At 30.0% G+C, this 127509-nt stretch overlaps 8 protein-coding genes and 3 pseudogenes across 8 annotated transcripts; 5 read left to right on the top strand and 6 right to left on the bottom strand.

The window, feature by feature from the left end:
• Positions 1-13061: 13061 nt before the first annotated feature.
• Positions 13062-22954, bottom strand: LOC132936249 (farnesol dehydrogenase-like). The gene is made up of 6 exons (XM_061002941.1): positions 22599-22954; positions 19914-20082; positions 17649-17772; positions 14269-14401; positions 13624-13749; positions 13062-13385 (listed from the first exon to the last, which is right to left on the bottom strand). Exons 1-6 carry the CDS (start codon positions 22728-22730, stop codon positions 13299-13301), a joined length of 771 nt encoding a protein of 256 aa, XP_060858924.1. The 5' UTR covers positions 22731-22954; the 3' UTR covers positions 13062-13298.
• A 10064-nt stretch (positions 22955-33018) lies between these two features.
• On the top strand, positions 33019-33543 carry LOC132952229 (uncharacterized). Its single transcript, XM_061024454.1, has one exon. The coding sequence runs from the start codon at positions 33019-33021 to the stop codon at positions 33541-33543; it is 525 nt and encodes a 174-aa protein (XP_060880437.1).
• A 9989-nt stretch (positions 33544-43532) lies between these two features.
• On the bottom strand, positions 43533-44090 carry LOC132933486 (uncharacterized). Its single transcript, XM_060999756.1, has 2 exons — positions 43739-44090; positions 43533-43661 (listed from the first exon to the last, which is right to left on the bottom strand). The coding sequence occupies exons 1-2, from the start codon at positions 44088-44090 to the stop codon at positions 43648-43650; spliced, it is 366 nt and encodes a 121-aa protein (XP_060855739.1). The 3' UTR covers positions 43533-43647.
• A 1836-nt stretch (positions 44091-45926) lies between these two features.
• Positions 45927-49289, top strand: LOC132933614 (uncharacterized). The gene is made up of 2 exons (XM_060999879.1): positions 45927-46035; positions 48492-49289. The coding sequence occupies exons 1-2, from the start codon at positions 46023-46025 to the stop codon at positions 49277-49279; spliced, it is 801 nt and encodes a 266-aa protein (XP_060855862.1). The 5' UTR covers positions 45927-46022; the 3' UTR covers positions 49280-49289.
• A 19467-nt stretch (positions 49290-68756) lies between these two features.
• Positions 68757-69655, bottom strand: LOC132952215 (uncharacterized; annotated as a pseudogene).
• Positions 69656-82852: 13197 nt separating this feature from the next.
• Positions 82853-84814, top strand: LOC132934391 (uncharacterized). The gene is made up of 3 exons (XM_061000701.1): positions 82853-83039; positions 83091-83175; positions 84718-84814. Exons 1-3 carry the CDS (start codon positions 82853-82855, stop codon positions 84812-84814), a joined length of 369 nt encoding a protein of 122 aa, XP_060856684.1.
• A 5436-nt stretch (positions 84815-90250) lies between these two features.
• LOC132952209 (uncharacterized) lies at positions 90251-91354 on the bottom strand (annotated as a pseudogene).
• Positions 91355-97515: 6161 nt separating this feature from the next.
• LOC132952200 (putative nuclease HARBI1) lies at positions 97516-98001 on the top strand. The gene has a single exon (XM_061024408.1). The coding sequence runs from the start codon at positions 97516-97518 to the stop codon at positions 97999-98001; it is 486 nt and encodes a 161-aa protein (XP_060880391.1).
• A 2458-nt stretch (positions 98002-100459) lies between these two features.
• Positions 100460-103671, top strand: LOC132952193 (SCAN domain-containing protein 3-like). Its single transcript, XM_061024394.1, has 3 exons — positions 100460-101543; positions 101687-102230; positions 103314-103671. The coding sequence occupies exons 1-3, from the start codon at positions 100460-100462 to the stop codon at positions 103669-103671; spliced, it is 1986 nt and encodes a 661-aa protein (XP_060880377.1).
• A 4794-nt stretch (positions 103672-108465) lies between these two features.
• LOC132934134 (52 kDa repressor of the inhibitor of the protein kinase-like) lies at positions 108466-109062 on the bottom strand. Its single transcript, XM_061000405.1, has one exon. The coding sequence runs from the start codon at positions 109060-109062 to the stop codon at positions 108466-108468; it is 597 nt and encodes a 198-aa protein (XP_060856388.1).
• A 3243-nt stretch (positions 109063-112305) lies between these two features.
• LOC132952185 (uncharacterized) lies at positions 112306-112781 on the bottom strand (annotated as a pseudogene).
• Between the last annotated feature and the right edge of the window lie 14728 nt (positions 112782-127509).

The raw sequence follows: 127509 nt of genomic DNA, 5'->3' as shown, positions 1-127509 counted from the left end.
CAGTCTTATGTTTTCCATAATTCATACACAAATAAACTTAAAATTAGGTAGGTAGGTAGGTACTGTAAAAAATATAAGTCTATTAATATAAATGTAAGTAAACTTAATTCTCTATTTTTTTCAACATTTTAGGACTAGTAGTTTTTTTTTTAATAAGTGTATATAAAGGGCCATGTAAGCATCTACTGTGTAAAATAATGCGGCGGCACAAGTCCGTGCGTACGATTGACGTCACGCGTACACGTTGATCACGGTTTGACGCGGAAGTGATGGGATCATTTTTGAATTGACGAACATTTTGGTTTTCATTTCTACTATTACATAAAAGTATATAAGGTGTTTATTTGTCCTAGTTATATTCGAAAAAGTAAATAAAAAATACTAAACTATATAAATTCCAATATTATAAAATAAAATATTGACATATTTTTATATATATATATGTTACGGGCAAAGTAGACTTTCGGGCAATGTTTACATTGCCCGGTCTATGTATACTTTGCCCGATGTTTTTGGGCAATGCATTAAGATACTATTTTGGGCGGGCAGGGGTACACTTTGACTGGTCCAAGTACACTTTGCCCATAGTAAATTGGACATTGTAACTTGAGCTATTAACTTAATATTTGCTAAGTGAATTTTTTTTTTTATTGTGTTAAGCAGTTAAGAAGAAGTATAGTGAGGACAGGTTTGAGGTATAGTAATAGGTATGAGAGTATAGAACTCATAGTATAATATTAGTATAATATTATGAAACCATTGTCTGTAAGTAGGTACTTTAAATACTAGTATGAGCCACCAGGTACCAATATATGAAACTCTTAATATTATCTCGTCAATTATCGTCGTTTCAAGATTATATTTTCATCTACAATATTATCGGCTTATCGGTTTTACCTTTTTGGTATTGTAAAATAATTATTTTCATAATCATTGAATCGTACAAAATGTGGGTTTTTAATACTATTTAGTACAGCGCAGTCGATAGTTGTGTCGTGTTGTAGTGTTAGTAGGTATAGTGTTCGGCGTTCGCTAAATTAATGTATGGAATTTAAATTAAATTTATTAAAATGGAAGAGCAATATTTAAAAAATCTAGAAATTGCATTAAAAAAAAAAATGTTAATAGTAAATATTTAACTAAAATTAAATATTATGAATTAATATCTGAAGTAAAAAAACTTAAACTGAAATCAAGAGGCCATAAACTTTTGAAAAAATATGACGTAACGACAGTATCTAATGTGGAAAAATTAATAGTTCCAGTGAGTGAAGGTACATGGAAAAAAAAATTACTATAAATCTGTAGTTGGAAAGAAGTTAGTTGAATTAACTAGTTTAGAGTTAACATAATCAAAAAAATGTATTAGATTCAACTAAACAAAAATAGTCGAAAAATTTAAATAAACTGTGCTATAATATATAGTTGTATTATCTATTAAATTAGTTATAATGCTGTTTAATCGAAGTGAGATGTTTCTACTATAATTTAACTATAATTTATAGTTGTTTCTATTGTAATTTGTAGCTGGAAATCCTGTAAATATTCTATTTATACATTGTGTGCCATCGTTAGTGCGCAGGCTATGGAACGCGGGTTGCGGGGGTCACTGGCCGGTTTCGTGTCGCGTACTATAATAACCGCCACTTCTATGTCTATGGTAAATTTGATTTGATCATTTTTCGTAATTTATAAAACATAACCTACAAAGTACAAACTGAACCTGAAAGTTCGCTGTTCGGACGTCCATTTTTGCCGTTTACTTGTTAATTTATTATTGTTGTTCGTACTCCGATGGTACTTACTAGTTACTACCTATAGTTCGTTATTCATTTGCCCGTTTTCGGCTTTTTCTTCTATAACCTTAGAAGTTAGAAGGTAAGTTTAATTTATTTTATTATTTTTATGTTCTCTACTACTCTGCCTGTAAGCCCTGTATAGTATGATGCCTAGTCAAGTTAGTAATTAATTAGGTACTAACTAGATAATCAGTAGGACGTAGGTATTTAAATGGTAATGCAATTCAAGCGGTCGGTAGGTAAAGTTAATAAAAATAATATGATTATTAAACCATTTGACCTTTATTAAATAAAATGTTTGGTTTGATGTGAGGAATTATTAAGCAGCAGGGTCTGGATAAAATGCTGGTAAAAATACTATAATATATACATTTAATACATTAATTGTGTTTACCGTATCTCCCAAGTTGTAATATGTCAAATCAAATAGTAGTTTTAACTTAGTTGCAATCTTACAAACATAATAACATTTCTAAATTGTCTATACCTAATTAACATTGCTTTACTAGCATTAGGTACCGACCTATTAGGTATTTAAATAAAAATTATCATTTTTGGAAAGTGCTACCGTTTAATCACTTAAAATATGTAGGTACCCTCTTCAGATTTTCCTTAGAAGTATATTTGTTCTTTTACATAATGTTCTTATTTTAAAGTCATTATTATTAATATTATTGAGTAATCAGTACCTACCTTAGTATTTAGTTTATTTTTTTTTTTTTTAATTCAACATGTGCCTTCAGTAAATAGGTAGGTAGGTAACCTACTATAAATTACCATGAGTTTTTTTATGTATTTTAAGTGGGTAGGTACCTACTTAATTATTTTGAATATTATTTTTTTATATAATTCTAAATTAACTTTACTATAGGAAACCTATTTCACTGATTGCATAATGTAGAAACAAAATATAATATAGATTATTGACAAATATGCTGCTCTTAAAGGATAAGCTTGGTTCCTAAATGCAAAATATTTTTCCCATACTTTTTATAGGTAGGTACCTATAATTAACACCCACTGGCTACTACATATACAAATTAAAATATTTTGAGCTATAAAATTTGTATTAATTTATTTTTAATTTTCATAAATATTACTATTCTATATTGTACCTACCTGCTGCTTATGAGCATTCTAACTTTAAGATTCTGAATTAAATATTATTCTTACACCATACAACTATTTTCAGATACCTACTAAAAATGGATCAATTTACCAATGATTGGTTAATATCTATTGGTTTATCTAATTTAACTGTTCGTTTTAAAGGTAAATAGACAACGCTGAGTAACATGTATATTTTTACTATGAGTATAACTGATAGTTTAATTATGACTGTATTTTTTAATAGAAGAGGAAATTGATAAGGTTGCATTATTAGGATCAACTGAAATTATGGTATGCGAATTAATTCCTAAAATTGGTCAGCGATCCAAATTTTCTCAGCATCTAAAACAGCTATTAATCAACGAAAAAGTAAAAATCATGTCTATTCAATTTTTATTTGTTCCATTAATTAAAATGATTTGTATTAAAAGTAATTTAATTAATTTACAATTTTTAATACAACTCAAATTTTAATTAGAAAAAATTATTTAATTTGTATAAACAAAATCCTTACATTATACAGCAACAGTATAATGAATAATTAAATATTAATTTACTTATTAGGTAAATACACCAGAAGATATTACAGATTAATAGCATGGAAATGATACTACTTGATTCAAGCAGTCACATTTTGAACGATATCGTTGAAGAGCCAAATGCTAGCGGATTGTTAAGCCACATAGATATAGGGAATGAAGGCTTATATGTTAAAGAACTACTAGAGACATTTCAAGATGGCTTAATGATTATGACATTTTACGATACTAACAAATTTTTGAATGCGTCAATGAGAAATCAATTATCTACCGTATTAATTAAAGCTGAGCTACATAAGCAAAAAGATACCAACAAATTAGATAAATCAACAGTTTGTAAACTATCAAAAGGTAGCACTATTATCATTTATTTAAATGTTAGTACATAATATTAGGTACCTATACGTAATTTTTAAACATGAAGTTTTATAATTTTAGGTACTTAAGAATACTATATTGATATACTATGATAATTTTTTTTTTTGTAGGCATTGAACAGTTATTTCATAGTGAAACTCAATATTCTTATTTTATTCCTTATAAAAAAGAAGGTTCAAAAATAAGTCCTAACAGGGGAAAATTATACGACAAGTACTGCAATATAAAAAAAAGAAATACATAAAATAACACCAGTGATAAAAAGAAAAAATGTTGAAGATCATGTAGTTGGCTTGAACAATGATGAAGGTATTTTTAATTATTATTTTTACATATTATCAATATAAACATGTATTTTTAAACATTTGAGTTGTACCTTGTACCTATTTATTTTAAGAAATAAGAAACCTAACCTAGTAAATTTATTTAGATACAGATGATGATATAAACGATGCACTTTGTTGGCTTCAAAATAACTCGGAACCAGATACTACATTATTTGAATTGTGGAACAAAACTAGACAGTATCGGCTAACCGGACAAAATAAAAATAATGGGATTTACCCTGGTCTGAAAAAATCAACTGGCTATTTACTGGTATTTATACAAAATATGTAAAAAGTTTTTCTTATTTATAATTAGGACTGGGATTTTAGTGCCCTAAAAAATTTCAAAAAAGGATATTTAATTCATCAAAATTCCAGCCCTACTTATAATGGTCTATGTATATTAAAATATAAAATATCTAAATGTATTTAAGAGTATTTTTTTTTATAAAATATTTAATAATTAATGAATACTTATAAAAATTGCATTTATTTTTGTTTATTCATCAGAGAATTTGTTTTTAATAATACTTGTGTATAATAATAAATATGATAATTTATGAGAAAAATGTGTATCTACTTTTATTTATTTTTAAATGATGCACTTAAAATTGGATTAAGGTTGGTAAACAAATGTGTGGTGTTTGATTTAATACTATATCAAACAGAAGTGTGTGCAGGAATATTCCACGAAGAGGAAGTTTATCAAAAATTTTGTAACCACCTAACCCTGCAAGCAGACCTTGGTATCATACAACTACATATAGCAACTGTAGCACTTACTATTATTTTATTTTAAACATAATTAAAATAATAATTCTCACATATATTTTAGAATCATCAAAAAATTATTTTATTTACTGAAAATTAAAAGTAAAAATAATAAAATATTTCTTTTTCTTTTTTATTTAACTAACATTTTAATTTGGTGGACTACAAAATACGGTTGAAATATAAAGACTAATCAAATTATATTTACTTGAAATTTAATTAAATGGACTAAAAAATATAGTTCAGGCACCATCTCAAATGTATTTACAGTCACTATAAACTTAATTTGATCAATTATAGAACATAATTGAAACATAAATATAAATATATTTAAGGCAACTTAACGTTTAATTTGAATAACAATAAAGTATAGATCAAACAAAAACATATTTATTTAAATTTACTATAAATTGTTATTCAATAGACTATAAAATATAATTATTACATCACAATAAATGTATTTGCTGTTACTATAACTTTAGTTAATTTGCCTATAAATGTTGGTTGGTCACCAACTAATAAATGGTAGTTACTTTAATAGAAAGTTTAGTTAGTCGTATATAAACTATAAAACGAAGTTAAAATTACTATATTTACATTTGATTAAACCAATTTTTTTTTCCGTTATTATTATATTATTATAATTTTATTATTATAATAATTTTAAGTACTATGTTTTTAATGAAGAATTATTTAATATTATTAATGATACTCATTTAACTATCGGTCATGGTGGATGAAATCGTATGGAATATGAACTTAATAAAAAATATAAGAATATTACAAGAGAATCGATTATGTAATATTTAAATTTATGTATTTCTTGTCAAAAGAAAGGCAGTATTGCAAAGAAAGGTCTTGTTGTAAAACCAATAATCTCAAATGAATTGAATTCTAGATGTCAAATTGATCTTATAAATATGCAGGCACAACCTGACGGAAACTATAAATTTATTTTAGTGTATCAGGACCATCTGACAAAATTTGTTTTGCTTCGCCCGTTAATGCATAAGCGTGCCGAAGAAGTAGCTTAATATGTACTTCTTGATATTTTTACAACATTTGGCGCACCAACGATTCTACAAAGCGACAATGGCCGAGAATTCGTGAATAAAATAATAAACGAATTATATAATATGTGGGAAGATTTAAAAATTATACACGGAAAACCGAGACATTCGCAAAGTCAAGGGTCCGTCGAAAGGGCCAATCAAAATGTGGAAAATATACTTGCCACTTGGTTACAAGACAACAAAACAAAAAAATGGAGTGAAGGACTAAAATTTGTTCAATTCATGAAAAATCGATCCTTAAATCATGGAATAAAATGCAGCCCATATGAAGCAATGTTTGGATGTAGTGCTAAAATTGGATTAAAATCATCGGTACTTCCAATATCAATAATTAATAAATTGAAAACCGAAGAAGATTTAGAGGCAGCTATTACGTCCCCGTCACTTGCCCGAATGTTCGTTTCCAGTCCATTCTATCTCAGTCTGTTTGTATTACATATTATAATATTATCTTGGTGTTGTACCAATAATAGGCCGGAGTTACATAAATTGCAGGCCCCTTGCAAAATAATACAAAATAAAATGTTGTTAAATTATACCAATTATCGATACTATTTAGCTTAAGAGGACGTCAAACCCGCATGTGTTGTACATATTTATAGATCTTGTTTGTACATTTTTATCATTTTAATCACTTGATAAAGTTTTAAAAATATTTTGACTTGTTTTTAGCTGTTTAAGGACAAAATATTTTTAATTTTTTAATTTGTTTTCTATAAATGTAAATACAATATTAGTCGTTGGATCAACAAGCTTGAAAATGTAATACAAGCCTCCTCACACATTGTTGCAATATCTATATTATCTATACAATATCAATACGTACCTAAACAAGATTTTTTTATAAGCATTTAGAGTTCATATTTTTACAAAATTTATCGAATTAAAAATTTACAAATTATTTTGCGGTTAAAAATTTATAAAAAATCAATTTTTTTAGCCAAGGATTGAAAATTAAAACAAGGATCCACTTTAATATCTTATACTGTAAACAAAAATCTAACAAATATACAAACATGGTTTTTTTATAGTTATTTTAAGTTCAAATTTGGACGAAATTATATACCTATTTAAATGAAAAATGACGATTTTAGTTTTCTGTTGTAATTTAAAAATATTATTCGTGGGTACTTGAAACTTCTTAAGAATATTGTTACGTGGCTTGTCCCAAAAGTAAGGTCTCCATTAATATAAAAAATCGAAAAAGTGCTTTATTAAAAAGAAATTTACATGGTCATATTATACTACTCATAAACTATTTTTCGACATAATCGCCTTTCATATCGAGACATTTTTGTAGTCGATCTGGAAGCTTTTGTATGCCAGCGTCATAGAACCCTCCGTCCACCTCTTTTTCCAAGTACTCCATCACTACAGTCTTCACTTCTTCATCTGAATTCAGCCTTTTCCCTCCCAAATGCTTCTTTAGGTTGGTGAACAAGTGATAGTCCGATGAGGCAAGGTCTGGGCTGTAGGGGGGGGGGGGAGAATGTCCCAACCAAACTTATCCAAAAGCGCTTTTATGTTGCGTGCCACGTGAGGTCGAGCGTTATCGTGCAAAAGACTTTAATTAGCATTCCAGGTCGTCGGTTTTTTATGGCTTTACGCAATTTTTCAAGCATTTCACAATACAATGCCGAATTAATGGTGGTCCCTGTTGGCATAAATTCGATGAGAAGGACGCCTTTCCTGTCCCAGAAGACAGTTGTCATAATTTTTCTGGCAGATTGCGTCACTTTAAATTTCCTTTTTTAGGGGGAAATGAATGCCTCCACTCCATTGACTGTTGTTTTGATTCTGGTGTGAAGTGGTAGACCCACGTTTCATCTCCTGTCACTATTGAGTCCAAAAATACAGCTACTTCTTCAGCGTACAGCTCCAAAACCTCGCGGGAACTTTCGATGCGTTGGTGGTATCTCAAATCACTTATGATTCTGTGAAGCGAGGACTTGGGTATCTGCAACTTTTCTTCAAGTTCTCATATTTGTTGTATTATATAAATATGATAATATACAAATAATACTAATTCAGCTTACTGGCCACCGTATTGATAATAAATTAATAACAATATAAATATTATATATTATATCTTAAGCTGACAAACAATCTCCACTCAGAATCGTTTTTCGTATACAATGATGATATTATACGACTGAATTCAAATTTAACAGTATACATTACAGTGGCCAACTTATAACCTACTGTACAGCGAAGCGACACCCACTTATCCACTTTTTTCATAATAAAATTAAGAAATACATATCACTGAGTGCATCCGTGTAGGCAGAGAGTTCACACTGTATACATCACCGTGTACATCTTTTTAGTATATAGACTAATCTGTGTAGCTTAATCACACAACGAGGATTATTACAGGAGTTATAAGGTCCACTATATACACACAATGACTACCAGTATTATCGAACATAGCTCGCCCTGACATTTGCCAGTATGCCACAACTGCCAGAGTAGTGCAAAAAATTAAAAATTCTCCTGACCTGCCAGTTCATAGTGATATAAATCAAACTCAAATCTGGCACTAAATAATATTCTTACTTCTAAATTTGATAATAGGTCAATTCACTTCAATGTTAAACATAACAGAGTTAAATGGATTATTCAGAACATAGAATTTGGTATGTTATGCGTTTGTAAAATAAAGACAACGCAAACGGGAGTAGCGTCATCTTAAATAAAATAAAAAATGAATAGTTATAATACAATTAAGTATTGATTTAAGTGGGGCGTAAAGGGGAATATCATTGTCAAGTGTTGTATTAGTACATCTTAATATCCCCATCCTCTCTTCGTCAGCTGAGACACGATTGAGCATAAAACACCTTTTTTGCGACACGATTGAGTAAAATTGTCGGCTTATCAAAGGAAATCGGAATACAAAAGAAAACCTACACTATTGAGCATAAAAGACTATGCAACGTTGCCATTTTCCATTTTAAACTGTATTATACAAAAATATTTATTTAAATAATATGAAAAAAAACAACATGATTCTATAGTCAATAATATAGTCACATTTCATAAATGTGTTTGATAATAATAATAATAATAGTTATGAAAATAATAAAATCAAAATATGGTACGAATTATAAAAATACTGCTTATAAAACTTTAAAAGTCAAGATACTATATAGTATATTAGTATGGATATTATTACACTGATATTATTTCTATAATAATTTTGAAATTGTGTTAATTTTTAAATAAATTTAAATTTATTTTTACTTTTTTTACTTTATTGCTCCGAAACTAATTTATTAATCGATAACATCGTCGATAAAGCTGGGCTCAGCTCACGGCTCGCGTCTGGTATCATAATAATTGGTTTAATAATATGCGAAAATAATAAATTACAAAATATCGGTCACGTGAATGTGGCAACATCGCATAAAATATTCTATACTCAATCGTGTTGCTAAAAAGGTATATGCTCATCGTGCTTTACCGTCTTCGTCGATCTTCAAATGTGTATGCCACTAATGTACATTACTACCTACTAATGTAGGTACTATATACACCAAACAGTTATAATTATTAGAGGGAACTATAATATTCGTATAGTCGTATGTAAGACAAGATAATATATTGTAAGGTGTCTCCGAGAACAATGTTTACACATAATGATATACCTACCGTTATAACGCTCTGATATGCATACAATATGTAAAATGTGCAATTTGTAATAACTTGTACAGGTACTTAGTTTAATATGTGTCTATTGTCAATTGATTGTTAAAACACAGTGTTAACAGTTTTAAGATTATGCGATTCGCTTTACGCTTGCCGTGTGTATCTATATACGCATGTACATATAAACGTATATATTATGTGTAAATTAATGTGATTCGTATGTGTATTAGTGTTATTTGGTAATATTATACTATTGTGCGTGACAGAATAAACTAAATAAAATACATTTAGGCTGTGCAATCAAATTGGAAACAATAAAATGTCGAATAAGATCAAATTAAACGTGCATTTACACCCCATAAACTGGAATAGTGTAATCAAAACGCAACTAAGCGCATGGGGAGGCTTTGGCGGCTCTAAAGAAAAAGTAATCGATATACTAAATTTCACTAAATCAATGTATAAATATCGCGTAAAGTAATCAATCATTATTTGGTAAATGTATTTTTTTTAATAGGTACTAAACAATATAACAATAATAACATATTTATACCTACTCGAAAATAACTAGGTACCTATACAAAATAAGAACGATACTAATAGGTAAGTAGGCACCTTCATAAATAACCAGCTGTTTATTGAATTTATGATAATAAAGATTTAAATCACACATTTTATAAAATAGGTTCCTAGTCAAAAATAAAAAACGTTTTTATTTACATGGATTACCTATAACGCACTTATTGATGTTGTCCAAATGTTCAACAATTGTTATTCTATACCTATATAATATTAATATATATATATTATGTTTTTACGTAAATAATATACAAAAGTACATGTGGTAATAACTAACAGACATAATACATTATTGAATACCTATAATATCTATAATACATATTATTATTTGCACTCAAAAACAGAAATCTGAGTTTTGAACTTTTTTAAATAATTATGACATTCTTACTAATTACTATATGACCATCTCTATAGGATAAACGAATACAATATACGAAAAAGTACTATATTTTCTCCTAATTAATAAAATATAATATAAAATGTGAACAAAACTCTAAGTAAAAAAACACATTTTACTTACGTCATAAAATAAACACGACAAAACAAGCTCGATAAAAAATAATTATTTGTGGGATTTTCTTATGTTACATTGTATTATACTGTAGTAAAAATGAATTGGCCAAACGAAACCGTAATGAATGAAATGTGTCTCACATAAGTATTTCATATAAATATAATATATATATTATAGATATAGATATGTTACTCGATAATCGTACTAGTTGTCAAATGAATGATGCCTACTAATAACATTTGTTTCTTTAACTTCAGTTATTAATAACGAACAAAATATATAGCTCTTCTGTATGTGATATTTATAATCATTATTATCATCATCATTATAATTATTATATATTGTATTATATGACAGTACATAAAAAAAAATAATAATATCTCATTCGGGATTAAGTGTATGTAGGGATCGTTAAAATGAAAGACGCAGCTCTTTGACATTTATCTGTAGTGTGTATACTGTGTACGTATAATAAAAAACATAAATCTTTACCTATTTTATTTTGGGTTATCGTCATCTCCTTATAAATTAATGTCCTTCTATTAAAAAGAGTGGTTTTATTCATTTGAATGGCGGTGGAATAATTGTACAAGATGATTATTTTAACCGTGCAAATCATTGATACCAGGTGTTAATTCTTATATAAAAACATTATTTTTAGGGACACTTATAGCTCAAGTTTGTTAAGCATTTTAAGATGCATACAAAGCTAAAGTTTTACACGGTTCTTATTTATTTACCTTTATGTCTTAGACAAAATCACTTTTGTTTACAAATGTTAATTAAATATATATTACTATTTTAAAAAGTCTGAATATTAATACTTATATTTTGATATATGGCTATATGAATATCAAATGTTTAACGAATAGTTTTAGATTCTGAACGGAGCGATAAAATTAATTAAAACGATATTATATTTTTTTATGTGTATAAATACACGATTTATTGTAAAAAAAATGCTTCAATATTCAACTATGAGAGGGTTTCCATCGTTTTCACCAAATTTTCATTTTAGTCTTTACTATCTAGCTATCTAGGTTAGGTTAAGTTCTTTTGGAGCATTGTCAGTTTTCAATTTTTTTAGTTTTTTCTATAAATATCAATAAAGTTTTATTTGTTTGGTAAAAATCGTGAAATTCTAATGCAAGTTTCCTGATATATTGTTACAATTATTGCAGTTAAAAAATATTAAAAATACATAAGCACAATTTTTTTTTAGAAGCATTTAAAGTTCAAATTTTGACAAAATGTATATAATGTTCAACTTTCATAGTTAAGGATTGAAAATTTATAACAAGGTTCAACGTAAATAGGTTATATATAAATTACTTTATTCACAATAATATCATCAAATATACTCAATAAAATATCATAGGCTGACCGTTTTCGCTCATAATCGTTTTACTTATACAATGATATTATATTATTGAATTTAAATTTAACACCATCCATTACAGTGATCCACTTGTAACCTTCTGTACAGCTGCACGGCAGAGTGACACCCACTTGCCCACCTTTTTTTATTTAATTTTATTACTGGAAAATACCTGTGATTTGAGTTATTAAGATAAACAAATTATTATAACGGCCATACAATACTATAATAGCTAAACAGCAATCGTGAGGCATTCGAAAATTAAATTGAAACGTAATGCCTATTCTATTGTATTCATTAAATATATTTTATACAAGTTGAACCATCCAACAAGTGACCTTTTTTATACAATCTTTAGTTTTTAGTTTTAAGACTTAAAAATGTAATACAATCTATTGTATACACCTACTTCACAATAAGTGTTAGCTATTATTTGAACAATTGAGTAAATTATAGCCATACATTCTAATAATTACTTACCTACTTAGTTCTATGTTTTGAACGGCAATACAATATAAAGTAAATATGTTTTTTTAATTCGTACAACATTTAAAATATATCATATAATTGACGATGTATATTGTATTAGCCCTTAAAATTTAGGTACCTACCTATGTTGATTAAAAATGTTGTTGGTGTAAGTGTGTAGAGTATCTGAGTAATTATAAAGGAATGCTAAAGCATTCTTAAATTAATATTTTCTTATTTTAGCCAGAACTGTATTTTCTCATTGAATTAACTTGTAAATTTCAGAGAAAATAACTATGGAATAAACTAATGTTTCACATTGTTGGAGATCCACCCAGTGGCGATTGCTGTTTTAGTTTTTCAACGTCATGAAACACTATTTGTGAACCCCCTCCCATAGTTTGTATAATATTGGCCTAACAATTTGCAAAACAATTAATTTTAGAATTATTTACAAATGTTATTATTAAAATAGGTATAAAGAAGGTAGCTTATATAGTTTATTTCAAATAATAGCTTTGCTAAAACAATTTTTTTCAATTTAATTTACCTTGATATTATTTATTGTATTAGTAAGATACCGAAACAGGACTACAAACTTAATGATTTAATACATTTCAAAATTATCAAAAATACACCATATACATTACAAGTTACAACACATCGTATAGGTACGTTAAATATATCGATTAGCGAATACGCGTCGTCTATAATATTACAAATTAATATTTAATTCTTGAAACGCGTCCTTAATAAACGGTAACATTGTCTCACTTGTAGGCCGAATAAGAATTTCAGAAACCTGCAAAAAAAAAAATAGAATTAAATACTTATTTGGTAGCCGATTCCTAACTAGAATACTAGTAAATTATTGAAACAAACATTTACACAGAAAACTTCATGAAATCGTTATAAGTCAATACCTAAGACAGTAAGACATAAGTCATAACTCATAGCTATCAACAAGTTTTAAAGAATTTCAATTTTTTAATTTTTGATCATAGTATTATAATTTTAATTATAATTCAAATAAAATGTACGTTAACGTATTGTGGAGCTGCCAAAACATATATAATTGCATCAGCTATATTTGAAGGTTTCAATATTGGTGCACCGGGCATCACATCTTCAACCATTTCGGTATCTACTAATCCCGGACTAATACTCTGAAAATTACAAACAATTATTTCTAGATTTTATACCTAGAGATTATTAAATTGTGTTTTAATTATTCAATAAAATAAATTATACTATACAGGGTATATCACAAGACCTAAAAAAAAAAAAAAAAAATGATGCTACTTAAACGTATGACAAAGATTGTGAAAATTATAGGGCTAATAAATAGTTTAAGAAATATACTCATGTCAAGAAATTTTGAAAAAGTTAGGTATTACGTTCTAAATTAAATTACTCAAAAAAATATTGATATTTTAAAAATTCTAAAAAATAAACTACTTGACTTAGATACATGTTCTTACAAATTGGCTATTTTTAATTGTTCCAAAAAAATTTTAATCGAATTTAAATATTTGTTTAAAGTATTAAAAAATTAAAATAATTTTTTTACATAATACGTTATTAAATTAGATATAAAAAAAAATTTAATATTGCTTAGAACAGAAGTTATTTCGTCTGTCACGTCTTCCTGTTACACTCTGTATATTCAAAAATAAACTAATTACAGTGACTCTGATTGGTAACATATGTAAGGCTAACAGTTCTCGTAAGCTTTCAGTTATTGAAACGCTACTAAACTTGGTCGCACTATAGACAGACATGTTTGCCATTAACGTTGGTGGATAATGACCAATATCACTGAAACAAAATATAAATTAATATGTAAATAGAAATATTTAAACATATTATGCATAAATTGGTATTAAAATAGGCAAGTGGGTACCGCTTTGCTGTACAGTAGGCGTCGAGTGAATCACTTTAATGAATGTGTTAAATTATAATTCAATAAATATAGATATAATTTATGAATATTCGTTATTTTAATTTTAATCAAACTATAATAAACCTGGAGAAGGAACTGGAAGATAATTACTTTGTAATACATGAATTACAATATAAATTTGAATATCTAGCTAGGCATTTTTTTTTTAGATCCTATATAAAAAAACAAATAAATCATCAATACATAAATTAAATAACATTTTTTTGAAAATCTTGCATCTGAACGTGTGAAAATTAATTAATTAACTCAATTCTCGCAAGCAAACATTTTTCGATTTTTTATGCATAATTATTTGAAGTAATTCAAAAATACTATTTTTCTAATATTTTTTACATTAGACATTTTGCGAGTTTTTACTTTTTTAAATGTCGACATATATACAGCAGAATATGTTTAAAGAATAATTAATTAAATATATACAAATATAATTTTGAGCTGAGTAGGTAGTTATAATTAGTTATAGCCTCATAAGTATTTTAAGTCTAGGAGACTGAAGTGGACAGGAGTAGTGGACCAACTTTTTACTAATTTACTGGATACGCTTGTGCTATACTACTCCATTCATCTAAACTTTTAAATATTACCTAATTATTTAACTTTTCATTAAAAAAAATATTTTTGTACATAGAAATATATTTCTTATATTATGTACACATATTCTGCTTCTAAATAAGAAAATAAAAATGTGATTCGTTTTCTCTTTTTAATATTTTACACATTTTAATTAACTTATATAAAACCTAATTTTTTACCATAAGAAAATAATCATCTAATTATTCATAGACTATTGAAAGTTTCTAAGTTAATTTTATTAACTTTTATAATGCATTTTTTTTATTATTTTTATTTTTATATGAAATATACAATCTGTACCCTGGGGGCACAATAAGAATATGGGCTAAAAATATTACGTGAACACGGAGATTGTTGAAAGAAGCCACCCAGTAGTGACACTTCCTATTGACTAAATGTATGTTGGATAATTAAATTGTAATAAAATAAAATGTTAAATATATCAAGTAAAAGATCAAAATGGTTGGTTTAATTTGTCAATTTACTACACCTGAATATTGTAAAAATCAATTATTATTGCATCTAACATAATAGAGGTTAAACACCGATGTTGTCTCAGACATTTTATTCATCTCAAACTTTCTGATTTTGTAGACCACAAACGAAGATGTGACCTATTGGTGATGCGAGGAAATTGTTTGTACCTAATCCATTCAATATCCATAATATTTAATTATTTAATTTATTATACTAAAGGCTTTACCCTTTCTTTGTTTCGATATAAGAAATCAGAAATAATAGTTGTAACTGAATAAGAAGACGGCCTATATATAACTATAACTATATACTATATATTACTATAAGTTTATTTTATGATACTATTGCTATTATCATATTAATATACCTACTTTGAAAGTTTTAAATATTCAATAATAATATTTTTAAACTAAATACAACAAAATAACTAAAATTGTTATTCTCCGTTTAAATATTTAATGTCGTCAAAATTTGAACTTATAACAATATAACTTTAAACTATCACTAAAAAAAACTGTGTTCGTATCATTTTTAGATTTATTAATTAAAATATTAAATACATAGGAGGAACCTTGATGTAAATTTTCAATCCTTACAAATTGAACATTTAATATATTTTTAACTACAACATAATTTGCAAATGTTCGTGATTTTAATGAATCTTGTCTTAAGATGCTCATAAAATCAAATCATGTCCACGTATAATTAATATTGAAGTGAAATTTATTTACGGAGTGTACAACGCCGAACAATTTGTAACATAATTATGCTAAAGACGAAAAATTTCCACAACCCCGAAAAACAAAAAAAAAAAAAATCATGTTAATCATGAAATTATTATTATTATACATATACCATTTAGATATTTAATAATTATTGTGGACTAGTGATAATTGATATGGAGCGTCGTTTTAATATATTATACTGTAAGTTAATTAAATTTACAATAATTATGTAGGTAATAGGTAATTACTAATCGTGTATATAATAATAATTATAAATATCGAAACGATTGCAGGTTATAATAATATATTGGGGGACGGAGTGGCCGACCCCAGTTTGATACCTCGGTCGCGGGTGGCATTTTTCTTTGGGCTAGTCATGGTGTCCGGAGAACAAGTGCCCAAATTAAAAATTCTGCCAAAACAAACACACACGTGTAAACAAATCAACAGTACCGCAGGCTAATGACCTAGTAGTTAAAGCCTTAACCATAATAAAAAAAAATTTAAAAAAAAATAATATATTATATTATTATAAATTTATATTCTTACTGGTACAAAATTAACTAATCCAACTAAAGACTAAAAAACTAAAAATATATGAACTTCAAACGCTTATAAAACATTTAAATTTACTTTCCGTAAACTTTTTTTCTTGCTTGCGGTAGATAAACTTATGCGAAATCTTGTATTCAATTTTAAAATTTTATGAATTTCTATCTAAAAAATGAATTTGCAAAATTTCACGATTTTGACGAATTTTGTCAAAATTCTAACTCCAGACGTTCATAAAAATGTAGTGGATTTACGCTCAAATTTTTTTCTAGTTACTCTAATATTAACTGATCAGGAATCTAGTGTTAAATGTTAAAATTTTTGACCGAGTAAAAAATATTTATTGATATGAATTTAAAAAAAACTAAAAAATCGAAAATTATTCATGCCTCAAAAACAGTCGAAATATTTTTAAAATGTTATTGTGTCTGGAAAATGGTCGTGTAAACATTTAGTAAAAATTCGTTTCCAAAAGTATCCAATAAGATTATTGATTTTATTAGTTACTACAAAAAAATCAAAATCGATTTAGTTAACTAACCGGAATTGCAATTTCTGAATTTTTTATTTATACTGTGTCTTTTGATAACTACTGGGGATTTTTTACTCTTGACCCCAACTAGACTAGCTAGTACCAACTAGATTCACTTTCATGTCAAAAAAAATACTATAGTAGAAAATTGAAGCATTATTACTGTTTCAAAAGGTGATGAGAAACACAAAATAAAAACACACACACATTGTAAAATTAATTAAAAAGGTAGAAGTTTTTTACCTATTTATATTTATTATGTGACCGTTGATTTTCAGCTCCTTCATGATATTCACGGCTTCTTTACTGCAAATGCTCGGTCCTAACACGTTGGTGTCAAACATCAATTTCCAGTCTTGTGGGTTTCCTGATAAGTATAAAACGTAATATCATGAATAAATTGTAGCAACAACTGATAAATTACTTCTGCAGACAGTCGGCATTGACACCAGCGATCTGTTAGTATTTACGCAAACATAACTTTGCAATGTATGTTATTTTATTTAGTTATTGATTTGGAAATGTATAAAGATAGAAACAAAACAGATTGACTGTAAAATATACACAAGCATTAGTTTTTAAAATAATATATCCTATAGGTACATAACATAAATACATAAATTGCATAAAATTGTTGAAAACAAAATCAACTTGCAAAGTTGTAGAATATAATAATATAGTAACTATAACATTATTTAATGGTTAACATTTTAGAAATGTATCTATAAATATTTTGCAAATTTTCAGTTCTACGAATTTCGTATTTTTTTTTTTTTTGTATCAAACACATGAAAACCAAAATTACCCATATAGTTTTAATATTTTTTAAATGCTAGAAGAAAAACGTACGTGGGTTTTGGCATTAGATTTTCAAGTTCTTTCACGTAACCATAAAATGTTATCAACACTTGAAAAAATTTATTTAATAAATTTAAATCATAATAAATAGCTTAAAATTAGTATAAATAATTCAATAATTTCATTTTAATTTAAAACGATAGTAAGTAATACTGAAATTTTTCAAGTTTCAATAGGCAGCTAATGTTTTTTGAATAATAATAAAATAACGAAAATCATTAGATGATAAATTGTTTTTATCCGTTTGAATATCGAATGTCGTCAACATTTTAACTTCAAACGTCATAAAAAATTAATTTAAATTGATCTTCCTTTTTTTAATTTTAGTAAGAAAAACCCATAAAGAATCTATTGTACCTATTCAAATTTAAAATTTTAAGTATTAAAATTAAAATTTATGATTTTTCTATGATAAAATTATTTGCAAGCGTTCGTGATTTTGAAGAATCTATTAAACATTTAAACTTTACAGTTTAAATGCTCATAAAAATATTGTGACTTTATTTTTATATTTCTTAATTGGGGTAAGAACGACTTATGAATTATATCATGTCTAGAAAATTCTAATATCAATATTTTTTGAATAATACAAGTTAGTAGTAAGTTATTCATTTTGGAATTACATAAAAAAACAAAATAGATTTTATGGAAAACTGGTTATGCGTAAAAAAATCTCGTTTTTGTTCCTGATTATTTAAATACTAGTAAATCGTTTTAATTTGACTTCTCAAGAGTTCCAACTACATCCAAATTGCTACCCACCAGAAACCACCCTCATAGTTTCAGATCAAAATTTTTTTTTAGTATCATACTACTACTATAAAAAGTAAACACAGACATACAATTTAAAAAAAGGTTGGCAAGTTGGTAGCTATGTATGCGTTCTGTTGGACATTAGGTGTCATGCGGGTTCTGCAATGGATGTGTTAAATTTAAATTTAAATATGATATCATTGTGTACGAAAAAAGAATCTGAACGTAGATGGTCTATGTTCATGTTTATATTAATTTAATAAAAATAATAATAATAACTTTATTTCAGAAACACAAGATACAATTTAAATTTTAAATATAATATTTTTTCTGACCCAACCTTGTAACCTTGTTTTAGGTTGAATGAGTCTTATTAACAATACAATGTAATAACTAATAATAAAAAGAGATATAATGAATAACAGATTAACTAAATACTATGAACTAACATTTTAAACTAGTTAATCTAAATTTTTAAATTTAATAAAAGTTTGGAACGAGTCAATATTAATATTTTTACTACGGAGTAAATTTATACCGGTATTTAAAGGTGACATCATACCAAAAAGTTTCTTACATATGAGAGTATTTACATTAGTCTTTTCTTTTAATCTGGTACCAATATTATGTGCTGTTTTTCTAATAAGATGCTTATATTTGTATAGTAATAAAAGTAAATGATTTCTATGCAGTTGTTAAATATTGTGTATATCATGTTAGTTGGAGTTAGATATGGTTTTTTAAGATATATTTAATTTAGGAATTTACAGCTGTGTTTAATAAAGTAAGATTAGTTTTGAAGGTACCACCCCATTGTCATCCTATATTGCTCGGTATATTTTATGATATTATTGTTATTAAAGTAATTTATTTTACTATTACCTACTGGCTACTTACCTAAAGCGTCACTATTTCTCCAAACTCCAGCATTGTTTACTAATACGTCGACCGACTTCAATGTGCTCTTTACCCATGCGAATGCTTCTTGGATATTTTGTTCCAAACACAAATCAACTATGTAGTAATGAAACTCACCCAGTTTTCCGATCAAATCTTTTTGTAACTCCTACAGGATTCAAAAACCAATTAATAATCGTGGCGATTAAAATCGTTTACAATCCGCTGTAATAATAACAAATTATTGACGAATGTGATTCGATTTAACTAAATGTACAATAGCAGTGCTGGATCTAGTGCTTTAGGTGAGAAAGTAAGGTTCCTTACTCAGGGCAAGGGCGTCCGCAGGAGGGGGGGGGCAGTTGACCCTCCTTGTCTTTTTCTGGGTTGATTATCATAATGTTCTAAAAAAACTTAAAAATGCCCCAACATTTCTAAATAGTACACTAAATTATATTTATTTTTAATATTAAAGATATAAATTCTAAAATAAATTCGGTATAAAATACATTTTAAACTTTTAAATGATTGTATAAAAGTTTTACAGACAGAACTTTTCATTTGGACTACTTAGTTAATCTGAAAATGAACTATTTTTTTTTCAATACCTAAAGGTTTAGACTTTAGATCATATATTTATTATAAAAATCATGTACAAACATGTGCAAATTTTAAAATAAAATTTAAAATTTAAATTTAGAAAAAACTTAAAAACTTAAATGCAAAAAAATACCTTACAATTTAAAATCGTCAAAAAATTCAATATATGTTATAAAACGAATATCACGTAGCTAGATTTGGGAAACAATGCAAAATGCATATAGTTTTCCCAACCTCAACCATTACCATTGTAATATAAAATATCGCAAAATAAACTTTTTTAAATTAAAAATAAAAGCATTTTTTTCTTTTTTACAGAGTGATTTTTATTATAACACTATTATGAACGTCAGAACTAAGAATGTTGCTTTTATAGATTTTGAGATGTAGTGGTGGGAGTGTCAACCAAGTTTTTACTTTTTTGAGAAAAAAAATTAAATGTTCATAGATGACATACTTACAATAGGTTCAACTTTTAAAGTTGGTGGTATTCAATGACTGAATAGGCTAGAAATACCTATTTAATTTTATAAATTACCTAAAATTATAAAATCAATGGTAACATCTTATCTATCAACAAAAAATTAAAATTAAAATTAATGCTGTAATTTGTGAGTTTTATTTTGTTTTAACTAACTATCTACGCAGTCCCTAAAATTGTGTGTAGTACGAAATTAAAAGTGTGTTATTCTAATTAAACCTTTATAATAATATTATGTATAATTGCATATCTTCACATTTTTTTATATTTTAATGGTTTTTGACAAACGTTTTAATTATTATCTACTTACTACACAGACCACAGTAAACAATATTTTGGGTTGTTACGTCTTGTACTCTTATTATAGTTATTGTTATTTATTCATTGTTTTTGAGAGTAGCTATTTTTATTATTTTCAGCTTAGTAGTGAAGTGAACGGTGGTATATACTATATAGTATACTATAGTGTTTATCTAGAAATAATTTAGATTTGACCGATTTGAGACTATGTGTGTAGTTCGAAAATTTGGATATTTTAGGGACTGTATCTACGTATAGGTAATTCATAAATATTTTTATATTCCTTGTCTATATGAAAGAAAACATGTCAAAAAAATACTTTATAACTAATAGGATAGTGAGACAATTAATGTAAAAAGGAAAATATTTTGCCCTCCCCTTAACAAATTCCTGCGGACGCCCTTGACTCAGAGTGTCAAATACATTATGAGGGTAATTTGATATTTATTACAAAACATACAATCAGCAAAAATATGTTTTTTATAATAAAAAATATTCAAACAAAATACACGGAAGAAAAATAAACAAAAAAGTTTATGTCTTATTGTGATTTTATTATTTTGTTTGTTATTATTATCCTATAAGGTAGGTAGGGATAAGGAATAGGGTCGTAAGGAATAGGATTAATTGTATTAATTCATATTTACTTCAAAAATAATAAATTATTAACCAGTATGTATATGTATATTTAAGATTGAACCCCGAAAAATAGTTTTGATTAGGGCTCGGAACTTAATGAGTAATCATTGTTTTTTATAATAATTGTATACGATGATCAATTGAATGAAATGTTTATGTTTTGAATTAAAGATTTACTATTGTAATGCATTATCTACGTATTCGAAAAATAAGTAACATATCATTTAGTCTAAAATTCTAAATGTCTAATCCTTCAGTCACTCCAAAGACTTATATTAATAGTATTATTTTTATATTTGTTTACAATACTTCTGTGTAGCTTGTGGGTACTGGTATATTTTTTAATAGCCTAGTCTGTACCTAAAATACCTGTAATTAGGTAGTTGCAATAATATATGACCATTTTGATTTTTTTCCATGGTTATTTAGTACATTTTATTTTTATTTTTATGTAATTTTATTTTTAAGAGTTTTAGGTAGTAACTTCGAGCCTTAGTTATCATATTTGTACTCGAAAAATGTATTTTTAATAATATGTTATGGTCAATTACAAATATATTAATAACATTTAAAGAAATATTATTTTTGTGACAAAGACAATAATAATGGCTAATAGCCTAATACCTACACAATGAAAGTAAACGAAGACACTGAAAGGCACCCACCTCGAGTCTATCTTCCCTCCTGGCAAATCCGACAACAATCATTCCTCTGTCAACCAGTTGCCTACACGTAGCCGCTCCGATCCCAGACGACGCTCCCGTGACCACGGCGACTTTTCCTATCCATTTGTCCATTTTCGTTGAAATTATATTACCGCACGCTCCTGTATCTCCTTGTGTTCGCCGCCGCAATTGGTCGATATAATATAATATATATAATATATATAAATATTTGTATGTATTATATTATATGACCTACTAATGTAAAGCGAGTAATGATAGATACGACCGCTTACGCCTGTCGAAGTGTCGAACTGACTAGGTATTCACGGGACGAAATAATAATATCCGTGCACTTTATAGTTCAAGCGTTTTTTTATTACCTACATATATGCGCCGTACCTACGCGCTGCATGCACGAGTGTTCGGAGTGTTCCGTCGTTTTAGATAAGATGATAAGTATATATGTGAGATTATATTACTTATAATAAAACAGTATATTCTCGTCCATTCTTAAATTAAACCAAATGTATGGACGTTCTCCACTATCTGTTTTTATTTATTTCCACTTATTACGTATACAAACGATAACCTAATATAGTATAATCGCTTATGTATTATTATATTACTTATGTTATTACTTATTACTAATTATAATGTTCGCACTGTAATAATATGCAATTATAATGATAGGTAGATAGGTATACATAAACTTCCGTAGCTGGTATGTGTGGTATACTGGTATGCGCAAGAAAATATGCAGTGACTCAATTTTACAACTTTTTTGTATACCTAGGAGGAAAACTAATATTAATGTTTGAATTACAATGTTCTTATTCCTATATTTTGTTGATTGTATTGAAACTTGGATAACTTCTTGTTTGCATAAAAACACGGGTTGTACATTTCACTGTTCTTGGTTTTTTTCTCAAGGCTTCTTGAGTTATGTCCTTTTACGCTTTGTCCTAACTGAATCCGGGCGTTGCGGCTATGCGTTCACCCGCTACGCAACGTATTGTTGGCAAAATTGACAGCGATGAATTTACGTGCAACGTGCAAGAGGTTGTGAACTTTTAAAATTACAATACAGTTGTGAATATGCCATTAACCGCCTAACAACATAGAATTTTACTATCAGAAAGTTTGGCGGTTAAACTTTATTTTTTTAATAAAAAGCGCAAACGAAATCCAGAACATCACATTTAGAAATAGACAGGTTTGCATTGTGCGAGTTTCATTTATACAGTTACGTGCTGATAATTTATTCCGTTCTTACACACGAATGACTTCAAGCACTTTTGATTAGGTAAATAGATAAGAGGCAAATATTAAACATAATGTTATCACATAACAACTAACTATAAAGTACGTAGGTACCAATTTCTATAGAATACAGACTACTCATTACTTTAAGGTAAATATATTAGGTTAATAAATAACAAATCAAAATTAATAGTTTTTATATATTATTAACAATAACATAATAATATGTATATATTTTATCAAAATAAATGTTTATGACACTAATAAGATTTCTATAAAGTAGCTAGTATTATATTAACATTAAAACGATAAAATAATAAAAACTTCTTTTAACTTTTAATATAACAAATTATAAAAAAGACTAAAGATAAAAAGACTACAGTATTAAACAGTACCTATACAATATAATTTAGAAAAATTATATTTAAATTATATTATAATTAAAATAATGTCTTCAATTATTTATAAATGTATGTATAATGTGAGTTAAATGTCTTCATTTACTTAAAGGGGCTTCAGTTGGTTTTGTCAAAAGTCAAAACCGATGTAGATTTGACCAATCTAAACATTTTAGATTATTTTAAGGGTAATAATAACGATTGTCGGAAAATTGGTACGGTTGTTTTGAACGTGGAATATTGGTACGGTCGTTAAAAACCAGGGTTTCTTAAACTATGAAAAAAACAATCTTAAATTAGATAAGTACTGCATGAAATTGTAGGGAAGTATTAATCTAATCTACAACGACAAATGACAATATCGATAACGATGAATAAAGATATTGTATAGGTTTCATGCGACCTAGTGCAACTGCAACGTTCAACTTATTGCCACGTGTCCACAATTTTCAATTTTTATTTTTGTTATAATGGAAAGTTTTAAAACTGAAAAGGGAAATGAATTAATGCCGTACAAGAATTATTCGTATGTAATTTTAAGAAAAAATAATAATACTATTAGGTGGAAATGTTCACAAAATACAACATTAAAATGTCCGGGAAAAATTACAACGAATTTAAATAAACCTGTAAGTTTTAAATTAGTAATAATTTATATTATTGTATCTATTGTATTGTAATGTATTATTATTAATTTTATTTTAGTATATAAACTATTCAAATATAGTGCCTCACAATCACACTTCAAATAATAAAATTGAGGAAATAATTGTTATTAATAATAATTTTACCATTTGTGTCTACAACATAACCAGTAGATTCACTGTTTTGAATGTCTTCAGGACATTCCATAATGTTGCTATCTGCATAAAAAAAGTAGTAATAAACTAATTAGGTACTTAATGAAATTAAATAAATAAATATTTTAATAATAATTTTACCATTTGTGTCTTCAACATAACTAGTAGATTCACAGTTTTGAATGTCTTCAGGACATTCCATAAAATTGCTTTCTGCATAAAAAAAAAAATTATAATACATAAAAAAACTTTTTTCCAATACACTTACCTTTATTCCAAAATTGTTGCTTGGGCACTGGGAAAAAATTAATTTTTGTTTGATTTAAACACGTTTCATATTTGATGACTGAAGTTTATTAAATTAAATAATAATATAATAAATATTTAGATATGTAAAAGAATCACATTCAACCACGTAGAGAAACAGAACATTTAGAGCAGACAGCAGTAATATGTTATAATATAATTTTTATAACACTACACAACTCATTGTGATAACTGAGTGCTCACATTGATTATCGAATGACAACATAAATAATTAAAAACAAAATGAACACACCGCACACGATTGAGTGATATTGGTATACCACCATAATCAGAAAACTGCAGTAAAACAGTTCTAAATATAGGTACATGGTACATTGGTTTTTCCGTCTGGAGGTCGAAAACTATCTACTATTTACGATAATAATAATCATTCACACCGATAATAAAAGTTATCACATAAATACATAATATTATTATAAATAAAAAAATCGTACAATAATATTATTAATAATAATAATCATTATACAATATGTATTTATATTTCTGAGTACGATCGGGGCGGGGGCCCCCCAACACAAATACGGCCGAGGGCCCCGGACGCGTTTGCGGCCTAGCGGCAATGGCCAGGCCGACACTGCAAACGTATCATAAACTTATTATTTTGCTGACCTGCACAGTTAACTGAATAAAAAATTGTATCTTTTTGAAGACAATTGAGTATGAGATATTTATAAATGCATGTAGATATTTCAATGGCCCCTCTTTTACCTTGATCCTCATACCAAACATAGCAATTGGCTCCATTTTCACCCAATCTATATACAGTTAAATTGTAGGTGGCAAATTGTCTAGCATAAATGCATAATAAAAGTTTGAAACTTTTACAGATAGAGTAGTTATAACACTCTGAAAATCATAAAAAGACACTATATACTATTCTGGATTTTCCGTAGCCAGCTTTTTATCTATTTTCTTAATCTAGATAGTTTAGTTTCATTTTTATGTACTTCAAGGTCGTTTTGTAAATTTTGTTTCTCAACATCAGAACTATTATTATTCAAAAAGTCCTATGTCAAACATTGTATTAAATACATGTGAATAAATTGACAGTTAGGCTGGTGTTATTTTGTTTTCCTCACATTCTTTGATATACAATTTATGCATAACTGATAGAGTTAATGAACCGTCTATAAACTCTCTAGTAGTTCGTTTTCGTAAAAAATGAGATTCAATTTGAGGAAAACTATTAATATGATTTTTAATCCCAGTTACTAAGTTCAGGATCTAATGATTTCTGATTACCATGTTTCCCTATTCATTTAAAAATTAAAAAAAAATTCAGTTAAAAATTGCCACTATTAGATTTTTTTATAGTAGTTCTTATGAATCACCTATATATAATATGGCCATAAACATTTTTTTGCATACTCTATGACTAACACCATCTCTAATGGAAGGAAAGATGCCTTTTGCTTCTTTCTTTAATATATTTATACTTAGGTGTTACTAGTGAAGTATTTTTAATGATGAAAGGTTAAAGTTAAATCTCCCATTTTCCAGAATATATTTAATACATTTGAGCGATTAGATTCTGTGAATAGTGAGGTACATTTAAATTTGCATGTTTCAATATCACAAGGGGGTAATAAGTGCTTTTGGTCAACTTGTTCTACACTATTATTTATGTATGCCTCACCTTATTTAGTTTAGTTTTTTTCACATTCCTATTCCATTGCTTAGTATTTTTTACTTTCTTTTTACTATAAAAAGAACTTTAAATTCAGTACCTAGTATGTTTTTATGAACAGTTTTTGGACTAGTGGTATAGCAGTAGTGATTTATATTGTACATAAAATTTTAATATGACTGTTATATCAGTTCCGTTGTCCATCAATGTGTTAAAATAATAATAATCTAAGTCTAAACAACTAACCGAAAATCATACTAGACCTATACTCACAATTATACATTCAAAATCTTCAACACCAAATATATATTTAATACTTCAGATTACGGTGTTACTGTTGAGAGCTTGCAGTACACAACAGAAAACCATTTAAACATTATATTGATCAATATAATTTTTCTATTTCAGATGCTAGAAATCTTTTGGTACTTGATCTTGTGAATTCCCTGCTTGTTCCTACATCTAAGTATCATCATAAAAAATCTGCCAATAAAAGGCGTATCATAAAAACATCCATATGTGATGTAAGGAAATCATTTTTGCATCAAGTTGGTTCAATGAATGATTTACATAGGTACCTCAATTCAAATCAAAATTGATAGGGTAACAGAGCCAGTGAATGAACACCTAAGGATTTTTAAACCTTAAAACTAAATAACTCTATGGAATTCAGAATTTCTGGCCATAAAATATATTTGTATTATACATCAAAATGTTATGAAACATCAAATTCACATTTTGATTGTGTTAAAACAAATTATGTTTTTAAAAAGTCAATCATAAAAAAAAAAAAACAAGTTTTCCTAGTAAATGAACAAATCGTCCATTAAATGAATACCAACACTCCTGTAAATGAACACTGATATTTACTATGATATATTCTTTTTTTTATCTACTTTACTTTTTACTATTTGTTTATAAGGTATGAGATATTATAGTTTAGTAATAAAAACTATAGAAGTCATTAAACTTTTAGGCGGTTTTAGGTATAAAATATTTATTAAAAACAGTTGTAGGTATTTAAAACTACAATACATAAGATTTAAACAATTGCACATTAGGAACTACTAAAAATAATAAAATAAAATGAAATCAACAACATTTTCTTTTAACAGTTAACTTGCCTAGGTATATGGTGTTTAAAAATAAAAAATGGTAATTCAGTTACTATAGAATAACATTAACAGCTGGGTACTGTAGTATTTAAAATTAAAATTATAAATATTTAAACAATTTAACATAGGTAAATACTAAAAATAGTTAAAAATAAAAAATACAAAATTTCCTTTTTAATAGGTAGGTAACTTTCCTACATGATCCTTATAAAATAAAAAAATGATAGTTTAATAATGACAATACAACCTATATAATAACTGGATATTTGCTAATAATATACAGTTATATCTTAAATAATAGGAACATTAATTTGTTTAATTAATTCAATTTCTGGAACTGAATATGTAATTGCATCGATTGACAAATCTGCAACAAACTTAGGAGTTGCAATTTTTTCAATAATTTCATTTCTATTGAACCAACACAAATCATCCAACTCTGGCCATTTCCAATGTCTTCCTGACATAGCCATTGCTTTAACCTATAAAATAATAGGTAAATATATAAAAATAAATAGTTATTGGTTTTAATGCTATTTGATTTATTACCTTATATTGAGATTGTGTTTTCTTTATAGATTTTATTGCTCCTGGGAAATATTCTCCTTCATAAATCACAACGACATAATCACCCACATTCAGGGTCTTTTTGATTTTTTGTGCTTCAAAATTTGTTTTTTCTAAATTAGGAACATCCTTAGAATTAATGACTTTTGGTTTTTTAATAGCAACTTTGTTTATTTCTTTAGATTTTCTCTTATTTTCAGTCTCAATTTTTTTCATCAGTCTTGCGTTTCTTTTTTCTAAGCTAAGAGTTTCTTTAGCTAGCTTTTTATCTTCTTTTTCTTTTTGTATCTGCATCCATTTACTTGAAGTTATAGCATAAGGAACAGGCATTGTTTTAATTTTATTTTTAAAATCACTATTTTCTTCTTTAGACCATTTAAAATGTTTATCCCAAATTTGTTGAGTTGAGTTTTTAGTAAAATTATCTGGATCAGTTTCTTTATTTTTTATGGCTCCAGAAAGTTGTACTGTATTTTCTACTAATTCATAAATATTTTCACTGTCAACTTTGTCAATGTTATATAAACATTTTGTTGGATTTTTTACAGTACTAGAAATGTTTGTATAATCATTTTCATTGCAAATTGTATCACAGTTTTTTGAATCTTCTACACTTGAAACTTGTGTCACAGAAGTTTTTGATTTATTTATTACATGATCAAAAATATTTGAGCATACATTTTTTTTTACAACCAAGTCCAAATTAAAATTTTCTACATTTGAGTCTATTATATAATTTTCAGAATTTGTTAACAGCGATTCTTCATTTAATACTTCAATCCCTGACAACTCAAGTTCATTATCAGTAAACATGAGAGTTGACCCTTCAATTTCAATTGGCATGTCTAATATATTAAATTCTTGAGTTTGTTTATAACTAGTAATAATAGTATCATCGCTTCTACTATCACATTCGTTCCATATTTTGGCTAACAATATATTATTATTTATAACATTTTCTAACTCGTGGTCTCTTAAAATATAACTGATTACATTTTTGCATACAAGATAGTCATTTGAATTTGGAGTTAAGAATGAGACCTCTGGTTGTTGAAGTTCTGCTATCCTTGTAGGAATGCATTTATTGTAGTCCACAGCATCAGGATTAAAAGGATATAACCCACATGTTCTAAACCCATTAATGATCGATTCTGGTTTAACTTTATCAAAAGCTTTTTTAAATATTATACCAAAATTATTTTTTGTGATTGGACTTTTTGAATTTAAATTATGTGCTCTGGTAACTTCTTTCCAATAAGATTTTAGAGGTTTGAATATGGAAACATCACAAGGTCGTAATATGTGGGTGGAATTTGGCAACAAGCAATACAAATGAATTTTTTTATCATAACAAAATTGAGAAAGTTCCAAGCTTAAATGGCTTTTATGACCATCGACATAAAGAATGACAGGAAACTCTATTTTGTTTTCAACTAACCATGGATAAACTACATTTGCAACATATTCATAAAATGTGGCGGATACCATCCATCCACTATCCGAACGGCCAATTGCCCAATCTTTGCCAGACGATTGGGCAATGTGCAAAGGAATCCTTTTGTATGGGTATATAATCATTGGAGGTAGTGATTTTCCATCTGCAGAATAAGTGCAAAGGACTGTAATATTTTCTTTTTCTGCACTTCTAGCTACTTCATAAAAATTATTCATTGTCCTAGGTCCTAAAACTTTGCCAGATTTCGGACATAACTGTAAGCCAGTTTCATCACAGTTTAAAATCCTTCTCGGATCATTAAGTATATCTAAGCTACCTTCTTCCTCTAAGTATAATTTAACATCACTAAACCAATATCGAATAGATCTCTCTGTTACTTTAGCTCTTGCTTTAGAAATAATCTCAGCATTTCTTTTTTTAATTTCTGGATGTCTTTTCAAAAATAAATTAAACCATTTAATGCCGGGTCGATTATTAATAAAAGAATTTTGTTTTGGGGATTCTTTTAAAACACTTTGTACTGAATCTTTTAATTGTTCAGGGTGCACTGGAAAACCAACTTTAGCATTTGACAATATCCAATTTACAATTTGATTTTCTTTGTCAACTGATAAAACAGATGGTGGTCCCATTTTACGTTCTAAAGGAACTTTATTATTTACCTTGGTACTAAGAGTAGCTTTAGGTATTCCTGTTTCCTTGTGTACCTGATTGAGTGATTTTTTTTTACTCACAATAGCTTCAACTGCATTAACCAAATTATTATGGGTATATTGAAATCTTTTGTATTTCTTCCCTTGTTTTAATTTTTCAGATGATTCCGTTTCACTCATGTTTAAACTATAAAATCAAAATGTAGATAATGAAAACAATTAATAATATTTCTATTAGTTTACAACTATAACACTTGAAAGCAATTAAAAAAGGTTAATGCACTTAGTTTGAGTATTTTTTTTCCAAAATGTCAAGTGTTCATTCACAGGACTAAAGTTGTATTTGTGAATAAACCCAGTAAATAAACAGTTGTTCATTTACTGAATACAACAAATAAAATTTAAAACCAGTTAATGAACACTGTTCATTTAGTGGAATTTCGTTGATTGTAAACACCAGTGCTTAAACAGCGATTAAATAGTAAGAAAAATAAGAAATATGCTTAAAACCAATTAAATATATGTATTAAAATATTAACTCTATCGAAACTTACCTTGTTTGAACCTCTGTCGATAAAATTAAAAACGTTATACGCTCTTAAAAAAATAAAAAAAAATCACAAATTAAATAATTTGATAAAAATGATGGTGATAATTAATGGAGGGAAAAGCTTATCATTCTAACAAATTGAATAACGCTCCTATGATAATACAATTTACAGTGTCGCCTTATTATAAGTTCAACATAGTGTTAAGCTAAATACATTATTGTATTAATCGATGTATGCCTTATTATTTAAAGAAAACAACGAAGTGTTCATTTATTGGACCTGTTCATTCACTGGGCCTGCTACCCTAACTGCTATAAGGAAAAAAAACATTGCAGCCTTTAATTTTTGTTGTTAGAGTTGATTTTGAAATTGCAAGAGATTTTTATGTATATTACTTTAACACATATTACATGTTTTCAAGAATTATAAGAGCAGTTGACATCTGTTTTGAAATATTTCAGGTATTTATAATTTAAAATACCCAATTCAGTCTATTTTAGTTTAGACATTCATTCAGCATGATTTTTATGATATACATTGTGATTCTGATGTAAAGAACTCATCTTTGATGTCTTTAATCTCTGATTTATCCAACTAAAATATTTTGTCACACATTTTTTGCATAAATTACTTTGTTCTATTATCAATATAATTTTTTTTTTACGGTTAGTAATCCATAAATATAATGGACTCTAGATGTTATATTTGTAAGAATACATTTAATGTTATACATACACTTTTTATACATTTAAAATGTGTTCATTCATTGACGTCGACAAGTATGTCGTTGTGGGGTACTGCCCTAAAACATTCACATCGTTTCGTTCTTTTGCTAAACACATGAAATCAAATATATACAATACCAATCCAATACCTGTTCAACCAATAATAATTATTAATGAAAAACATGGTACTAATAAAAATAATATATCTTTACCAAACATAAATCCTAATGATCAAATGGAAGAAATTGAACAAAATTCTAATAACTTTAATTTAGATACTTTAAAATGTTCAATGATGAAATTTTTATTGCATTATTATAGAAAATTTAATTTTTCAAGAAAAGATGCATTAAAACTACAACAGGGTATAACATAATGATAATGTTTCCTATAGCACAACAAATTAAAAACATTTTAAAAATTAATGAAACGATAGATAACAATACAAAAAAATCATTAAAGCTTATAATTAATTTATTAAACAATCCTTTTGAAGATTTGAATCAGAATACACATTTTTAAAATAATTAACATATAATGATTATTATAATAAATCAAAAATAATTTGTTTAGCCCTAGAACACTAACTATTCGTCGATCGACGAGCAAGGTTAATTGAATTCCTATTATTTCTAGTTTATTAATTGTACACACTGTTATGATATGTGTATCTCTCAAGCAAATTGTTGACATTATTTTATGATAAAATATAATTACCTAATTTTATCAGTTGAAAAGCAACCTTCAATTGCGTAAGGTAGGTACACATCGTCGAATCGACTACTAGGTAGTTAGTAATAAACGTAAATGGTTATTCGTCGATTCAACTAATAGTTAGTGACACACGCTGTTTTTGGTTCATCGATTTGACTAAAGGGTAAGTAAAATATTTAGTACATTATTTATCTGAAGCGTCATAATAACTGTTATGTAGTTTAAAAATGGCATGTGAACTGGATGATGACGAAGTAATGCGTTTACTTGAAGAAATTAATTCAGATGACAGTGAAATTGAGGACAACATTATTGAAAATTTCGAGGAGAAAGATAGCGATGCTGATCCAGACTATTATCCACCTGCAATTCAAGATGAACATATAACTGAGGTCATCATAAATATTCAAAATGAAGGTAATAAAAAAAAACCTGTGAAAAACAAGGGTAAGAAAAGTACAACCCCCTCCCATGCTAACACCCGTGAAACAGAGCTACTAATAAGTTCCAGATTTTTTTTTGAAAATGACAACGTAGTTGAAAAGAATGGATTTAACTGGAAAAGTAAATGTAATTTGATTCCCTCTACTTCTAAAACCAGTTCAAAAAATATTGTACATATTACCCCAGATCCATTAGGATTTGCTATATTTTCAAATGAACCGGTAGAGTGGATTTTATTATTTTTATCTTTCGATTTGTTAACGAAAATAATCAGTCATATTAATGAACCAATTGTACTCCAAAAATAAAAATATGTAAAAAATGTTCATAATAAAAGTACATTTCAAAATATTAACTTGAATGAATTTAAAGGCCTTTTATGTTTTTTTGATAGCTTCCGCGGCAATGAAAAATAACCATTTAAATGCAGTCAATATATTTGACCTCTCGCTTTGTGGCTATAAGTATCGCTCTACAATGTCACTTGCAAGGTTCAATTGTATAATTAATTGTTTACGATTAGATTCAAAGAATACACGGGACAAAGGAAAAACTATCACCAAATGTTTACCAATTTCTGAAATTTGGGACATTCTCATGAACAACTGTCAAAAGTGGTACAAACCAGGATTATACCTAACAATAGACGAACAATTAGTTGGTTTTAGAGGTGGTTACCTGTTTAAAATAAACATTCCGTCAAAACCAAATAAACATGAAATAAAAATAATTATGATGTGTGACAATTCAATAGAGTATATGATAAGTGCAATTCCATATTGCGGGAAAGGAACTGTCCCAAATAACGTGTCTGCATCAAAAAAAAGGAATCAAACCGCAATATTACAATTGATTATTGGTTCACAAATATTCCTCTTACACAAAAACTACTAAAAGATAACAAACTTACAGTAATTGGTACGATAAAAAAAATAAAAGAGAATTCCCTGTTGAATTTACTGACTTAAAATATGCTAATCAAGCAGTACATACATCGCTATTTTTATTTTCAAACAATTTTACCGCTGTCTCTTACAAATATCTTTTGACATTATATTATAATATACATAAGTATTAATATAGTGGTACCTCGATAACTCGAACGTCTATAAGTAGAATTTGATGGCCTTAGCCATGTGTTGAATTAGGTGGTTATTTAACTTTTGCTAACAATATATCATTTAATGAAACTTTCATGGTATATACTAATATTTAATATAATAGTTTTAATGTCTATGTTTTATTGCATTAGTAATATTTTTTTGTTATAATGCCAATAAATAGTATTAAATATCTCAATTGTAATATAGAAATAATACATATTGATAAAAAGAAATGCATATTATTCTAATATCACATTAATAATATCTGTGAGTTATAATTTCAATAAATACTTTTAAACATCTCAATTTTATTATAACATCACTGTAATAAAAAGAGTGGGCTATTTATTTTAAACTATTGCTATAATGTTATAAGGATATTACCAAGCTAAATATCTTAATATTTACATTAACCCGATATCATGCTAATATCAAAATCATACATTTGCTGTATGGGTTGTAACCTTTATAGTAAGTAGGTACCTATATTATTATATTTTATACACACAGTGACATTTTAAAATTTGTTCGGTAAAAATACATTTAACCTACTAATGCTTAATAGTAAAGTAAATTACTTTAACTACAATAACATCATAAGATATCCTCAAGTCGTTTTTCGTATGCAATGATTTTATATCATTGAATTCAAGAAATCTCATTAGTTTTGTTAAGTTAAGTTGATCCAGTCGTAAAAAATATTTTAATTTCCAAAAGTACAAACTTTTTTAAATTCTGAGTGGATCGATATTATATTGACCCTACCTATAGTTCCTATATTTTGCATTAACGAAAATTATGAATAACATTACTTATTTTTAAATATCCGTCCAGGGTGTATCATAAATAATATTTTTATGTTTTTAATCAAAAATCAGTTTTATGAATATGAACAGGCTACATTAAATTCAATAATATTTATTGACGGAATTAAAAATAAGTAAGTTTTTTTTACTGTTTAATTTAATCCTTGTGTCACTTTAAACATTGAATATTAATTATATGTGTACGTATATTATTACTTTAATACTTTAAATTGTGTACTGTACTCAGGGGTGGAGTGGCCCGCCGGGCAACCGGGACAATGCCAGTGGCCTGGATTGTTTATATAAGAAGAGGCCTGGTCCTGCAGGTGTGATGGAGTAATTAATATTTAAAATATTTAGCTATTTTTTATGACTGTAAAAACAACGAAAAACAATTTATAATGTGATATGTACCAATTATAAATAGTAAATACTCGATGTTGCGATAACTCGTTTTCTTATTATCGGTCGTCTTATCATAATAATAGACAAGTAAAACACACAATCTATAAATAGTTATTCAATATAACTATATTATATTATATTGTAATTGACACAAAACAACAAAGTATTTGACTATGGTTGTAAATAACATCACAGGCTTACATTTTTATTTAATAATACCAATGATACCACAGATTATGTTTGTAGTTTGTATAATCTGCGATAATACGATCAATACGGAATAAATCCAAACAAAACCGCAAAGTTTTAATAAGTTAATGTGCAATTTTCGATTTGTTTTTTATTTTCAATATGCATAAAAATTCCAAAAAAAAAAGAACAAACGAAAAGGAGGACATGAGAGGGAACAAGAGAAAAATAAAAAGCTCTTGTCTGTGATTGGGCAAAAGTGTGAAAAAATTAATTCATATTTCAAAGGTAGGTATTGACGTATTGTAGTATGCAGAGTTGGACAAAATAAAATTATCTAGATAAAAAAATATTCGAATAAACATATTTTATAATAAAATATTCTATAAATACAATTGTATTTAAATGACACTCTATTCTGGTAGAATGTTATTACTTTTAATTTAAATTTTTAATATTTTTTAACTTTTAAATTGTTGTCAATGTATCATGCAAATAAGCTGATGGTATTACTTTTCTTATTTAAGAAGTTGGTGAACCTATGAATGAAAAACAAGAAACTTTTAGCATCGAACAAAAAATGAATGATGTAGATCCTGGTACATTTAATAATGTTGCAGTTTCAAATGTTGATAATCAAGATCAAGGTATTTATTCAAGTATTAATTAATAGTTATTTACTTTGAATAATTATAATTTGTAGTTTTTAATTTATTTAGATTTTATGTTAATGTATTTTTAATTTTTATCATTGTGACTAAATAGTTATTAAAATAATAAAATTAAACAGCATATAATATCTATTACTTATAAAAAAAAATATATCCAGTAACACAATTTTAATATTTTTCTTATTTAAGATGTGGTGAACCTATGAATGAAAACCAAGAAACTTTTAGCATCGAACAAAAAATGAATGATGTAGATCCTGTTACATTTAATAATATAATTTAAAATAGACTACGGAACTCAATGACTAATGAACATCTAGAAGAATTTATGTTAATGTCAATTGAAAAATCAATACTTATAGAATTGGATAACGATGTCATTACTAACGAGTTGGGCAGCAAAAGTAAATTACTAAGCAAATTGTTATTGTAAAATATTATTTAATAAATTTCCTAAAACAAGAAGCTTAAGTGTTTTTATAATATATAAGGATAAAAAATAAATTTCTATATTAGTGATATATTTGTGAAAATATAAAATAATACCTGTGTTCAGTTATAAGATTACTTAGAGGAAGTTTTTTGGTTCAAATACTTGATATTATAATGAATAAACATTTTTATGCTTGATACTACCTACTTTACAATAGAAGCTAGAATGTGTATGATAATAAATTGATAATATCATTATCTTCTACCAATATGTAGGCTAAATAAATTGTTTTATACTTCACTCAATCAAAAAATGGTTAGCACACATCTAGCAATAAGACAATAAATGGTAAGAAATTAAATTTGAAAAAAATGGCCTGAAATAAATTTAGGTGGCCTGAAAATATCTGTTTGCCCGGTAATAATTGTTGAGCCACTCCGCCCCTGACTGTACTACTGTTTATAATAAATCTCAAGTAATTTAAAGCATTGATATAAATGTAAAATACAAATACATTAATCGCTAATAGGTATGTACCAAAAAATATAAATAGGTACCTATACACAAACATGAAAAAGTCAATACCTAAATGCATAAAATAAAAATATATTGCTAAATAAATTACGTGGGTAACTAGGTATAATTTATCTGTTGTAAACTATTAAAACATGTAAACCTATTTATTAAATAACTATTATTTATGTATTATACAATTAGTATAAAATGGGTACTTGAAAGTCAACTAAGTGAACTAATTTTAAATTTTAATTAAATAGTAAACTTAATCGGCTCCAGGACTTCCAGTATTTTATAGGGGCCAGATTTGAATTTAATAGGCCCGATAATTCTTCCCATTGATGCTTCGCAGCTTTGGTAAAAACTAAAAGTTGACGAATGTTTCCATTTTGACAATTCGTCATGATTTTTAAAAAAAATCAATCATAGCAGCCTTCTAGTAATTTGTAACTGATTTAGACTTCATTTTTTTTTCGATTGATTTAATATTTTATATCAAAATTCGAATTAACGATTAAAAAAATAAAACAAGTGCAACGGTTTAAATAAAACTCGGAAAATATTACGTATAACAATGTAAAATATCCATGATATAACAACAATTTTCGATGTTGCTGTTGTTCATCGTGTGACTATCATTCCCATACGTCATATCATATAGGTATTTCGTATTATACGAATATAAAATAATGTTTTGTGAATACTATTTTTCGTTCGTATATGATAATTGATAACGAATCGTGCGAATCATTCGTATACGGATTTTATTCGTACGAGTTTCTGAATAGCCCCATATCATTTTATTTCATTTAAAATATTTAAGTTAGTATACTCTTCGTTTAGCAATCCATTCTTTTATCCACCGTTTACGTATTGTCTGATTTTTTTTGGAATAGAAAGTGCATTCATAATATTGCAATACACCCTTTAGCCTTCTGTTTATCTATTTTTGTTAATGTAAAAATATTTATACTATTCAAACTAATTAACTAATGTACAGGATCAACAATCGATCTGAACTGGCTCACTAGGTACCTACTATTGACAGTAAAAAAAAATACTGAGACACTGAGTATTGACTATAATTTGTACTGGCTGTTTGAGGACTATTCTGTCAGTAATGTAAATACTGTCAATAATAATGATCGTGTGAATTATTTATTTACTCGTATTTTATTTTAAAGGAAAATATAATATAGTAAATGTGTATAGTAATATATAACAAATAAATAGTTAATGCACCACACTTTGTAATAAATTTTTATTTTGTTAATATTTTATGATTTATCATACTTAGTTATTATGGATAAACGTGAGATATTTGTTATTGTGAAACGAGTCAATTTATATTAATTCAGTAAAATATTTCATTCGATTACGCGTCAAACGACCGTAGTTTTTTATCGTTGCCATTTACTAATGGATTATTAAATAGATATCGATCAATTTAAAAATGTACTTATAATGTTTGCCTATGTCATATTATTTGTTTATTTTATATTTATTTTACCAGCCAGCTGCCAGTGTACATCACATAGGTAGCTGATAGCTCCATTGCAATATTTATGTAATACTTATTACTTAAGTATATTAATCTAATAAGAAAATAGTCTAAAATATTTTAATATTATTACAATAAAAATATTTAACTTTGTTTACAAAAAAGCCAAAAACATAATTTGAGAACATTCCAATTATATTACTTTATACTTTGCCTAGCAAATTAGCGAAATAGTCATATGAAGATAATATAAAAATAATAATTCTCAAAATATTCACACAATATATTGTAATATTAAAAATTATTATTTGATTGATGTTTTCAGATCATTAGGAAATATAATTCAATATAATTACAGATGAATCAACTCTACGTACAATTTAACAGTAAATATACTTCTACTACCTATTGGGAAGACAGATTAACACTGGGAGCTCTGTCGACGCCTATCATACTGATGGTTAGGCGGGTTCCTACGTGGAGTCGGGATATTGTATGTATTTTCCCGACATTTCGCATATATTTTGCTTTAAGTGAAGTGTATTTGATAATATTAGTAGAAATTGTAATTACCAACGTATATGGTTAGCTATAAAAGCGTATAAAGTTTCGATACCAAAATTCATTTATTATAAAAAGTAAAATAACCAATATAAAACTATATCTATACATCCCAAATCGGAAGGTACAAATCGTTTCCACCAGAGCGCGTTTTGTTAATCTGTTTCCCCAATTACGTCCAATCAGGAGGCAGGACGTGAAAATACCAACTACTTAAGATTTGGAGGTTTAATTAAATGTTGTTGCTTGTTTCTATGTGGTACTAAAATCCTAGGAAAGTATTTTATTTATTAACTAATTAATAATTTGTAGTAGAGAAGGAAGTTATAATTTTTGTAAATTTACTATATTTTGTTCAGTGAAATCAAATAGTTAGGTACATAAATATATTTTTTGGTTAAAGGTATTGAAAAACGAACTTACAGTTTTACATACATGGGAATTAAATTTGGCCAATAAATTACTGTCAGAAGATGATTTTTTAACAAAACAAACTGCAGAAGGGTTAAAAATAACAAATAAGTACACAATAGAATTGAAAAATTATCTTCTTGACAAATGCAATTTTGCTTATGTGTTGACAAGTTAAACTAATCAAGACTGCTTAGAAGTAATAATTAAATACCTACTATTATATGTATAAAATAATTGATTTCCTAGAAATATGATTCATTAATTGTACGTGAATTTATTTTCTTTAGACATTTTTTGGTACCATTAGACAAGTTGCTGGTCCCAATGACAACCCGACTATACCTACATTTTTACAACTATACAGAATGTTATCGGTATATTCATTAATCAAGCCCCCCAAAATTAGGAAATCAGGAAATGGTTGTATACTTGAAGGTAAACAATTAATTTTTTCACTAATTTAAGTACTTTTTCATATTTATTCTTGTAGAAAATATCCCAGTTATTACAATAAAAAACCTAAAAACTATTTTAAATGATGAAAACTATGTAAATGTAAGGTAAGTTAAAATAAATAATTTAAAACCAAAAATTTGATGAAGAAGGTCAATGGAATTTTTGAGGATGTTTTTTAACCTTCCAAACGATTTTGTGTTACCTACACGAAATGTAGGTACTCCGGTAGTTTTACAAATATATATACATCAATTTCGTGTCATATTAATAAATATGATTATTGAATACTATATTACAGTAAAAAGTAATCAAATTAAACTAAATAAATAGTTAGTTCTTAGGTACTTTTAGACCCTTAAAAGGACAATGTGCCAACGGTCTGTATATTTTGTAGGTATTTTACAGTCATAGACTCTTAGATTATTACTATGGTCAAAATAATGTCGATAATATTCAATGGATCTTCAATGAAACTCATGGTCTTAATTAAGTCGACAATCAATCATCGAAATAATAATAATATTATGGTACATTGTCGGTAGATGGCGCCACCAGAGCGGGACCCGACAATAAGAGCTTCATAAGTCATAACCGGGGATTAGTTGATGGTCATGAAGTTAGCCCCCCCCACCACCACTTTGGCGGATTCACTTCAAACCAGCGGCAATATTTAGCAAATTAATTGCAAATAATTGCAAATTGGTTTTTAGGATTTGCAAATTTAGTGCACGCTCGCAAACTAAAAAAATGATTTGGGGGGGCTAACTTCATGCAGCCCCCCCCCCACTTCGTCCGATCCGTTCCAAACCAACGCTAATATTTAGAAAATTAATTGCAAATAATTGCAAATTGGTTTTTAGAATTTGCAAATCAAAATTGGAATTTTGGCGAATCTTTTTGCAAATTTGGTCAGCTCCCCCACTTCGTCCGATCCGTTACAAACCAACAGCAATATTTAGCAAATTAATTGCAAATTGGTGAAAATATATTTGTATTATTGTTATAATGTTTATGAATGTCTATGAATTTTACGAACACTAAAACTAACACAAAAACTAACACTTCTTGCGATCCGATCCAAACAAACTCCAATATTTAGCAAATTAATTGCAAATAATTGCAAATTGGTTTTTAGAATACGATTATATGATTATATGATTTATTATTTGTATTTTGTTTCTCTTATTTATTACACCATGCTACTAAACAGTCTCGAGCTTCTGTAATATACATTATTTATGCACTATTTATAAATATTTTACTTTTAATAATTTTCAATAAACATAATTTTTACTAATTACTTTTAGTGTTTTGATATTTTGTATTTATAATCCATAATTAGTATATTCAATTTATTGTTTTTATTTAAAATTAATTCAATACTTTAATTTTAATTTTAATTAAATGTATTAATTATTTATGTATAAATCATTGTTATTAATTATTCTTATAACTTTTAGATACCTATACCTAGTAAACCTACATTACTTTAATTAATTATTTTTAGAAATCTTTTTGATCATTATTATTAAATTTAAAAAAATTCATAAACATTCATAAACATTATAACAATAATACAAATATATTTTCACCAATTTGCAACTATTTGCAATTAAATTGCTAAATTTTATATTAGCGCTGGTTTGAAACGAATCGGAAAAAGTGGGGGGCTGTGTGTATTAAATAAAAAATCTATATTTGATAAAACCATTAAAATTCAAAAAAAAAAAATCAGTATTTAATTAAAAAATCTATATTTAATAAAAATCTATATTTGATAAAAAAATCGATATAAAATACATATCTGTTAAAAGAATCTATGTTTAATAAAAAATCTGTATTTAATAAAATGATCAATGCTAATAAAAACTAAAAATTAAAGTGACTAAAGATATAATATATATATTAAATATAATAATTATAATGATTCAAAATGATAAATGTCTGTTTTAAATATTTTTTAATCATTTAAGATTTTAATTTTACTAAGAATTTTTATACAATAAGATTATTTTATCAAACATATTTTAATTAATATTTTTAAAGTGAATTTTTTACCCAAATTTTTTTTTTTATCAAAAATGGTTTTTTTTTATTGATTTTACATTTTTTATTAGTTTTTTTTTATTGCTTTTTTATCTAACAGATTTTATTTAGAATTTAATTCAATTTAGGTTTTTGTAAAAAATATAAATTGAATACAAATCTGTTTGATGGAAAATTCATAATTTAAAAAATCTAGTCTGAAAAAATGTATCTGTTGGATAAAAATCAATAAAAATCTGTATTTCAAGGAAAATTAATAAAAAAAAAAAAAATCGATTTTTGATAAAAAATTCGTACTTTATAAAAAAATTTGACTTTTATCGATTTTTTAAAAAATTCACTAAAATTCCAATTTTGATTTGCAAATTCTAAAAACCAATTTGCAATTATTTGCAATTCATTTGCTAAATATTAACGTTGGTTTGGAACGGATTGGACGAAGTGGGGGGGGGGGGGGGGGCTGACAAAATTTGCAAAAAAATTCGCCAAAATTCCAATTTTGATTTGCAAATTCTAAAAACCAATTTGCAATTATTTGCAATTAATTTGCTAAATATTGGTGTTGGTTTGGAACGGATCGGACGAAGTGGGGGGGGCTGACAAAATTTGCAAAAAAATTCGCCAAAATTCCAATTTTGATTTGCAAATTCTAAAAACCAATTTGCAATTAATTTGCTAAATATTGGCCTTGGTTTGGAACGGATCGAACAAAGTGGGGGGACTGCATGAAGTTAGCCCCCCCAAATCATTTTTTTAGTTTGCGAGCGTGCACTAAATTTGCAAACCCTAAAAACCAATTTGCAATTATTGATTTGACCATAAGTCTCGAGAACGCTATAGTTGCTATGGTAGCATTATCAGTGTTACACAACATGAAATTATATATTAGAAAAACACTTAAATATCAATAATATAAATCCTAACGATAACAACAATAGTAGCACAGAAGATAGTAGTGAAGATGATGATTATAATGAAGAAAGTGAGAGTGATAGTTCTGCAGATGAGGACAATTATTATAATGTTGTACAAATAAACCAAAATAGAGGTAATGTAGCAAGAGCGTAGTACATACGACAGTTTTTTTTTATTAAACGTATGTAATATGCAGGGCTCGGAACTTTATGCGCTAAAAAACCATGAAATATGTGCATACGTATGCACTAAAAAAAACCAAAATATGCGGTATAATATGCATTTATTATTTTATAAAAGATGTATTTAAAAGCATAATTAATAATTACAGAAACAAAATTTTTTTTTATTTTATTTGTATTTTTCTTTTGATAATGAAGCTGTTCTATACTGGATCTATTCCCAGAGTCCTAAATTTAAAAAAAAAATAGAATTTATCAAATACAGCGATTATTAAATCATGTTAGGTATTCATTATTATATTTACCTGAATTACACTGAATGATAAGATGCTTTTTTATGTTTTCAAGTTTAAATGATCGTCTGTTGTGGCTCAGAAGGTTTTTGTAAACAGAAAATGATCTTTCGACATCCACTGACGTAATTGGTGCGTACTTGTAGAAAATAAGGTCATTTGTTGTTAGATCTTCGGGAAGACCATCCATGGTGGAGATAGATCCACTAAGTATTGACGAGATTTGTTTTAATGTTTTTAAACCGATATTTTTAGACAAAACATTTTCCATTTTTTCATAGACTTTTTTCCCTGGTTCACCTTGAACGGATTTTAATTGTGTTTGAACATTGTCCACGATACTCAATGATTCAGCTAAAGGCATGTTTTTAGTCTGCAGTTTCAAAATTGATTCAGAAAGAACTTTAAAATTTGAAGTAATATAAACCAAATTATTTTGAACGTGTTCTTTTACCAAATTTTTTTTTGAAACTTTTATACTTAAAGCATCATTGGAGTCCAACATATTTACAACATCACGAATTTTTTCGTAATATTTACAATAATAAAGTACAGCATTGATCCAGGTACCCCATCGGGTTATGATTGGTTCTGGAGGTAAAGGGATATCCGGTGCGTATTTTTTTAAAATTTGTATGCGTGATGGTGCTTTTTTAAATATTTTTTTTACATTAGCTACAATTTTATCAACAGTACCAAATTGATTTCGTACTTCCTCCGAAACTCTATGGAGGCCATGAGCAGCACAAGTCACATGTACCATTTTAGAGTAGAGTGCTTTCAGAGATTTTCCACACTTTACCATATACGGCGCAGCGTCGGACAAAAATAATAAAACGTCGTCGTGTCTTATCCCATGAGGCCATAAAATGCTTAAAGATTTGTCAAAAAGTTTACAAACTGTAGAGTGATTGGTCTTTTCTAGGGCTTCAGTATTCAGTAAAAAAATTGGACCAGCAGTATCCTCTTCTAAAGTCCCTATTATTACATTAGCTATATACCGACCTTCTGCGTCTGTTGTTTCATCAAGTGACACCCAAATTTTTCGGTCGAAAACACGTTGCCTAATTTTTTCCATCATTTCGTTGTAGCAGTCGTCTAAATAGAATTTTCGAAGCACAGATTCTGTGGGGACATCTTTTCCAGAATAAACTTCCAAAAATGTCCGAAACTCTATATTTGATAGTTTATTTAGTGGTATATTAGCCGAGACCATAGCTTTGCATAAATCCAGGTTGAACTTCGATTTTTTAGACGGTAAATCATTGGTTAATAGTTGTTGGCACTTGGTCTCTTTTTGATTTTCTTTACGTTTAACAGAACGCAAATGTTTTTCTGTTTTCAAGTGCTGTATTACGCTGGATCTTCTTTCCGAATCGACTTTCGTTTCGCAATATTTGCAAAATAATACCCTAGTGTCAATACTAAAAACATTTTTACCGAACTCAGACACGAAAGTATTTAAACGACTACTTAAATTTTTTTTTTCTTTAGGCATTTTAACTTTTGTCTGACAAATATTAAAATCAGAATATTACGTGGCACATAAGCGGTAATCGAGCACGGTAAGCGAACAATACGAACTACGAACACAGTGAACACACTAATTTATTAAAGTAACAGACCACCGTTATCGAATATGTTTTCGACACACGATCAAACACATACTAACACACACCACAAATATACAATATGCCAATATCATTGCCCACTGGTATATGGGTATTTTGTTTAATTTTATCTAACGAGCGACTTCAATATAAATTATAATCTGTGCAGTCATTACGGTAAGAGTAAGGTATTGGTCACACTACACCCGATATCGGCCGAAAAACGTTCGGCCGAATTCGGCCGTATACGGCCGAATATATTAATTCAATTGAATCTATTTATAATGGTCACACTAGTTCAGAATAATTCGGCCGTATACGACCGTTAACGGGCAAAAACAATATTATTTGTTTTTATCGGCCGTTTGAATCCGAAAATGGATATTTCCTGCGCATCGTCTACCAATCCGAAATAATACCAATATAGTTGAACAATTATTATTATTAGTATTATTATTCATTTACATCAAACACTAGTAAGAAGACGGTACGTCGTACGTCGATAGTTTTGTGTTTCATTGCCTGTGTTTTATTTAAAATACGTATCTTTGAATTTTGAAATAATGGTTGATTGCGAACGACTAATTAGTTTAGTTTTTGAAAGAGAACCTATATGGGATTCTACAAGCAAAAAACACCATAATAGAGATATAACCAGGAAATTGTGGCAGGAAATTGAAAAAGAAATGCAGGTCAAAGGTAAGTAAATATAAAAATGTAAATACATAAATTTAATTTGAAAATTAATAAAATATTGTAATTGAGATTATTGTTTATTATTATTATTATTAATATTGTGATGGTGGTAAATCTGAATTAAATTTGATAAATAGATAATAAATAAAATACAAATTTAGGTTATGAATAATTATATAATATTATTATAGGTAAAATTTAACAATTGTTACTTTTATTTTATAGCTCCAACAGTTGTGAAATAATCTTTAAAAGTATCACGTATTATGTATGCTTCCGTTCTTGATCTGTTATTGCGTCTAGATACTGAATGTGTTTCTGAGTTTATAGTTGGGTCACGACGAACCTGCTCCAGTAGTGTTTCATCTATACCTTCTTTATCGATGATAATATTATGCAACAAACATATAGTCTTAATAACTATATCAATATGTTCCGGGTTCATTTGAAGTTCGGTTTTTAAACATCTCCATTTCGATACCAAAATTCCAAAAGTGCATTCAATCATACGCCGAGCTTTGCTCAAACGGTAATTAAATGTTTCTTTTGCCGAATCCAAATTTTTATCGAATGGATAGGGTCTTAATAGATACTCTTTCAGTGGATATCCTTGATCACCCAATAGAACAAATGGCATTGGAGTAGTTGTGTTCGGTAATGGTCTGTAATTAGGTACATTAAAGGATTTAGCTTCCAAATTTTTAAAAATATTTGATTCGGTAAATATTCCACTATCGCTCTGTCGTCCGTATGCTCCTATATCAACCGATATAAATTTATATTTGGCATCACAGACTCCTTGTAAGTGGACAGAAAAGTAACCTTTGTAATTATAAAACATCGAACCAGAGTTATTTGGGCATTTTATACGAATATGTTTTGAGTCAATACATCCAATACAGTTCGGGAATTTCCATAGTTTCTCAAAATCATAGGCAATTTGTTCAAATAATTCAGTGCTTGGGAACGGCATATGAATGCTAGAAAAAACCTCCCAAATAGCATTACAAGTCTCGTAGATAATTTTACCAATTGTATTATGGGCCATACGGAATGAAAATGACAACGCTCGATAAGATGTGCCTGTAGATAGATACCTAAAAAATACAAATAAATAAACATACATTTCCTTGAAAAAAAATAAGCAATTATTGGCAAAACAAATTAAAGAACTTCTAAAAGTTTCAAGTACCCAGGAATAATATGTTTATGGCAATACTAAATTTGAACTTGAAAAAATAAAAAATAATGATATACATTATGCATGTACATGCATATATAATATTATGTATTTTTAATGTTTAAACTGCTATTGTACTTAAAAATTTGTGTGAGAAACCTTGTATTACATTTTTAAACTTTTTTAACTTTAAGAATAAATTTTTTTTGTTGTTTTAGATTCTGAGCGGAGCAATGAATTTATTGATTTAACAATGATGATGTGTGTTATTTATTTAATTTTTTTAAAAAAATTTTTGTGTGTGTATACGATAAGTATAGTCGAAATAATGTTTCGGTTTCAACTTCAGTATCTTGTTCGATGGGACCTATTAAAAATTGCAATTTTGAGTATTTTATGTCTATGCAGATTATTCCACGAATCTACTCAAAAAAGTACATTTAAATGATTAAATCTTTATTAAATATTACGTAATTATTTATTTTCATGTGTGCATGCATTTATACATGTAATATACTTACATTATACTAATTGCAGATCACAATGGTTAGACTGAAAAGTTTTTATGATATAAACCAAATTATTTATTTTTTTTTTGATTGGTGGTGTGGAGGTAAATGTTTCAAATAAAAGAAATTTTTACTGGTTGTTTAATTGGCATTATCTATACATGATAAAATTCGATCAAAATATTATCATTTGTTTTGAACTGTTTAGGGACATTTTCAGTTTCCAATTTTATTAGTTTTTTTTTATAAATATCAATAAAATTTTATGTGTTGGGCCAAAAAGCCTTCAAGACTCCTGATATATTGCTACAATAGTATAGTTGAAAATATTAAAAATACATAGACATTATTTTTTTTATAAGAATTTGTAGTTCAAAATATTGACAATATTTATCAAATTTAAAATTTAATAATTATTTTGTAATTAAAAATTTATAAGATGTTCAAATTTTGTAGTTAAGGATTGAACATTTAAAACAAAGTTCTCCGTAGGTATAAGTAGTTATTTCCATAATCAAAAAATCTAAAAATATACACGAACACAGTTTTTTTTTTAGTTATTTGAAGTTCAATTTTGAACGAAATTATGTATTAAATAACCAAGAATAATGATTTTACTTATTTTCTAAAATTTTATAATATTAATTCAACTTACCGCACGGATGCCGTAAATAAAAACAACTAAGAAGTAATAAAAATACAAATATAATATAATATAATTATAATATGTATAAACATTTAGTAGGCTAATTTTTTTTTTTTTTACATAGGTGACATTTTAAAGACTAAATGGGCAAGTTTGAGAGATACATTTAGGAAAGAATTTAAAAAATTAAAACGTCCCACAGGATCAGGATTAGAAGAAGAAGCTGTTGAATCTCAGTGGAAATATTTTGAGTCGTTATATTTTTTAAAGGATAATATAACTCCTAGAAAAATGGTGGGAAACATAGTAGAACAATCAAAAACTCATATTGATGAACAAGAGAGCTTTCCAAATTCACCATGTAATTCGTCCATTGATGTCGTGAATGATTTTGATGAAACAAGTTTTTCTGAAAAACATACTGAAAATCCATCGTCTGGTATTTTATCTTTTGAAGAAGGACCATCATCAAAAAAAAAGAAGGGAAGAAATGATGTGATGCAAGATTTACTAGCAATCGAAAAACAAAAACTTCTACAGTTCAATACGATACAGGCAAATTCACAAAAAAAAAAAAATGATGAAGATGAAGATTTTTATTTCCTTATGAGTTTGTTGCCTCATTTAAGAGAAATACCAAAACACAGAAAGTTAGCTGTAAGGCTTAAACTTCAAAATGTTGTAATGGCAGAACAAACTGAAAATACCACTGGATCAAGTAATACTTTTACTCCTTCAACATTCTTTGTCAATTCATCGATTCCCTCATACTATATGAATCAGCCCGAATATTCTTCATCAAATTGCCAGTCTAATATTAAGAACACTATTCCTTGTGGTCAAACAAACTTAAATCCTACAGCTGTAGATAATACATGTTTATCTTCTTGGCAAAACATTAATAACGAATAAAAAAAAATGTATATTTTATAAGCAAGTTAATTTTTTACTATAATATTAAAAAGGTATGTATTATTTTTTTTTAAACTGAAAGTACGAAACGTTGTTTTTTTATTAAGTTGTTCAATAAAAGTTGTTTTCATTATTTTATTCTTATCAATTTGTTCAATAAAACTTTTTTACTATTTTATACTGATCTATTTGTTCAATAACTTTATTCATGTTATATTAAATTTGTGTAAAAAAAAAAAACGTAATTATAGCCTCGGAAAATTATAATTATCTCATTTCATATTAGTTATTTTATATATTAATTGAAAAATATTAAGTAATGATTACCTATTAACAATAATACTAATACTAATATAAATAATAATATTTACCTTAAAGTTACTACAAGTCTTTCTTCTGGAATTATGCATTTTCTGAAACTGCAATACTTTTCTATGTATGGACGAATTTTTTCCAAAATATAAAAAAAGGTTTCAGGTGATACCCTCATATATTCAAAAAATTTGATTGGCTGTTTTAAAAGTTGTGGGAAAAGCGTGTGAAATTCACCATATTTTTCCCTTTCTTCAAATATTCTGTTGACCCACCATTGCCTTTGTACTTTTTCACTGAACAGTAAATACTTTAGAACAGGACTGGTTTCCAAAAAATAAAGTTGGTTGATTACTTCCATTTCATACAACTACTGAACAACGAATGAGGCATATTACAATATATTCAAACGGATGTGTATATTCGACCGATGACGGGTGTAGTGAGACCAGAAAATTCGGCCGATAAATGAACCCGAAAAATCGGACGAATTTGACGGTCTCGAATCGGCCAATATCGGGCGTAGTGTGACCAATGCCTAACAGCCAATTCTTATTTCTTAGTAAAAACACTATAAACTATGCGGGCGAGCGTCGCCGACGGTAATAGTGACAGCTATTGGAAAAATAAATATTTTATTCTTGAAAACATTTTAAACAATATTCAATTATCAAAAACTTGTTTGTTGTTGATTTCTTATACATTTTTGCCATAAAATGCATTTATATACTCAAAATCTTTAAATATGCATAATCATATAAATTTGGTAAAATATGCAAAAATATGCAACATCAACTTTTGTATTTCAACTGTATGGTTCATGAAACGAATTTGTATCGAATCAGATTTTAAATATGCAGCTTCCTGAGAAAGATGCAAATGCATAAAGTTCCGAGCCCTGGTAATATGTATATTATAGGTAGATAACATATCATATTATATCATATATTATTATTAGTTAAAACTTTTTTTATTTTTATTCTTGTAACTTTTGTAAATAAAAACAAATCTCATAATATATTTTATAGTACCTAATAATTATCATATTAATATTTAACAATATATTTTTGTAACAGTCATAAATATATAGTTTAAAAACAATTCACATAATATATGTTATTACTTAGGTATAACAGAATTGTTGCGTAGTATAAGTAGATGACGAGAAATTAAAAATGTAATCTGATACATATATTTAATTAGAACAGTTTGAATCTTGAATCTGCTTCAAGGTCTCCAACTGTTTAGTTTTTAATTCATAATACTTCAATTTTGCTTCGTTTATGAGAAAGCGCTGGTGATGATCTAAAGTCAAAAACTTTTTTTCTAATTCAAACTTTTCTTTTTGTATTTTTAATAAATTTGCTTCGTATTCAGTCATTCGTATATCTAAATTATTTCCGTTAAATCCTTGATTTTTTTTTGTACCTAATACAAATACAAATTCTAATATTAAGACATGTTACTTACTTACTAAGAACCCCCATATGATTCCAGTACTTTTACGTTTATAAGTAGTATATCGTTCTATCGTGCGTTAATATTGATTTAACAATTAATTATAATATATATATAATAATAATATAACTATATACATATAATCAGTGTTTGTCAAGTTCCTTATAAAAAGGAATTCGTTCCGTTCCTTGTTCCTTTTTAAAAAAAAGAATTCGTTCCTTTGTCGTTCCTTTGGAAAAAGAACTAGTTCCTTTTTTAGTTCCAGATAAAATTAAAATTCTTATTTAACCATCAATTTTTTTTTTAACAGATATATTTAGGTACTTTAATTTTTAATTATACTTATACATACCTACAAGTAAATTTATAATTTACTATTAAGTTTAAGAAAATAATACTGACTGCAGTTTTTTTTTTATACGGTTATAACTACTGTAGTACTGTATAACAAATGCAAATCACAATTCACTTCAAGTCTTCACATTATTCACAATATGAAAATGAAACACTGATACCGGCTGTCGACTCTCGACTATACGATTATTTGACTTTTCAGACATTTGGGGTTTTCGGTATAATCAAATGACGTATTTTAGTAATCTATTCGTATGTCAACTATCTTATCATTTATTGTTGTTATAAATAATTATCATTAAAATAATATTGTAACGTCATATTAATATGGTAATATATTATTATACATTTTAGCTGTAGGTAAGTACTAGGTATTACAATAGTCCCGACCCGCATCGTAATTCATAAATGATTTTATTGTTCAGTCTTCGGTGTTCATGCTATTTTATTTTCCGTTGACGCAACGACAAGGATTTATATTTTATATCGTAATAATGTAATATAATAGTATATTATACCCATTTCTATATATTAAGTTATAACTTATGAGTTATGACTTATGAGAAATATTAATAAAGTTACTAATGACCAATAAGTAATGAGTACCCTGTACCAGAATACCTACCTAATGATTAAGGACTAACACTTTAACGGTGAAGTTTGATACTCGGATACTCGATAACGATCATAATATTGGAAATATACACACTAAAAAAAAAAATATTTCAATTTCAATTATTTATATATCTGTGTAAATTGGAACTTGAAAGGAACGAAAAATTTCGTTCTTTTTCCTTGAAAAAAAGAACTCGTTCATTTTCTCGTTCTTTTTTTATAAAAAGGAATTCGTTCAACGTGCCGTTCCTTAAAAAAGAATTCGTTCCAGGAATCCGTTCCTTTTGGAACTCGTTCCTTCCAAACACTGCATATAATATAGAATTACTATTATATATATATTAAATATTTGATATTATTTTTTGCGATATTTAATTAAATCATATAAAAAATAAATTACTAATAGCAATATAACATTATAAGGTAGCATTATATGATAGTAAAAGACTTTACTTTTTTGGTCTGGTTATTTGTAATAGGTGAATAATTGTATTCATTTTCATCTACTTCCTCATGATTAGGTATTTTCATTATTTTTTGAAGGTCTTCATCGTGTATTAATACGTCATAATCAATAATTATGTGCTTTAAATTTAAATATAACTTGTTAACAAATAAATAATTTAAATTAACATAAAATTGGCTTACATCTTCAAAATCATTTGTTTGTAAAAACTCATCTAAGTTTTCAGCACATATTTGTATACCGGTATTTGAAGTCGCTGTCGATGATGCAGGTGACTCTTTTTCTAATATTTTGAAATCATTTGTTACAGTTTTGTTTATGCCAATCTAAATAAGAAAAAAAATAATAATCATAATTAAAAATAATAACAAAGTCAATAATATTATCAAAAACTATTTAGAGAGAAGATTACCTAAATAAGAGTCAGTAGCAGTGGCGCAACCAGGAATTTTTCATGGGGGGGTCTGACAAAATAAACCATCTTAATTTTTATAAACAATATTCTTATGTTTTTATTAACAATACATTTTTTAAATTTTATTATTATTTTAAATATTAAATAAGTACTAAACTAATTAAGAGGATGCTACCCATGCATGTATGGGTAGCGTCCTCTTAAGACATAATTTTACAATGAAAAATCTAAGCGGCGATTTATTGAAGCTAATACTTCAATTACTTCATCTTCTGTAACTGGAACTTCTCGGTGTATGTTAAGAACCGCTAATCCATGTAACCTGGTTGATAAATCAGATATCTAGAACCATAGTTTACTCTATGTCTAGAACCATGGTCATGATAATAATTATTAAGGTCACAGATAACATGTAAACATGATAGTATTAAATTATTGGTTATTGCACTGTAGCAGTGTAGCCACAACACTACTTAATTGATGTAGTCGAAAAATCAATTTATATTTATAAATTTAATTTTTATTCAAGTTTATTGAGAAAATGAAATTAATTTACTATTATACGTGCCAAGGGGGGGGGGGGGGTCCAGACCCGGAGTCCACCCCCCTGGTTGCGCCACTGGTCAGTAGTCACAGGATAAATCACTACTTTTTTTTAACAGCAACATTAAAGTAAAATATTTAAAATGTTTTATGTTAAAAAAATGTCTATAAATAGCTCAGAAAAAAAGACAAAAATCTTATAATTACAATTATTATAAAAATTATAAATACTATACCTTTTTAGTTGAGGAGCCGTCATTGTCACAGTCAAAAACGTTTGTATCTTTAATAAAGTCCATTGGCATTAAAGACTGCAATGTCATGTCTAATTTGTTTATTGATTCTGGTGGAGAACCTCATCCAGTTTGTTTTAAATTTTGTTTATATGACGAAACATTTTTTTTGGAAACTATTTTCATTCGTTTCTATTCGCCTTTAATTTGTAGTAATATTCTTTGAGTTTTTGAATTACCATTAAATTCTTTATAAATTTGCGACCACGCTTCTAGTTTTGACTTATTCGTATTTGTGTCACAATTTTTATTTTCAATCACTTTGATAAATGGTGTGACGATTTCAGTTAGTAGCTGTTTCTCTCCACTTTCCCAATTAACCCTTTTTTGTTTATCCATTTTAATAAACTCAAAAATAGAACACGAAACTAAAAATAAATTCATATAGGTAATCTAAAAATATTTTACCACAATTCATTAAATATAACGATAACAATGACATGAAAAAAAAAACACATGGGAAAACTGTAAATAGAACATAGAATGTATTTTTACATTATTTTTTTTTTTAGATTGGCAACAATTAGTAATAATATGGAAATTTGGATGGCTCTATGGCTGTTTATAATAAACCAAAGATAATCCAGTTTTTCAAAACTTAGCCTAGACTATTGACTATGTTGACTATGAATAATACATTATTAAACCCGAGTTTAACCAAGGTCTAAGAATTAAACCAAGTTTATTGAAAGTGACGATGACTATGAATAACACTGTAAATGTTTATAAAATAAAATTGTGCCCATGGATTTTTAATATTTTCAAATGTATTTTTAATTTAATTAATTTTTCACTGTAACAAAATAGTAGAAGCCTTGTATTAAATTTTCAAGCTTTTTAATGCAACAAATAAAATTGTATCGACTATTGTATTCCAACTATTGGAAATTTTAAATTTTGACCTCCCAAATGCACTAACTAGATTCACTTTCCCATCGAACAAGATACTGTTGAAAAAAATCAAAGCAGTTTTACTGCTCCAAAATTTTATATTCCCCTCTTGAAAAAATTCCATAACGCTAATACTGCCCATGCATTTGTTGTCTCCGTAATTCACTCTAATACAAAAACTAACATCACACTATTTAAACTAATAAACGAAAATTTGCTATGTAGTGCTTGTGTAAGATTACAAATACATGAGTCCTCTTAGTACAGTTCCATCACCAGAAATCGAATTTTTTTTATGAGTTATACTAAAGTAAAAGTAAATTTTGAAAAAAAAAATCAATTATTAATATACATCTATATTCTATACTAATTAAACAATACAACAAATCAAAAATCCATGTCCTACATAACATAGAAAAGAGATTAAGGAATTCAAATATGTTTTCAAAATTAAAATAAGGCTTTTGGTACTGGGTGAACTTTTCTTCCGTTTTTTTGGGAGTTTTGTGGCACATGGGAGTTGAATATTTTTTTATCACAAAATATAGTGATGTGTAGTTTGTACGTTACTGAGGTCCAAAAATCTTACCCGTGGTTTATCTTTAATTATATAAAGCGTTTGGGGAACTCACACACACTAATGATCAGTCACACGCCACTAATGATGGATGTACAATATTTCCTAAATACGATCCCTTCAAAGTGGTTCGCTTTCGACAGCCTTAACTTTTAATTTATCAAACATATAATATAATATAAAACAAGCTAAAAAAAAAATTCGGGGGGCACGTGCCCCCAGTGCCCACTTCCTGGCTACGACACTGAATTATATTTATAATGTATGCTGCATACATTTAGTAATCTCAATATCAATGGTAAGATTTACTCATACGCTGATGGCACAGCCATTATAGTAGGTACCTTCCTGTACTCATCAGGCTGAGCTAGGTCTGCGATGTAATCTTTCCATTTCCGTTGGATGATGCAGAACAGCTGTCGCATTTCTTGGGCTATTCGTTTTTGCCCTATCTTCACCAACATTTTATTGTGAAGATACAGTGGGAAAGAACATGTTACTACTTGTGGTATCGGCCAATCTTTGGCCACCGCTCCCACATACCTCTTAAGCGCATCTATTCCAGCAGGTTTTTTCCGTAACACTTTCGGTGCCGTCAAGGCACTGATCACGTCGTCGTCCACTATCCCAGAAAACGGTTTTTGAAGTTTGGAAGCGATGGTCATAGATGAGACAGCTATCTTGTGTTTGGCGTGCGCATCTCTCTGTCACGGCCAGAGATACGTTCCCGCCCATTGGTCGGCGTTATCTAGGGGCGTAGCAGGTCCGTGGCATGTGGCTGTTGGAACACCGCCTCCCGGTCGTGCTGATTGTCCTTGTGCACTGCCTAGGACTGATTCTGCCGTCGCTCCTACGTGATCTATCACCTTTTCCAATTGTGATAAAATCTGTTATAGGCCGAAGGCCACAGCACGAGAGATAGAGCTCTCAAATTATTGTAAAATATAGCTACGTTGTAACTGAATATTTTTTTAATAAACGATGTGGATGTAGAGAGAAGGATGACCTATAAGGTAAAGTTTTCCCCTCTACAGTGCCACAATAACAGCACAAAAAAAAAAAGGTTAATGACTCTAACTGGGATACAACTTGGAATAAATGCGAAGCTGATATAATTTAGTATCTAGTTATACGAGTATACGACTCACTCTCTTTACGGATTACCATGACCTAGGTTGTGGATATATATAAAGCGTTTGAAGTATGTAATACTCACTTCCATAGGCATCGCCGTACAGTGCGTATACGGTGTGTGTGTACAGTCACAGTTAAATTGTCCAGTTGTACGTTATTATATATTATACTTATACATAATCATATTGTCGTGTTATTATTCATTTATACTAATACTTAAGTCATTAGTACGTCAAGCTTCACTTTCAACAGGTTATGGGCCTAGACGCACAGTCTAGTGAATTCGTGATCGAAGTATTTTTATATTTGTATTAACGCAGAAAACTACAATCAGTCGGAGATACCTTGGATTTCGGCAAAACGGCGGATCAAGGTACAAGGTAAAATTTTGTTGGTAAATTGATATACAGGTCAAGTATACGGGAGCCATCAGTCATGGAAGACTCGGTGAAGATAACAAAATTATGTGCGGAAAACGGGCCGTTGAAGGTCATACTTAATGCCTTGGAAGTAGGTGGTATAGTTTCAGGTAATAGTTTCAGGAATGAACTAAACCTGGTTTACCTATCAAAAAGTCGTCGGAAACAGAGACGAACGAGGATGCCAAAGCACATTGGCAAAAGTATACAAATGCTTGGCTAAAAGCGGAGGTAAATGTCAAAAAATAATAGTTACCTCAGTGGACGATGGTCCATTACACTATTTGATTAACTGTGAATCTGCATTGGAAATGTGAGAGAAACTGCTAAATATTTAAGAGTAGAAGTCTGAGGCAAGTCTGCTTCAACAGAAATTTTTCAGTTATTCAAGGGAACCGACAGATGACATGTCGACGCATGTTTCTAAATTGGTCAATTTAGGAAGGAAACTGAGTAGCGGGTGAACCAGTTACGGATAACATGGTTATGACAAAAATTTTAATGACACTACCATTATAGTTGTGTTCATTAATAGAGCTGCAGCAAATAGCTCAACTTCAGTAGCCCAAATCCCTGAAATATAGGTAATTATTTATAATACTTTTATAACAGAATTAATTTTATTTTTTTGAATAATTAAATCATAATTTAAATTTGCTATAAACTGTATTGTAGTATGTAGTTGAGTGAAATATAAAACCAGTTGTAATACAAGTAAATAAAATAATAGGATATATTTCTCTGCCCATTTATTAATCATTCAAGAACATTAAATTGTGTTAACCATTCTTTCCAATAGAATTGCTTATTAATAGGGCTGTGAATTTGTAGAAAAGTGTATTTTTTGGGGGGATTGTGAAACGTAGCTATGCAAGTACATAATTTGAATTATGTAACTACGAATCCATTTATGAAACTTATTTTGCATTTTTTGACGTTTTAATTTTTTAGGTCATTTTATTGCATTTTTAGTTCATTTTCCGTAGTAAAGAGTAAAGACTTAAAATGAATAAGGTACCCGGAATTAAATATCTTTAAGTTTGTTTTGTTATTTTAATAAACTTAATACGAACAATTTTTTTTTAAATGTTTTAGATGAATAGCATTAACTTAATGCAAATGTAAATTCAAATTCAATCAACATTTTTGTTACTTTTTTTATTTATAATTTTCTAGTGTACCAATTAATATATTAATATAGGATCAAAATATACGTCTTATGATAGTTATTATGGTAGATAACAAATATATTTTATTCCTACCTATACATTACACACTAAAATAAGTACTAAGTACAACTGTACCTACAACTGCAGTATAAAAATAAGTATTTTGGTAAATTTTCCAGTAAACTTTTTTTTTTATTATTTATTAGGGGAGAGTGGGGCAGATTTGAATGAAATTCACATTTTAATTTTTTAATTTTAATTTTTTTAACAAATTTTGAATTTGATAATTACAATCTGTAGTCTAGATGTTTGTGAATACTATTTGACTCATAACAACCTCATATATTAAATAACTAATTTAATTTCTAATTATGAAGTCAACAATATTTTTATTCAAATGTGCCCCATCTATGGGGTAGATTTGAATGTGTCTTATACAATTAAAGGGGCACATTTGAATTTTGAACATAAATAAATAGGTACTAAATTAAATAAAACATTTACTTTATTTCATCATAGATATAACACAACATAATACAGTTAATAACAATAGGAACATTATAGTAATTATATGCTTAATAAATTTAATATTAGTTGTTCATAAAACTAGATAATATAGGAACATTGTTGAAACTACTGGTAATTATTACTATATTATAAGTTTTAGTATACACTTAAAACACTCAACAACATTTTTTAAAACTTAACAATGTATAAAATAGGTATACCTCTACCTATATTTAAACAAAATCATAAAAACTTATAAAAACAAATGGATAAGGTTTTACCTCAACCCATATTATAATTTTCAAATTAAACTTTAGGGAAAACCAAGACTCCTTTACTCCGTTTTGTGTTACCTGAAACTTTTGGCTTTGGTAATAATAACTCAATAACTGAGTGTGGTATCTGGTCTATATCGTCTTCATCAGGGTAAACAAATGTGCAAGGGTTAGGTTAGGTTATTAAAATCTTCTACACATCCAACAAAAAAGGTTGTACTTTTCACTGTATCATATTTAACCAATACAAAGTCGCCATAGGTTATTCCATCCAAATCAGTCTTTGAATTGTCATCACTGTCATCACTAGGTTTTTCTGATACTTTATCAAATAATTTTTTTCTACAGTTAGGGGTTTAGTTGGTTTAGACAATTTCTTGATAACATTTTTCTTAACTTTTTTTTTCTGGCGTTCAATTGTTTCTTTTTCAATTTTGTCTTTTTCAGGGGTCTCTGTCAATATTCTTGCAGTTCCTTTCTTGCGTCCTCATCTTTGTTCAACTCTAGGTCCAGCTTTAGGATAAGGACGAATATCTTCTGGAGTAGTAACTTTGTCTTGAGCATGAGAATCTATAAAAAAATAAATAAATTAACAAAATAATTTTAAATAAATCTGTAATATATTTATCTCTAACAACTATTACATTTGTAAATATTTTAGCAATATCCACTCTTACCCAAATCAGTATGTAGAGTAGGTGACAATGATGTAGGCAATATTTGTGGTTGCTCTACAGATGTAGACAATGTTTGTGAATGCTCTGCGGATGCATCTGGATTTTCATGGATTGGCGGTGCAGGAAACACCTGTTCAGGAATTGGACGGTCAGTTACATATTGTAACGACAAAAAACACCAAGATTTGCTTTTTTGAAATATATAAGGTGTTTTTATTATTACATGTATTTATAATATTTGTAGTGTTCGCATACAATATTTTCTTTTATATGATATTATTATGCTTAGTCAAGCCACAGCAATATTAGGTATGAGTTATATAATGGTATTCAATACAATATTTTCTTTTATATGATATTGGCTCTTCGAGCTACATATGTTATAATCGGATTGACTCACGTAACCGACGGGCGGTGGCTGGCAGTTGTCCGAATAATGATAAAGACCGATAAGAGTGGTTGTACAGTGGTTAACCTGTGGTTACCCTGTGACCAACTTGAGGTGGTGTTGCACAGCAAGTCGGGGGATATTTTCGATTTGCGGAGCGGAGCGACGGCGCCGAGGAGCGTAGCGACGAGTGCCGCTAGCATGGCATCACTGTACGATGTTTTTTCAAATTGGTGTCACTGTAAAATGCTGGTATATGCTGGTATGGTATTGTGGTATAAGCTGCCTTATCATTTTTCGGACAACTGCCCCCTACCCACCGACGGGAATTGACTGTCTCCGCGATTGATAACAATAATCCTCGGCTCTTTGATAGTGGGTGTAATCCTTGGTGGTAATTCGGCGTACTATATTCAACAAACGGCTGCGATCGAAAATGTTGGCGGCGGCCACGGATAATATACTAAACGGTCAAAGCATTGTACCACGAAGGGGGCGTGGTTTCTAATACCGTGACGTCATAATAGACCTCTGTTGTCTGTAATATACTGATATCAATATTATTCAGTATCATAATGTAATGTCTTATGTGTTTGTTAAGTTTGTTTTATGTTTTCAAGCAGACAAGTAGTTGCCAGTTTTCAGTTTTCAGTTTTCAAGCAAAGTAAGTTCCTAATTCGTAAATATTTAATTTTTAATTAATATATTATTGTGTGACATAAATGTGACGTGTCACAAACTATTATGGGCCGTATGGCGTATACATAGTCAATACTTAAGAATAAGTAGGTATCACATAAGCTATACTTATGACTCAGATGTTATCCATAAACGAGACTATGGCTAAAGAAAAGAAAAAAAAAAGTATTGCTTAAACTACCTTGCATTGGTTTTAGTTACTATTATACATTTTGTATTTTTTAATTATTAAAATTAATTTAAGGAATACTTATTCAAGCATCGAATATGTCACATAGGGTCAACTCAACTTGTTAGGAATATAGTATATCATAATAGTATTATTATTATGTCATTAAAAACTTTTATTAATTTATGATATAGATGCCAGGTACTAGGTGTGCTGTAGCTTTGTGTTCCAACAGTTTGCAAGTGACTAAGAAAAAGGACCTTAACATTTCATATCATACATTTCCTAAGGATAAAAAATTGTGTAATCTTTGGGTTAATGCTTGTCGACGAAAAGATACATGGAATCCAAAAACTAGTACAGTTTGTAGCATTCATTTTATAGATGATGATTTTGAAGTAGATCTCCGCAGTCAATTGATGAACATTAAAACTAAAAGAAAATTAAAACCTCAAGGTATGGATAATTTTTGATATTAACATTTTGTTTTAACATACAATTTTTTTTTTGTAATTTTACCTCAAATTTAATAATAACATATATGGTCTAAGCTAATAAATGTTGTGTTAATATGTTAGTGTTTATATGTGCATATCACCGCTAAATTTCTATGTTTCATATTAATTTGTATATAGCATATTCTATCGTTGATTGCTCTAAATTTCTTGACCCAAGGTAATAGTTTTTTGTTGATTAGGAATCCTACTCCATTTTCATGCTTGTTATTTGTAATACCTCCATACATTAAGCTCATATTTCCTGATGTAATACACTCTTCACCCAGCAATCTAGTTTCCTTATAATATTATAATATATTATAAGGTACACATCATTATTAATTATATTATATGTATATATTTTACAGCTATTCCTACACAATGTTTGAAAGAATGTTCTTCAGATATTTCCACACAAGTGACATCAAGACAACAACGTGCGAATAAACGCACAAACGAAAATATTGTAAAAAATTTAATCCTACCAACTCAAAAAATTGAAGATGAATCACCTGAAGATGTACATCCCGTTATTGAAGATAAGTATGAAAAATTAAAAACAAAATATAAACATTTATCAGAACTAAAAAGAAACCAAAAAAACCGTATAATCATGTTAAACAAAAAAATCAATTTACTTTCCCAAAAATTTGGAGAACAAACTAGCCAAACACATTGCTTAGAAGAAGCTTTAAAATCAATTTTTAGTAAGACTCAATTAAGCCTTATTACAAAACAACGAAAAAAAGTTATTTGGGGCACAGATGATATATCAAAGGCTTTTACAATAAGATATCTAAGCAAAAGGTGTTATATTTATCTTAGAAATAAATTACATTATCCTCTTCCACATGTTTCCACATTAGTCAAATGGGCTTCAAGATTAAGCTTTCGTCAAGGCATTTTATCGGATGTCATTAGAATAATGAAAATAGCAGCACTTAACTTCAATGAGTTAGAAAAAATATGTGTCATTCAATTCGATGAAATGAAAATACAAACCGCTTTTGAATATGACAAAAAAAATGATCAGTTAATTGGGCCATATCGCCAAATGCAAGTAATTATGGTTAGAGGCTTATTTAAAAATTGGAAACAACCTGTTTATGTAAACTTTGATCAAATCGTAACACCAGAAATCCTTTATGAAATTATATCTATATTACATGATAATTCATATAAAGTTGTTGCATGTGTATCCGATTGTGGAGGTGCTAATATAGGCTTGTGGAAAAAATTAAATATATCTATTGAAAATACTTATTTTTTACATCCTACCACAAATGATAAAATTTATTACTTTGCAGATGCACCTCATCTTTTGAAACTCACTCGCAATTGGCTAATAGATACAGGGTTTGTTCTTTCAGATGGTTCAAATGTAAATTCAACACCGTTAAAAGAGTTATTAAAAATAACCAAGTCAGAAATTTCTACTTGTCATAAATTATCTGAAAAACATATAGAATGTGTAAAGGCTGAAAGGCAAAATGTGGGATTAGCAGCCCAACTACTATCACATAGTGTCGCAACAGCTTTATGCCATTACAAGCCTGGATATAATAAAATATTATCTGAAAATACAGGAAAATTTATTGAAGTAATAAGTAATTGGTATGACATTATGAACTCATATACATCTACTGAAACACTATGTACAAAGAAGGCGTATGGCTTAAATCTTTCAGAACAAAATAAATGTTTGGATAAAATGCATGAATTAATATTTTCAATGAGATGTAATGGAAAAAACACTCTACAAACTTTCCAAAAAGGAATTTTGATATCTATAACATCTACTAAATTATTATTTGAAGATCTGAAACAGAAATATAACATAGATTATATCCTTACACATAGGTTGAACCAAGATTGCCTTGAAAGTTTTTTTTCTACTATTCGAAGCCGAGGAGGACTTCATGATCATCCTACGCCATTGAATGCAATTTATAGAATAAGAATAATCGTTCTCGGCAAAAATCCTGGAGTTGTACAAGAAAAACTTAATATTGAAATGGAACATAATAACACAAATGTAGAAGAGTACTTAGTAGCTAATGTTATAGCAACTGCAGATATTAAAATAAATAATAATGAAAATGATGATGAATTATCAGATAGTAGTTTATCATCATGTGAATCATCTCAAAATAATTCTGAAACACCAAATGAAGAAGATGGTTTTATTTATCTTTCCGGTTGGCTCGCTAGGAAATTCAAAAACAAATATCCTCATTTAGGAAATTATACTAAGGACAACAAACCTGATCATTCCTATAGTGCACCAAGTTGGCTACAACATTTATCATATGGAGGTTTAACAGAACCCACTGCGACTTGGGTTGAAAAAGCTAAGGTTTTTGAAAATATGTTCAAAAAGTTTCACAAAGACAAAATTAATCCTGATGCTAATATTGTCAAAAGGCTAACGAAGCTGATAAAGAAAAAATGTTATGACATGCCTGAAGATTTGATTAAATCATTTGTCCTTCAAAGAACTTACATTAGAATAAAACAACTTAATAATAATTTAATTGCTACACAAAAAAGACCTTACAGTGATACAGATAGGAAGTCAAAAAAAAAAATGAAAAAAATTACTACTTAGGTAAATCTTCTTCTTCTCTTCAGTTTTTATTGACCAATGAGGTCTCTATCCAGAGCTACTGCTACTTAGATAAATACTTTAATATATTTTTGACAACATTGTATTATTATTTTTATAATGGATTTAAATGTATTTATAATAATTATTTATTTGTATTTTATGGTTTGACTTAATAAATATTTTGCACGGTTATATACATAGAATATTTTTCCTTTTTAGCTTGAACTTAGTATAATCAAAGTGTTATTCTTTTCCCAACTATTATCAAACCAATTAGTTACATTAGGTAAGTATATTGTTTAATATAATTTTTTAAAAAAAGCTAAAAATTCTGTTATTTTTGAAGACATAATATATAAAGTTTGAGATTAAAATATTGAAAAACAGAGTTCAATGTGTTCTGTAGAATATTACCCTTTATTAGTTAAAAAAAAATGTGTTTGATTCTACAGAATAGGATCATTATTTGTGTGGACTAAATTACATTGGAATTGGGCAATTTAAATTATGTTTCAAAAAAATTAAAGAAATACACATTTAATTATAAGACCTTGTAATGAATAGATTTAAATATTAAATTTTTTCTAGTAGACGGTGATCAGTATAATATAATATATAATATCTGTTTAAATATCAATTAATATTGAGAATAATTTCGATAATTAATGTGTTTACTGACTTTACTGTTTATATTGTTATTTGTAATATATTTTGTACATCACAGAATACATCGCGGGAATGATGGGTCTATTGTGACGTCATAATCAGTAATTGTTTTTGATTGGCTAACAGCGCTTGGCTTCGACCGTTTAGTATATTATCCGTGGGCGGCGGCAGGCACCCTGCACGCTCTGACCCAATGAATAACAACGGTGTGATCGGCAGCAACAAACAAACGTCGCACGGTGAACAAAATACCGGCGCGTATAATATTATAATTAGCGGCGGTATAAAGTGTCGGCGATAGAATCGGCAGCGACAAACAAACGTCGCACGGTGAATACCACAGCGGCGTGGGTAATCGGCAGCAACAACTGTCAACGGCGGCGGTACAAAATAAATGTTAGCAATAATCGGCGTGATAACAGTGCGCGTCAGTGATCATATGATTCGGCGTATTATCACGTTTCAATAACCGCTGCTAAGACGGACAGGTAGCTGGTCAATACGTTTGATAGCGTATTACTACCGATCCGGCGTATAGGGTATGGCGGTAAACCCTCTCCGGCACTGTAGGCGTGAGTAGCTTGCCAATACGCACAAAGACGTATTACTACTCACACCGTCCAGGTAGGGAGAGGGGTACAGGCGGCGGTAGTCGGAATTATATTAAGCGAGAACGGTATCGCATGAAAGAGAGACGATAGCAACAGTGCAATTGATCGGACTGGGTGCGTGAATTCGTTCGTGGCCCTGAATCAGGCCTATATATTTGTAGTTTGTTGCAATCACGTGTTGATTAATACCTTGATTTGCATCGACCATGTTTGGTGATCTTCTTGTATGATGCGCATGATTTTGTAATGGGCGGCTAGGTGGAAAAGATGTTGTTTTGTATTCTTTATCCATTCCTGGTAATGGCAAAGCGATTAAAAGCTTCTCCGATGAGTAAAGTTGCCGTAAATGTCCCGTCGCAGAGCGCGCACACCGTTGCGCACTCTGTGCGGCGCATGTGCGATTAGCATAAGTTTGTCGTTTCGCGTGTTTTACAATATGATTGTTATTGTCGTGTTACGAGTAGCATGGTATACGTCAATAACACTGCCTACAATACTTTACGCGGCCGGTAGTTTAGGTATTTATGCGTAAAGTGTTAAAAAAGACGTACCTTGTGCAATAATGGTACCTACTCCATGGATACTAGCATCGTCCACCAGATGGCGCATGCAATACCAATTTTGTCTCGTTACAATATGAAGCAGCAAAGTCTTCATCAGTAAAAACAAGTCTTGAAAAAGGCCATAGTCCTGACTTTTTAAATGCTTTGGTAATGTTATGCTGGTTGAATGATTGTATGAATGGTTCTTTAGTAAGATGTGACAAATCATGGATCTTTAATGTTTTCCCTGGGTTCATAGCCATCCAGTCATTCATTGATATTTTCATTTTTGATTTAAATGGGCCGAATATACCAACATCAAGTGGTTGCAGGTGTTGAGTGCAATGTAGCGGAAATGTAACAAGGATAATTCCGTTCTCTTTTGCATATTTTACAGCCTCAAAGGAACAATGGGATTCATGATTATCCATAAGTAAAATTATTTTTTCTTCGTTTGAACACCTAGAATACTTTTTAATATGTTCTAATACTTTAACAAACAACATTGAATTTATCCACGCACTTGTTGGTGAGTTAACTAAACCTAGACTTCCAAAAGGTGCACCTATCATCAAAGTGTCATTAAATCGAGCTCTTGGAAAAATATAAGCTGGTGGTAAAGCATGTCCAGTGGCACTCACAGTCATCACTACGGTTATCATCGAACCTCTCTCAGCTGACACACACTGTCCGACTTGCTTGGTTCCTTTTTTTGCTACTATTTTAGGTGGATCTAATACTGTGGCCACCCCAGTCTCATCAACATTATAGATACGATCACCAGACATTGGATATTTTTGTAATACACGTTCATATAAATCAAAAAATTCATTACATTGGTTTTATTAAAAGATGTTGCACGTGACAAGCTAGTTTGTTTTCAGGCTTTTTTATAGCTAAATCTACGTGTCTTGTCATGAACCCAGTGAACCAGTCAATTCCAGATATAAGAAATGAGTTCCAGGAAGGAGGAACTTCTATATTACACCCTATGGCATAATCATATGCAAGTTTTCTAATTTGTTTTGTTGTTAACCCATAATTTATCTTTGAACATTTGACTATGTATTCGACTAGTAACAATTCCTGTGTTTGAGTAAATACTTGTTTGACACTATACTTGGATTGGAATTTAAGCACTTCATTGTTGATCCAATTACCATCAGCAGTCTTCATTTTCTTCACTCTATAAAATAGAGTTGTGTGCTTAATATTGTTGTCTTCAGCTGCTCTTTTGACACATTTACCATTTTTTATTTCTTCAACTGCTGTTTTTATCTTGACCTCTAAGTCAACTACCTTCTTTTTTTCATAATTTCGCACTATATTCTAAACATACAAATGAAAAATAAAAAATAAACTTTGAGAAATATTATATTTAAAAAATATTCAAATCTGCCCCATAAATGAAAATTCAAATCTGCCCCATGCCAAAATATTAACGAATAATAGCAATATAAATTTTAATAACTATAAATAACGTATGTACATTGTATTACTAGGCAACAACATTTTGAATAGGTATACATAATTCAATACTTACGATTTCTGATCTTGGTTCCAAAAAAGTTCTTACGGAACCCGCTATTTTTTTTTTTAAAAAGTCAGTTAATCACATTATCATTTTTTCTTATCACAAAATTGTCAGAAAATGCCAGATAATCACATATGGTCTACAGAACAGTGTAACCAACATACCTTATTATTTGTATAATTATAAATAATCTGTAACAAATTATATTAGACAAATTCAAATGTACCCCGCATTCAAATCTGCCCCACTCTCCCCTACTTATTATGCTAGATGACAAATATATAATATGTACAAGCATTTTATTCATCACACTTACACACTAAAATACAAAGCATAACTATAGAACTGTACAACAATAAGATTTTCGGTAATTTTTTCACTAAATTTTTTTTTCCAATTAACTTTTTTGATTGATATACATTTCCTGGAATATCATCGTCAAGTTGGATCTTTATCAAAATAATGTTTTAAATATGACAAGTTTTGCCTTGTTTTCATAACTTTGCCTTTATACATTAGGACACAGGTTTTAATTGAATTTATAGAATCAATAATATAATAACCAATTTTTGGTTTCCAGGGAAGTTCACTCCAACCTTATTTGCGGTCATCTCTCTTGAGATTTTTAAGTAAAACCTTGTCATTTACATTAAACACTATCAGTTTTATGGCGTTTGTTGTATGAAACTCGTTGCCGTACTTGAGCATTTTCGATGATTGTGTGGACTTAATCTTCCATTATACTCCTTATATTTAACATTTTTTCAAATGTTTTATTAAAAGCAACTTTATCAAATATGTCATCATTGGATATGATACTAAGATCATGAGATATTAACATGCCTTCTTCGATTGATTTTAAATTATAAATATCAACAGGCAATATGGGTTCTCTTTGATATAAGACTTGGAAAGGAGAACAATTTGTTGAAGTATGTTGAGTCGTACGATGTGCAAATAGTACAGCTTGCAAAATATAAGGTCACTTATTAGTTATTACTATTATCTATCCGGTCCAGGTACTGTGACGTCCGTAGCAACACTCACAGTTAGAAACAAAACAAAAACGCAACAAACTAACAACGTTATTTTTATAGTTCTGTTCTGGCGTTTAACTTGTCGGGGGGAAGGATCGCGATAGTCCGGCACAGGTACTGTGACGTTCGTGGCAACACTCACAGTTAGAAACAAAACAAAAACACAACAAACTAACAACGTGACTGGTGTGTAGTGTAGTACTGTCAGTGTTGCCATATCTGAATGGTTCACGGTTGGGGGAAAATGTATGAAATTACCGTATGAGGACCGTACACTGGTTTTTAAAAAAATACCAATGGACCGTACAAGGTACAACCAATTTACAAATATGATAGTGTTGTTAATAATTATATTATCTTTTATCACTTTAATCACTATAATTCATATTTGATAACCATAAGCTAATTAACAAACAAAAATTGAAAAATACAGTCATAACCTATAACTACTATAATAAATTATAATATGTTCATAATTAATGTTTTAATTACACGTGACTAGTCTTATAAAATATAAGTTTTAAATAATAATTATTATAATAAAAAAAATAATAATTTATTATACACTAAAAATAATGAATAATTACAAACATGAATACATTATTATCAGATACTATAATATCACTTGCACACAATGCCAATGCCAATACATTTTTGGATCATCACTCCAGGAAAATCTTCTTTGAAACGCCTAGAAACAGAATTCCATTAGCCCATCATTGTATTGCAACCATCAGATGCAAACCCTATGACGTTTTCCGATGGTATTCCTTCTTTTTGTAATGAATTTAGTACTTCATCATAAATTCTTACTGCAGTAGCACCTTCATTTGCAGAATTACCATCTTTGAACAATTGAACTAAATCCAAAAATTTTGATTCTATTTTATTTTGTTCGCTATTAAAATAACGAATACATATGCACAACGTTTTTAATGTTCCTACATCAGTGCTTTCGTCTATTATGATGCTAAAGTTCGTTTTTTTTATATAATTTACTAGATCTATTTTTTGATTTTGACCAATTACATTTTTAACTAAGTTAGTGCTTTCGGTTGTACCCAAATGAAGGCCTTGGGCAATCTTGGAATCTGGAAAAGCATCTTTCAAAACTTGAGTCAAATGATCCATACTGTTGAACGATATATTGTGTTCAGCTATAAATCCACATATTTTTAGTTCAGCTCTTTTTATTGCTTCGTCATCTTTCTTTATAGCTGTTGTCGAATATAATCCTGTTTTCATACCAGTTATGGATTTTGCTGAGGTTATATGTTTCGAACTTCTCATGTGCTTCTTTATAGTAGTCAATTCTGAAACCATTTGTAATCGGCATAACAACAATATGCTTTCAAATGGTAATCAGGTACAGGCCAATTTTTAAATTCTTTAATTGATCGCCATTCATCTCGAAACTTTTGTTTCCTATGACTTAATTCCTTGGACTGCTCTCCTCTGGGTGCTTTTGAAGTTAATTCTATATCTGACATATCATACTCTGAATCCATAGAATCAGTCATGATGAATTAAAAAAAAAATAAATAATTTATTTGGCTAAATATCACTATAACTGATGAACATCAAACAACCACAGTAAAAATTCCATATATGTGTTATATATTTAACAGTAAATAACCACTGTAAAAATCCCATATATGTGGTATATTTCACTCTAAGAGTCTTATGTCAGTAGGTCACCTATAGGCTTATATGATACATTATCATTGATAATTTATAGGGGTTGACTTTAAAGTTTACGCTATATTTTTGAATTTAAGAGGGAATGTCGGGAGTCAGTATATGATAACATGGTGATACGTTATCAATGATTAGTAAATAAATAAAATTATTTAATAATAATGTCTTATATGTTAACTTATGAAAAAATATAATATAATGTTAATTATTTATATAATATTACAAAATAAACAAATATTATATCATAAGACGTTTTTTTATAAGAAATTTTCAAAATACCGTATTATTCTGACATTCTTTACCCGTCCGTCCGCAGACCGTACACATGCCAAAATTATCGTACGCCCTCAACCGGCTCCGTACGTATGGCAACACTGAGTACTGTCTACATGGGGACGTTTATTTGACACACGAGAAATTTACAATTCATGGCGTGGCGCCGTCGGTAGGTATATTAATATAATATTAAAACAAAATAACAACAGAACAAAACAATATGTTCTAAAAAATAAATTAAATGACGTACTAGCTAAAAATGTTGGTTTACAAAACATAAAAACTATTAGAAATATTCTTCTAAATACAAATGAAAACAATGGATCAATGGATATTGAATTTGCACCATCTGATATATCAAATATGAAATATGCCCCATTAACCTCAGTTGACGTGGAACGCTCTTTCAGCAGATACAAATCAATTTTAAGACCTAACCGCCGCACATTTAAATTTGAAAATCTCCAAATGTACATTGTTTCAAACTGTTTCGAAGACGACTGCAATGAAGATGAATAAATTGAAGTACAACAAAAAATATGTTATGTAACAGAATTCTATATCTTTATTACTTTTTTTAGATGATTAAAAATTAATTAAAAATACACATTTTTCGTTGTTAAATATTTCATGATTTTTAATACATATTTTGGCAAAAATAACAACATAAATATTTACATATTTTGACTTTTTTATTACATAAAAATCCGCGTCCTAATTATTACACAATAAATTTGATAATTTTTTTGAGATAATAGCTTCAAACATTTTTGGCAAAATTGACATTTTCGAAACTGGTCTATAGTTTTTCAAATTTTGTTTGTCACCTGATTTATATATGGGAGAAATGAAAGATTTTTTCCAACAAAGAGGAAATGTTCCACTGGATAGAGACAAATTAAATAAATAATATAAAGGTTTAATGAGAGTTTTACAACACATTTTCAAAAAAATTGTAGGAATTCCATCGGGCCCAATACTTGCCTTGTCATTAAGTGAATCAATAAAATCTATAATTTCGTATTCATATATAATAAATGAATTAAAACTAAAATTATGAAACTGATTATAAAATAAATCATTATTATAATCGTCTATAATATTAGTTGTGTTAGTTGTGTATACTGATGAAAAATATTTAGCAAATAACCTAATGGTATCATTCATATTATTCGCAGAAATATTGTCCAAAAATACTGAAAGAGGAATATTAGAACTATGTTAAACAATTTTAAAGCAATTGTTGATTATCTTGAACATAAAATGAATGAACAATCCGATAAAGATATTGCTCAAGATTTTGGTAATAAACTAATAAAGTAATAACTGTTCAATTTAATAGTTATAAACTAATATTTTTTCAGGCATATTAAGTTCTGTACAAAAATGAGACTTCATTATTTTTCTTATTATTCTTATAGATGTATTGAGTATAATCAACATATTAACTAATAGTTTACAAAGTAAAAACATTTGAAACATCAAGAACAGATGAAGAATTCCATAATATTTGTTAGAAATTAGTTAAATTTTCTGATGAAAATAACATTGACTTACAAATTCTAACTATTGGTAATTATATATTTATTAAATAATGTTTATTTTAAAAGTAATTTAATTTATATTTCGGTTTAAATTTATAATAAAAGGATCCAAACGTCAGTTATTTTTGTTCTTAACAGTTATCTTGCATACATAATTTATATTACAGTATATTATTACTATTATTGTGAATAGTAGGTAACGTAATATCATAATATTGTTCTATGGTAATATACTAATATCGTCATATCGTCATGTTGATATCACTGGGAGATAATTTATAATCACGAACGATACCTACTCGATAATAAATTATCGATAGGACGTCATAGACGATAGACGGTCGACAGCGATTGTAATTATGTACTAACAGCTGTCAACTTACTGATAACCTCGTGGCTCGTGATTCGGAAATTGCAAGTGTTTGTTTTAGCTTTTTAGCGCAGTTATTAAATTTGTTATTCGATAATCAATATTCATAATGTTTAGTGTTTTTAGTAATAATAAAAAAAAAATAGTCCAACCAGTGAAACTATTGATGATCCTGGTCCAAGCACATCACGTAGTTTGTGTGAACGAGAACATCAAATTGTTGCCTACCTTGACATTGAAAATGTATGTACCAGTGCCTCTCAAATTTTGAATTTAGGATAAGGAGATAATATAGAAAATGGACCATACAGCCCTATTTTGGCTGTAAGTACTATCTTAATTTTATTTTATATTAATTTATTATTATTATTTTTGAGTGCTTCGAAAAATGTTATAGGTACTAATTATGAAACATACAATTTAAATAAACTTATTTTTTAGTGTGCAGTTAATAACACTTATAATCAACTTCTTTGCATATGTTTAAATGCTTTTAGGGCTTATCCAAAAACAAAGTTTGGGAAGCAATATAGATCTTTTAATAAACAAATTTTAGTTGAATGTGCATGGTTAGAATATGGCACTACTAAGCTTTTAAATTAAGTAAAAAAACTGGAAGTGTTAAATCTCAAGTCATAAGTGCTCACTATAAAATTGTAACAAAATATCGCATGTATATTTTAAATATTATCGAAATAGTTTTGTATCTTGCAAAACAAAGAGTTTCATTTTGTGGTCACCGTGAAGATTCTGATTCATGTAACCTAGGTACTAAATTTATACTACAAAATATAGACTATAAACAATAAATAACATAACTTATAAAACTTTATTTCAATATTTTTAAGGTAATTTATTGGAACTTTGCAATGTTTTCTCTAAATGTGTGTTGAACTTTAAAGAGTATCATGATAAAAAAATTAACTTCACTAGTTTGAAAATACAAGAAAGTATTCTGCAAATTAGTTCAGATAATATAAGAGGTCTAATGGTAAAATTATATGTAGTAAATTTTCTTTTGTAATAAAAACTCCCAACATCACTTGAGGTTTTGTTAGTTTTTTTGGAAGTCAAACACAGTCAGGCAATATTTTGAATCAGTTAATGCCTTTTGTTTATCAGATATTTTTTTGTCTTGTTAATGTTCCTATTTTTTATATGCAAATCATATACAATTTGTATTGTGGTTTTCTCTATTGGACTGCCTATTTTATATTTTTTACATACATCACACTGATTCTTTTTTGGTTAAAAAAAGGATAAATTAAAATTATTATCAAACATATATGTGTCGTATCTTAAAGTTCCATTTGATACTTTAGGATCTAAAGTGGGTTTTTATTTTATCCAATCCAAGTAAAGTCTGTGCTTTTTTGATATAGATGGTCCATTTTCCAAAAAATATTTTTATTGAACTTTCTCTTATGTAATGAGATTACAGTCGGAAAATTATTTATATTATGCTCTGCGATATATTTATACACTTGTGAGATTTCGACCTTTTCAAGCGCGATAAGCTCTCTACCTAATTAAAATCAATTAAGATAAACAACTGCGCTTACCCGCAATGAACACCAATATGCCTAGTCCATCGAACAATTCGAATACTATTAAAATGTCTCTTAATGACAAATTATTAGCGTCCAAACATTCATCTCAAAACCTCCCGCCCAAAACCCCAAAATATCAAGACAGTCCCACCACCAATGATATAAACAACACTCAACCTGCTTCAATTTCTCCAACCAACAGCTCTCAAGTTAAAAGCTTCGCTGAAACAACATCTAACTCTGTTACACCAAAAATGAACCAAGCTATTGTAATGAACTCAATAGACGGAATTAAACAAATTAAATACATAATTGCGCTTAGTAAAATTACTGACGCAACCAACATAATCTCCGCGTCACGTTTATCCAATAATAGGTTTAATAATGTGTTTTTCTAAGAAACCAACAGATAACTAATGACATCATTAATATGCATTCGGCCATATTCATCGATAACATCGAGATACCGATTCGCAAATTAATCAACCCGGCCAAACGTATTATATTATCGAACGTCTATACCACTATACCGGGAATATTATTATTATAATTATCTATAACTCCATTATAAATGCACTAGGGACACTTGGTGTAAATATAGCATCATCAATCACGCCGCTAAAGGCTGGTTTCCCACTCGACAAATTCGCACACATCACAAGTTTTCGTAGACTTTCTAAAACACCCGGGGTCGATCGTCATTGTCTTAGCGCATATTCATTACAGACGACACCGTAACTTGCTATCTATGTAAAAAAACAGGCTATGTATCATACTCGTGTAAGACGATATTCACTGCCTTCCCTCCGTCAGAAGATACAGTCACCTCTAATAAACAAACAATCACTAATACCTCTTCTCATCATATCGTTGGAAAAACCAATAGTATGAACGTGACTTGTGATCCTCCCATAGACAACGCAACTCATCTAACCGATGATAAAACTCAAAATACTAGCGAGATGCCTCATAAAAATATTGATCAAATCACTCAAGATGATAATTACGCAGATATATCGGACTCACAGGAACACCAAGCTATTTTTAAAAAGTTAGCCCCCGAATCCACATTCCCATCAGCGCCATCCTCCCCACGCTGACCTCTCATATACCTGAGTTAGTTGTGGATGTACTCACTGTTAAAAACAGAAATTCAAATAATCACACCAAGAAAAAATCTAAAATCAGATCAAGTTCAAACTCCTCAACGAAGACTACCGATAAATTAATTGACCTTCTTGAGCCAGCGACAGCTCTCGTCCAAAGCAATGACTCCCATCTTGACCTAATTTCGTTCAAATATATTTTAGATAAACTTCTCGAATAAAAACTTAAACATACATGATCTGTGCAATAGTATTGGATCCAAAGCTACTGACGTCCTTGATATGGCTGAAAAAGTAAGACCATTACTGGTGGACAGAAAAATAAAATCTAGAATATCCAGATTTACTAAACTTCTATTTCAATCATTACCACACTCTGAAGACCCCACTATACAGAGCCCCAACCTGAATCAATCCAACCAATAAAACACTACCCAAAACCCTTTCCCTACACATAAACATGAGCACTTTATCCAATGGAACATCAACGGCTTCTACAAACGTTCAACCGATATTAACCGTATTGTCTACAATTTTCAACCACAAATGTTTTGCTTCCAAGAAACTAACCTTAAAGACAACCATACTGCTCACATCAAAAATTACTCGGGCTATTATAAAAACAGATCTGTCACCAACAGGGCAAGTGGAGGCGTCGCTACCTTCATTAGTAATTCTCTCGAAAGCGAAAAAATCCCTATACACTCTGATCTTGAAGTAATAGCTACGTAAGTTAAATTCCAAAAACACTTATGTGTATGAAATATTTATATTCCTGACAGTAAAACATTCTCAAAACAAAATCTCATAGACATCATACGGCAACTCCTCAAGCCCTCCGTACTTTTAGGCGACTTCAACAGCCACAATATAGCATGGGGTTGCTCCCACACAGACGACCGTAAAAAAGCGGTTGAAGAATTTCTTGACGACGAGGACCTTTTTCTCTTCTTTAATCAAATAAAAGTTGTTAATTTGTGTATCGAATTTATTTATTAAATTGATAATTTAAGTTGATTCAACACCGCAGTCGTCTTATTCTTTAATCAACTCATAAATATGGTGTTTCATATTTTTTATTTTCAACAAATTTCACTTCGAAACTTTTCAGCTGGTAAATACGCCTGCCTAATACGTTTTCACTATCTGTGTCATGCTCATGATTTTGTTAAAGGTTACTTTCCACAATATTATTTAAATTATATAAAATTATATTGATAAACTATCCCAGACATTGTAAAACCCATGGCTATATAAATAGGAATGATCGTAACTTTCTGATACGCAGGTATCATGGCCGCCATTAGCAGTGCATATTATCACTTCGATTTATTAGTTGACAAAACAATATAAATTATTAATTCCATGGCTAAATAAATCACTGCCGGCTTAGATTCCTATCCATGCTAAATCATGCAATAAGGTGGTGCGTGCGCAGCCCATAACGAAAATGCGTCTAAATATTATCAATTTGTACATATTTTGTAACAGTTGTATACTAAGTAATTTTATTCGGGAACCAATTCGAAGTTGTGTACTGGAAAGTATTTTTTTGGAAACCAATTCGTACACTTTATTTTACCCTGGAACCAATTCCACATTCCCCGGTTCTATCAGTTCTATAGGTACATATAATAGTTAGATACTATTCATAGACCCTTATAACATTTACCGGTTTTTCACAGCATATTGTATATAAGCTTTCATTAATTGGCTAAAATCAAATCTGTTGCCATAATATAATATGATTATCAAAAAAACACATTTCTATAGTAAATATAGGTACCTAAATAACATCAATTAATTAATCGGTTTAATGTAATTTTTATGTAATATGGCAATAAGAAACATTTTAACTCACCTTGTAAAATCATTCCCAAGTTACGGGAAAAAAATATACAACACTCGAAAATTATATCCTCAATCAATAAATCAAGTACCTGTAACCTATTTTACGGATAGTTTTAATCGATACAAAATATTTCAACCATGTACATCTGAAAATTATAATCCAATTTCAATGAACGACAGCAGTTGGGCATTCACTGAAATGTATAGAATAGGATATCCTCTACTCTTCAAAAATGCAATCAAGATAACCATGTTACGGTGGCAACATGACCCCGAATTTAACCTCGAATCATTCAAGAAAGGAACTAAACAAGTAAGAATTGGGTAAATAATAACTTCGCTTGTTAAACACATTTCAATCTATTCAGACTCATTGCGACAAATGTACATATATTTAATAAAATATTCTATGCATTCAAATTAATGTTTCAGAGCACTTGTTTCAAGCTAATGTAATTTTACTAAAATTTGAGGGAATAGTTTAATTTAAATTATAAAGTTAATTCTTTCAATTACCTATCAGTTTTCTTCTTACAAAAAAAAAAAAGAATTTGAAAAACAACGAAAAGTATATTGTATCTATATCGTACCTATAAATAAATGAATTGTAAATTTCAAAAAGGGCTCATATCTGAAAATTAAAATTTTTTAGGAAACCAAAAAACTGATTTAATTTAAAATTTTTTTTTATTGTACCAATTTTTTTCTTAGATAATTACAGACTATTATTTAATGTTATGTCCATGTAATATAATATTCTTGAAGTGAAATTTTATTGGAAAAGTGATTCTTGAAGTTTTCAGAGATGAGTCCTTTTAAAAATTATAGATGTAGTGATTTAAAATCGAAAATACCCATGTTATTGACATAAAATTGTACAAAAAATATTTCTTGTACATATCATTTTATTTTTATAAATTATACATATAAAACAGAAAATATAATAAGTAGAAAATTATCTCCTCGACATTGAAAAAAAAAAAAAAATAAAGTTTTCATGTACTTTAAAATTCTTCTTCAATGTCTAGCTGTAATGATACATCTGTCGGCCACTGCAGAATGCTTTCATAGAAATTTATGTTATCTTCTGGTATATATTGCTTTAACTTCTATAGATCGTTCATTTTTAAAACATTAATCGGAAGTTTAGAGGAGTAGCAAGGAAATGCTTCAATAGTAGGGATGCTTGCACAACTACCTTTTATTTTTGATAGGATAAAAGATTCATTACTTATTTCATTGTCAATGAAGGGACAACATAAGACTTCAACTGATTTTATTGGGTCAAATATGAATTCAAAAAAAGTCGACACTTAAAAATGAAACTTTATCCTTTTTGTCCACTTTTTTCACATAACATCTTTCCGACAGTGACTTGTCTTTGAAATTAATTTTACACCATGATTTGAAGTCCATAACGTCAGAATATGTTATTGTTTTGACACTAAACTTCTTGCTCGCGGTACTGCTTAGTATTAAATCTACATATTGTTGATGAGTAAACAACCAACCGTCTCTTTTAATTTTACGCTTTATAAACGCTATATATTCATTCAATAAATACCTAATAAGAACCATACATATACCAGTGTGTACTATAGCAATATTTCTTGTTATAATAAAATCATATTAATGACTGCATACACATAAAACTATTTAGAAAAATAAATAAAATATTAAATTTAAATTAAGAACCCACTTGCAGCTGTCTCCAGTTTTCCTAGGCGCGATGATTTTGCCAGCATAGTTTTCATGAAGAAGCCCTTTTACTTTTACTTTTTTAATAACTTCGTGTTTATAACGATCAGTGTTTCTCACACCTTTTTACTTTCTTTTGGTCTCATAATTGGCAATCTCCAAACTGCTGGGTTCACTGATATTAATTATTAATGTACGAGTACGTTTTAAAACAACAAATTAACTGTACAAACTGAACGCAACTGAACTAACGACCGAGGAGTGGTAATATTGTTTTTGTTTACATTATAATCACGATAATAACGATGGCTTTCGACCGGCACGCCAGTAGCAGTCAATAATAAAAATAAAAATATCATATTAAATCAACAAATTCGAAAAATAGGATGTTTTTTTCATCACGATAGAAACCAGATTTAGGCCTTTTTTGCTCATAAAATATCGGTCTATATGTGTAAATGATAAAAACGTGGAAAAATCTATTTTGATCAAAATACGAGATGGGCCCTTTTCGAAATTTACGATTCAAATATAATTTTGTTGGTTAACGGTTTGAATAAGAAATATTCAGTTTTGTTTACTAGTAAATATTTTGTATGTGACACTTTAGGTTGTATTGATTTATTTCGTGTGGATATTACACAAAATAACATACCTAACAGATAAACTTAAAATGTCAAAACTAAAAAGGTGGGCAAATGGTTATCGCTCTGCTGTACAGTAGGTTACAAGAGGGGGTCACTGTTATGTTAAATTTGAATTCAATGATAAAATATCATTGTATAAGAACAACGAATCTGAGCGAAGATGGTCAGACAGCGTATGGTATTAAGTAATTTATATATAACCTATTTACGTGGAACCTTGTTTTAAATTTTCAATCCTTAGCTATAAAAGTTGAACATTTTATAAATTTTTAACTACAAAATAATTATTAAATTTTGTCAAAATTCGAACTTAAAATGCTTATAAAAAAAATTGTGCCTATGTATTTTTAATATTTTTTTTTCAAATGCAAACAATATATCAGGAGTCTTGCATTAAATTTTCACGCTTTTTTACCTAACAAATAAAATTGTATTGTTATAAAAAAACTAAAAAAATTGAAAACTGACAATGTTTGTAAGCAGCTCAAAAAGAGTCAAATTATTTTCAAAAATGTATGGTGTATAGAAAAGGCCAATATAAACATTCAGTGAAATTTTCAAGTATCAACAGTCATTCGTTTTTTAATTACAACAAAATAAAGAAATCGTTACATGAAAAATCGAGTGAATATCAAATGTTGTAAAAATATGAATTACAAACGGACATAAAAATTTAATTTGACTTTCTTGTAGATATTTTTTTTTTTTGATAAAGGTAGACAAACTTATGAGGATTCTTGTATTACATTTTCAAATCTTAGATTTAAAAAGAAAATTTTTTATGAATTTTTAACTCAAAATAATTCACAAATTTTCGTCATTTTTACGTATTTTGTTAATATTTGAACTTTAAATGGCTTATAATAAAAAATTATGACCATGGATTTTTAATTTTTTTCCACTGCCTTTGAAACAATATACTAGGAGCCTTCTATTAAATTGTCAAGCTTTTTTAACCAACAAATACAATTTTATTGATATTTATAGAAAAAAAACTAAAAAAATGGAAACTGAAAATGTCCGTAAACAGCTCAAAATAAATCAAAATATTTGGAAAATTATATGGTGTATAGAAAATGCTTATATAAACATTCAGTCAAAATTGCATGTCTCTACGGTCATTCGTTTTAGAGTTGCACCAAAAACCAAAATCGATTTTCTCAAAAACAGATTTTGCGTCAAAATTCCCATTTTTCCTTAATTTTTCTTTTGTTTTTGACGGCGCTTTTGAAAATTACTGGGAAATGTTTACTTTTGACCCCCCAAAGTACCAACTAGATTCATTTACCTATCAGAATTACTGTTGAAGAAAATCTAAGCCTTTTTACTGTCCTAAAAGGTGATGACAGACACACAAAAATAAAAAAAATACACATCATTGTAAAATCAATACATTCATCGTTCCACTCAGAATCTAAAATGAAAATATTAATAGATTATTGGTAACAAAACACAGAAACTCTAAATCTATATTAAAATTTTACAGATTGTCAAGTTAAGGTCCTTTTTTTGTATTTCTAGGAATTTATTCCATACCTAGTGTTACGTGAACAGCCGTTGATCACAGATCGCGGGAGTTGCTCGATGTTTTTAAGTTATCGGACCTGAGGGTTGACTAAGTACAATATGTATTATTTTGAACTATTCGTACTTAATATATTGCATACAAAACAAATTATATTATACACACTTGTTAGGGGTGGTCGCGACCAGTAGGGGAATAATGTTTATATATAAATAATATGACAATAATATAAGTGGTTGACAGCCGACTCACGAAACTATCGGATATTGAATATGGTGGTTCATACTCCGGGATAATGTTGGTAGTATGATGGTATAATATGAATGCGTACTTGTAGAAAATAAAATAATTTTGCCTCACAATAAATGACGGTACGGCACGTCACCGTTAATCGGACAAGACTGTAGGTTGGACGGTAGGTTCGCCGGTAACCGTAACTTTTATTTTTACTTCAAAACTGGTCGTGATATTAAGTTATGCAATAACGATTTATGTCTGTATACGACACCTAAACTTAACTTCTTCTTTTGAAACCCAATCACCATATGTTGCATTGTTTGGTTGTTGTAACCACAGTCCGCATGTATGATTAGCCTTTAAACCCCATTTCAACATCATGGTGCCGCACTGGTCATGTATAGTTCGAATTCTGTTAAATATGGATCATACACCTCATGGTAAAACCATGCCTGGCACACCCTTATTTGGGTCAGGCACAAGACTTATATTTTTGATATTCGTTGTTGTCCAATTTTCACGCCAATCCTTTGTGCCATCAATGTTTGATTTCCAGCTTCTTTGCTGTACTCCGGAGGGTTTTCTTGATTTTAAATTGAGGTTGCGTGTATTACTCAATATTTAATATAATAGCGAATATTGCAAGGTAAATAATATTAGGTTGAGTTTTAATCTCCATTTATAGAAATAGTCACTTAATTTAGCAAGGTCATACATTAAAGTACTACTACCATATTTAAAATTCCTCTGGTGACGATCGTAATGTCGTCGGCAAGTTTAAACTTCAAGCCTTTTTGTGTCGGATATATCGTGTAGATACAGATTAAATATGGTTGGAGCCAGTACTGATGCTTGGATGAGGCCATTATTGGCCATGCGCCACTTGCTTCTCTTGTGACTCTCTAAAACATGCTAGCGACGGTTAGTGAGCATGTTGTCTAAACGTTTTAATAGATTTTTACATGGTATGACTTTATTAAACATACTCATAGTGTCTGTCTTCAAACAGTGTCGTACGCCGAAGAGAGGTCGACGAATGCTGCACTGTACTTGTTCTTCACCCAATCATGCCCATAGTTAAGAAACTTTGAAACTCCTTGAAAAGCACGGTTCATGCCTGGGATGAGTTGTTTTCTGAACACTCTGGGGACATGTTTCTTCGCTAGGTACTGATTCGACATCACCAACAAAGCGTTCGTAGGAGTTTACTGTCGGCGGTATCCATTGAATGATGTGGTATAGCATATTTGTTCCATTTTTCCTTTCTGAAGTTCCGCCGTGGATTTAGTTATTACACGTATTAGTGGTACTTTTAGACCATATTCTAAAATTACAGGTCTATGTTGGCTATGGAGAAAATCCCGTTGCATATACCTTGTCACAATAGTTGAGCCATCTAAGCAAGTCCTTGAGTATGCTCCTCGAGGTGTGTAGTCTTTTCACCCTTTCTTGACCTGAACGTTTCCTTATCCTTGGCATTATAGATGAGATCCAGATTATTCAGAGTCAACCATTCGTGAAGGAATTCACCATTTTCTCCACTTTGGTAATTTCCCCTTACACTGTTGTGGCTGTTAAAGTCCATAGGATATAGATATAGGCGCCAATTAATAAATATACGGCTATGTAACCTGTTTTTCGCAGGCATGTGTCTCTTGAAGGGCAATCCCATCCACATTATTTATGTTAATTGATTTAATAGTATTTCATATTTGGCTTTTGAACATTTGAGATACTTTCAATATTATCTGGACCAATATTTAGCGTCATATATATTTATATATTTAGCGTTATATTTTCATTTAATTGATTTTAATTGCTGGGTATCAGCGCCAAATTGGTTGTGCTACTAATTTGAGTTTGTTCGAACTAGTACATACAGGGAGGGCTACGAGCAGACTACCATCATCTTACCACAGTTTAGGTATGAACTTTTCCATTGTCACTGTATTCCGTATAACCATGTGATCCGTGTTCAGAATTTTCTTGTTATTCATCAAATCAAATAAAATAAAAATGAAACGATTACATTCGTCATTAATAAACGCCTTACCCACGGTAAAGTTGTTGAATATTTTCAACTATTTGGTATATTGTGATAACGGGTTAATCACACAGTTTACATGGAATGTGAAAACAATGTAATAAATATGAAATTTTATTTAAATTTTAAATGGATTTAAAAAAAAATATATAATGTAATCACCTACAGGCTATGTCTGTCATTACAAAGAGTTTACACGAAAACAAGAATACCGATTCTTATCTAAGTTTTAATGCAAGTGAAGAGCTTGAACGAATTTCACATAATTGGAGTAGTTCAATACGAAAAAACATTGCCTTGGAACCTAACCAAATACTTCAAATTTTAATTGTAGAAGTTAAAGGAATTAAATTAACTGGTTTGTAGAAGTAACTATAAATGTAAAAACATAATTAATATTTTTTTTCAGAAGGCATGGTATATCAAATAAATACACTTGGTTTGGGATATAAACCATTTCAACGCTCTTTACTACAAATACTTCTCCAAGCAAAGTAATTTGAATTCCAATTAATATTTTACATAATAACTGCTGATTATTATTAGTGTCCCACTACCCACCAGACGGTGTCGGCGGTGTCGGCGGTGTCACCTTTTGCGTGCCATTTGCGGTCAATTTATTTCTATCTACCTGACTATAAGATTTGGGTGCTAAATATAATATTTTATATACTATATACTTAATTTATGCTAATAGGTATAATATAATACTTTTTTACTATAATTCATTACATATTTAAACTTCCCTTCACACTATTCCAGGCTTAGGACTGGCAGTATTTTTTACTGGCGTGTTTAAAAATTCACATAATAATCACAATTCACTGTACTTACATAAAAAAATTTAAAAATATTTATTATCATAAAAATGCACATAATAATATATTTGTCAATCACAATTCACAGACTCACAGGACATAATAAACATAACCTTATTCTAATTTTTGAATAATAGCTATTTTTTTTAAGCATTTTTCTAAATCATTATCTAATTCATAGTCTACTAATGTTTTTCTTATTTTAATTCTAATTAAAATATTATATATAGCACCCAAATCTTATAGTCAGGTAGATAGAAATAAATTGACCGCTAATGGCACGCAAAAGGTGCCGACCGCAAATGTCCCGGAACCCACCAGACATATCAAACTTACTATTTTACAGTGATTTTTATTGAGATATAATTCCATGATATAATTTAAAATAATCTACAATTACTGCCAACATAATCAGCTCCCACTATATAACGAAGATTAATCTGATCAGGCTTAATCGAAAACTGCAGCTCTATTCGATAGGTACCCTATTCAAAACTGTATCAAACATAATAAGCGAACAGGTCGATAATTGGTGTTCTTCGGTGATGGTCAGGGTACACACAACTATTAAACACCTTACTTAATTAACCATCTGTAGCCAATGCATGCAGAATGATAACACACCCTGCACGCATGTAGGACACCGGGTAGCTTCTTTTGTTGAATAGTCAATAGAGTACATAGTTAAACAGATAATATAGGTTGATCAACAAAACTAATTACAAGTTAAGCATAATATTACAACATCTATATGAAATGTAATATAATGCTCAAGTTTCAGAAAAAAAAGTAGTATGAATGTTTTTGAAATGCCCAGTCCTTTTTTTAATAATTAGAAAAACTAATAAAAGACGACAGAAAATGGGAATAACTACGCAAAACCAGTTTTTAAATAATTGATTTTATTATATTGATTATATTGCTGTGATTCAAAAATAAATAAATAAAAACGACCCAAGAGTTTGAAAGTTACATTATTATGTTTATAAAATATAAATTTTAATATTTGGTGAAAATAGCTACGTTTATTCTTTTTGAATTGCAGTCAAATAACAAATTATAATTAGTCGAAAATCAAATGTAAATTCCTTTTTTTTGTTTTTCTATTATTTGGAAAAATAACTTTGAACTTTTAAAATTTTTTAAAACGAGATTATACGTTATTATACCCTTTTTTTGTAGTTATTAGATAAAAGACGGATAAACTTCTTGTTATAGATTTGAAAGATTGTACAGTACTGGTACAAAGATTATACCAGAGTGGAACGTCTCGCAGTTCAATATTTTAAAAATGAATCACATTTCAACTACATAATATATTTTCAAAAACATGTAACTTATAAATAAAATATTTAACTATTGGAATACAATTGCTATTAAAATGTTTTGAATTTAAATACTAATAATATTGTTTTAGCAATAATACGTATGTTGTATGTATGGTTTAAATTATTGTAAGAAGTTTAATAAAAAAATTCACATAAATATTTAAAAAAATTGAAAGTATACAGTACAGTAATCCCTCGTTATCCGCGGAGATTATGTTCCAGGAAAGTTGCGCGGATAACGAGACCATAAAGCAATGTAAAACGGGAAGTTAGGTTTTATTTACATACAATTTTTTATTTTTATTAGACATTTTTATTTATTTTTATTTTTATTACACAAAAAGGTTAATATGTTTGACAATTATTTGATTATGTATTTATTTTTTTAATATAATTTATTAATTATTTATACATACATAATATATTAGGAAGGATGAAAATAATTTGTAATTGATGTTTGTTTCCTTTTGATTTCTATGTCTTTGCGAACTTCTTCGTAAGGCACCAGCAATTCTTGGATTCCTCTTTTGAACTTTAATGCTCTTTCAGTGAGTGGATCCGTCATAGGAACTTGTTCAGTTAGTTGGTTTGCTAATGAAAAAATCTCTTTGATTGATTTAGAGGAGAAATCCGGCTTCACAGGTTCTTCTTCCTCTTCATCATCCTCGGATGTTTTGGTTCGTTCGGGGTTTCGGTAATTTCTTCTAGATCATCCAATGTAAGTTCCTGATCGTAGTTCAACATAATTTCTTATACCTGAGAGGAACTTTTTTTTGGGTCTGGTCTTTAATCCAAATATTAAAGGTTTTTTCGGTCTTCTCCACCTTAACACGTTTTACTGGAAATAGGGGTACTTTCCATAACACTGCGTCGTATTGTCACTTCATTTTTTCTTATTTCTCGAACACTAGACTCGTTCATTTCGTACTTCCTAGCAAGTGACGCTACGGTATCACCACTTTTTATTTTATCCAAAATGTCAACTTTTTGCACGAGTGTCAAAGCGTTTCTTCTCCGTTTCATTGAAATTTTAGGTTGAGAAGCCACTTAAAATGAAGTATGGTACTAAATTAAATAGTAATATGTACATACAACCGTACACGTGTCACGCACTAATATCAACCAACAACTGAACAATTTTAAGATATAACAAATTAACCGTACATATTAAGGTATGTACTTTATGTAGCTTATCTGTTATAAGTATGGGTACAATAAAGATAAAATTTCATCGTATATATAAATACAATGTTATCGCCGACCCAATCGCGGATTTTTAATCCGCGGATAACGAGGGATAACTTTATTCACTTTTAAATTTAAAAAAAGGGTGGGTAAGTGGATGTCGCTCTGCTGTTCAGTAAGTTACAAGTGGGCTACTGTATAATGGACGGTATTAAATTTGAATTCAATGATATCATATCATTGTATACGAGAAACGATTCTGAGCGGTGACGGTTTATCAGTGTTGATATTTTAATTTTATATATTATTAATATTGTTATTAGGTATTTATTATTAATACGGTATCCGGTAAGTTGAAAAAATATTATAAAATTACAACAAAATTACTTAAGTCTATATTATTCAATTGTTGATTATTTAATATGTAATTTCCTCAAAATTTGAACACAAAATAACTATAAAAAAAAACTGTGAAATTTTTTGGTTACAGAATAATCTACTTCCAGCCAAAAAAGTTTTCAATCCTTAGCTTTAAAAGTTGAACATTTCATAAATTTTTAACTTCAAAATCATTATCAAATTTTAAATTTGATAAATCAAAAATCGAACTTAAAATGCCTATAAAAAAAGTTGTGCTTATTAATTTTAATACATATTTTTCAACTGCTATTTAAGAAATATATAAATATACCTTGTATTGCATTTTGAAGTTCTTTGGCCTAACAAATACAATTTTATTGATATTTAGAGGAAAAAAAAACTAAAAAAATTTCAATTTTAAATTGTCCGCAAATAGCTCAAAACAACTCAAAATATTTTGAAAATCTTATCATGTATAGTAATTGATAAAATAATTAGTCAAATTTTCATGTACCTTTCTACAGTTATTGATTTTTGAATTACAACAAAATAACAAAATCGCAACATGAGAATTCGAGTGAATATCCAACTTCAAACGCTCATAAAAATTTAATTTTACTTATAGACATTTTTTTTTGAGTTTTTTTTTGAAAGTTAGATAACCTTATAAAAATCTTGTATTAAATTTTCAAATCTTAGATTTAAAAAAGAAACTTTTTTATGAATTTCCAACTTAAAATAATTTGCATATTTTCGTGATTTTTAGGTGTTTTTTCAACATTTGAACATTAAATGCTTATAAAAAAAATTGTGACTGGATTTTTAATATGCTTAAAATATCATTGTAACAATATGTAAAGAGCCTTGTATTTCATTTTCAAGCTTTTTTACCCAACAAATAAAATTTTATTGACATTCAAAGAAATAAAAACTAAAAATATGGAAAACTGTAAATGTCCGTATACAATTTAAAACACATCAAAATATTTTGAAAATTTTATCTAAGTAATATTATATAAGTTACACCAAAAACTAAAATCAATTTTGTCAAAAACCAAGTTTGCGTAAAAATGTCCGTTTTTTTTTTTTGTTTATCCCGGCACATTCGAAAATTACTGGGAATTTTAAATTTTGACCTTCCCAATGCACCAACTATATTTACTTTCCCATCGAATAAGATACTGAAGTTGAAATTCAAAGCATTATTTCGACTACCTATTGTGTACACAGACACAAATGAAAAAAAAAATGAAAAACACGTCATTGTAATAGCAATACATTCATCCCTCCACTCAGAATCTAAAACAAGTCTATATTCTATATTTGTCCAATCTGTGCAAATATTTAAATTTCTATAACTATTATTATTATTACCTAGGGTTGTACTGGTCTGTGGTTTTGACGTTTGACTGCAAGGTAGGCCCTCTAATATTAATCGAATTTATTAAATATTTTTCAATTTATTAATGGTAGTTTTCCGAGCCGAGCCGATTAAAAGCTCCTGGCAAAACAAAAATTTGCACCCCCTCAAACAAAAAAAAAGATTAAATGTTAACTTATGAGCATAATCGATGTTTACTTTAAAGCTTAAGAGTTAGGCCCGGTTTTTCAATCACCCAACTATTCGTTAAATTACTATTCGTTGAATAAACCTATTCAGCAAATAAACTTCCAAATAAAACAAAAAATTATGACAACTGTTTTTCAATTTAAATTTATTATCCGAATAGTTATTCGGAGAATAAAACTAATCAGTAGATGATAATGATAATATGTATTAGGAGTTGTGCATTGTGGAACAAGTTAAAGAGTTCTGATCCATTGTAATTGGTTGAAATATCTCATCAGTGATAATATTATCATTTATCAAAGAAAAATCTGTATATTTTTATTATAAACAATAAACTGTTATATTGCTATTCTAAATTTCTGTATTATTCTGTTATTCATCAATCATCATTATGTCGTCCAATAAAAGGAATAGGGTAACTAACTTTACCTTTGAGGAAAAAGAACTGTTATTAAAATATGCAATTGAAAATAAATCTGTACTGGAAAATAAAGTATCCAACTCTGTGTCCTGGAAGGACAAAAACCAGTGCTGGTTAAAAATTAGTGAAGCATACAATTCAACCACATCAGGCTGTGTAAGTTCTAAATAAAAATTTAATAATCTTCAATAAATATGAATTAGATATACATTTTTTTTATAAATAACAGCCCAGAGATGCTACAAGCTTGAGATTAAAATATGAAGGATTGAAAAGATTATTGAGAGGAAGTAAAAGTAATTTATTTAAGACTGGAGGTGGCCCTCATGAAAATGATTATACTTGCTCAAGTGAATTAGAAAAACAATTATACAACATAATACAATTGTCGGTTGAAGGGTTGCCTTCAAAATTCGATAGTGATGCTGGTCAGTCACTTTTTATTGCCAAAATATTTTTATAATATGTATTATATAATTTAATAATTATTAAATTGACTTTTAAGTAGTTAACATAAGTAATATTGATGAAGAACATGAAGTTGAAAATGAAATAATAGATGAATCTGCCGTTGATATGTTTGCTCAATATGATTTTGTTTTTGATAACTATAATGAAGATCTTTCAACTATTATAGTTGGCCAATCAGATAAAGGTATTTTCATTTCTTATAAAGTTAACTATATTAAATGTTAAATTTTTTTTTATTTGTATGAGTTAAGTGTTATTTCGAAAATTTATGGGAGATGCATGTTATTGTCATTAGGAGATTCGTGTTGTTATCATTAAATTATATTAGATAAGTGTTATTATTTACCATTAATAATAAAAAAAGATTAATTAATTATTAATATTTTCTTATAAATAAATAATTTACACGTCATGATATTCAATTTTAAAAAACATAACCTTTATTATTATTTATCATAGTAAAAACAGATAAATATAAATTGAACAAAAAATAAAATATCAACTTGTATATTATTAAAATAGAAATTAATAGAAATCAACTTATGAAAAATAAAAACAAAATAATAGAAACCAACTTGTTAAAAATAAAAATAAACAATATTTAAAACTTAAAATAAATAAATTTATAACTTATTTATGTTAGGAACATTAATTGTCATTTTAATTAAAGGAAATATTAAAAAAAAAAGTTTGAAAATTTTTAAACTTATGAAAAATAAAAACAAAATAATAGAAACCAACTTGTTAAAAATAAAAATAAACAATATTTAAAACTTAAAAACAATAAATTTATAACTTATTTATGTTAGGAACATTAATTGTCATTTTAATTAAAGGAAATATTAAAAAAAAAAGTTTGAAAATTTTTAAACTTTTGTAGTTTTGCGAGCCTTTAACTGTTGCTCGTGTGGTAAATTATCATAGAAATCATGCACATCTCTTGGCAAAACACCTTTTAGTTTCTGCAAATCATTCCACTTTGAAAGTGTTAGTACATTTCTACTTTGGTATAGGTTTGGTGCTTCTTTGTTGAAATCAATTATTGTTCTGGAACGATTATATTGAGGAATTTCCTGATACTCATCATCAAATTTTAACTTGAAATAAATTTTTTGAGAAATCGGATCATATTTTAATGCCCTAATATCCTTTACTTCTGGGTCTCCTTTTGATTTTCCTGGTCTTATGGATTTATAGAATAAAACATCTTTGTAGTCTTTAAAATCTGAATGAACCATCAAAATTGATTCATACGGACTGGGGTTTTGGCGTGCAGTCTTGGTAAGCTTCAAATAATCTGAAGGTAAATAAATTTCTTTATTTTTTATGACTTTTTCTATCATGCTATGGACACTGTCACAGGGCATCTGTGTATGTCCTTTCATCAAAAACTTTTGTTCAATTGTAATATTATTTTTAATAGCAAACTGGAGTAAAGCTATTACGATTCTGGTACCCACATCCATCTGAATAAAGTATTATGTCATTTTGAGCTGTAGAATCTTTAATGCAATTTAGAGTTAAATGTTTAGTTATAAGGGATGCAAAAACAGATGCTTCTAACTCACCCTCTGATTCGTCCCACCAATAGTTTGAGCACTGGTGTTCTGGTGCTAAATTATACACAGTGAAATTATGTACTTTCAACTTCATACTGTAGTAAAGTGCACTGGCATTTAATGCTGGGCATAACTTGACTGCCTGTAAGTCCATGGTAAATACATTTTTTTATATGCATGAGCATCAAGTGTATCTTTAGTAAGCTCTTCTCGGGCTCTGTCTTTTTCTTTAATATGCTGTTGATAGTCATTTTTACTCACCTGATTCACTTTATAACTAGAACATACGTCACATAAGTCTTTCCTTGGTTTAAATATTGATAAATTTCTTTTTTTCATAAATGTAGAAAAAATACTTTTACTTAATGGATTTTTAATGGAGTCTTCAACACATTTTTGTACATAGGCAGAGTATATTTCCATTTTAGAATTAAAAGGCCCTTCAAGGTAAAGTCTGTTTGTTTTCTGTCTACAGTAGTGACTGGGCATCTTGGCTAAACTGTCAAACCATAAATTTAAGTGGTCATATCTCATCAAAACAAACCTTCGAGGAGACATTTCATCTTGGTCTCCATCAACTGCCACTTCATTAGAACCAATGTTTTTCAATTTTTTTTGTGGAAGTCCGTTTACTTGATTGGAGGAATGTAACCAATTTTTTATCATCCACTCATTAAGACCTAATGTATTCTGGAACATGGTCTTGCACACAACAAAGTTAACATCTCTGGATTTCAAATGATATATGTATGTAAGAGAAATTTCTTCTACTGCTTTCTCCAGCAGCTGTTGTGTCTTGTTTTTTTACCTGTTTTGATATCATGTTAATACAAAATGTTTTTTTTTCCTCCCAACTACATTTCCAAAAGTCATCGAACATGGTTTGTCTTTTATTTTCTAGGAAACTATTGCAGTGTCGTACCTTTGACTTAATGCAGGATAATGAAGTACAATGATTCATTTGTATTAGTAACCAATGTCATTTAATATCAAATATCTAACCTAAACTTATAACCATATTTTACAATTGCAGTTTTGTTTTTTTCAATAATCATTATTTCTGTTTTCAAAATTTAAGAGTTAACACTCAAACACGTTACTATTACACGATAGTGAAGTTAGCCCCACCAACTCGTCCAATCGACTCCAAACCGGTGCAATATTTTGCAAATTAATTGCAAATTGATACGGACGCCGCAAAAAGAAATTTTCGTTTGGTGGGGCTAAATTCAGTCAGCCCAATAGACTTCAAACTCGTGTCAATATTTTGCAAATTAATTGCAAATCAAAATTGTAATTTTGACGAATTTTTTGCCAAATTTAGTCAGCCCTACCAACTCGTCCGATCGACTCCAAACCGGTGGCAATATTTTGCAAATTAATTGCAAATAATTGCAAATTGGGTTTCGCAATTAATAAATTGACACGAACGCCGCAAAAAGAAATTTTCTTTCAAATAATTGTAAATTTGGTTTTGGTATGAATAATATGTTTAAATTGATTTAGACCGGTTTGCAACACATTCCATACTGTACAGGAATAGCTTTACGTACTAATATAATATAGATGTAGGTAATCAATTCACGTATTAGTGTATATGTATTATTCTACTCACAGAGACAGTTCTCCTTGAGTTGTTATGGTCTCTTAGACGTAACCTCATAGTTAGAAACCACATTCTATTTTGGCAAGCTAATCAAGGGGAGCGGCCAACAACAAGTTATTATTACGAGGCGATGGTTGCGAGAATAACAACTTATTGAACCAGCTACATCCACCTCAAGGACACCCTGTCCATGCGCAGGATCCATCAAAGGAACCGACATCATATATAGGAGGGCTGGGAACACAGTAAAGACAGATGTACCTGGACCAGCAACGCAGAAGCGACTTCACGCCACTAGCCATATACAGGACGACTACTACTACTACTATTACCATGACGATATTATAAATTTCATTCTGTTATAATAAAACATTGCATTTATAAATCTAATTTGACTACTATTATTTTCAAATCATCTACATGAATCCCTGAAGGGGCAGCACGTAACACTGGCGCAGTCGGGTAGGATATTCATTCAAAGGAGGCAACCGCCAAAGGCTACAGTCAACAAGGAGGAATTGATCACTCTTCCAAGGCGACAACTCTGAAGAAGAACCCACACAAAACAAATAAGTCACGTTGCAGTACCATACATTTCATCAGCATCAAGGAACACCGCTTTATTGTGAGTAAATAACTATTTTAAATTTGTTACATAGACGTATGCAACATAATTAAAACAAAAGTATTGTTAAGTAGTCGAGCATAGGTATATTGGTGTAAAACGTAAAATTATATTGAATTTATTGAGAGCGTATTATTGATGTTTTATTAAAATTAAAGGGTATTATTGAAGTTTTATTGAATTAAAGGGTATTATTGAATTATTATTATATTAAAGGTTGTTTATTGAATTATTACTATTGTGAGAAACGTATTAAATAAGTGGTGAAGTGATTTATGGACAAAGAAGGTACATCTCCCTTGAACGTAGCTACTTCATTGTATAACACTAATGTAGAAGACGAATCAAACGAAACGAATAGACAAATTTAATTATTAAGCCCGATTAGAAGCCCAACCCAGTTGAAAAGCCAGTTAGAAGCCCAGTTAAAAGATAACCCAAGTAGAAACCCAAGCCCAGCACTTAAACCTACTACTACACGTAGTACCGTTACAGAGAGTTTTGAATTTCAATCATTAGATTATACAACTAAAAAGCGCGCAAAGAAAATGGTGGTTATAAGATTAGAAGACGCTTTTAAATTAATACCACTATGTACAGGAATAGACGATATTTATCAGTTTATAAATGCATGCGACATGGCAGTAAGCTTAGTAGAGGAGGCAAATGCACCAACGTTAGTCAAGTATATTACTACAAGGTTAACAGGTAGAGCATTAGAAATGATTAAATATAAAAATGTATCGAAGTGGACATGTATAAAAAGTTATTTAACAGACGCATTCGAGGTCACAGCTACGGCTTCAACCTTACAAATACAATTAAATTCTATTAGGATGCACAATAACGAAGATGTAAATTATTATAGCCATAGAGTAGAAAAATTATTGTACCAACTATGTACCGCCAGTACACTAGGTAAAATAGATACAGAAGCAAAAATTATACATGAAACACTTAAGGAACAAACGCTAGCAAACTTTATTAAAGGATTAGTAGAACCGATTAGGACGATAGTAAAATCACGTAATCCGAAAACCCTTGAAATGGCTAAACAGTTATCAAAAGCTGAAGAGGTCGAATATAATACGGAGAGGGATACCTGAGGGGTTGAGCGTAATAGTGGCCTAACCCACAAAAATTCATAAATTGAGATAATGATATAATCTTGTTAAGAATTAAAAATATTATAATGCAACAACGACCTATTTACGATTTTTTTATTTTAAAACTAGATGGCAGCACTATATAAGTTGTTGCATTAACATATTTTATGTTTCGTGATAAAGCAACAATGACCTATTCAACAGTGTGTGGAATAGGCCACTGTTGTAATCATAATATTATATTCAAATTGTTTGATAAGCCATTGTGGTATCATAATAATTTGTGTTATCGTAAAATATAATATAGTTAGTAGTTGTCTACATTTTTTTAATTGTGACTTGTGAGTCCGAATAACTAATTATGTATAGTGATCAGTGTGGAGGACAAAATCGCAATACCAAAATGGCCTTAATTTGGAATTTTGTAGTTGGCTCAAATGACTATTTACCCACTGAAATACATCATAAGTTTCTAGTTTCAGGACACTCTTACTTGGCCTGTGATAGGGATTTTGGAGTAATTGAAAAAGAAAAAAGGTATCACCCAGAAATGTATGTACCAAATAACTGGTTAAAATTTACAATAAGTGCTCGAAAAAAAAATCAATTTAAAGTTATTCAGATGAGACAGGAAGATTTTAAATCAACTGTAATTCTCGAAAAAGATATATGCAATAGAAAAGTTAATGCTGATGGAGAAAAAGTAGAATGGATGAAAATCCAATGGATATCCTTTGTAAAAGATAAACCATACAAAATGTTTTTTAAATATTAAAATAATGTCTTTGTTGCATTTCTTTCTGCCAATTTTTCCAAACGTATAATGGCTAAACCAAAAGAATTAGAACAATTATATCCTAATGGGCTGGCAATTAGTAATGAAAAATATAATGATCTCATGGAATTATTAAAGTTTATTCCTCCTATACATCACGAATTTTATAAAAATCTAAAAAAAAAATAATATTGTTACTTTTTAAAAAATGTATTTTCTTGACTATTATTAATTTGAACTTTTTTTATGTACATGGTAATTTAAAATATATTGTAATAGTATGGTTTTTATTGTGATTTTATTTTATTACAATAAAAAAAAAGATGCATTGTTTATTTATTAGATACATTTGTAATAACATATATTATTTTGAAGAAAGGTTTAAATTGGGTTATATTGTCATAAATTGTATTTATATGTATTACAATATCTGGCCTAAGAACATATTTTATGGTAAACAATAACTATGCATGAGCGCAAAAGTTGCTTATCCAACAAAAATTTGGAGAATTTTGTATGTTTTGTTCCCAAATAACTCTTAGAACTATGTCTTAGATGTATCAATATTTAATATGAAACAATGGTTAAATTTATTTTGTTTTTAAATATTAAATTTTTTAATTAAATTTTCAGAGAAATTGAAAACGTGTATTACCCCCATTAACCACTTGATGGAATAGGCCACTATTGCGCTCAACCCCTCAATTTACCATAGGCGTAGAAATGAAAATTCAAACAACAGAAGTAGTTTTTTACGTAACAATAGTAATAATTATCAGAGGACGAATAATACGAAATACAATGGCAAAGAACAAGCCGAAACTGAGTGCATGTTACCAAAGCCGCAACAATGGGGGACACAAGGTATGCATTGCATTCCCTGTCTAGGTTTTATATTTCAATGGGCCCTTCACCAAAAAAAAAAAATTAAATAAGTTACTATTCGAAAAAAAAAGAAAATATACATTCTCTATAAATTATGATAGATTGATATTATTTTGATATTATTCGAAAAACAAATAATTCAAACAATTCAAGAATTGACATTTTTTGTTATTGAAAATCATCTTTCATCCCTTTACAGTGAAATTCTTACTGTTTGTATTATATAGGTATTTAAGTCTTCCAGTTACTGTCACTATGGCCAAAATGTCATTTTCCAAATTAAAACTGTTGAAACATTATCTTTGGAATTCAATTTTACAAAAGAGATTAACTGCATAAGTATATTTAATATTAAAAAATCAAGGACAAATGAATTTGATCTGGAAAAATGTATAAATGACTGCAAATATGAAGACTATATAGAAAAAAAACTTTAAAATAAAATCATTGTATAACATTTGTTGATAGTTTATTTTTTGTTATTTAAATTTTAGTATAATATTGTGTTAAAATCAAGAAAAAATAACATACCTATTACATTTTATTTAGTGAATGAATTGCTTTTTAATTAACTAGACTTCCTAACTACTGATAACTCATGTATTGTTGGATATGTGTTTAAAAATACGATGGACTTAATATAACCAACATAACTACTACATAGCTTGGAAATTTGTTAAACATTGGAGGCCATAAAATGTTTTCTCGCATTAGGGCCTGGGGGTCTACCAAAGGTTAGTTGTGGCACTAACTTTTATTCATTATATTGGAGTACAAGTACTGGCCACAGGGGTCCTATAACATTTTTCACATCAGGCCCGCTAGTATTGAGATGTGTTAATATAACACAGGGTTATAATCACAGTGTTATACTGCTGAATAACACCATATTGTTAATTTTGAAGTACCGACCCGTGTTACTGAATTATAGCACCAAATTAATGTGATAATTTATGTTAATCATAATTTTAACACATATAAAATATACGTGTTATCAATAATTATGTTATGATTTTGAGAGAGTGTGATTAATAATTATATTAATATTAAATGATAATTAATTTAATAAGCATTCGTCGCATCCATTGTTCTATTGTTTATTTCATGACAAATTAAATTAACATAATATTATACCTATTATATTAATACTATTTTATTACCATAGATGTAATCCTACTTGGAATCCATATCCAACAAATAAATCGGAGACTTAAGTACCTATAGTTATGTTTTTTAGATACCTAATAATTATTTATTAACTATTAAAATAACTATTAATATAAATAGGTAGGTACTTAACCACAATTGTTTTTCCAATTAGGTAATATAAAATCTCTCATATTTTCTTATTTTTTTCAGTCTTGTAAAAAATACTTTTGAAATTGTAGGTATTTAAATACAGTTACAAATACATCTATTAAAAAACAGTATTTAAAAAATACACTTACTTGGCATTTATTTAAATAGTAAAATGAAAGTATTTAAATACATACCAAGTATTTGTATTTGTTTTTAAATACTTTTTCTTAAAATAATTTTAAATGTATTTGAAATACTTTCTTAATGGATGTACTTATTTGTATCTGTATTTAAATACAATTTTATAAGTATTCTAAATACTATAAAAGTATTTAAATACATTTACTCAACAACTTTATAAAACTATTAATATAATTTGGGTAACTATTACAATAGTTTAACCTATTACCTATTACCTATCTAATAAATAGCCTACTAGGTATGGCTCTAATCTACATAATTTAGTAAACATTCTTAGTTCTAAAGTTTAAAGAACGATTCATTATTTGTGTGTTTTTCATAGAAGATATCAGATCCACCTACATAACATAATATAGGTTTAATAAAAGTCTTACAAATAAGTCATTAATCTAAAGTATGTAGGTATACATTTTTTTAGAATACAAAAACCAATAAAACATAGGATTGATCCATTTGATCTTCCAGAAAATCAATTTGTGATATTATTCAGATTAAATAAAACATTGGTAAGAAATTTAGTAAATGATATAATGCCTTTTTACCAATAAAAAATAGAAAGTGATCATTGAGTCCTGAAGTTAGAGTTCTTGTAGCTTTGAGATTTTATGCTCAAGGTAGATACCAGATGTCAATAGCACAAGATTTAACATTAGCAGTATGCCAAAAAAGTATTAGTAACTGTGTACACATAGTTACTGAAGCAATTGTTACAAATCTGGCTCACCAATGGATTCAGTTTCCATCTGATGATGAAATTCCTTTAATAAGAGCTCAATTTTATGAAAAATATCATATACACGGTGTTGTAGGGTGCATTGATCGCACCCATATTTATATTGCGTCAGTACCTGATGATCCTATTCATAGAGAATATATGTATGTCAACCGGAAAAATGAACATTCTATTAACGTTCAATTGATTTGTGATGCCTCATGTCGAATAATAAATGTAAACTCTAAATTCCCAGGATCGACACATGACTCATTTACTTGGAAAAATAGTGAAATAAGGAACTATTTAAAAGACAAATATGAAGAAGGAACTTTTAAGTCTTGGCTGTTAGGAGATAAAGGTTATCCATTAGAGCCATTTCTTACGGTACCTTTCTAAGAAAATGAAATTCAACCACATTCAAAAGAAGAAAATTACAATAGAATCCATAAAAAGACTAGGTCAATTATAGAAAGAGTTAATGGACAGCTGAAGGGACGTTTCCGTTGTTTAATTAAGCATCGCATGTTACATTATCGTCCACAATTTGTCTCATTAATAACAATTGTATGCTGTGTTCTTCATAATATGTGTAAACAAGCAAATTTGGCTGATTTAGATTTACCCGAAGAACTTGATATTGAATATGAAAGACTAATTCCAATGAATGAAAATGAGGAAATTGGTAGAGGGCGTAATTCTTTTTATAGACTAGGACAGTAAATTAGGAGCCAAATTGTAAATCAATTTCGTTAAATTTGTAGACCTTATACTGATATGTATAAAGTATATGGTTAAATTGTATTATTTTTTTATAACAAATCACTGAATATATTTTAACTGAATTATACTTTATAATACTTTTAAGAAAATAAAAAATGTAATACTTTTAACAGTTTTAAAAACGTAAATTAATATTAATAAGTCTTCATTTCATTTAGGTAAAATATCATGTCTAATCTAAATGCATATTATAAAAATATATAAATATAAAACTATTTATCTTTAGTAAGTGTTTCTAGTATATTTGTTGCTATTATAACTAATGTCTCAAGTGCAACGGCCTTTCTCGTTTCAATTTGTAACATTTGCTCCATATACATGGGATAATCAATTTCAGTTTGCTCTGAAAAACATTAACTTTTCAAACAATAATTAAATAATCAACACACAAATACTAACTAAAAATTTAAAAAAAAACATCATTAGTAAATGTTAATTAAGTTTATATTATTTTAATTGATAGTTTATATTTATATTTTGGGACTGCTGTCCGAATTATACTCACGTTTACCTTGTTTAGATTTTTTTTCTTAACCCGTCACCTGTCGCGCGGGGTAAATAATCTCCAAGTTTATTTATAAATACGTGTTTTTCCGTTATTATCTGTAATATAGTTTCGTAATTACGATTAGCTTATCAAAATCACATCATAATTCGATAATGACATTTACTTCATCAAAACTATTTTAGTTTGTTCGGTGCATGCGGGTCGAGAACAATTTATTCGTTTGGACAATATTTACCCCGCGCGACTGAATATTAATTTATTATTTTACATTTTTTTTCAATTTCATTTTCTCTTGATTATTATTATAAAAACATGGACGAAATTGAGAGACGGCGGATTGAGTATCTATAAGAAAGCACAGAAGAAGATGATTTATTAGGAAGCTTTTCAAGTGATGATAATGATAATAATACACCAAAATATGAACCTCATGACCAAAATACGGATACAGAACAGTCAATTTCTAGTGCAAGTTCTATCGGAAATATTTCTAATGAATCAGATTCTGAATATTCGTACCATGAATCTGACGATGATTTACCTATATCTATGAGACGCAAATTTTTTATTGGAAAAGACGTAACAAAATGGAATAGAAAACCAAATGTTCGTGTAAGAATCGCGAAGTCTAATAAAGTTACAGAACAAGCAGGAGTTAAACTTATAGCTAAAAGTGCAAAAACAATTTTGGAGTGTTGGATGTTATTAGTATATAGTAAAAATGACAAATATATATATTGAAAAAGTTCGACCTAATTACAATAGAGAAAGAGATGCTTCGGAAACATGTGTTCGCGAAATCAAAGCACTTTTAGGCATATTATATTGGTAAATTAATTTTTTTCAAAAAAATTTTAAAATTGTTTATCATTTATTATTTTATTTTAGGAGCAATAAAATGTAATCACGGATCCACTGAGGATCTTTGGAAAATAGATGGGTGTGGAGTAGATATTTTAGCATGTGTTATGTCGGAGCATAGAGTCCGTTTTTTACTTCGTTGTATACGATTTGATGATATCCGAGGAAGAGACATAAGAAAAAAATTGATAATTTGACTCATATTCGACATATATTTGATTTATTTGTAAATAATTGTAAAAATACATATACTGTTTCCGAATACTGCACTATTGACGAAAAATTACAATCATTCAGAGGTCATTGTTCTTTTAGAGCAGCGGTTCCCAACCTTTCGGGCGCGCCCCCTTTGGGGGGCGTATACACATCGCTGGGGAGGCGCAAGCAGTCATCACAAAGTAAAATTTTTATTTATCAAATTTTATTATATTTAAAATGAAGAGAAAAAATGAAAAATTAATAAAGACTGGTTATCGTTATAGAATATAGGGTCGTTAAAGTCGATAAAGTAATCGATAAAGATTACAAGTGTTTAGCCATAGTGCACCATGCCACATCGTCCGTAAATTAATCAGTACGATAAGAAAAAGCCAGGGGAAAAAACTATTAGATTAGTTTAGACTCGATTTAGTTTTATTTTACAGTTGCTCAGTGCACGTCAGTGTCGTAGTACGTAGTGGTAGCGAGTGCACGTATATCAAAGTAATGGCTCCTCCGAAAATAAGAACGTATATCGATGATTATGTCAAATTTGGTTTTACGTTCATTGAAAAATATGGTGTCCAAAAGCCTCAGTGTGTTATTTGTCACGTTGTATTAAGTAACGATGCCCTCCGACCTAGTCGACTAGAACGACATTTAACCACAGCTCATCCGATGCTAAAAGGAAAACCTAAAGAGTTTTTTGTTGCTAAAAAAAATTCTTTAAGTAAAATGAAAATTGACCATACCGGTGAGTTTCAACAGAAAAATGAAAAAATTGTTGAAGCTTCATATCACATCGCCTTCATGGTGGCTCAGCAAAAGAAACCCCATACCTTGGGTGAAACATTAATTAAACCTAGCATACTTAAAGCTGTTGAAATAGTACTTGGCGAAGAAAGCAAAAGGAAAATAGTTCAATTATCTCTTTCAGATAATACAGTGAAACGACGTATAGATGAATTAGCTATGGACATTAAAAATCAGTTGATTCATAAATTAAAACATTCCGTATTCTTTGCAATCCAGTGTGATGAATCAACTGATGTGGCCAATTGTTTCCAGCTATTAGTTTACTGCCGTTTTATAAATGAACAGTCCATCGCAGAAGAACTTCTATTTTCCCAGGCTTTAAATTCCACCTCAAAAGGCAGTGACGTTTTGTCTGCCATTGACATATTTTTTGATCAGAATGGTTTGTCTTGGAAAAATGTTGTAGGTGTCTGTACAGACGGTGCACCTGCAGTGCTAGGGTCAAGATCGGGTTTTGTAAGCCTAGCAAAAAATAAAAACCCGTCAATAATTGGTTCTCATTGTGTAATACACCGACAAGCGTTAGCTGCAAAAACGCCATCTGAACTTAAAAATGTACTTGAAGTATGTATAAAAGTTGTTAACACCATCAAAAGCAGTGCACTTAACTCGCGTCTTTTTAAGATTCTTTGTTCAGAGCTGTCCGCGGAACATTCTGTTTTATTATTCCATACAGAGGTTCGTTGGTTATCCAAAGGGAATATGTTTGAACGTTTGTACGAATTAAAATCTGAAGTTGAAATTATGCTTTTACAATTAGGAAAAGACAATCTTCGTGAGAATTTTACCGATGAAAACTTCACATTCTACTTTGCGTACCTAGAAGATATTTTTGAAACTATTAATAACCTAAATCTTAAATTACAAGGGAGGAATACGAATATTATAACCGCCAAAGATTCTATAAACTAATTCTAGAAAAGATACAGCTGTGGAAACGCCGAGTAAACAAAGAGACTCCTAATTTTTCGTCTTTCCGTCGATTGAACGAACTTATCTCTGATGAGGAAAAATCTATTTGTCTTGCTGGATTGAAAAGTATAGTGATTGAACATCTTGACTGTTTGACTGATGAATTCATGCGATATTTTCCGGATTTTTCTAACGAAAGTTGGAAATATACGCTAACAAGTTGTCCATTCAGTGCTAACGTAGACACATTGCCGGATACATTTCAAGAACAGGCAATCGAGCTGAAGAACGATTCACGTGCAAAAATTGATTTTAACAGTGGCAGCTCTTTGGAAGAGTTTTGGGTAAAATACCAACCCATTTATCCTGAAATTTCAAATGAAGCCTTACAAGTCCTTGTACAATTTTCATTGACTTATTTATGTGAATCTGGGTTCTCCAGCTTGGCCATTATAAAAACCAAACATAGAAATCGCTTGGATGTCGAATCTGACTTGAGGTGTTCTTTATCAAACATCGTGCCGAACTTTAAAAAATTGTCCAAAGAAAAGTGTTGTCAGCCTTCACATTAAATGTTAATTTTATTATACATTCTATTATTTATATTTTTTACTAATTTAATTAATTACTCACGTCAATTTATAATTTCATTATAATACTATATTATTTACAATTAATTACTATCATCAATAAAAAAGTAGTCTTTCTAAATATTATATAGTTTATTTGTAAAATGTAAAGTAAACAAAAAAATTATAATTTTTTCAATTTATATGTGGGGGGGCGCGAAATTTTTGAAAATCTACAAAGGGGGCGTAGAATAAATAAGGTTGGGAACCACTGTTTTAGAGTATATATGCCAAATAAGCCCGCAAAATATGGACTAAAAATGTTTGCTAGAGAGTAGATAGTATTAATTATTACACACTCAATATCGAACTTTATGCTGGTAAACAACCAGATGGTCCATTTTTAGTTGATAATGCTGCATCTTGCGTTGTAAAACGATTAGCAAACCCAATTTTGAATACTGGTAGAAATATTACATTTGACAATTAGTTTACTAGTTTTCCATTAGCAGATTATTTACTCCAAAATAAAACAACTATGGTAGGCACAGTTCGAAAAAATAAAAGAGAAATCCCTCCCGAATTTCTCATTTCAAAAGGTCGTGACTTATATTCGTCATATTTTGGTTTTTAAAAAAATAAATCAATCGTGTCGTATAAAGCTAAAAAAAATAAAAAAGTTTTGATAGCTTCGACAATGCACAGTGATTTTTCCCTTTTGGGCCAGTTGAACATGACTCAAGTTCAGAAATGATACTTTTCCATTTTTTAATAGAGTCGTCAAAACTAAAATCCGCACCAAATTTTGCCTGAAACTAATCGGGGATTGTTTTCTAGTAGTGAGACTAGTAACACTTTCTGTTCATCGGTAACTTTCTTCTGTCTTTTTTTATCCAACAATAAAATAGGTATGAAAAGTTAATTTGAAATTTGTTAATAGTATAGTTAAGTCAACATTAAGAACATTATAGGCTATATAATAAAGGTGTTTAAAACCAATGCATTTAACTCTAAAAGTTAATAGGGAAAAACATATTAACTTATCTCGGTTAAAAATGAGATAGACTTAGTGTACCCAAGGAAGAATTAGACTTATGGTACCAAAGTTGTGATAACCAGGGATCAGTCAGACATTACTCAAGATCTGTGTTGGATAAATATTTCCAATGTGATTCTCAAGTGTACCCAGTAATATCAAAACTATTACAAATCTTAATTACATTGCCAGTAACAACTGCTACAGGAGAAATATCGTTTTCTACACTTAGAAGGCTGAAAAATTATTTACGTAACACTACAGGACAGCAGAGACTTAATGGAATGGCTACTTTAAACATACATAATGATATCGAAGTTAAACCAGATTTGGTATTAGATGAAATGGCAAAGCACTCTACACGACGAATTAATCTTAAACTGTAAACTAATATATTATTAGACTCTAATTTATGAATTATGAATAAAGTATATTATTTAAATAATCAATGAGCCTAAATTATTTCCCAACGTGCATTATCTATAAATATAAGTTAAACCGTCTAATTTGTAGTTTAAATATTTTACTCATAAACCTAACTTAATCTTACCCCCTTTCCCCACCAAACATCTTTAAAAATAATTTCTTTTTTAAAAAAAAATCTACTATCTACAACCCCCCCCCCCCCTAATATGTACATGGTGTATGACGTTTAGATATACTATCTGTGCCATACAGCCATATAGGTTATCCACTTGTACAGAAATCGCCATCTTAGCCTTCCTCTTAAGGTTCTCCTACAGCGTTTTTGGGACTGAGTTTTTAAGAGTCTCTATGACAGGTTGAGGTTTCTGCAGCAAATTCTTCTGCAATAGTTGTCTACTTCTGGTTTTTAAGTTTCATATTTACCCAGTCAGTCTTTTGGACTCGATCACACCGAAGTGTCGATTGATGATCTCTAAAAGTACACATTTTTCCGAGTGCTCAAAACTACAATCCCATTTCCTCTTCAAAGGGTTTAGAGATTCCATATTTAAAATAAATAAATAAAACTGAAAAAAATAATAAGCAGTTCATATTTTTTTCGGCCAGGGGCGACGCAGCTAATAAAGAACTTCAATGAGAACATTTTGTAGCAGTGGCTGCGTTATCATCTCTTATAATTTTGCCAATTTTGAAAATTTCTCTTTTTTACCAGATTTTGACGATTTTTGATCCTTTTCTCCCCTTATTATATTTAATTAGCTCTCCGTCACTCGAAGCCGCCAGTGTGTGGTTTATATTCGTGTGCCGGTCGTAGCGGTCGCAATGTCGATCGCAAAGACTGCCACCAGCCGGAATTTTTTTCGTTTTATTCATCCGTTTCGTCTTTTCTCACACCTCACCTTTCGTGTAATCGTGTCTGAATAACGTAATAAAAGCCGTTTATATTCGATTTTCCCTCGAAATTGGTTTGTTCTCTATTGTCATTTAGTCCCTTATTCTCCCGGTTAACACGGAAGCGCTATAAAGCGCTAGTTGTCATGCCAAATAGTGAGAAGCGGGCGGACTCAAAAAAACATTGATAAGACCTTTCCGTTCCCTACCATGTACTGTGTGAAATAGTACATGTAATTTTAGAATATACCTAATCTAGAAATAACAATTAATAATTTTGATTAAGGGCGCCTTGACAGTTTAACATTACATTTGGGGAGCCTCTTGACAACAAAATTTGAGAAGCACTGATTATACTGTAAAATATCTAAATATATATAACTAGCTGTCCTGGTAAACGATCATGTTTGTAGATAGATTATTATTATCTTTTGTTTTTTTATAGATTGTTTGAAATGTCGTGCTGGGCTTATTGCACCCACTCTTGTTACTAACATCCAGTTAATCACTAAAATAAGTATCTCCACTTTTTTTTTATAAGTTTATCAAAAAACAATTTATAAAACAGTAGGTAGGTGTAGTGTACTTGCTGTGTTTTATCATTGTTCACTGATTTTCTAACCAATTATCTTACAGATTGAATAACACAGAATATACTTTTAAATGTTACATACCTACTGTGTTTCATGATTGATAATTGATTTTAAAATATTTAATTATATAGTTATATATATAGCCTACTAAACTTTCATTGAACGTTTTCAATTTAAATACAAACGTCAAACACATTATAATAGTAATAAGCATTAAATTTATCATAGCAGACCACACATATTCATTGACGTTAAGCCCAGCGTCTGCTGGTCTCGTGACTGAAGATCAACTTATTCAATTAGTAATTTAGCTAATAATTATATTATAATATTTTAATTTAGTTAAAAATGTTGTTATTTGTACCAAAATCATTTAATACAAACAATTTGTTTGGGAATTTTTAAAAAGAAAATGAACACGAAAACATACATTCAGATTGTAACGATTCAATTAAGAATCCTGTTTATGTCCCTCCATTTCAAACTTTAAATGTTTCTTGTACTAGCCAGGATTCTTATGAAGGTTGATAGTTGACATAAATGTATTTTCAACCAACTATCGGATATTACACTTGCAGATTTTATTGACACTCCAAATTTGAATGATGGACAAGATATTTTTGTACCTGATATTGTTGAAGATTTTTCAGTGGAAGAGGGAATCGCAGGGTTGAGAAAACGTAGAATGAAAGGCAATGAAAAACGTGTTCATAATATTAAATTGTCAAAAATAAAAAATCAAAACCAAATGGATAACATCTCTTATCCTAAAAACGTGCAATGGTAAGTGTAAGCTTCTATTTGGTCTGAGTTTTGAAAACTGAATTATACTGACCGACGAAAATATATGTCAAAATGTATTCATTTGGCTTCCATCAAAATAATGAAGGTTAATGATAATGAAAATAATAGTTGTAAAAAAAATAAAATCAGACTTTACACACTTACCCATCCAGAATTTAAAGTTGAAATAGCAATTAGCAAATCTACATTTTTACAAGCATTAGGCTATACAAATGATTCTGTTGTTACTGAATTGCTGGCTATTATGGAGAAGGATTTTTGTGGAAAGTTAGCTTAAAGAAAACCGAGGTACCTATGCCACGAATTGATGAATTGAAAGACAAGTTATTATAGACCACATAAACTCTCATAATATACTCATAATATACTCTCATAACTATTATAGGCATAATGCACCTAACATACGATATCTACCTCGTGAACTCACCACAAAAGTTATGTTTGATAATTTTACAACCAAGTATCCAAATTATTGTGATTCAGAAACGTATAGAACAACAGTTAAAAAACAAAATATATCTTTAAACCTAAAGCTGATGATTGTGAGGAGTATAAAATTCTTAATCAGGATATAACTAATCCAGAATCAAACTTTTGTATTACATTAAATTAAAGCCAACAAAGCTAATGATCAATATAAAAAGGATTCACAGGAACAGGAAAGAAAATTATATATTTTATTATGTTATAATTTGTTAATTAAAAAAAGATTTTAATTTTTTTTTTACTATTAAACGGTTTTCATTTATTAATATATAAGTTAGATTTTAATATTAAATAATCTTGATCATGGATGACAAAATATGTGTAATATTAATATAATTAATTTTTTTGTGGTGGGAGGGGGTGGCATAAATAATAAAAGGACGCCAAATTTTTAAATACGGCCCTGGTTGTAATGGTATGTTTTGTCAAAGGATCAAATTGTCTTGAGTACAAAAATGATGATCTGTTTAAACTAGGCTTTTTGGAAAAAAGTACATTGAGGAATATCAATTGTCTACCAACTCATGAAGAAAGTCAACAAAGTATAAACGGTAGTAAGAAAAAAAATATTTTAAAAACTCTTGTACCACTGATGCCAGAAAATAGAAGACATTTTTACAGATTTATTACATGATGAAGATTTTGATTTATTTTGGTTATCCAATTCGTTAGTAATTTAATTTTTATCTTTTTAATATTATTAAAATATTACCAGGATATAAAGTGTGATTTATAGCTAATGTTTTTGTACACTATTTGAATTATTTATAACTATGTTAAAATGATTACAATTTATTTAAATTAAAATAAGTTGTTACAAGTTACTTCAGTTATTTTGTTGTCAAACATTAAATGTAGAATTATTACATAAACATTACATGTACATGATTTCTTTTAATTGTATTCTTAATTATATCACCAAAGTTTGTTAACATGTTTTGGTTATAAGGTAAAAAGTTATTAAACTATACAATTTTATTTTATTTGTAACTATAATGCTTTATTTTTTTTTTTAGTGTCACCAGAAAACAATTATTTTATTTAGTTATTCTTAATTATAAGACTGAAGTTTTACATACATGTTATACATTTATTTTGTGGTTGAGTTTCAATTATGTTATATACATTTAATAATTCATATTTGTAATAAAAATAAATACAATTTTTATTGAAATTTGAAATTTGTTATTTATTTAAAGAATTTGTAAATTAAAATGGTATTATAAAATATTATGTTATAGTAACCTGTAATTATTTACTGTGTAGTGTGTATGCTTAACTATTTATTCAAAATGTATAATTTTATAACCAAATTAAAAACACTTTAGTATTCTTGTTGTGTTTTGCTTTTTTTCCCGATAAATCAGAAATTCAGTTACCGAATTATAAACACAGAAAGATCACCACTTACTGTGTTTTAATATATTTTTTTACGGATTGTTAATACAGCAACTAAATTATATAACACATTCTTTTAGTTTAAAAAGGACTATAATTATATGAGGTCAAAATATTGTTAAATTATATATTTCAAATCTCTTTGGTAACTTAAAAATAATAATTGCATACAAATAAACGTCATCTACATGCAGCGCAACTTCATTAATCTCCTTCTCTTAAATAATTTAGTAAATTGCACTTACTGCGTGTTATATGATTAGACAGCCGAATTTTGTTTTCACGTCTTGCCCTCTGATTGGTTGAACTATTCATAAGAACTAAATCGATTCTAAACATATTTTTATATTTTTATATATTATGTTTTAAGTTAATGTAATATATAGTATAGAACGTCATTATTCATGTTCTAAATATAAGTATAGTATAAAACCATAGGCCTATAAACCAGTGGCGTATCTAGGATTTTTTTTTTTTTTTGGGGGGGGGGGGGCGATCAGTTCCAAAAAAAAATAATAACTGCAAAATAAATGGTTAAAAAAACTATTTTTAAAATTTTAAAACAAAAAGTTGTTATTTTAATCATATTGTTAATTTTAGTCGTCCAGCTTTTCCACTGATCGAAAACTTATCTAGTACCATATCATCAGTAATATCTACATCTCTATGAATTGATAATAGAGCTAGTCCTATAATAGATTCAGATGTTGTGTTTCGAAGATAATTTTTCAATATCCTTAATGTTGAAAAACTTCTCTTTGCAGTTGCTGTTGAAACAGAAATTATTGATAGTATTTTAAGACGCTCATACATATTCGGGTACATTAGTTGTTCACATTGCTGAAGTGCTTCAATAGCCGTCGATGGTCGAGATTCAACTAAGTTCCATTTCGACTGCCATAATTGATATTCAGCTTCTATAATGTCATCGTAACCTTTTAAATCATTCTGGTAAAATGTAACTGCTGTTTTAAGATTTGAATATGGCTTATCTACAATCATATTTGGTAAAACGAATTGCAAAAAATTTATTATTTCATGATGTGATAAAAAACGTTCATTCAATGATAAAAATATATCATTTAAGTGAGGTATAAAAACTGTTCTCCTATAAAATTCTTGAGTATTTTGAAAAGGAACATTTTGGCAGTTTCTTTGAGTAATACAAAGTCGTTGCATACTTTCTTCCACATTTATGAAACCTCCTAAGCGATTGACTTCTTCATAAATCTTATTAAATTCATCAGTTGCATTATCTCTTAATATTTGAAGTTGGATTGTTACCTGATTCACTCTATCAAGGGCATTTACTAAATCAATATTTTTAGTTTGCAAGTATTCTGATAAATGACAAGTATAACTTAACAATTTAGATACGCAGACTATAAGAAATAAAAATTTAAAATTACAAATGCTATATTTTAATAAACTAGTTGTTCTGTTTGAAGAATCACATTCTATTTGTTCAAGAGCAGCGACAGTAGGTTCTAAAAATTCCTTAAAAAGCATTACAGCCTCGTGGCGTAAAATCCACCGAGTTTCGCATTAAGTATTTAATTTAAACGACTGAGCGTTAGGTAGGATCTCTATAATTTTATTTTTTTAAATTGTCGTTCTCTTTGCTGAGGAATGGAAAAAAGCACAACAATCAGAAATAATACTAAATGAATTACGAATAGCTTGTGTTTTGGCAGCATCAGATAAGCAAAGATTCAGGGAATGAGAAACACAGTGAGTGTATAAAGCTTTCGGGTAACTCTTTTTTACTATTGCCTGAACACCACATAAGTTACCTAACATAGTAGCGCCCCATCGTAACGTTGTCCACGTCCATTTATCCAAGTCCTAACCAAGTTCTTTCAATGTATTTAGTAAAACGGTTGCCAAACCAAGACCAGTTACATCATGAACTGGTACAAAAGTAAGAAAATCTTCTCGAAGAACCGCCTACTCTTCTTCAAAATACCGAATACAAATTGAAAATTGTTCTATTTGTGCAATATCTGTCGTTTCGTCGGCAAGAACAGAAAAATTATTTGATTTTGAAATTTTTTTAATTATGTCTGATTGAATAAGTTCTCCAAAAATGTTAATAATTTCGTTTTGGATAAGTGGACTTGTATACATGGCATTGTAACTACAAGTTTCTAAATATTTTTTTAGTGTATTATCTCCATGTTGTGCACGATGTCTCAAAAGACAAAGAAAATTCCCATCATTTTGAATTGGTTCTTTCATTGATATACGACCAGAATCTTGATGCCCCCTTAAACCAAATTGTTGTCTACCGCACAATCGTATAGTCTGAATAATAGGCTTGAGCATATTACGATTTTGTAAATATCCGTAAATCTGTAGGTACTTAAAATTTTCTGTACCAAATTAAGGGGTTTAGTAAGTTCCCACACAAAACATAGCAGGTAAACGGGTAAATATGTGAGTTCTCTCTAAAATTAATAATTTAATGTGTAGGTGTGGTCCACATATTATTTGTACTTTCGCAAGCGTTTGTAGTAAGACCTGTATCAGAACTAGCACTAGCCCAAATACTAGGGGGAAAACTATATCAATAACAAAATATCAGATTATAACTTAAAAATAATTACACAGTATGACTATGTGAAGGGTTTGAGCTTTCGCAATAAGCCAAATAAAATGAAATTTAATTTTTTCTATTACTATTATTATAATAATTATAACTATTATTATTTTATACCTATACAAATAATATGTGGACCATACCTACACATTATATTATTAATTTTTATTATATATTTGGACTAGATCCAATTAAAAAATTGATTGTACTTTTTTTTGCAACACAAAAACAAACACATTTTAACCAAACCAACTATATTTAAGTTGTCAGTCCTAAGTCTGAATAAAGTGGGAAGGAAGTTTGTATTCGGTGTAATTTTTTTTCGTGTGGAAACTTACGTATGGATACCCGGGTGTGATTTTTACCTGCTATATCTCGTATGGGAACTTATATTCGCCCCAAATTAATGCCGATCGAGAAGTATGATATTGTATGCAGAGGAAGATCATCTTTTTTACGGCTATAGCCACCAACAGTTGGCCGCCCCTATAATATGTGAACAAGTTATAATACTCCCTCCAAAATTCCTACTCTAAATATTAAATATATGTTTAGACATATATCGTACACTGACTAATTGGAAATCCGCCTCTGATTGTATGTTGAAAAAATCACTTTGTATATTACTATAGTCTATAATATTATCGTGTTTATTATAATCTATTTGTCGCGGTCGTTATCGCAACGTCCGCGAGAGCGCGACCGAGAACTGGTCCGGCCGCTGCTGGCGGCATGCATGAGCCGACGGCGGACAGCGGCGTCTAGCTTTTGTCAAAGTGCGTGAATTGGAACGGTGCCCCGAATTCAACAACCATTTCAGTGTTGACCTCAAATACGACTTCAATGTCAGTGAAACTGCTAGGTTTTATTGCTTGACTGGTAGTAGTCAATATGTGTACCGGATAGACGCCCACGTGCAACGACGGTTGTTAAGTGAACGATACGGAGACCAAAGAACTGCGAGAAGATGCGTACACGAAATTGTTTCATAGCAAACGTTATTTTAGACCATTGGAATGCGGTCAATACATATGGCGTCACGGTGATGACAGCGCAGTCGAAAAACAACCGTCGTTGCACGTGGGCGTCTATCCGGTACACAGATTGACTACTACCAGTCAAGCAATAAAACCTAGCAGTTTCACTGACATTGAAGTCGTATTTGAGGTCAACACTGAAATGGTTGTTGAATTCGGGGCACCGTTCCAATTCACGCACTTTGACAAAATTCATATTCCATTCGAAGACGGTGTGATGCATCACAATTTATCTACTTCACAAGGCCAGTACTTTTTCCGTGACGATTTGTCGTCGATGTACAATCAATTTGTAACAATAGAATAAGATAATAAATAATAACACACGATTCAATAATATGTAATATTGTATTTATTTAATAAATTATAAAAAAATAATGGTGACAGTTTTTTATTGTACATTTTTAGGAAAGGTGCGCTTATCCACGTGTACACTGATAAACGGTCTTTGAACGACGGGTCATTGATTATTGATAAATAGTGATTGGTTAATAATATTATCGGGGGGCCTTGTAGGGGAACATCGTTTTTGTATTTAACATGCACTCTAGTGGTATCCCCTCCTAGTAGCTCTTTCATTTTTTCCAAATGATACACCTCGTAATTAGGTTCGTTCCATATGACGAGCGTTTGCCGGCGCCATCAGAAAAACTGAAATTATTCGTTTTGTTGGCAGTTCCGAACATACCGTAATTCAAAAAAAAGGCGGCTACGGCATCGAAAAAATAATTTTTGCCCGCGCTGGGAGGAGAATGTATTAGCATGCTATTTCTTTTCGGAATTTTTTTATCTAATATATTGACTAGAGTTTGCAAGACCCTCGTTGTTTTCAAATTGATACATCAATAACTCCGAAGCTATTGAAACGGATTTATCGATATCGTAATAAACTGTTACAGGCCCTCTAGCGTACGCGTTAAAATACGGTTTTACATTAGGTTTATTATAGTATTTAACGAATTCATTAATACTCCAGTCCCGTATAATAGCGCACCAATTCCTAAGAGCTACTTTACATTTTTTGTCTTCTTCTAATATAGTATTTAATTTATTATTCAAATAAAATTCTTTGATGTTCGTGAACGCGTCGGGTGGACAACAAGGATACTGGTACAACAAATTTTTTAGCGACGTTGGATAGACCGCATACTGATTTGATACTGGAACTTCCCTCATCGTATCTGAATTCTTCATCAACGGGATGCATTGCCGTCTTGATATTTTGCAAATGCACAGAGTTCTCTGGGAACGTCGTTCGGCATTTCATTGACGCATATTTCCACATTTCCTTCGTGTCCCTGAGTCCTTCGAGATCTGACTTCCTAAATTTACGAAAAGTCAATATTATCCATATAATTAGGATCGTACATGTGGTCGAATATATGGTCATAAGTAGCTTGGTTTAATAATGGATAGCATAATTTCACCAATTTTCTATTATGACGTGTATTTTCCCTATAGTGTTGGTATAAACAAAATTGACATTGTTTAGGCGCGAGTATTTTGCTAGTACCTTTGTGTATTTTTAATTTATCCGACATACTATAAACGAGTTCATTTAAATGAATATAAAACGGAGTTGCTTCAAACACCGTATTGTATTGTAATAGATTTATGTATCTAGTACCTAGCGTTAAACAGTAAAGCATAACATAACATTGTAAACAGATTTAAAACTTATTAGATATTACCCATACATTGTTATACCAAGGTTATCTTTTTACATTAGATGTTGACTTCGTTTATCAGAAATTTTTATTTCATATAAACAATTAAGCAAATTGGATTATTCATTTATTAGACTAAACGGTAGATTCACTATGTATAATATTATGTATTTATGTATGTATATTATATGTATAGGCTGTAACTCTGCACTTATTCACTACACAGTGGTCATACCACATACCATGACCCTATTTTACGACTGTATGATCATTTATGGGGCCATAACATTAAAGTTACAGCCATATTCAAAAATTGCTCAAATTATCAATTTTCAATTGTTACAACCTGAACATATTGGCTTACTCACCTATTAGATGAGGTCCCCGAGTTCGGACAAATTAAACGGTCGATTTCCAACCTTATTAAGCATCATATTTCCACTTGACATTTAAAGGCTGGGGCAATAGAGGTAATCGACCAGGACGCGGTGGGTCCTGGGCCAATAGAAATCCCAACATGCAAATGGTAATATTTAGTAGAGATCAACCCCGGTCGTTTTTTTTTATTTTAAGTCCAACCCGACCAGCCCTTACCCATATTTAATTTATGAAATGTGCTGATCTCTAATACATTCACTACTATGATGCATGGCCATAAAACATTATATTAATTCATAAATAAAATTTTTACAGCTTCTAGAGTACATGAGATTAGCCCAGGCCAAAAAACCGCGGCCTGGTCGTTACCAGAGAGAGCTGCGGCGACAGGCATGGCAGAGGCGGCGGTGATAGGGGTGGCAGAGGCGGCATAGCTGCATGACTGTTATGCACCTAATACCTATACCAAAAAAAAATGAATAAAAAAGATCGTTTTGTATTTTTCTTATACATCCAGTGCTTGAATTGTGGAAAGAGGGACGGAGTACCCCTTTTTAAAAAAATTTTGTGTACAAATCCCTTTTCTAATTAAATCCTTATCATTAAGAAATTTAAATATTACCTTACCCCACATAATGTAAATAATTCATAAAAATGTTTTGCGAAAAATAAATTAATATTTAATTATTGTAATAGTCTACATTTCTATAATAATGTATTATTTTTACCAGTGTCGGCCTGGCCATTGCCGCTAGGCCACAAACGCGTCCGGGGCCCTCGGTCGTATTTGTGTTGGGGGGCCCCCGCCCCCGATCGTACTCAGAAATATAAATACATATTAGATAATGAATATTATTATTAATAATATTATTGTACGATTTTATCATTTGTAATATTATTATGTATTTATGTGATAACTTTTGTTATCGTAAATAGTAGATAGTTTTCGACCTCCAGACGGATGTATGTAACCAATGTACCATGTACCTATATTTAGAACTGTTTTACTGCAGTTTTCTGATTATGGTGGTATACCAATATCACTCAATCGTGTGCGGTGTGTTCATTTTGTTTTTAATTATTTATGTTGTCATTCGATAATCAATGTGAGCACTCAGTTATCACAATGAGTTGTGTAGTGTTATAAAAATTATATTATAACATATTACTGCTGTCTGCTCTAAATTTTCTGTTTCTCTACGTGGTTGAATGTGATTCTTTTACATATCTAAATATTTATTTTATTATTATTTAATTTAATAAACTTCAGTCATCAAATATGAAACGTGTTTAAATCAAACAAAAATTAATTTTTTCCCAGTGCCCAAGCAACAATTTTGGACTAAAGGTAAGTGTATTGGAAAAAAGTTTTTTTATGTATTATAATTTTTTTTTATGCAGAAAGCAATGTTATGGAATGTCCTGAAGACATTCAAAACTGTGAATCTGCTAGTTATGTTGTAGATACAAATGGTAAAATTATTATTAAAATATTTATTTATTTAATTTCATTAAGTACCTAATTAGTTTATTACTACTTTTTTTTATGCAGATAGCAACATTATGGAATGTCCTGAAGACATTCAAAACAGTGAATCTTCTAGTTATGTTGTAGACACAAATGGTAAAATTATTATTAAAATATTTATTTATTTAATTTCATTAAGTAGGTACTTAGTTAGTTGATTATTACTTTTTTTGTATGCAGAAAGCATAAATAATTTTGAATTTGAATCACATTAAAAAAAATATTAAGTTGTATAATGTGAGAATGTATTATTTATATTATGCAATATGTATATAATTTTTTATAATAATAAATTACTAATCTAACTTAAATCTTAACTTAATGGATTGTTTATTTTATATATGGTACCTTTAAAAAATTATAATATTTTGCACTACTTATAAGTACATTTTTAATAATTTTATGAAAAAATATTTTTGGGGGCCCTTCTGATGAAATGCATCCGGGGCCCTTTAGGTACCAGGCCGACACTGATTTTTACTAACTTTTAAACCAATACCACCCTGGTAGTACAATAGTGTGAATATAATTATGGTATAAAAAGCCTACCATTAATCTAAATATTTGAAAATGTGATTTCAATATTGCCTATAGTACAATATTTATAATTTGTCAGTAGTTGAGTACCAGCTGTAAGTTCAATGAATTTCTTAACAAATTTCTTAATAGGTTTAAAATTTTGTACATTCATACCATCAAAGCAGTTAGCAGCTAACAATATACAACTTCCAGCTGACACAGATTTGTTCAATAATTTATGTTTTGTGAGCCCACTAATTGTACATAGAATATAATATGTTCCATTCGTTAATACTTATCACCTTAAAGTGAATTAAAATCTTTGGATATTGTTTCTAAAATCACAAAATCAGCTGTTGTTCTTAATTTGAATTTATTTAAAGAAAAATAAATTGTTTATAACAATCAAATAATCTGTTCATATAACTATAATTATAACCTTGAATAACGCTGTTATTCTCAGTTAGGGTTTTGTCAAATTTCCATTTACACTTTAGAGCCATGAGTAGAATTCTGAGTTTGAGTTGGTAATCAATAATGCAGGATGAGATTAACTTGTTCAAGCTTATTGAACACGGGATCAGTGGCTTTTGTACCAATGTTGATGGTCCTAGACTTCTTTTGTGGAACATCGGTAGAAACGCCCCAACTGCTCGCTACTTGTACGGCTTGGCTCCCGTTCGACGTTTGACCAGTCGTCGATTTTGGGGTCTTGTTTAATGTGTTTATGTTGTCCATATAGTTCCCACGAGAACCTAGGGAAATGGTCGTCCGCTGTGCCAAAGCCCCGGGTAGCACGGTAAGGCTGAATACTGTGGGGGGCGCCGGTTGCCCACAGGGTCCTCGTTGGCACGTAACTACCCCCGTGCCAAGTGACCCCCTAGCCGAGTTGGGGGTTATGGGGTTTTTTATCAGGGTTTTCCTTCCCTTAGGACAATCACTCGGTGCGAGTAGGCTGCCTCCGCCTTACCGGCCCCGACCAACCAAGGTAAGGGCATTTTTATATAGTGGTTGCCTTCCACTAGGGCATTGCTAACGGCTAGCAGGCTACCTCCAACCTGCCACCCCCAACCAACCAAGGTCAGAGTTGGCTCTTAGAACTCCGACTCCAGACAATTAAGGCCAGAGTCAGGTGTGGGACCTCTTAGTAAGACCCTGTTAAGGGCCCGCAAGCTCCCCCGCCACGTCAAGGCGGGTCCCGATGGGGGAGTGACGGTAGGCATGTATCCGTTCTCTAGGTCTATGTATGACTTAATCACGTTGTGAATGTCATCAATGACGGAGAACTGGGCCCGTTTGTCGAACTGTTTCCAGTCAAGAGCGAGAAAGGTACCGCTGCGAGGTGGGGTTGAGGTCATCCAATTATACATTGAATACGAACCACCTTTCAGGGTTTCGAATCCCCATAGCATGGGACCATCTCGGTTAATGAGGTCATTAATCAGGGGCCACAAGAACATGCATTCGGTCATGAGTAAGAGTTTAGGTACTCCAAACACCATGCGAATTTTGTCAGGGTCGTCTTTCTTAACGAGGTGAGATCTGGCGTGAGCTTGATTCCAGTATTTGAGGTCTTGGTTGAATCGGTCGACATATATGCCGTCTTTGATTCTGTGGACTTTTTCTCTGTTGTGACGAAAAATCTCGTTGTAAAGATTATGGAATGAAAGTCTGTCATTATCTATTTCACCGATTTGGTGTTTGATTCATACATACTTTTTCCAGTCGTCAGATGTTGAGAATGGTGCCTCGGCTGAGGTGGGTAGGGTCCATGGGTAGTATCTCAAGTCAGGATAGGAGACTGGTCTGTATTTTCGCGCAGGGGCAAATCGTCTAGTTGTCTCTTCAAGTGCTCTGTAGTAAAAGCTATCCTTTATAATATGATGCTTTGGTATTTCTCCTCTTTTATAATCATTGATCAGAGCCTTTTGGGAGAAGTCAGATCTGCGGTATCCGTTTATTACATCATTAGCCTCTGTTTGGTTCAGCTCTTTCGAGAATGCAAAGAAAACAGGATTAACGTGCTTGTAAGACTGGTAAGTCGGGTGGACTGTTCCAGATCTTTCAGGGTAGTTACCGATGAGTAGAAGGTTCATTTTTGGTATAAGTTTCTTAGTTTTAAAAAGCCGTATTTCCGTAGAAGAATTCTATAGATTCGGTGGAAACTATTCCCACAAGTTAGAACAAGCTTATTTTTGCATAAATTCAATATTTCAATAAATAATAAAATGAAATTATTATGCATCTTAATTTAAGAAATTATGAGATTATAATATGGTATATTGGGCAATGGCAATTGCATAATCATATAATATTAATGGTATAAATTGAATTACTTACAGCAGCAATATGTCCTTCAAATTTGAACATACACTTGTAATCAAAGTAAATCATATTTTTAATGTTTTTAATTTCATGTTCAATTTTCATTTAATTGTAAAATGTTTATTGTTTGAAAAAAAAAGTTCAAAATGGTTTTATATTTAGCATTATAAAATATAATGAAAAAATAATTTAAATAATTTAAAAGTTGTCCAGCGATATCCAACAGTAAAAATTTTCTGACTTTTATAAATTTAAAATCATAAAACATGACTGACGGAGTACACGTTGAAGACTAGTGAAAGAATAAAGAATCAACCTAGCACGATGCTCTAATGCTTAATGACATTGAAACATGAAAGCCGAAAGGCAGGAGGTAGTGCCTGCATGTACCTGTCGGCGGCTCGAGTGGAACACAGTACATGAAATAATAAAACATATAAATATAGGTAACGCGATAAGACCTATGGATTGTCTGGTTTAATTAATATTGTTAATACACACTACAATAAAAAGGTGGAAAAAACCCAGACTAATCCGCACGCATAGGTAGGTATCTAAAATTGAATAATTTAATAATAATAATAATAATAATAAATTTATAATACTAAAACAGCCGCGGCCGCAGCCCGTTTTATTTTGAAAATATGCGTTTTACCAAATAGCCCGTCTACCGGGCACACGGTCGGGAGTACTGACTTCGAAAATGTATATCTCGAAACTGGTCAGTGTTCCTTTAGATATTTTCACACTTTTTTTAACGTCTCCTCCCCTATATTTTTATGTAGGTTTCAGAGCGGGCGCTCTGCCGGAACACGTTCCAATTTTATTTCGAAAGTATGTGGTTTAACCTATTGGTCGTATGGTTGTTCAGGAGTGTATGGCCGTGCGGTACTTACATAATAGTACATTATATTCATAGGCGGAATTTCATATATTAAAGCCAAGCAGTTCATTGCAATATAGCTTTTAATTAAGTTTGAGGTGGCTTAGCTTAGATTTTATTATATCATATTATATTACATTATATTATTTTATATTATAATATAATATAGTATATTCACTTAAGATTGGTACCTAGGTAATATTTGTTGTTTATTTTTTATTGTGAATAATTATTCAAGGTAGGTGGTATTACCAATTTATTATTGTTATTCAAATTTGAATGCTGATTGTAATTATTAATTTAATATTTTTTGATTACATAGGTAGTTAGGTACTATGTAACTAAAAATAAATAATTAGTAAAATGTCCATAATCTAATCATTATATGAGTCATAATATACAGACTATGGAAATAATATTCATTATTTTGTCTTAAAAATCTCATATATTTTGAATAACTGAGTTATTTTTTAGTCAATTACCTACTTATGGGAATTTTAGAAATTAATTTTGATTCTTTCTCTGTTAATCTGTAACAACACGCATGCACCTAACCTATATTTTGCTAACAACTCTTATAACTTTTCCTATAGTGGTCTTAACTACTTGACGTTTAGTTAATTTACTAATGTGCTGGTTGTTTATTTTGGCTTATGATCTTATTTATTCTTTATTTTTTTAAACTCCTTATCTAGTTTTTTTTTAATGGTTCTAATTGCTACTTTTCTAATGCATTATAGGTATTCAAAGAGGATCAAAAGCATTAAAAAACAAGTAGGAGAAGATTAAAAAAATGTCAAACAACGTTTATCTGAAGAAAAAAAAGAAATATATAAGACTGGTGGGGGATGTTGTCAAAACATTTAAAACAATTGATGATTATGACAATATATTAGAACTTCTTGGAGTCTCAGAAACTGGGCTAATTTTAAATCACTAATTTTGATTCCGATATCGTTGGTAAGTGTATTTAATTTAAAATTATCTCTAGTTAACGTTTTTTAACTTTTCATATAATTTTATTTTTTGTTAACTTTTTACAAAATTAAAAAAATATATAAGTATCTACTAGTTTTTGATTAGTATTCTAATATTAGTAAAGCTTTTATTATAATTGAATTGTACCTACATTTATTAGATTCATCCCTGAATGATTTGAGACAAACTATTACTACAACTGTTGACAACAATGAAGTGGATGATTTAGTATTTGTATTAGAGAAAACTAATAGTTCAAATATGTTTGATGATAGTGAGTTCTTCAACCAAACATCACTCAATGTAAGTATATTAATATAATATAATGTATATTAATTATTTTACAATCGGTAAAAATCAGATAGTTAAATAAATTGTATTTGTTATGTTATATTTGAAAGGTTGTCACTGTTGAGCAATTAGAGGTACACCCAGTACCAGTGACGGATTAAGAGTTAAAGACGCCGGGGGCAAAATAAATGTAACGCCTCATTGCCACAATTTCTAAAATAATTTAAATTTAAACGTTTACAGTGTAATAAAAAAAAAAAAACAATAGGTACTTTTATTATGATAAATAGATTATTGAAATAACTATTTAAAATACAATATATTTTTTTGAATATAACAGTTTTCGATTAATTTTTTTCTGGCAACTTTTCCAGAAGCAAATTTATAAGATATTTGTTCCTATACTATTTGTTTTAATATTATATTCTCTATACTCAATGTGGAAAGTGCCGAAAGTTTTTCATAAGATAATGATGACATAAGGTAATTTTTCACTCTTTTTAAAAAGAACGTTCTCCAGTGACATTAGAGCATGGAAGAAAGCAAAACATTCTTAGAGCTATTTCAACATTTGGGAATGTTGAAGAAAGCCAAGATAGTATAAGAGCTTTTAAAATGTTAAGTACAGATGATTTGTTTTCAATAGAAAAGTTGCAAATTATATCCTTAAATTGTATAACTTCTTCTATGAAATCGTTTTCAATATCATTAGGATAAATATCAATAAGTTTTTCTGCGTTTTCTTTCTCTAAATTTAGGAAAAATCCAAAGTTATTGTTGACATAAGAATAAGATTTCTTTCTTCTATTTAAATCAGCAATTAAATAGTCCAAGATAACTAAAAACACTTCGTTTTTCATAGCCTATGGTAATATAACAATGCATGATGAGACGTACCTGCCACAATGAGCGCGATACGAAGATTACATCATCGCCGTGGACAGGAGTCTCCGGGTTATGTGCCTCTCGCCTACCGCCGTCCGTCCGTGCCTTAGCGCTGGGCGCTACTTACGGGCGGAGGTGGAGCTAGGACGTCGACGGCTAACCGCCTACGGCCTAGGGTCGTCTGTGGACCACCAGCACCGGGCCCCGGGGGGCCCGTACCTTTTCTGAGGGCCGGGATGACTCAGTTAAGTGCCACCTTGGGTACCGTACCTCCCACTAGGTGTTGTGGTTTATGTACTACTATCTGGTGCCTGTCCCACAGCCACCACGTTTCAGCCGAGGTAACCTTGAGGGGCACCACGCACAGCTCCGGCTGGCCGTATCTGTGCACGGTGGGGCTCCCCTCTCCCGTGGTACTGACTAGGTTTTTAGTTGATGTCAGTGGATCAATCCGGGGCGTAACCCCTACCACTATTTTGGCTCCCCAGCCGGCTAGTGGTGGGCCTTGCGGTGGAGATTCGGGCCAGCGCTTACACGCTAACCCCGGGTCCCCACCAACCCCTCCATCGCCTGTGCCTGGAAAAAACCTACTCTGTCCGAAGATCTTTTGGCCTCGATGGCCTCCCTAGCAAAGCGACGCAGTGCACAGTAGTTTGACCTAGTGTCCAGAAACACCTTGGTCTAACACGGCCATGCGTCCTCGCCTACATGCCTGATGAGCCTTGCTCTCTCAGCAGAGAGCACAGGGCATCTGAAGAGCACGTGGTCCACCGTCTCGTCCTCAGTTTCACATCTGCACGAGCCCGTACCCCGCAGGGCGAAAGACTCCAACTTAGAGTTGAAGTCTCCGTGTCCCGTGAGGAACTGGCACACGTAGTGATCCACCTCGAGAGGGAGAGCCAGTCTCCATCTTATGTCGGGAAAAATAGCGTGGGTCCAACGACCCTTCACACTATTATCCCACCTATCCTGCCAGATGTCTATGATCCTATCCCACTGGTTGTTCATCTCCTCCTCTGAGATTTGACCAGTTTTCTTTTTGATCCTAACCACATACCATTGAATTTCCAGATATAGAGGCAGCTGCCCAGCAACAACCTGCAACGCATCCGTTGAGGTTGTTCTGTATGCCCCTGTTAGAGAGAGAAGAGCCCTCCTCTGCTTGCTGCCGAGGAGTTTTATCGCCTTCGTTGTGAGGACTCCTTTTGACCAGATCTCCGCAGCGTAAGTGATACGAGGCAGGAAGACTGCCTTGTATATTACGGCGGAGGTGGACAGTGAGAGCACGCATATCGATCGACTCGCGGAGCAGAACGCCGACGATTCGCTAGATGATCCTGCAACTGGCGAGATTTAGGATCGTATCGAGGAAAGCGGTCCGTCTCCACCCGCTTGGCAGTCCGTTTGTTCATTCGAAGTGCACGGCTCCCACCTTCACGTCCGCACCTCTGACGAATATGCTATTCCACAGGGCTCGCCAAACTGAGCTGTACTCGAACGGCGCAGATCCGCCTCGACCGAATGGTCGCCTATCGCCCCCATGACCACCTGAATGGTTTGTTTGCTCTGGTGTTGGTCAAAGTTCTTCTGATCCAGTGGGACCTTGAGGTAGCTGCGGTCGCGGGTGAGCTAGACCAAATCCATGTCAACGCGATCGTTACCCGCCGTCCCGGCGTAAAGTGTGCAGAACATGGTACCGTAAAGACCGCGCTCAATGACTTCTGATAGGAAGTCCATTTTGCGGTTCGTGTGGTTGGATGTTTTCACCACAGGGCGGGATTTACCACCTTCACTCTTCTCCATGACTATGAACTGCTCGCGCGCTACGGTGTATAACTCGTTCTCGATTTCCGAGTCGGTCATTAGGGCCGCATCTACCCCCTTCATTGACCGCGTTTTCTGGGTTTTTCCCTCTATAGTGACATAGGTTTTCTCACCGGTCCCTGCCTTGCCGCGCACCCAACGCCCTGTGTCCATCCACTCTGACATAGTGGGTATATGTTCCGGCCTACACCAGAACTGGTTGAGAATCGCGCGGGTCTGGTAGTACATCTCATCAGCGTACTGGTCAGGGGAAAAGAAACCCGCTAAAACGTTTGGGGTGCTGAGCCACTTGCGAGCCTCTTCCTCCATATGGGCGACCCCGACATAAGGGAAGAAGCCATATAGCTGCTCCCAATAACAGATGAGACGCCATTGGGGATCGATATATTCCCCTCCCATCTTTGCCATTGCGGTTTGGTCCTTCAAGATGTGATTGAATCCGTGAGGGCAAAAATCAGCACACTGTGCCTTGAGAGCCTTGTAGCGATCGATGATATATCGCCTACCGGCAGGGAGGCTGCTTCGCCATAATATGTGCAGCCCATCCTCCAGGGCCCCTTTTCCCAGTGAGCACCCTCCACAGCGGGGGTGTTCACGATTCCGGAATCGCCGGAGTTCGTATGTAAGTGGCGTGTACCTTCCGCCGAAGGTCGTGTTGCCACAGCCGCAATCATGTTTTTCCTCGGTCCGAATTCGTTGCACCGTGGCCGCCTGCTTACGCTTGAACATACAGGCATCCCACTGTCGGTCGAGTAATATTTGAGGGACGTCGTCTACATACACTTCGATATTTACGTGGCGGAAGGCAGTTTCCTGTGATCCAGGTCTGCATCGGCACGCTTTTTGTCCGTTCCTAGTTCCGGGGTCACCTCTGGGTTCGGCTGCAAGGGCGTTGCTGGGGCGGGGGTCGACGCAGTAGCTATAATCGGAGTAGGTGTACTTGTTCCGACCGCTGCCGAAATCCCAGTTCCTACTGCAAGTGGCGCACTGGTCGCAGCTGCCGTTGTAGTAGATACAGGCTGCACTACTGTTGGAGGCTTGGGCGCCGGAGGTAGGGCCGTCGAGCCTGGTAGTCTGGGAGCGCCATTGGTCCCATCGGTCTAACCTAACCTCACAGCAACCATGAGCAACAACAACACTTCTCAACCAGGAAACAGTCCTTCTGAGGACTATTTGACTCGAGATCTGGGAACTCAGCTTCGTATCTTTCAACTTAATGTGGAAAGAATTAGCAGTGATAAAAGCAGATATCTCGAAAGATTATTGAAAGAACATAAAATAGATGTGGTCCTGTTGCAAGAAACTCACGTTCCAGATGAGCTACAAATGACACGAAGAGCTACAATTTCTGCATACACACTAATTTCAGCTCTATACCACAGAAGCTATGGATTTGTTACCTACGTTAGGAATGATATAAAAAACTGGAGTCATCTTTTTTCTACATCGACAGACACCGTATACATTATAGCCATACGTGTCGCTGAGATAACCATCCTCAACATATATAAGCCACCTAACGAAAAATGGCCAACCCCTCCACTACCAGTCAAGCCACATCAATCAATATATATTGGGGACTTAAATAGCCACCATACTAGCTGGGGATATGATATGAATGATAATAATGGTGAAATATTATACAACTGGATGGATAGCGAAAACATGCAACTGGTATTTAATGCAAAAGATAGGAAGACATTTCACTCAGGCCGGTGGGATAGAGGCTACAACCCTGACCTATGCATCGTCTCAAAAAATAAACCAAATAGCTATACCAGCTTACAGAACCGTTTTAAATAACTTTCCAAGAAGCCAGCATAGGCCTATACTCATAAATGTCGGCATCCAAATCCCAATTGTTAAAACCATTCAGAAACCGAGATGGAATTTTAGAAAAGCGGACTGGCATACTTTCGCGAAATCTATAGATGCAAATATCAGGTGGATGAAACCAACAAGTAATAATTACGACCGTTTTGTCGGTATTGTCAAAGGAGCGGCAAAGCGCTGTATACCCCGAGGTTATAGACGAGATTATATACCATGTTGGAATCCTGAAAGTAATCAACTTTATACAGAATACCAAAAAAATGGCACAACTGAGCTTGCAGACATGCTCCTAACTTCACTGGCAAAATCACGTAAAGATAGACCAGCCATACTCAACCTTTTTTTTATTTGGGCCACATAAAATATTTTAAAATATTACGCGGGCCGCAAGTTGAAATGAATAGAACGGAAATAAAAAAAATGTAATTAAATATTTATTCTTAATAAACTTAATAAAATTCACACTAATTAAATATTTAAAATAAAATATTTATATTTAATTAGTGTGAATTTTGAAATTGAGATAGTTTTTTTCACTATTTTGGACATATCTGGTTTGTAGTTGCTGCATGCTACTTTTAACAAGTCGTCAAGATGTGAATCAGTAAGCAAATTTCTGTACACATTCTTTGCATATTTCATTTTTGAATATGAAGTTTCACACTATCAATTCAACGAGTTCTGTTCGGGCCACATATAAATCGTTGGAGGGCCGCAGGTTGAGTATCGCTGAGATAGATAGATTGAGACGATGGAAAAGCTAGATTTCAAACACTCCAGTAGAAAAGCCTGGAATCTGCTCCGCAGACTTGACCCGAACCCGACAAGAACAAAATCGATACCGAAAATAAAACCCGATGAATTTGCCAACAGAATAATCGAAATGACCAGAGCTCCGATGGATAAAGAAACAGCAAGAAAAGTCACTATGAACCTAAAAAATAAAAAACGTGACACGACGGTCAGATCTAAATGGGCAGAGAATTTTGTCTCTGAAGAAGTACAAATAGCTTTAAAAAGTGTAAAAACTGGTAAGGCGGCGGGACTAGATGGTATTCACCCAGAATTCCTTAAAAACTGTGGTCCCAATACAAGAAAATGGTTAGCCGACTTTTTCTCCGACATATTATGCTCGGGTAAATTACCAAAATTATTTAAAACAACCAAGGTATTAGCGGCTCTAAAACCAGAGAAGCCAAATAACGACGTAAAAAGTTACAGACCCATATCGCTACTAAGTGCAAGTTACAAGCTACTCGAGAGACTAATCTATAACCGAATATCAAAAACCATAGATGAGGTCTTGCCGCAAGAGCAGGCAGGGTTTCGTCCACAACGAAACTGTTGTGACCAAGTAAAACTCGATGTAATCCCCTGTAAAACATTACTCAAGCTACTTAACAACATGCTCAGTAATAGACAACTAACCGTCTACATAGGAGAGGAAAAAAGTAAGACGAGAGTGCTAAATAACGGCTTAACACAAGGATCGGTCCTAGCACCACTATTATTTAACCTATATACAAAAGATCTGCCCTCAACATCTTCCAAAAAGTTCATCTATGCGGATGATATAGCCCTGGCTAGTCAGAGTACCAGCTTTGAGGGACTAGAAGAGACCCTAACCAACGACCTTAGTAAGTTAGACTCATATTTTAAACGGTGGAGACTAAAGCCCAACCCAACAAAAACGGAAGTAACAGTGTTTCATTTGAATAACAAAAAAGCTAGTCAAGAAATAAATATAAACTTTGGCGGTCAGGAAGTACGAAATACTAAACACCCAAAATACCTAGGAGTGGTTCTAGATAGAACACTCACTTATAGAGAACACCTAACCAGACTATCAGTAAAAGTCAAGACCCGTCAGAGTATCATTTCAAAGCTATCTAGCTCAACATGGGGAGCTGATGCGAATACGTTACGTATAAGCACGCTATCATTAGTGTATTCTACAGCTGAGTATTGTGCCCCTGTCTGGCTTAACAGCGTCCACACAAAGAACGTAGACAAACACTTTAATGCGGCAATGCGCACAATTGGTGGGTTGACAAAGTCTACACCACTAAAATGGTTACCAGTGCTTAGTAACATTGCTCCGCCTAAGTTAAGAAGAGAACATGCACTATTGCAAGAATGGAAAAAGTACGCTAATAACCCCCTCCTTCCCATACACACGGACCTGAATGCATTAGAAGGTGTTCAACGATTCAAGTCGCGTAAACCACCATGGAAAACAGCAAGGGATCTCACCAAAGATAAATTCAATATAAGTTCTAAATGGGAAAACGATTGGACAATAGAAAATCCAGATAACCAAAAACTGGTGACTAACCCAACTATCAAACAACCGGGATTTGACCTCGAAAGAAGTACTTGGGTAACACTAAACCGTATTAGAACTGGTCATGGTAGGAGTGGTCACATGATGTATAAATGGGGACTGCGTGACAATGAAACGTGTGATTGTGGATATAAATCCCAGACGATCAATCACATCATCACTGAATGTCCAATCCGCGCATTTAAAGGCACCATAGAAGATATCCACTGGACGAAGGAAGAAGCGGTGGAATGGATGAAGAACCTGGATGTGAAGATATAGCATGGCCCTCACATTTACCAAATGGGGAACCTCTTAACTATTTTATGTTTTATGTGTTTATTTTTATTTCTATGTGTTGAGTTTTATCACTGTTGACCATCTTTTTATTTTAATTATGTAGATGTTATATCTTTTTATATCTTTTAATATTTTAAGCGTTGTTGATGTTGCTCATTGAAGCCATACGAAATAATAATAAACTTCGTTTTTAATTTTTTCAGATCCTTCATTTATAACTTTTTTTGATGATGTTTCATCTGCAAATTTAACCCGT

Source organism: Metopolophium dirhodum, chromosome 1 (genome assembly GCF_019925205.1).
Source record: "Metopolophium dirhodum isolate CAU chromosome 1, ASM1992520v1, whole genome shotgun sequence".
Taxonomy (NCBI): Eukaryota; Metazoa; Arthropoda; class Insecta; order Hemiptera; family Aphididae; genus Metopolophium; species Metopolophium dirhodum.
This window is presented reverse-complemented; position numbering and strand designations above follow the sequence as displayed.

What these genes read in the sequence shown, in the direction of transcription:
- LOC132936249 (XM_061002941.1), bottom strand. Translation starts at nt 22,730, where the DNA reads ATGGACAAATGGATAGGAAAAGTCGCCGTGGTCACGGGAGCGTCGTCT. An exon ending in GAGAAATAGTGACGCTTTAG is followed by an intron (nt 17,773 to 19,913) that starts GTAAGTAGCCAG and finishes TATACTTATCAG; the next exon opens with GAAACCCACAAGACTGGAAA. An exon ending in CACATAATAAATATAAATAG is followed by an intron (nt 14,402 to 17,648) that starts GTAAAAAACTTC and finishes ATTTTGTTTCAG; the next exon opens with TGATATTGGTCATTATCCAC.
- LOC132952229 (XM_061024454.1), top strand. Translation starts at nt 33,019, where the DNA reads ATGGCATGTGAACTGGATGATGACGAAGTAATGCGTTTACTTGAAGAA.
- LOC132933486 (XM_060999756.1), bottom strand. Translation starts at nt 44,090, where the DNA reads ATGCCTTTAGCTGAATCATTGAGTATCGTGGACAATGTTCAAACACAA.
- LOC132934391 (XM_061000701.1), top strand. Translation starts at nt 82,853, where the DNA reads ATGTCTGTCATTACAAAGAGTTTACACGAAAACAAGAATACCGATTCT. An exon ending in TAAAGGAATTAAATTAACTG is followed by an intron (nt 83,040 to 83,090) that starts GTTTGTAGAAGT and finishes ATTTTTTTTCAG; the next exon opens with AAGGCATGGTATATCAAATA. An exon ending in CAAATACTTCTCCAAGCAAA is followed by an intron (nt 83,176 to 84,717) that starts GTAATTTGAATT and finishes TTCTTGTTATAG; the next exon opens with ATTTGAAAGATTGTACAGTA.
- LOC132952200 (XM_061024408.1), top strand. Translation starts at nt 97,516, where the DNA reads ATGTCAATAGCACAAGATTTAACATTAGCAGTATGCCAAAAAAGTATT.
- LOC132952193 (XM_061024394.1), top strand. Translation starts at nt 100,460, where the DNA reads ATGGCTCCTCCGAAAATAAGAACGTATATCGATGATTATGTCAAATTT. An exon ending in ATTAGGAAAAGACAATCTTC is followed by an intron (nt 101,544 to 101,686) that starts GTGAGAATTTTA and finishes AACTAATTCTAG; the next exon opens with AAAAGATACAGCTGTGGAAA. An exon ending in AAAAAATTGTCCAAAGAAAA is followed by an intron (nt 102,231 to 103,313) that starts GTGTTGTCAGCC and finishes AAAATGAGATAG; the next exon opens with ACTTAGTGTACCCAAGGAAG.
- LOC132934134 (XM_061000405.1), bottom strand. Translation starts at nt 109,062, where the DNA reads ATGCAACGACTTTGTATTACTCAAAGAAACTGCCAAAATGTTCCTTTT.